At 47.4% G+C, this 144179-nt stretch overlaps 1 long non-coding RNA gene across 1 annotated transcript; it reads left to right on the top strand.

Moving 5' to 3' along the window:
• The first annotated feature begins 53589 nt into the window (after positions 1 to 53589).
• On the top strand, positions 53590 to 110044 carry LOC120408430. Its single transcript, XR_005600683.1, has 3 exons — positions 53590 to 54397; positions 100891 to 101084; positions 109677 to 110044. It is a non-coding gene; the product is annotated as an uncharacterized LOC120408430 (long non-coding RNA).
• Positions 110045 to 144179: the final 34135 nt, after the last annotated feature.

The following is a 144179-nucleotide window of genomic DNA, read 5'->3' on the forward strand; positions in this document are numbered from 1 at the left end:
TCCCTTTCAAAAGGGGCTTCTAATTTGGGGGTTCCTGGCTTTCAGGGGGCCATCTTTAGACAACCTACAGTCTGATTTTCAGAAGTGCTCCACCTCTCCCAGGCTAACCGAAGTCCATGGGAGCTTCAGGGACTGTGTACGGCGAAGCACCTTCACGCTTTTGGAGTCTGCAAAGCAATACAATCAGACGCAACAGGAATCAAAACATCTGTTTGCTCCTGATCAAAAAGAGAATACAGGGAAGGCAAAGCAACCTGTCACCGACTTCCCGCTTCCTGCATGGTGACGTCTGATGGAGAAGCCTCACTCTTGGGGGATTAAAATAAAACTTTTCATGGTTTACACCACGAAAAGGACATTACTCTATCCACAGCTGTTCTAGTCTAACCGCTTGGGCTGCTGTTACAGGCGACAGCATATGCACCCTTGCTTTGAAACTTTCACATATGATACATGGAGGGCCACTCTCCCAGCCTCACCAACTCTTGCTGTAGTGTCATGTTTGCTGTTTTCCTTAAATCCCCAGCTCCTGGAGTCATGTGATTAAATAAGACTCTCTTTCTAATGTACTTAAGTGGCGTCTTTTACCATTGTATCTGAGCACCTCCCAATCTTTTACCACATTCTTTCTCACAAGCTGAGGTCGCACAGTGCTTTTGTCCATTTTACAGAGAGAGAGAGTAAGGCCCAGATCCTTGAAGGCATTTAGGCTCTTAACTTCTACTGATTTCAACTGTTGTTTTCAGTGTTGTTGTAGCCGGGTTGGTCCTGGGATGTGAGAGAGACAGGGTGGGGGAGGTGATATTTTTTCCGTTGGTGAGAGAGAGACGAGCTTTCAAGCTGCACAGAGCTCTTCTTCAGGGCTGGAAAAAGTAACCAGAGTGTCTCAGCTAAATGGAAGTTAGAAGGCTTCTACTTCTGTAGATCTGGCCCTAAGTGACTAGCCCAGTGTCACACGGGAAGCTTGTAGCAGGACAGGGGGAAAAAAGGCATGTCCTTGCCTAACCCAGGCAATCCTTTAACCACTGGACCATCCTTCCTGAGTTTCTAGCCCTTGTGGCTACTGAGGAAAAGCTTGAAAACACAGCCCCTGGAGGTTCCAAACCCAGAGGGCAAGAATCCCAATTTTGAGTTTTTGTTTGTTTGTTTTCTTGGTTGGATTTTTTTTTTAAATCTCATGGGGGGTTTTTAAGCCAATTTCATTATTTTGGGGGAGTCGGACTCATGAATGTTTAAACAGGGCTGGTAATTCTGCGCTCTAGCCCTAAGCTGATAGGCAAGAAGAAATGTCTGTGTTCATACTAGTTGGCCTCGTAATAAAAAAAACACAGAGGAGGGAAACGTGTCACTGTTGAAACAGAATTGACTGTGACTGGGATGTATTCTAAAGGCTTATGATAAAAACAAACCATTCTGTTTAACTACATTGCAATCATACTGGCATATCTCCCCCCAATTCTTTTTTTTTTTTTTGTCTGTTAACATTCCCATCACTGCTGATCACCAGGCTATAAATAGAATCCGCTTCCCTTAGAATCAGCCTGACTGATTCACTGAGGGTATGGCTACACTTACAAATCTGCAGCGCTGGTAGTTGCAGTGCTGGTCGTCCAGCTGTGTAGGGACAGCGCTGGTGTGTGGCCACACTCACAGCTACCAGCGCTGCAGTGTGGCCACATTTGCAGCATTTGCAGCGCTGTTGGGAGTGAAGTATCAGAGGGGTAGCCGTGTTAGTCTGGTTCTGTAGAAGCAGCAAAGAATCCTGTGGCACCTGCTTGCATCCGAAGAAGTGGGTATTCACCACCTCAATGCTGCAAACATCATCTGTTAGTCTATATGGCGCTGTTGGGAGTGATGCATTAGGGGCAGCTATCCCAGCGTTCAAGTGGCAGCAACGTGCTTTTCAAAAGAGGGGGGTGTGGGGCAGTGTGACAGGGACCGGGGGGGAGAGAGAGAGTGGATTTTTGGAACTGACACTGTGCAAAATCAGAAAAATTTCCCACCCCCTTACTGTTAACTGCAAACAGCCTGCATCCAACATACTCTCTTTCCCCCCTCTGCCCGCTCCCCCCGTTTCTCTCAAGCAAAGCAAACACTCAACCCCTGTGAATGAGACAGGCATGGGGTTCTCTCATTTCATTGTTGACAGTAGTTATAGATTGATGACAGCAAACAGGAGCTGTGTTTGAAGCAGCTCCGGGTGCACGGAGCTCGGTGCACGGAGTTGACAACAAAACCCAACCCCTTATTCTTTAACTGCAAAAGCCTGCAGACCAGATAAGCAGCTGCCAACTCGCTTTCTCGCTGCTGGTCAAGCAAAAAGCAAACACTCAATCCCTGTGAATCACGCAGGGAGGAGGATAGAGATTGATCACAGCATAAGCTGCTCCGGTAGAGCAGCTCCGGTAGCAACAGGAGTTCACAACAAAACAAAGAGAGGCTGCATAACAAAACAAAGGGAGTAATTTAGTTAAAAGCATTCTGGGATACATCCTTATACCCTGGAGGCCAATAACAGCGCTGGTGTGTGGCCACACTTGATGACCAGCGCTGGATCACCAGCGCTGCAATCCTTATTCCCCATGCTGAGCCAGGTGTACGGCCAGCGCTGCAGCCAGGGAGTTGCAGCTCTGGATGTGCCCTACAGGTGTGGACACTTACTAATTGCAGCGCTGGAAAGCCTCCACCAGCACTGCAACTTGCAAGTGTAGCCATACCCAGAGAAATCACAATCCCTTTCCCTGTGGCTAATGGTGGTGGTGCAGACCCTGTACTGCAGCAGCCCTGAATGAATGAGGAAGGAAGAGGAAGAGGGTTAGTTAAAGAAGGGAAAGTTTTAGTAGCAATCAGATGGGGTTTGGGGCGGGGGCTTGGCAGCTTGATGCTGGTTTGGGGGGAAATAGAGCGCTTTGCTTATTACTGTTATTTCCTTGAGTGCTTGAAACCCTGGGAAGGTTCTCGCATTGCCTGTGACAAGAAACCTCTCTGATGTTTATCTGCCCAGCGCACCTGAAACTGAAATACAGGCGAGCTCTGGCTCAGCCCGTCCTTTCCCGTTTGAAACGACAAGGAATTACAGCAGGGCTGGGATTTGTGCTAGCGTTCCATGAATGGACTTGGCCGCCCTTTGTGGGGCTCCGAGCTGCCCCGCAGAAATGCCCTGGCTGCCGCAGTCACGGATTTCATTCAGACAAATGGGAACTGGGAGTGGAATCTCCTTAGGGGGCTTGGAAAATCTCAGCCATTGGGTGCGCTGATAAACAGAGCCCTTCCATATGTTCTACCCCAAAGCTGCTCAAAGGGGTGCGGGGGAGGGCACAGCTCTCAAAGGGGGGTGAACCCTGGATCCTGCTGCTGGGGCAGGGACACCGAGGAAAATTCCCCTTAAACCCCCCCCTCCAAATATGGAAGGCAAAGACCCCCACTAGCAGACCTGGAGCTCGCACGGAGATACTATATGCTCCAGCAAAAACTCAGGCAAGAAGGGGAAAAGAACAGCTAACTCCAAGCAGCCTTCCCCTGGCCCTAATCTGCCAACGCAGCAGCCAGCAGAAGTTAGAGAAGACTCAGAGGCCCAGCTGAAAGTACCAAGAAGTTAGAGACCTCTTTTCCCACCAGAGGGGGTATGCCAGTAGGGGGGTGTCGGAGCCCAGAGGGGGTGGGGCTGGACAGCCCTGCTCTCCTGATGAAATGAAGCCCTAACAGGAGTTCCCATTGAGAAAATGGAGAATCCCCTGGATAGTCCCATTGATTATAATTATTTGTATTATCGGAGCACCTCAGAGTCCCAGTCCTGGATTGGATTAGATTCTGTGCTCTCATGCCTTGGGACACAGGAGGCAACCCAGTATTTCTACCTCTGTCTGGCAAGTGCCATGTTTCCTGCTCCATTGTAGTCTGTTTCCGTGATGGCACCATCTTTATCAATGGTTTTCTTATGTGTTGTGCTTTTTTCCATCTTCTGCCAGGTGCTACTTCATTGAGGGACTTGTCTAGGAATATGGTTTTTGGTATTCATACAACATGTCCAAACCACGTCAGCCTTCTTTCTCGAATCATTGTCTCTGCAATGTGCTGGCCAGTCCTGTGTAACACTTCAGCGTTGGTTACTTGATCCCAGCAGTGGACACTGAGTATCCTCCACAAGTATCTCTGATGGAATGCGGTGAGTTTCCTGCTGCAGGCTTCTAACACTTGGCAAGTTTCAGAAGCATATAACAACGTGGGTATCACAGTGACAGAGTATAACTTTGTCTTAGTTCTTGTGTGAATCTTCTTATTTTTCCAGATACTTGCCAATCTAGAAAGCGCTTCACATGTGGTCCCAGCTTTTGCTTCCACTGCTATATGGAGTTGGCCATCAGCACAGATTGTGCTTCCAAGATATACAAAGTCCCATGTCATATTCTTCACTATCAAGTACATATGCACCACCAGTGCTGGCTCCTCTTCCAACAAAATTGGTCCTGCTAGTGAAGGCAGGGGGCTGGACTCGATGACCTTTCAAGGTCCCTTCCAGTTCTAGGAGATTGGTATATCTCCAATTATTACCTTTATTACCTAACAGTCATGCCTTTTGTTTTCTTTTGGCTGATTCCGAATCCTACTTTGACATTGGCAGCGCTCTTTCTCATGGCATCATCCTCTGTGTCCAGCAGACCCATATCCTCTGCAAAACTGAGCTTGTCAAGTTGGCTTCTACTCCACAGAACTGCTGCATGTTCCTTTTCGCCTCACATAATCTAGCACAATGCAGAAAAGAAGAGGTGCAACCCTTCCTCACTTCAGTGACAGTTCTAAATCACTCAGTCTCTCTGCTTTCCTTATGCAGTATATTCAGAGCAGCCCATACTGCACATGGGGTCACCACTTGAGCAAGGCACCTGGCAGCTTAGGGTGCCACAGGCCCAGCCCAGTCGTGGACCAGGACCCCCGTGTGCTAGGTGCTGTACAAACAGTGGACGAAAAGACAATCCCTGCCACAAAGAGGTTAAAACTGAAGTACAAGATGAGACAATACTCGGATACAGACAGGCAGGGGAACACAATGAGACAATATTGGTCAGCATGATGGGTAGTGGTCTGAGCATGTGAGCAGCCTAACAACTGTCAAGTGTTTTGCAAGCATCCTCAGAAAGGACAGTTTTGAGCCAGGGTTTGAAGGTGGTTTTGCAGTGGTTTGCAGGGAGCCCTTCCCAAGTGTGAGGGCAGCAGGGGAGAAAGCTTGGAGGTGCTTGTTTGAAAACTTAACACATGGGCAGTGGAGGCTGGGATCATGGGCCTGTCGGAAGCGGGAGTTGATATCTTGATGGTGATTGAGAGACCACAGCTTAGGTGGGGATAGCTCATGAAGAGCCTTGAAAAGGAAGATGAGCAGCTAACGTGGTAGCAAAGTCAGTGAAGGGACGCAAAGAGAGGGATGGCATGGCCAAAGCGGCGAGCTAGAGGCATGATCTGTCAGCAGCGTTGTGACTGGATATGCGCAGGGCAGCGGTGCGTTTATCAAGGCCAGAAAGCAGGCTGAGGCAGTAGTTGAGATAGGAGAGGACAAGCGCAGGGGACAGAGTTGTAGCTGTGTGGATGGAGAGGAAAGGCCACATCTCAGAGAGCCACGAAGTGCTGAGCACGTTACAACATTGGCTCTGTGCCTCTACCATTAGACTGATCACTGAGCAAATCATTCTTAATTCATTTACTCAACAAACTTGGCCTCTCTTTGTACTTTAGAACAGCGGCCACAGATGGGGATTGCCTCCGATTTATTCGTTATATGAATTCACGTGGACATTTCATAAGGATCTATTATTATTATTGTCTTCATTTTAGTATGAACTAGCGATCAAGGCCCTATTGTGCTAGGGGCTGTACACACAGATTAAGACACAATCCCTCCCCCAAAGAGTTTATGGGCTAAAGAGGTAGCTAGCTAAGGTGCTTATCTGGCCTCCATCACCATGGTGTCTTGAGTGCCTCACAATCATTCATTTATCCTCACTAGCACCCTTGTGAGGCAGGGCTACCTTCATTTTACTCATGGAGAAACTGAGACCCAGCGGAGTCAATGACTGGCCCAAGGCCACCCAGCAATCTGTGACAGAGCTGGGAATTGAACGCAAGTCTTGCAAATCCTAGGCTAATGGGTTATCTACTAGCCACTGGGCCTTCCTTCCTCTTGAGTTTGGTGGGTCTGAGTATGTGAATCACAGTGTGTGGTGTCTTTTCCCTGATTGGCTGAGTGTAACTCTTACAGTACGAGGGAAGCCAGCTGAACATCCCAGGGAAATGTGGTGATTGTGGAAGAAGGAACATTAGGGGGCGCAAACTTCCTGTCTAGGCCTCACAGACTTTGACAGCAGCATCCGTCATAGGTTTAGTGGCTGGGGGCAGAATTTACATGTAATTTTGTCACCTCAAATCCACCTGATGCAAAAGCACATGCAGGAGCAAGGCCCATCTTTGGAGGGGTTGGTGAAACCTCTTCTGGCTCATTTGTTTGCCCCTGTGCTGGAGCCCTGGCACAGGGTTTTGGAAACCCTGTCCCTCCGCTACATCGAACAGCGCCTCACCCATATCAACGCCACATAGACCATTGACTGGTCTGCAGCTTCCTGCCGGGCTGTCGCTGACACCAAGTCACTGCGTGGGGAGTGAAGGATGCTGTCAACTCTGTTGCCGCTGCTTAATCCTGCCTCAGCACGGGGAGGGGAGGGGATGGGCTAAATGACCTCTCTGATTCTATGCGAGAGAGCTGGCGGGAGTCTGGGGAACTCTCTGCCACTGCTAATGCTAAACTTAACACCCTCTGTTTAGGAGCCAGTCTTCTTGCTGTTGTTCTATTTATTGTTATTTTAAAGAACAGGGTCTAGAACTTGCAGGCAAAACTCCTCTTGACTTCAGGCACCTAGGTGTCACACGCCTGTTTCAGGAGCACCCTAAAAGTGGGGGGGGCCACAGGCGCCGGAACCATGGTCCCACCCCCCCATGCCGCTCCTTCTCCCTCTGCCTCCTCCTTGGTCACCACTGAAATTCCCCAGCCTGATTTGCTGCGGTTGCTGCCTTTCTCCAATGGCTGCCCGCCCTCTCTCCTGCTTCGGCCACTAACAGGCAACTTAAGAGAAACTGACCCAGATGGGAGGTTGCAGGTCTCTGGGCTAGAGGTGCCCATCGGGCAGGGGCTGGATGCAGGGATCATGGAGGGAGGCTCGCTGGCCTGTGCTAAGCAAGAGGTTAAGCTAGATCAGGGGTAGGCAACCTATGGCACGGGTGCCGAAGGCGGCACGCGAACTGATTTTCGGTGGCACTCACACTGCCTGGGTCCTGGCCACTGGTCCGGGGGGCCCTGCATTTTAATTTAATTTTAAATGAAGCTTCTTAAACATTTTTAAAACCTTATTTACTTTACATACAACAATAGTTTAGTTATATATTATAGACATAAAAAGAGACCTTCTAAAATGATTTAAATGTATTACTGGCACGTGAAACCTTAAATTAGAGTGAATAAATGAAGACTTGGCACATCACTTCTGAAAGGTTACCGACCCCTGGGCTAGATGATCACAGTGGTCCCTTCTGGTCTTGGAATCGGTGGGTTCCCCCAGATGGGAAATAGTTTGGCTGTAAGAGATGGGGCACCGGCAGGGAGGAGAGGCAAACCCCCCACCCCCCCCCCCCCCCCGCCGCTTGTGTGTGCTGATCCTCCTCGCAGCAGCTGCAGCTCACTCTCCCCTGGTCCCCACCCCCTCCCCCCTGGCTGGTGGGATGTGCCCAGGATGAGCCTCTTGAGCGAAGGGGCTGCAGTTCTGGGAACCCCTGATACCCTCCAGCTCCTGTTTTGTCAGCCTAAGCAGCCCGCAGCTAAGCCCAGCCCAGCTTGCCAGCTGCTTTGCTGCTCCCCCCCCTCTGACCTCCCTCTCCACATTGACTCAGGCTCCGTGCTCCCCACCAAGGGGTTCCCCCCCACCCTGGGTGGCTCCTCTTGGCCCCAGTTCAGCACCAGACAGAAGCACTGTCGGCCTGGGAATTGTCCCATTGAAATTGTCCCATTGTGCTTGAATGGCTTTGCCAGACTGGATCCTCTGTGCTGCTCCCGTGGTTGGAAATACGACTGCAAAGGGGGGTAAGGATCCGGCACCTGCTCTGCACCCCTGTTCTCTCGCACCACTGCCAGCCATGGAGTTGGCAGGGCCTGTTCTGACCGGCCTGGGGAAATCGCTTCTCTTCTCCTCCCCAGCTGGCTGAGCCCAGGGTGAGGTGCTAATCATGTTCAAGTGCAGCACTTTAGTTTAACACCTGCCAGTTAGGTGCTAAATGCTGCTAATCACAGAGGGCCGTTTTCTAATGGCAGAAACCTCACTGCAATCAGAGGGAATCTTGCCTGCAGGCCCAGGGACAGGCCATTGTGATGCACTCAGGCCATCCAGCTCTCTCCCTCCCCTTCATTACAGGCTGGCTCTCCTGGATGTGTGCAGCAGACACTGCGGGTCTCACATGCAGTCCATAGCTATTTGTGTTTTCCAGCAAAGCCTGGAGCCTGGGAGGAGGGGGGGCATAGTGCTAGGTGCTGGACAAACGGTAAATGACAGCCCTTGCTCAAAGGGCTCCCAGCGTAAAATACACGGTGTAACAGGTAGCACGAAAAGCAGGTATCATAGGCCAGGGGAGGCTAAGCCTCCCCTAACCCTGGCCTGTAGCCCCACCCATGCTCTGCCCCCAGACCCCACCCTCGCTCCCCCTCTCCCTGAGGCCGGCAAGGGCTCTGCTCCAGCCAGCAGCCAGGGGCCGGGGCAGTTTGGATGGCTCAGGCCGGCCGGCAGCCTGGTGCTCAGGCCGGCCGGCATGGCTGGGGGCAGGCCGGTGACGCAGCTGGGGTGGGCCGGCAGGGGCTCTACTGGCCGCAGGAGGAGGGAGGCCTTGAGGCCCTGTTGTGGGGGGGACCTTGGGCAGAAGGGGCAGAGCCAGGAGCTTGCCTCCCCAAAGAGGGGGGTTCACCTATCGGCCGTGACAGGGTGGGCGCGTTAGCAGAGATTAGCTGTGCTCACAAGTCCGAGCCCAGCAGTAGCAGTAAGCACAGCTCACCATTTGCCTAGCTGCTCTCAAGCAGCAGTTGTCTGTGGCATCATGGCAGCGGTAGTGCTGAGGTCGGATTTGAGGGAGGAGAGGAAGGTGATGGCACTATGCATCTTGCCTGAAGATGTGTAAGGGGAGGACACAATGGGATGTGTAAGGGGAGGACACAATGGGATGTGTAAGGGGAGGACATAATGGGACGGTCCTTCAGGGAGAAGTGGAGAGCTGGCGTTGTTGGCAGAGCACAGATGAGAGTCAAGAACAAGACTGTGGATGGTTTTGAAGGCTCTGCAAGTCGTTTGTGTGTGGTGGGATCCAGGATGGAGGGGCAATGGCAGGACTTAGAGGGGGTGACGTAGCCAGAGCAGTGAGCCGGGGATGATCTTAGCAGCAGCATGGTGAATAGGCCGGGAGGAGATGAGGGGACAAGTGTCAAGGCTAGAGAGGAGGAGATTATGGTAGCTGAGGTGGAAGAGGATCAGGGCCTGGACCTGGCTGTGTGGGCAGAGAGGAAAGGCTGGCTCTCAGAGAGGCTGGGCAGAAAGAAGCAGCGAGGTGGAGATGGGACCTGGATGTGTGGGACAACAGAGAGGGCTGAGTGAAAGAGGAAGCCAGGATGATACATGGCAGTGCTGCCATGGGAACAGAGGAGCTGCCAGACTGGCTCAGACCTGTGGTCCATCTAGCCCCGTGTCCTGTCTCCAGCAGTGGTGTAAGAACCTCGCAGCAGGCAGATGTGGAGCAATCTGCTCCCCACATGAAGGTCTCATCCTAACCCCTTATCATTAGAGACTGGTTTCAATCCTGTAACAAGGTTTTAGCTCCCTCCAGAGCCGCATCTTTCAGCATTAACTATGATACCTCTGTTATCCATAGAAAGGTCCGATCCCTTCGTGAATCACAGTAGGTACTTGGCCTCAGTGACACTATAGCAATGAGATTGAGAGCAACACTCAATATAGGGAGTAATACAGGAGCATCCGTCAAGCTAAGAATTGCGAAGATTTTGATGGAGGCTGCTGCAGGGTAAAGGCTGCAAGATGGTGTCACGCAGAGCAGCTACTCAATGGAGCTCTGCCTCGTCACACTGGCTGAGGATCTGGCCCTGTACGCTGTGTTACAGCCAGTCTCCAAAACGGATTGCAGCAGGCTTCTCATCGACACAATGCAGAAGGCACAGCTGGAGAGGACAAGAGCTGCTTCCTGCAGAATAATGTTTTAAGAAAACTCCCACTCCTCTGGACATGCTTTTGTGTCCTCTAGGGTGTCTTGATGCTGGGCACAAGTACAGTGGACAAAGATCCTGACTATGAAGTCTACACAATCATAATATTTAGCTCTTACCTAGCAACAGATCTCAAAGCATTTTAAAGAACAGGTCAGCATCAATGCCCCCAATTTTCAGATGGGGAAACTGAGGCACAGAGCAGAGCAGTGATTTACTCAGGGTCACCCAGCAGCAGACCCAGGAGTAGAACACAGATCTCTTGCGTCACAGAATCTTAGAATATCAGGGTTGGAAGGGACCTCAGGAGGTCATCTAGTCCAAACCCCTGCTCAAAGCAGGACCAAACCCAACTAAATCATCCTAGCCAGGGTTTGGGATGATAGTCCCCAGCTAGTGATCTAGCCACTAGGACACACTGCCGCCCAAGGCAGGAAACGGGAAAGGAGACTCAAAGAGCTTGGCTTGTTTAGCCTAACCAAAGGAAGGCTGAGGGGAGATTTGATTGCTCTCTCTAAATATATCAGAGGGATAAATATCAGGGAGGGAGAGGAATTATTTAAGCTCAGTACCAGTGTGGACACAAGAATAAATGGATATAAACTGGCCATCAGGAAGTCTAGACTGGTTGAAATTAGACCAAGGTTTCTAACCATTAGAGGAGTGAAGTTCTGGAACAGCCTTCCAAGGGGAGCAGTGGGGGCAAAAGACATATCTGGCTTCAAGACTCAGCTTGATAAGTTTGTGGAGGGGATGGTATCATGGGATAGCCTAATTTTGGCAATTAATTGATCTTTGACTATTAGCGGTAAATATGCCCAATGGTCTGTGATGGGATGTTAGATGGGATGAGATCTGAGTTACTACAGAGAATTCTTTCCTGGGTGCTGGCTGGTGAGTCTTGCCCACATGCTCAGGGTTTAGCTGATCGCCATATTTGGGGTCCGAAAGGAATTTTCCTCTAGGGCAGATTGGCAGAGGCCCTGGGGGGTTTTCGCCTTCCTCTGCAGCCTGGGGCACGGGTCACTTGCTGGAGGATTCTCTGCACCTTGAGGTCTTTAAATCACAAGTTGAGGATTTCAATCACTCAGACATCGGTCAGAAGTTTGTTACAGAAGTGGGTGGGTGAGATTCTGTGGCCTGCATTGTGCAGGAGGTCGGACTAGATGATCATAATGGTCCCTTCTGACCTTGAAGTCTCTGAGTCTATAGTCAGTGCCTCATTTCCATTGGAATCACATTATTTGCACTAATACAGCCCCCGTTTGCAGAGACTGCCTCGGAGCACGCTGAAGTGCAGACCTGCGCATAAGGAGAAGCAAGCTTCTCGGCTGAAAAAAACACACAACCAGCCCCAAGCCCAGTCTGGGCCTCTCACTACAACCCATTGGGACACGCAGGCTTGGAGCAGGTGAGAGATGGCAGGCCTCAGGCCAGTGGAATGTGAACGTGCTGTGCCAGAGATGTGCTTCCAATTATTCTCCTTAACCTCTGAGGATAGGACAAGAAGCAAGGGGCTTAAACTGCAGCAAGGGCGGTGTAGGTTGAACATTAGGAAAAACATCCTAACTGTCAGGGTGGTTAAGCACTGCAATAAATTGCATAGGGAGGTTGTGGAATTTCCATCATTTTTTAAGAGCAGGTTAGACAAACACCTGTCAGGGATGATCTAGATAATACTTAGTCCTGCCTTGAGTGCAGGGGACTGGACTTGATGACCTCTTGAGGCAGTGGCAGATTACTGCACAGGCCCATGGGGCCAAGGCCCAGGGCCCCCAGCCAATTTGGGGCCCCCTTAAAAATCTCCCCCTGCCACAGCCCTCCACAGAGCTTCTCTGGTCTCAGGGCTGCAGTGTGTGGGTGAGGGGGATATGCCCAAAAGGAGTGAGCAGGGGGCAGGGCCATGGGCAGAATGGGGGCAGGGCAGTGGGGGAGAGGGGTGGAATGGAGTGGGGCCATGAGAGGAATGGGGGCGGGGCCACAGGGGAAAGGGCAGGATAGGGGTGGGAATGGAACAGGGTAGGTCCTCTGGCAGAAGGGGCTGAATGGAGGAAGGGCCACAGATGGATGGGGTGGGGTGGGGCACTGAGGCCCCTCCTCTTGCTCAGGCCCAGGGCCCCAGGAGACCTTAATCTTTCTCTGTCTCAAGGTTGCTTCCAGTCCTATGATTCTGTGATCTCTGGGGCACCACCATTCAGCATCCCTCTGACAGCTCGCTTATGAAGGGCACTAGCATCCCGGGGTCGTGACTGTCTGTGCTCCATGACAGTGGAGGGGCAGCCAGCAACACCAATTAAAGGGGAAGGAAAAGTCAAATATAAAAAGTGGCACCACTTCAGGGCTTGTCTACACATGTAATGCACTGCTTTAACTATCCCGGCATAGCTCTTCGTATGTGTGACATTGCACTCCATATGTTTTATGGAAATATGCTTATGAGTGTGACTATGATGTAACTGGAATATGCTTTATGCAAAAGATCTCTTGTAAGGTATCATAACAAAGGTTATAAACTACTGAATATATTCTTCCTGTTTGTATGCATGTATCATTCTTGTATCTGAAGCTAGAATTATGAAGTATAACTCTGAGGTCCTATTGTAATTATGCAAAGTGTGGGCCGATCATAGTGATTTAGAATCTTGATAAAAAGCAACAAAGAGTCCTGTGGCACCTTATAGACTAACAGACATATTGGAGCATAAGCTTTTGTGGGTGAATACCCGCTTTGTCAGACGCTGTGTCCACATGCATCTGACGAAGTGAGTATACATCCACGAAAGCTCATGCTCCAATACGTCTGTTAGTCTATAAGGTGCCACAGGACTCTTTGTTGCTTTTTACAGATCCAGACTAACACGGCTACCCCTCTGATACTAGAATCTAGATGGCTCCCATTGACTAGAACAGTTGGTTGTAAATGATTTATTTACCGGCAAGCCTTCCTGTGTAAGTGTGGGCCAACCCAGGAACTATGGAGACTAGGGGTCTTACAGTGACATGTGACCATGTCACCTGATAATGAAATCCATCTTCAATCTGCTACTTTTCCATTTAGAAGGAGGGGTGGGGACCCAGAGAGACAAAAGATTCCCACCTTGTGCCAAAGCTATAAAAGGGAGTGGAGCAGGATAAACAGGGCTGCCAGTCATGAGAAAACCCCTGCTTACCACCTGAGATGTCTGCTGGAACTAACAAGGACTGTACCGGGGAAAGGATTGGGCCCAGACTAGGAAGGAGTCTTGTCTGTGAAAGAAGCTTATTGGAACATCTCTGAGGGTGAGATATTACCCGTAATCAGTTTCTTAATGTATTAGGCTTAGACTTGTGTGTTTTTGTCTTATTTTGCTTGGTAATTTACTTTGTTCTGTCTGTTATTACTTGAAACCTCTTAAATCCTACTTTTTATACTTAATAAAATCACTTTTGTTTATTGATAAACCCAGAGTAAGTGATTAATGTCTGGAGGAGCAAACAGCTGTGCATATCTCTCTATCAGTGTTATAGAGGGCAGACAATTTATGAGTTTACCCTTTATAAGCTTTATACAGAGTGTGGAAGCAGGGAAAGAATTAATAAGGATTTGAAGGGGATCTTAATGCATGTCAGTTAGTTAGCAAGAGTTAGCCCAGCTGTAACCCTAATGACGTGAGACTTCTAGAAGCAAGGATAGTGTGAGGCAGAGGGAAAGAACTGTGTACAAAGTTATTACGACCTTGTAACTGATAACCAAATATGCAGGCTTGCTTTTCCTAGGAGTGAGACAAATAAGATAGCAGAATGGCTTATGTATAAACAAAATGTAGTTGTTGCTCTCTATTGTCTGTATTATTGCTAGTTATTGTCTGTAACAAAAGTATAAAGGCTTGCTGTAATTTGTTTACCAGTTGAGAGACCTGTCCGGGACTGGGGCGACCCTGTGTCCTATGGCACTCTCTCCCTCCATTGTAATTACTGGAGAAATAATAAAGTATTTGATTTTGCTGCACCCAAACAAAAAAGCGAGAACTGAGTTTTTCTCCCACAAGAGTAAACCAGATTTATTTGGGGTTTGGATCCCATTGGGAACTGGGTGTCTGGGTGCTGGAGATAGGTGACCTGCTGAGCTGTTTTCAGTCTGCAGCTTTGGGGGTGTGGACCAGACCCTGGGTCTTTGTTGCAGCAGGCTAGCATGTCTGGCTCAACAAGACAGGGTTCTGGATATCCTAAGCTGGCAGGGAAAACAGGCTCAGAGGTAATTTCAGCACATCGGGTGACAGTCTCCAGGGGATCTCTGTGACCGAACCCATTACAGTGTGGTCCACTATCGAGAAAGGAACCTGCTTGGAATTCTGCTCTAGGTTGGAAAGTCCTTGAAGTCTGCAAGTGTTTAGATCAGCATCTTAGTGTGGGCGCATCTCGAGAGCTAACTGGTTTGCGATTCATGTCTACAGTAGTTTTGCGTAGAGGTTGAGGGCAGAATATACGGCTGAGGGTCACAGTTAGCACTAGACGAATAATGGATTTTTCAGTGTGTTAGCAACTTTGAAAAGTTGTGCAGGGGGGGTGGATTTTCAGATCAGAGCAAAAATGAGAAATTTTGAAATTTTTGGCCCATGAAAAAGTTGAAAGAAAATAATTTCCAGACAAATAAAATGTTTTGCTTCAACAAAATTGGAAAGTTTTGTTTCAGTTTTAACCGTTTTTAAATATTTTTGAATTTTTTAAATAAAATTAAAGGAAATTTTGAAGCAAAAGCCATTTCAAACTGAAAAATCAAAACAATTCCTTTTTTGTAAATGTCGAAGTGAAACATTCCAATGTTTTCTGAAATTTTTTTTAAATGAACAATCCAGCGAACTTGACAAAAATTCACGAAACATTTTAGTGTTGCCCAATCTGCATTTTTCACCCCAAATGGCGTTTTGGCCAAATAAATTTGCCCAGCTCTAGTTGCTGGGAAGATTTGAGATCCACACTGTGGACATGAGAGCAGAGTTTTCTTCATCACCTGTTCCCCTAGGCATTCAAAAGTCCTTTATTAGGATCTAGAATATGAAGCACGCGGGATCGCTGCTGGGAAGGAAAAGAAGGAAAGAAATTTTATACACAAGTGAAGCTCTTACAGTGTCTTGAATCTTAGTTTTATGTATTTTTTAACCTACTTTCTCATAGAACTGAATGGAAGCGGTGACATTGGTCTGGTCAGAATTAATCCCACTGTATTTATGGTCAGTAAGAGTGGAGGACAATATGGCTGAGGGTGTTGGTTGCAGGAGAACCTTTGACAGCTAGGCTGGCGGTTCTAAATCCAGTGCTAACTGGTCCAGGACAAGAATGTTCTTATCCTCTGTCTGGTGAGGTGACCGCTGTTTCTCATGTGCATATTGCAGTCATGACAGAGAGGCCAAGGATTCATTGGCTGACTGCTACCAAACTACTCTCTCCCTCAGAGACGTGGGCCAAAACTTTCCAAAGTGGCTAGTGATTTGGGATCTGTTGTGATAACGGGGCCTACAAACATGGCCTACTTGTGAGCTGTGCTGTGTAGAGTGAGGGAAAGTTTACAGAATGTCACAGTAACTTAGAACAACAAACACTGATGGGAAAGGGTGCAAAAGCAGGACGGAAAGACGGAAATGGCAAGTGAAAAGGCCTACTGATCTAACTCGAGGACTGTGTTAAGACTGTGCCTGGTAAATGAGAACAGTGTGGAACTGGAAATCAATGAACCAAGATTGGTACGTTGTAAATGAGACTGTAGTGGGGCGGACTGCCCCACTCCCTGTGAGAATGGGCTGTGGCAGGCCATGGCGCCTGCGCAGACAGGGTTTATTGTGAGCCAATCAGAGAGGGGCTTATTGTGAGCCAATCAGGGCCCAGTTTAGAGACAGCCAATCAGGGCCAGGCTCAGAGGTATATAAAGCCTGCCCAGAGCAGGAGCAGGCAGTCTGTCCCAGGCCTTTGACAGGGGAAGGTCAGTCTCCAAGGGAGGAGACTAGCACCACGGACAGCGCAGTGCTGGCCAGGCTCTGGGAGGCTAGGGAGCTTGAACCCGTAGCCTGCCAGGCTGCAGGCCCTGAAGGGAAGGGCCTAGCGGGTGCAAGGGGCCGTAGGGGAAGCGGCCCAGGGAAACAGACAGCGGAAGGGGAGAGAGAAGGACAGAGAGGCTGACGCCAGAGGGTCCCTGAGCCGGGACCCAGAGTAGTGGGCGGGCCTGGGTCCCCCCCTTCACTCCTTGCAGTGCACCCAGCCATTGGCCATAGGGAGTGGCCATATTGCTACGCCAGATCCCTGACAAGAGGGATTGGACTCAGAGGGCGGTTGGACATAGTGACTGGGGTGTGGGACTGCTGATCACCGACCCCCGGAAGGGGGCACAGATGGACTAAGGGGCACTGCCGGAGGGCAGTGGCCTCGAAGAGGACGCCACCGAGCACGCAGCAACGCAGGTCCAGAGACAACGACAGAGGACAGAACAACGGATGGGACACCACCAGGAGGAGGTGCTCCACTGGAAAGAACTAATTCCTAGAGTCACCAGCAGGAGGCGCCACGGGGTGAGTCCGACCCGTTTACAGAGACCAAATTAGGGATCACACTGATGAGAGGCTGGGCTATTCCACCCAGCACTCCCTTTTGGGGTTCTTAAAAAAGAGACTTTGAGAGGAACAGCTGGTTGACTGGAAGATGAGAGAAGGGGAATGTGACGGGCTGGATCACAGAAACCCTGGGAGCTGCCACCTGACGTGCCAAGACTACTTCTGCCCCTGCTTTCCCTGCCAGCCTGGGACTCCAGCACCCTGTCTTGCTGAGCCAGACACGCCCGTCTGCTCCAACACAGACCCAATTACTTGCCCCAAAGCTGCAGACTTAACTGAAAGCAGCTGACAGAAGTGTTCTTGTCTTTAACACTCAGATGCCCAACTCCCAATGGGGTCTAAACCCAAATAAATCCATTTTACCCTCTATAAAGCTTATACAGGGTAAACTCATAAACTGTTCGCCCTCTACAACACTGATAGAGATGCACAGCTGTTTGCTCCCCCAGGTATTAATACAGACTCTGAGTTAATTAAGAAGTAAAAAGTGATGTTATTAAATACTGAAAGTAGGATCTAAGTGGTTCCAAGTAGTAACAGACAGAACAAAGTAAGTCACCAAGCAAAATAAAATAAAATGTGCAAATCTATGTCTAATCAAACTGAATACAGATAAGATCCTCACCAGTTCCAGAATTCTCCCTTTTACAGACTAATCTCCTTTTAGCCTGGGTCCAGCAATCACTCACACCCCCGTAGTGTCCTTTGTTCCAGTTTCTTTTCAAGTATCCTGGGGGGTGTGGAGATGCTCTCTCTTTAGCCAGCTGAAGACAAAATGGAGGGGTCTCCCAGGGGTTTAAATAAACTCTCTCTCTCTTGTGGGTGGAGACCCCCTCCTCATTCCTATGCAAAGCCCAGCTCCAAGATGGAGTTTAGGAGTCGCCTGGGCAAGTCACATGTCCATGCATGACTCACAGTTTTTACAGGTATCATCCATTGTTTACATGCTACCTTGAACATCCTCAAGTAGACTTCCTATGTGGATTGAAGCATTCCAAGATCCATTGTCCTTTAAGTGTTTCTTCATTTTCTCTCTTTGCTGTTTGTTTCTCCCTCCTTCTGTGTGTGTTTGCCTTGTTCTAAAGGAAACGGGATCAGATGTTAACAACGCCAGCAACAACAGCACCTGCCCTTCTCCACTAACTTCTTCTGTGTTCCTCCAAAGGCCAGTTGTCACCCTCTTTGATACACCTAAAACACTGTCAAACAAGGGGGGTTTCCTGCTAAAACCTCTCTCCAGCTCCAGGGAAAGGGAACTAGGGATGTTGTTAAAATGAAAACCTTATTCAGGCCTTTACATTTCAAATGCTTTAACTGTTTTTCCTTCTTTTCCATATCTTTACTAAAAAGGTAAAAGGATGTTTAGTGGTGTGTTTGCCATGGTACTAAGCAGGGTGAGTTCTCTGTATACCAAACCCTGAACCATGTTTAAAGTTGTTTAATGTTAGACACTGTGACAGAATGCACCCCTGTATTCACACCTTACTCACTATTATAATAATCTTTGTACAAGACGTGTCCTATAAGTTATCATTGGAAAACTCATAATTTTAATTATGGTTAGTATCATCCTGATAAAATAATTGTGGCAACATCATATGTGAAGTTATAAGATTTCCCTGTCAGATGTTAACACATGTTCCAAACCCCACAGCCCTGCCCAGACAGCAGTTGGGAAACAGGTCTGTCCCAAACAAAGAAGTGTGTGCTCTGCTTAATTTGCATTTAAGCAGGAAACTGTCATCAAGCAGGAAGGGAAACAAAGAAAGCTCAAACAGGTGAGGAAAAGCCGGCAGGGAACATCCTTCCACATAGACTCTCTCTCCTAGTGCCCAGCTGGAAATCTTTTTCAAGAGAGGGACTATAAAAATAAAACAGAGGGACAAACACCCCAAGGCACCCTTCTCCCTCCCCCTGCCCATCGCATTCACTGCACCTGATGGGACAAAGGAAGCGTTTATTGGACTCTGGGGCAGGGGGCCTTTCCTGCAGGGTTTGGTTAGTAAGACAGCCGAAAGCATGTGGTGAGGAACTTTGCTTGAATCTGATATAGTTTGCCAGGTATTAGTGAATGTCTTATCTTGATTTTATTTCTAACCATTTCTGACGTTCATGCCTCATTACTTGTACTCATTTAAAATCCATCTCTTTGTAGTTAAGGAACTTGTTTTATCTAATCCAGTGTGCTTCAACTGAAGAGTCCGAATAACTATATGAGATAAAGTGGCATATTATTCCCTTTAACAGATTTAAAATATTTTGTATTGTGCAGAAGAGGGCAGGCCATACATTTCTGGGGGGAGATCTGGGACTGTGGGTGTGTTGGGATCACCCCGCAGTATAATCCAGGCTGGTGAGAGCCAGAGTATAACCCAAGTGTGACACTCAGGGTGTGGCTTGCATGCTGAACGGCTGTCTGTGAGTGGCCCAAGTGGGAGCTACTTCAGCAAGGCATTGTAAGGCACCCAGGGTTGCAGGACAGAGGTGACACAGCAGATCATTAGTCTGGATCGTACCCTGGTATGTCACAGACAATGACTTGGTTTTGTTAACACCCTGGACTCTTTGGGCCCGTATATTCCATCTAAATTAATACAACAAGACTCCAACTCAGAAAGCGCTGAGCAATTTTACTTCTGAAAATCAGGCCCCTTTAGGGTGTTTCAAGCTGGACTTCCCAAATCAGTAGTTCATTCATTCATGCCCGTCACCCCAACCGGGGTATGGGCCGCCAACCACAGATCTCCATAGTCTTCTATCCTGGGCCATTCGCTCTAGCTGGTTCCAGGTATAGCCCATTTTTTTGCTATCAACCTGAAGGTCGCGTCGCCAGGTATTTCTTGGGCGGCCTCTTTTCCGCTTGCCTTGGGGGTTCCACTGCAGTGCCAGTCTGGTGATGTTGGTTGGCTGCTTGCGTAGTGTATGTCCTATCCAGCCCCACCTTCTCCTTCTAATTTCTTCCTCTGCTGGGAGTTGATGGGTCCTCTCCAAGAGGTGTATGTTACTGATGGTGTCTGGCCAGCGGATCTGGAGAATCCTTCTGAGGCAGCTATTAATGAAGGTCTGGATCTTCCTGGTGGTTGTTTTGGTTGTCCTCCAGGTTTCAGCTCCATACAGTAAGACTGATTTCACGTTGGAGTTGAACAGTCGAATCTTTATTGCCAAAGACAGCTCTCTGGAGCTCCAGATGTTCTTGAGCTGTAAGAAGGCTGCTCTTGCCTTACCAATCCTTACTTTGATGTCTGCGTCTGTGCCACCCTGCTGGTCGATGATGCTACCTAGGTAGGTGAAGGACTGCACTTCTTCCAGGGGGCTTCCATTCAGTGTGACTGGGTCGTTGCTGATGGAATTGATCCTAAGGATCTTGGTCTTGTCCTTGTGGATGTTGAGGCCAACCTGTGATGACGTGGCTGCCACTACGTTGGTCTTCTCTTGCATCTGCTGTTTACTGTGCGAAAGGAGTGCAAGGTCGTCGGCAAAGTCCAGGTCATCAAGCTGGGTCCACAATGACCATTGGATTCCATTCCTACGCTTGTAAGTGGATGTCTTCATAATCCAATCGATGACGAGAAGAAAGAGAAGTGGTGACAACAAGCATCCTTGTCTGACTCCAGTTCGCACCTGGAAGCTGTTTGTGAGCTGCCCTCCATGGATCACTCTACAGTGTATGCCGTCGTATGAATTCTTGATCAGGTTGACCACCTTTGCTGGGATGCCATAGTACCGTAGGAGCTTCCAGAGGGTCTCTCGATCCACGCTATCGAATGCTTTCTCATAGTCAACAAAGTTGATGTACAACGAGGAGTTCCACTCCATAGACTGCTCGACTATGATGCGGAGCGTTGCTATCTGGTCTGTGCATGATCTGTTCTGCCGGAAACCTGCCTGTTCATCTCGTAGCTGTGGATCAACGGCATCCTTCATTCTCTCTAAGAGGACTCGGTTGAAGACCTTCCCTGGCACCGACAGGAGTGTGATTCCTCTATAGTTGGCACAGTTGCTGAGGTCTCCTTTCTTGGGGATTTTGATGAGATATCCCTCTTTCCAGTCAGCCGGAATCACTTCTTCTTCCCATATTTTCTCAAAGAGGGGGTACAGCATTTCCACTGAAGCATCCAGGTCTGCTTTCAGGGCCTCTGCTGGGATATCGTCAGGTCCAGCCGCCTTCCTGTTCTTCATCATGGTGATGGCTTTTCTGATCTCGTCTCTGGTTGGTTTATCGCAATTGATTGGGAGGTCCTCGTTGGCTGGGTCGATGTCTGGTGGATTTGGTGGTGCTGGTCTGTTCAGGAGTTCCTCAAAGTGCTCCGCCCATCTGTTCATCTGTAGTTCTATTCCTGTTATAGACTTTCCCTGCTTGTCTTTAACGGGACGTTCTGGCTTGCTGAACTTTCCAGACAGTCGCTTGGTAGTATCGTACAGCTGTTTCATGTTACCGCTGTATGCTGCCTGCTCTGCTTCTGCTGCCAGTCCATCCACATAATCTCTCTTGTCCTTCCTAATATTCCTCTTCACTGCTCTGTGGGCTTCAGCATACTCTTTTTGAGCTTTGGCCTTTGCTGTTCTAGTCCTGCTGTTGTTGACTGCTGCCTTCTTCTTCTTTCTGTCTTCTATCTTTGTCAAGGACTCTGCTGTGATCCACTCTTTCTGCTGGTGTTTCTTAATTCCAAGCACTTCCTGGCATGCTGACCTAAGTGTGTCTCTCACTTTCTGCCATCTGTTGAGTACACTGTCTTCCTCTTCTTCAGACCGATCCTGTAGTACTGAAAACTTATTCTTCAGCGTCAATCCAAAATCTTCCTTGGTCTTATGGTCCTTCAGAAGGTTGACGTTGTACTTCGCTCTTCTGTCTGACGCATCTATCCAGTTCTTCTTCAGCTTCAGCTTCAATCTGGCCACCACTAAGTGATGGTCGGATGCCACGTCTGCTCCTCTTCTAACTCTAACGTCCTGCAAGGATCTTCTGAACTTCTTGCTAATGCAGACATGGTCGATCTGGTTTTCTGTCATGCCTGCTGGCGATACCCAGGTACTCTTGTGGATCCGCTTGTGAGGAAAGATGCTGCCTCCTATGACCAGGTTGTTAAGTGCACACAGATCCACAAATCTCTCTCCATTCTCACTCATCTCTCCCAGAGCATGGGTCCCCATGACTTGTTCGTATCCTGTGTTATCAGGTCCAATTTTGGCATTAAAGTCTCCCATAAGGATGGTAATGTCTTTGTCTGGGAGAGACTCTAATATTTTCTGGAGTCTGTTGTAAAAGTAGTCTTTGTCCTCCTCTTCACTGTCATTGGTTGGAGCGTAGCACTGAACAACATTCATCTTAATCCTCTTCATTTTAGTTCTGAAGGATGCTGTGATGATCCTGGGACCATGTGCCTCCCAACCAATCAGTGCTCTCTGTGCCTGCTTGGACAACATGAAGCCTACTCCCTGTGTGTGGTGTGCGTCGCTCTCTTCATGTCCTGAATACAGCAACAGCTCTCCTGTCAACAGTCGTCTCTGTCCAGCTTGCGTCCATCTTGTCTCACTAATGCCTAGTAGGGTCAGGTTGTTGCTCCTCATCTCTGCTGCAACCTGCGCCGTCTTTCCTGACTCGTACATGGTCCTCACGTTCCATGTGCCGATGGTAATCCTCCTGGCTGCAAGAAGAGTGATCGGCTTAGTGGCTTCCTCGCGGCTTTCACCACCCAGCGTCATGCATCTTCGAGTTGAAGACCCTTCTTTTTCTAGGCTAAAAGTCTCTGTTAACTCTATTGTTGGCGTTTCTGTAGCAAGCTGATTTTTACAGGGTGGAGTTGCTAGCCCCACGCCCAACCCTCCTCCTTTACCCTGACTTGGGACAGGCAGATGGCCCCAAAGGACCTCTCTGGTGGAGTTCAAATCAGTAGTTACTTTAGAAAATCTTGACCGTGATCAGGGCTGGGCACACGGGGGGGGAAAGGAGAGCACTACTTTGCCTCATTCTTTACTTTGTCTGTAAACACACCGAGATCTTCCACACCTTCAATCCAGTGCTTTTCCTGTGCATTTCCAAAATACCTTTTTACTCATAAAGTCAAAGAGGAAAATATTATCTGGCTATCCTCAGATCCAGCTCTGTAACATTCCTCTAAATGTGCATCTTGAATCAGGACAAGTTTTTTGTGTGAAAACAGCTTGTTTGTGGATTGTGTTTATCCAGTTTATTGTTTTGTATGCATGGGGATTAAGTCATTTTTCTACATGAGTGAATTAAGTGTGTCCCAAGCTGTAAGATTGCAGTGATATTTATTCTCTAAGTAAGTAGATCGCTCTGCAACACTGAGCTGCAAACAGTAATCAAATTGTCCTCTCACCCCGTCATAATTAACATGAAATATAGACTCCTAATGTTTTACTGATTAGCCTACAAAGCGGAGGCACTGCATGGAATGAATAAATATAACGGGCTCTCTCAACTCTTTTCCAGCTGTCTGATCACTTCATACTCCCAAGCTCGCTGTTCAATACACACGAATCCTGTGTGCTCCTTTGCACACCAGAGCGCTGCATCTCTGCTTCCGTATTACTTTCCTGGTAGTTGCTGCGGGAGGTTATTTGAAAGATGATGCATCGTTCATAGGCAGTTTTTGGCTTGCAGTGTGTGGGAAATGAAGTGCTTTGCACAGGCCACCAGCTTTCTGGGGATAACACCTAAATGAGGGGCCATGTCATCGGCGAAATATGGTCACGCAGAGGGAGCCGAACAGGAAGCATCTGGCAAGCAGCAGGCTACCCTAGATAATGCTGAATCTCACTTTCAGGCTAGTCATGTGAGCATGCAACACGCAAGTCATCACTGAAGAGATGTGCCGCTTTGCCCTACGTCCCCAGGCATGCCAGCTGGCGGCAGCTTCTGCCAGTCCCAGCTTTCTGTGCCATCCTGCAGCCAGATTCCTAGGTTCTCCTTGAATTCATATACATGGCTGGCTCCAGATCCTTTTCTTGATACCTTGGGTCTCATCTCCATTGGGAATTTGCCTGGATTCCAGCAGAGCACCACCAGGGTAATCCCTAAGCATAGGCAGGAAGAACCACTCTTAGCACTGGTGGTGCCTGCGTAAACCCCACATCATGGCTTGCCATGTCTGCACAGCGGGCGGTTCTGGGCAGTGGCTGGCCATCAGCTCCTGGAACCAGGGCAGGTCATCAACCCAGACAAGACCTTAGTCCATAGGTTTGGTTCTTTGCCTGGGGAGTGGTTCAGCAAGTGTTCTTGTTTATTCCAAGTCTCCTCGTTGTTTAAGCCCCCAGGATAAAGCCTCGTATTTCCATTAACTCCGTAGATTCCTTCCATATGTTGGAAAAGCTGCTATCACCCCAGCCTTTACTTCCCCACTGAGAGTCCCAGGTTTTGCCACCTCTGCCCATAACTTCGATTCTTCATATCCAGTGTAATCCTTGTTGCCCCACGCTTCAGCCTTCTCTGACACCCAGTCCTCTCTGCATCCGTTCAGGTCATCCCTCCCTGCACCTGGGTGCTCTGGGCTCCTGTCCACGTCAGTCCACAGGCTCTTCTGGAAGGAGGGGCAGCTGATAGAGCAAGACCTTTAATAGGGCAGCGGGAGCTTCAGCTGCCAGTGACTTCTGCACGGAGCATGGGGACGCACATGCGTCATAACCCTTTCCAAAGTGGGTAGGGAACCTAGATAAGGGTTGTGGGATGTCTATGCACCTGTGCTAAGTCAGCAGAAGTAGCAATGTTTCCCTGCACCTGATGCCCTAAAGTGAGGTCAAGCAACCTGAGTTCTACCCTCAGCAGTGATGTTGCATCCTTTTGAAGGCCATGGGATCCTTCCTAGGCCATAGGGCAGCAGGAGCGTAATGGAGGGTAGAATGTGTACCTACCGTTTGAGCAGAGAAATGGTCTGGGCACGCCCCCACTGAAGCTGGAAGCTCAGTATTTCTGTTCTGTGCTGTAAGACAAGTCTCCCGCAATACAGCCCAATAGCAAAGCTGAATATAGAACCATGACACCCAACCATAGCTCTGTGCCTACTGACTAAGCTAAATAGGGCCATGCAGCATTGGGTAGGACAGCGTCAAGTGTCGTCATCTGGGGCACAGCAAACAGAATTCAGCTGCTTCTAATATCTACTACCTCCTAAAGGTTCTAGTGATGCGTGTATTCCCTAAAGCAACTGCCAGGTGGTGGGACAGGATAAGGTGGCGAGAACATTCTTGTACTAATAAGGAGTCACCTGAGTTTTGTCTGTGAATTTATCGTATTTTCCCTGATCAAATTTAACTTCCAAATATTGGTCAACAGCTAAACTCTAGAATGATAAGTACCCACCTAAGCAAACTTCTTCTTTCAATGGGAATTACACACACACACACCACTGGCTGTGTCCAATGCCAAGGTTGGGTGGGACCTATTACCAGTTTCTTGGCTTAGGTAAGTACCTAGACTTCCAGCCATCTCAAGTCAAGGCCCATTTTACAGGTGGGAGAACTGAGGCACAGGGAGTCTAGGTGACTTACCCAAAGTCACAGAGGAAGTCGGTGGTGGAGCAGGGATTTGAACCCAGGTCTCCTACATCTTGGGTTAGTACGTGTGTGTGTGTGTGTGTGTGTGTGTGTGTGTGCGCTCTCTCTCTCTCGGTCTGGTCTGAAACTAACACATCTAACTTGATTTGTTTCCCTGCCCCCCCCCCACTGCCTATATTGAGTAGCAGCTATAAATAATTACAGAGGGTCCGGATTGTTATATGCTTTGGTCCATCTTGGAAGTACTGTAGGAAGTTGTACGGAAGCTCTTTGGGAGAGGGACTGTATTTGTGCAATGGGGCTCCAATCAGGGTTGCACCCTTAGGCACTGCCAGAATACTAATAATTAATAATCAAAAGAAGAGCTTCTGGTAGTGAACATAGATTGGGTTTTCAAAGGCACAAAGGGCTGTAAGGTCTCCCCTCCCATGGAAGTTAGTAAGTCAATGGGAGATGGGATTCTATCATCCTTAGGTGCCCTTTGAAAATCCTGCCTTTATTCTTCTTCCCAGTGTTATCTGTGCTTGGCATAAACTTATTGCTAGAAATGCTCCCAAGCTGTGAGGACAGGGCTCAGAGGCAGACTGGGAGGTGACCTGCCTTGAAGTTTCAACACGCTTAAGCTTGGTGGGGTGCCACAGCAAAGCCATCTTGCCTATCTCTAAAACTATTAACTCCCACATGCAAGGAATGAATTCAGGGAAGTTCTCTGGCTGGTGTCACACAGGAGGTCAGACTAGATGATTACAATGGTCCCTGGGAGTCTGTTAATCTATGACAGTGATGCGATATTTGAAAGCAGTTGGACATTAAGATGCTGTGTCTTTGGGGAAAGCATCTCTGTATAGCCAAACGTCCTTTATCATTGCAGAAGAACTCTCCTGACCCAGGCTGGCCCAAGCCTTCGGTGGCCATGGAAATGCATTACATGGTCACCGGTTTTCATCTCAGGTCAACTGCAAACTCCTGTAATCAGACTCAATTGTTTTCTCATTCTCTTCTCAAGTCGAGCTCTTCACCTAGAGAGCGGAGCTGGTCGCTAAATGCTGATCAGTGAGATCTGATTGCATGTTTGTTAGAGAGTTACAGGCTGATTTCCTGAAGGAAGGGAGAAGGGCTGAGTGATTCCATCAAATCACCTTTAAATACAAGAGATGCAGAATTGTCCATATAAAATGTGCAGCCAAGGAAACTCTTTGCAGCCATGCATCTCGGGCGGGTGGTAGGGGACCTTCAAGGCTTCTGTAGATCTCAGGGGTCCATCAACCTCAGGGCTCAACAGGCACCCCCTCCCAAGCCCGTCTCCCTTGAGGGGCTGCATCAGAGGAATCTTTATGAGCAAAAACTTCACTAATCTTCCCTTCCTGTACTCCATAAAGGGGTGATCCAGGTTGGGACAAGTAACAAATGCTACCAAATACTTTCTCACCACCTCCCCTGCCATTTGTAATCACATCGCAGTGACTTTGGCTTTCCTTAGCAGCTCTGGGCCCTTTTCTTTCCCAACAGTTTGTTTTGCCAAGTTTCTTGGTATTCAGTAAGGCTACATAGGCCATGGAAGGGTCATTTCTGTAGGTCTAGACCCACAAGCTTTATTCATGTTGGAAGGGGGACTGAACCTGGGGCCCTCACACTCTTAATACAGGACTTGCTAGGGCCTTAGCTTAGAGACCCAACTTGCTTAGCAAAAAGTGCAGCAGGCTCATCAATCTCTAGTTGTGTTAGCCACCCCTAGAGGAGGACAGTGTGCCCCACTGAGCAGCAAAGCTTACACTGACTGGACTAAAATTAAGCATGAATGGTGGGGTTAGGTCCCGACCCTAAGCACCCTCTTCTGTGGCGGCTGGTGATGCCAGTAGCTGGTGAGGGTGCTCAGCACCGCCTGATGTTCCTCCATCTCTGTAGAACGTGCCTCACACCTGTGTTCTGCATGGGAGGCCTGTCCCGCTGCACATGCAACCCCTACTAGCACGGGGTGGGTCTTTATCACCCACTAGCGGCTAGAGCATGCCTAGCTGTTTATGAGGTTGCTACTTCTCTAACCTGAGTAGCCTGCTGTTTCAGACTCATGCTTTTAGACCCAGCAGTTCGATCCTCACTGATGTCTTAATCTTAGCTTTTTAAGGCCAGAAGACATCACTGTGATCATTTAGTCTGATTTCAGGCCAGTAACACAGGACAGCAAATTTCACCAGTGTTCCTGGCTTCCAAACCAATTGCTTCTGGGCTGAGTCAGAGTGTCTCTTTTAGAAAGATGAGCCCAGTTTAAGTGTAGAGGCTTTCAGTGATGGAGAATCCACCACATCCTTCAGTAAATTGTTCCAGGTACATTGGCAGTGAGGGGGAAGGGGGCTCGCTGTGTATCCCAGTGGGTGGGGAGGCGGTGGTGGAAACTGCCTGTGAACATCAGCCCAAACTGGCACCAGGGAAGCAGATTCCACAGGGGGAAAAAATGGTGAACTTCTGTGGGCTTGAAAATGTATTTATGAATTCAAGCCTTCACCTCTTTCACTATTCCTGCAGGTAACAGCTTTCAAAGGATCAAGTGCCTCTTGTGATGAATATTTTCTGTGTGTAGGTGGTTGAGAAAATGTACGTGTGCGAGAGAGAAAGAGACGGGAATCGTCTGAGTGGGCTGATGTGTGTGTACATATGTGGGTGAGCAGCTGAGCACATTGTGGGAACATGGGGAAGCAAACCATTGGCAACAGAGAACAGGAGTTTCACAATCTGCCATCTCCAGCTAGACAAGGCTAGGCAGGGAAAATGGAAGAGGGAGAGGCAGTGACAGGGGCATCTCTGAAAATCAATAGAGGGGAGAAAATATGCAGGAGTGGGGAGGGGCTGCCAGGCAGGGAAAGATTAAAAGAACTAAATATAGAGGCATCACGGGGGGGCTGGCCCTTGAAGGAGAGATGGGTCTCATACAGGTGGGGAGAATGAAAGTCATGTGACCGGTGGGTCAGGTGACCCAAGCAGGCCTGCAGTAGATAAGGAAGAGGCCTGGCCTGAGAAGAGGCTGCAGGCGGGAGATGCCTGTAGGGAGCTCCTGTAGGCCCTGAATCAGCCACGGGGAAGACACCCGTGGGGAGCATCCTGGCCAAGTCTCCCGGTATGTCGGGGGACTCCCGTTTACAAGCAAAAAACTCCTGGCTCCGTAACATTATCTCCTGCAGGAGGAGCGGCCACAGCTGAGTGGCGCTGCGGCCGCGGGCTCCAGGTCACAGCACCGCTCGCGCGCACCTGGTCCGGCCGCCCCCTGTCATGACGGAGGAGCTGTGCAGCGTGCGTGCTACACAGCAGGTCAAGCAGCAAGCTGGGCCCAGGGGAGCTGGAAGTCAGACACTTCTGCACGTAGAACAGCTTAGGCATGAGTTGGCTGCAGATGCCTCCCCTGGGGAATAAAGACCTCCACACGCACGGTGTGATCCTCCTGCTAGCTCGGGTGCAGAGAGAGCAGCCCAGCCTCTGCTGCAGGGCCTGGCTGGGGCCTCTTGAAAGACACCGTGGAAGATGCGGCAGCTCTCTCTCTGCACTGTGTGTGTGCGCAGGAGGTGCGGCATCCTAGACAAGGGACTGGACTATACGGCTGGTCCGAACGATCTCTTAGCAACTTTCCCATGAAGGCTCCTGCAGCTGATCAGCAGCGTTTTGGGGTTGCCGCAGAAACTGCCAATTTACAAATGATCCCTCATCCTGCAAGGTTTCCAAGGCCCTCGGTGCCGCCTAGCTCCAGCCCTCTCTCTGCAGCTCTCAGGATTGCACTACCAAGGGGCGAGGGCTGCATCTGTAGGGTTTCCATAGCCCCCAGTACCTGGTCCTGTTTGGGGAAAATCACCTCTCTCTCCCTGAGAGCCAGGCTTTAACTGAGGCTCCCCAGAGTCCTGGGAATAACGAGTTACGTGCAAACGGGATTGTTACCAGCTCAGGCCGGGCAAGGAGATGTTCAAGGTAAAGAGGCTTGTGGTCACTGTGCTTCAGCCAGATCCTCAATGCAGTAAGTATATGTTTTCTGTTGTTATTTAGCAAAGTAATATAAGGGACCTTCTAGTGTGTGTGGATTCAGACAGGCTTTGTGAGCAAAGTACCACTACAAATCTCCCTGCAGTCGTTCATTTGAAATTGTTGGCCGGTAGGGTGGGAAGGCCAGTGGAAAAGGCCAAACTCCAGGCAAGAAGTGCTGGAAGAACAGGATGACAGACCCTTAGGGTGGAGGGACTGAGGCAAGAAAAAGCGGCTTTAAAGAGAGGGCAGACCCTCAGGAAGTATCTGGACCCAGCTGAAACTGGGCTGAAGGCTTTGCAGTTTTGAGATCCACTTGGAAAGACTCTGTGCAGAGCTTAATAAATTGCACCCCAGAAAGGGAATGTTTTTTGAATATCCGAACTGCATTGACATTTTAAGCCCCCTTGAGCAGAAGGGGAAACTGAGGCAGAGTGCCACAGAGCCGCCTCTGGCCAGCAGGGGGTGCTACAAAGCAGGTGCATCCTTTTACAAGGGGTAATTTAGCCAGAGGACAATGAAGGGCGGGAGACTGATAGGTTTAGGTCTCCAAGCATTTGAAAGGCACAAGCACAAGGAGGGGGTCGGGCAGTGTAAGGGGGCAGAGGCAGTTGGCATGAAATCAAACTAAGAAAAGGGAGATTTAGGAGGGGATTTCCCAGGCTGCCTGAGGAAGCTGAACATCCAATTCAAATTCATTTCTGCTGAGAATTGGACCTTCTGGTTCCTCAGGTGGCTGTGGAAACCCCACCCTCAGACTGGGAGTGTCCACCAACTCACTCCAGTCCAATCCAGTCTGCTCAAGAAGAATGCTGCTCCCGGCTCCTCAGTGAGGAATATTCCAGTGACGAATTGCCAAGTTCAGCCCTCAGCTATTTGGGTTGTGGGGCTGTTAAGAAAAGGCAGAGAGATTTAATAATAAATAATAATAATTAATAAAGGGAGGATGCACTGTCCTCTGAATCCAAAATGGCTGGATGGTGGCTTTTCCTCCAGTTTTCTCAAACACTTCACCTTTGTGCAGAAATTGGGCTGAAATCTTGACAAGCTCAAGAGATGAATGTTTCTTAAAGTTCTAATCATCTGAAAAAAGGACTTGATCATGGAAAACATTTTCCAGTCTTAACTACGGCTGCTATGCCACTCCAGCTATTACACACCATCCTACTTGTACGGATAGTTCCTGTCCTGAGGCTCTGAGTTTTAGACTTGGAAACGCTATATCAAGTACATGAAATTCTGCCCTCCGTAACTTCCTTGTGACCCATTTCAGTTCAGCAGCATTGCACAGATGTTACAGGGATCCGAGCTGACCCAATTACTTTACAAGGTCGGCAACCTTGCAGAAGTGGTGTGCCGAGTCTTCATTTATTCACTCTGATTTAAGGTGCCAGTCATACATTTTTAAGGTTTTTCGAAGGTCTCTTTCTATAAGTCTATAATATATAACTAAACTATTGTATGTGAAGTAAATAAGGTTTTTAAAATGTTTAATAAGCTTCTTTTAAAATTAAATTAAAATGCAGAGCCCCCCGGACCGGTGGTCAGGACCCGGGCAGTGTGAGTGCCACTGAAAATCAGCTCACGTGCCGCCTTTGGTTGCCTACCCCTGCTTTACATCATCTAACACTGCACTGGAATTGTTTAAAATTCGTGGTATTTTATTCTATAATGCTGGCAAGTGGCTAAGCGATCTGCTGTAGCAAGTGCAAAAGAATTCTGTAACAAACAGTCCTGTTGTTTTAGCAATGTATAGCAAATAAAGATTGTCTTATACAGTCAGATGGATAAACTTGGAGGAAAGTCAACCCTGATATAGGTTGTTAAATAATGCATGAGTTTTCCTGTGTTACAAAACAGAGAATTAAAAATACCAAAACTAACAAAAATCATTTGGCTTGTGATGCTAGGGTACATAACCAATGTAAATTCCCAGAAACAAGCCATGTTAAGATGGAGTAAAAGTTGTGAACACATATCTAGACTGCATTGGCATTTTAAGCCACCTTGAGCAGAAGGGGAAACTGAGGCAGGGTACCACAGCGCCACCCTTGGCCAGCAGAGGCTACTATGAGGCAGGTGCACCCTCTTACAGTAATGTAGGGTAAATTAGGTTACAGGAATGGTGTAAGGAAATGCATGGTTAGTGCGCCTACGTAACTCTTCCCTGTCGCAAAGGAAGAAAACATCTAATGTGTCTTAACAACTCATTGTCGTCCACCTTGAGAACACACACTCAGATGCCTTCCTCATAAGCAGATGGTCATTGGATGGGTCAGTACAGGGCAGAGTTCAGGTCATTTGCATTTCCGAATTTCTGAGTACATGACTTTGCAACCTTAATAACGCTCTTTCCCCCAAAGTTTTCCAGTAGAGGAGGGCAAAATTAGTTTCCCTCCAAGGTAACACAGGACCATGGCCTGGGGGGCTCTGCCTGTCCCCAGTGGAAGAACCATCCTTGGAGAGGAAGGATGATGTGACGGCTAGGGTGCTACCCTCTGAGTTAGGGGTCACAACCTGACCCCCTATTCTACCATAGGTTTCCTGTGTGATGTTGGGTGTGGAAGTAGAACAAGAACTGACAGGGATTTGAAGGAGATTTCAATGCAAACAGTCACCTCTGTTAACAAGAGTCAGGCTAGCTATTAGCCTAATAACACGAGATTTGTAGAAGCGAGGATTGTGTGAGGCGAATGGGAAAGAACTGTGTGAGAAGTTGTTGCAACCTTGTGTAGATATGGAATGTAGACTAGAGTCTAAATAGATGTGAAAAATAAGATATCAGGATGACCTGTGTATAAACAAAATGCAGCTGATGCTCATTATTGTATGTAACAAAAGGTATAAATGCTGCTGCAATTGTTTACCTGGAGAGAGACCTGCCTAGGAGGGTGAAACCCTGTGTCCTAGCGCGCACTCTCCCTCTATGCAATTGCTTGAGAATAAAGTATCTGACTTTGCTGCACCCAACAAGAGAGTGAGAACTATGTTTTTCTCCGACATGGGCAAGTTGCTTGGCCTCTCCAAGCTGGGAGGGGTTGCAAGCACTTTGGAGGATAGGATTAGAATTCCCAGTGACCTTGACAAATTGGTCGGAATTCGACAAGATGAAATTAAATAAAGATAAATGCAGTTTGGAAGGAAAAATCAAATGCACAGCTACAAAATAGGGGGATACCTGGTTTGTCAGTAATACTAAAAAGGATCTGGGGGGGTTATACTGGATCACAAATTAAATAGAAGCCAACAATATGATGCCGTTACAAAAAGGTTAATATCATTCTGGGATGTATTAACCGGAGTGTTGTATATAAGACGTGGGAGGCAATTGTTCTGCTCTTCTCAGCAGTGGTGAGGCCTCAGCTGGAATAGTGCGTCCAGTGCTGGGAAGATGTGGAGAAATTGGAAAGAATCCAGTGGAGAGCAACAGAAATGATATAAGGTTTAGAAAACCTGACCTGTAAAGAAAGGTTAGAAAAACTGGGCATGTTTAGTCTTGAGAGAAGGAGACTGAGGGATAACCAAGGGCAAAGAGGGCAGTGATCAATTGTTCTCCGGTTCTACTGGAGGTAGGACAAGTAGTGGGCTTAGGCTGCAGGGAGGGAGACTTGGGTTAGATATGAGGAAAAACTTTCTAACTGTACGTGTGAAACTCTGGACCAGGCTTCCAAGGGAGGTTGTGGAATCCCCGTCACCGGAGGTGTTTAAGAACAGGCTGGACAAACCCCTGTCAGGGATGGTCTAGGTTGACTTGGTCCTGCCTCAGCACAAGGGGCTGGACTTGATGACTTCTCAAGATCCATCCTAGACGTGCATTTCTATGATTCTCAGTGCCTCGATTCTCCATCTGGAAAATGGGAATAATAATACTTAGCTCGTAAACATTTCCCCGCCTCACAGGGATGTTGTAAGGATGTGTATGTTTAAAATGTTGGTGGGGTGCTCAGATACCCTGGTGATGGGGACCACCTAAGTACCCTAGATAGATAGTATATTACCAAGCACCTATAAGCAGGGGGTATTCTCACCCTACTCCCTAACGTGCTCCATGTGTCTGGTCCAAATCTACTCCTTGCTGGGCTTTGCCTTTATTGTTAACTTTTACAGAACAAAAGAAAACTTAAACCTCAGCATGAGCTTTTTCATTAGCTTGGATGGTCTTACAGTCTTTCCCTGCCAGACCCTTTTTGTCTCTGCCCCTAGTTCCCATCCATCAGAGAGAAACGCAAACCTCTTATGCCCCTGGGTTGGAGCTGGGAGCATCTACCTGGTCTGTCTGTGAAGCAGAGTGAGTGGGCAGAAATAACTCACCTCTTGGTGCCTTGCACCTGACCGCACAGGGAGACAGCAGAAGCGCTCTGCGTTCCAGCACGCTCTGTTACAGTGCTCTGATGAGTAATAGCGAGTAAAGCAAGCTACAGAGGAACAGTTATTCATATCCCCAATTCAAAAGTAATGTATAGCAGCCGAAGAACCACAACAGGGAGAGGAATATGCTGCAAACAGACAGAGTTCCCAAAGGACTTGCTGGGGCTCTATCATACAACACATAGTTGTGGTTTCCAAGCATTTGCCATGCTACAAGGGGACTCAATCCTACATTTCTGCACACCCGTCTGGAAGTTTTGCATGTGCAAGAAATGCAAGATGAGATCTCAGGCTGCCAGACCATTATGCAGAGAACTATGGTTCCTGCCACCTGTCTTGGCCAGCAGAAAGAGAAAGGCTATGCTCCAGTTCCCCCAGGACACAGGTGTTTTAATCTAGTCAGAATTACCAGATGCCCCTCCCATGTAGTGCAGCAGCCAATTGAAAAATAGCAATTTTGGGGAAAGAGTGCTTGGAGTGTTTAGCTAACCACTGCAGGCCACAAGTCAGCAAAATACACACATCTTGCTCTACATACATCTTGAATTGACCTGGGTGTCTAAACCATCTACTGCAAAGAACACAACACAAGGATTACCTTACAAGAGAATTAATAGACGTACTATGGATTGTTTAGTCTGCAGAAGAGAAGAATGAGGGGGGATTTGATAGCTGCTTTCAACTACCTGAAAGGGGTTCCAAAGAGGATGGATCTAGACTGTTCTCAGTGGTAGAAGATGACAGAACAAGGAGTAATGGTCTCAAGTTGCAGTGGGGGAAGTCTAGGTTGGATATTAGGAAAAACTTTTTCACTAGTAGGGTGGTGAAGCACTGGAATGGGTTACCTAGGGAGGTGGTGGAATCTCCTTCCTTAGAGGTTTTTAAGGTCAGGCTTGACAAAGCCCTGGCTGGGATGATTTAGTTGGGTTTGGTCCTGCTTTGAGCAGGGGGTTGGACTAGATGACCTCCTGAGGTCCCTTCCAACCCTGACATTCTATGGATCTGTAATGCTCCATGCTGGCATCACCTCAGGTCTCACCAGCGAAGCCAGGTCAGAGCTGGGCAGTACCAAGGTGCTCAAGAAAGCGGTGTAGTGACTTAGGAGTTGGCAGGCCAAGTTGGTGCTGCCTCAGTGTGCCAGAACCGTGCTAGACGGGAGAGTCGTAAAGCAGAGACTCCACACACTTGTGGGCACTAAAGTTCTAGTGGCATTTTTTGTTGCCACTAAAATCTAGGTTGAATTTTGGCAAAGCAACCAACCCTACTTCTGCCCGAACTTCAGCTAAGATGTTCTGCCTAGGTTAATTCCCCTTGTACCTTCTGCTGCTACAATATCCTTCATCTGGGGAGGAAGGGCCCTACCTGGGGCCCCCTCTTTCCCTGAAACCTGGAACTGTGCAGGGCAGACCTCACATGCACTCTGGGGGTGCTAGGAGCTAGGTGGTTTCTCCCTCTTCTTCCACCCACTGCCATGTGGCCTCGGAGAAAACCTGCAGGGAGGGGCCAGCCGGAGACTCTAGCCATAGGAACAGCTGCAGACCCAGCCAAAGCAGGGACCTTCGGCCATTCCGAGAACTTCCCACCGTTCCGACTGGACTCTCTCTGCCCTGTGCTGACTGGCTGTTTGCCCCTCAGCTCAGCTCCACTCCACACGTGTCCCCCTTAAGCCCTTCCCCTCACCTCCCTCCCTCTCCCTTTCCTTGTCTTTCCATTTGGCTGCTCCCCTCCTGACTAAACCCACCCTCCAAAAAACATGGCCAACGTACCGTGTGCTGCCGTCACATGCTCATGCTGCTTGTGTGTTATAGCCCTTCCCCCGCCCCCAGCCTGGGTCTGTCTGGTCTATTTCGATTGTAAGCTTGATGGGGCAGGGACCATCTACTACTGTGTGTTTGTACAGCACCTAGCACCATGGGACCCCATTCTTGATTGGCCCTTAAGCACTACTTGATTGATACGAATCTCCCTCCTAACAAAAATGCGCCCTCTGCCATGCTAAAAGGCTTCTGCAGTCTACCCTGAAGTGACCACTGGCCCTTGAGACACTTCCCTGAATTAAAGGTGCCATAGAAAGATGAGGCCCATTAGAAGAAAATTCTACAAGAACATGTAGTAACTCTAGTCAGCAGGGCAGCCACGATGCTGGAGCTGGAGATGTTGTGCTGTTACTGACCTAGGAACACCAGGCTTCTCACGGTCATTTCCAGATGCTTCCGGGGCGTGGATCTGTGCGGTAGCGAAGTGACCGCACCTAAGCATGGCATTTTCAAAGCAGACTAGAGGATATGGACACTCAAATCCCACTTTTTTCTAATGGGAACGGGGCAGCTCAAACCTTTCAGTGGCTCTGAAAATCGCAGCCTGATTTTTGTAAGGGCCAATATCATTCTGTGCTGTCTCCAAGCTTAATGCTGGGCATTATTACCCGTTATGTAGTATCAGTCCTTATTAACATACTAGACAGACCAGGTGGGTGAGGGAATGTCTTTCATTGGCCCAACTTCTCTTGGCAAGAGAGACAAGCTTTCGAGCCACACGGGGCTCTTCTTTGGCTTGTCATCCTGGGGCCAGCACGGCTACAACAACACTGCATCCATCCTAGCATATGTTCCTAGCAGGGCTTGAGTTTTGTGCTGGTCACCTGGAGAGGAAGGCTGGGCCAGGGGTTCAGTTCCCTTCTCTGCCACAGACTTCCTGGGTGACCTTGGGCAAGTTGCTTTTATTTCAAGGGGAGTCCGGTGCCTACATACCTGTGAGGAGCTGGGCCTTCATCTCCCGCGGAGCCCTGTGACAGATGGGGTTAGATTGCAATGTGTGTGGTAGGACACACCTTGTGTGCGCGGTAGGGCGGGGGCGTTGTTCCTACAACGTTGTTATTCATCTCAGTGACAGTGTACAGCAGGAGCTTATTACAATCAACTTGCTAGTTTGAAAAACAAAAACCCGCCATCCTCAGCTGCTGCCTCTCCCAAGATGAGGCGTTTCTGTGAATGCTAAGAATGAGGACTTTGGGGTGTGTTCATTGACCTGATCCAGCTGCCTGAGACGAAGGGAGTATTACGATTAGCTGGGGGATATTCTGAAGTGGAAGATTGCACGAATCATGTGTGATCTGAAACTGTTTTTTTCAATGTCTCTAGCTCCTAATTTCATCTTCGTTCAGCACATCAGAAATACAATTTGTCCCACAGTCTGCAGTTTCAATAACATCAATTAGCCAGCCCCAGCGAGCGCGATTAGCAAGACACGTCCATAACCTCTGGAAGATTGGAAGGGCTTTGGCTGCTCCTTGTGTCTGCCTTATGGTGCAATTATCTCATTACAAGCATATCCTCCGCCATTAATGTCATTTATTAGCATTTTGCAGAGTTCAGCAGAGAAACTCCATGGAGAGGGGAGTGCGAGTGAGCACTCCACACACAAATCAATTTAAGCCAGGATGGAAAATGGATTTTATTCTGAACACTTGGGCTAAATAAAATAAATTGTGCATTAGAGATACCTAAGACATCCTGTATCCCAGCCCATGGAAAGGAGTTAGGCTGACGTCGGCTCTGAATTACCATTTGCTGTCAGTGGGGGTAGCTGAAATTAGAATTTGGCCCAGAGCCTTCCTTGTTTTAGCTGGTCCTCCTCTTAATCTCCTGTGGTGGTTGATCTGCTGTTCCCAGTCCCTCTGCCTTCAGTTCTGATGTAAGTCGCATAGCAACAGAAAAAATGCCAATCATTGTGGGTGAAGCTGCGCCCTTCTCTTCTTTGACTGATTGGGGGAATAAATGAGGAGTCACTCCTTTGCTTAGCCTCCTTGGATCTTGGGCTGGGTTTGGTGTGGAGCACAGCCCGTCTCTCTGGATATTTCCCCACTGTAAACCAGGCGGTGGGTGTGAAGGGAGCGTAGACATGGTTACACGCCTAGTTTAAAAACCTTAGTGATCCGGGCAGAAAGGGTCCCATGTGACCTTTGTGGCCACTCGCGCATAATGACTGGTGAAGACGCAAATGGACCAGCACAAGAATTCAGAACGAAGCCCATTTTCCACTGTGGCTTCAATTGATTTATGTGTGTAGCGCTCTCTTTTTCTCTTCTCTCCCCCCGCCTCCCCGGAGTTTCTCTGCTGAACTCGGCAAAATTCAACGAAATGAAAAAAGAAACACCACAGTCTGTCTTAGCAATGTTCAAAAGAACCAATTAAGAAAGAAATTCATAAAATATCTTTAACATTTGAGTTTTCCTCTTTGTCCTCCTTTTTTCCATTTTGACACTGAAAAAGGTGGGGAGAAGAGGAAAAATTGAGAAAACCCTGCAAACCAAATGTTTCTGGTTTTATAAAAATAACCCAGCACAAAAACTCAAGCCTCCTTTTTTAAAAATGGCCATTTTTGGACACACTTTTTTTGGTTTGAAAAATTCTAATTTCGGGCTGAAAATTATTATTCTAAACTACCCGACAAATAATACTTCCATTTTTAGAAACCGAGCCTGCGTCAGAAGAGAATCACAAGAGGCCAAAAGCAGAGCTGTGCGAATAATGCATTTCCAGTTGCTGGCAATTCTGAAAAGTCGTGGGGGAAAATTCACTTCGGATTAAACCGAAAATGAGCTTTTTCGAAATTTTTGGCTAAACCAAAAAGTTGGGGGAGGGGGAATTACTTCGGCTCAAATGAAACATTTCCGATTTCACATTTTTTATATATCAGACTCTCTGAAGTTTTTTATAATATTTTTTGCATTTAAAAAAAATTAAACTTGACGAGAATTTTGAAACACAGTCGTTTCAAAGCAAAAAAGCAAAACCTCTCATCTTGAAATTGCTGAAATGAAACATTTTGACTTTTTCAGGAATTTTTTTTAACATGAACTATTCAGCAAAACTGACATGAAAGCTACCCAGCTGCCTCAAGAGGTGTGTGTGTGTGTGTGTGTGGCGGAGGGGGGGACACAGCCCCAGCAGTAATGGAGGGAGGGACACCAGGAAGCTCTCCCACTCCTTGGAGTCTCTGGCACCCACTGGCCAGCTGGGAGGAGGGGAGCTGATTGACCGGCATTCCCAGCTGCCAGGATTTAACCTGGAGTGGGGGCCACATGGAGCCTCTTTTAGCTCTATTCCAGCAGCCCCTCTATTCCCTACCCCGAGACAGGAACGGGAACCTGGCCTGACAAATGCTGCGGGCCTAGCTGATTACCCATTTGGGGGACAGGAAGGAATCGCTTTCTCCTACAGGCCGACTGGCAGAGGAGTGGGGAGTTTTTTGCCCTCTAACCACAGTGGTTAAGTAGGAACGTGCTTAGTACCTAACGGAAGTGCTTGGGTTGGGTTGTTAGTTCGTCGTCACTCACAGCCGGTTTCCAGTGCCGTTCAAAGGATAAAATGAACAGTTCCCAGAGGTAAACAGCCTGGGTTTTTGATGACGGGTGTTGGGCTTAGGAATAGGGTGAGTCCTTGTGGCTCTCGTGGGCTGAGATCCCCCCTTTCGCAGGGGAGAGGAGGGTAGGACTTAGAGCAAGCGGAGACCTGGTTCGGGGGGTTTGGCTCAGAAAAGCCTACTCTGAGTTATGGGTTATATGGTAGGAGCCCTGTAATCCCCATGCTGGAACCATTAAATCCTTGGTAGAGGAGAGCCTGGGTGATGGGGGGTAGCCTAACCTTCACCATCATACATGTTGGGAATGCCACAGGATCAGCTGTTCTGGTGAGGTTTCTACCATCTCATGAGAACCCACCCAGGAGATGGGCCCCTTCTGGCTTTGAAGCTGGCCCCACGGGCAGGCTCCATCCACCCCAGACGAGCTTTATAACACGCCTTACGGTCAGAAAACAATGGCTTGTGCCTCCAGCCATCATGGGTGGGTGAGTGGGGAAAAGTCTGCTGGAAAGGCAGCCTGCCAGCAAGCCCGCAGCAGAGGCAGAAGTTCTGGGAGATGGGGATGCATGAGATGCATGAGCAGATCTTGGGGGAGCTGGGACGGGGGACTCGTTGCTGAAGAGGGTTGATGTGGTCAAAGTGGAGGAGAAGAGAAGAGGGGAGTTGACTAAGACTTGCACCGTCTGTGAAGCCTGTGGGACATCTGACTGAGATAGGCCTGGGGGAGAATTCCCTGCTTCCTGCCTTCTCCCCTTTGAGTCTCTTCCTCCCTCTTTCCTTATCCAGAACATGCCCCTTCCCCTGGATCCCTGGAGATGGAGAGAAGGGCAACCTTGGTAGAGGAGGGAAATCCCAGGAGCCCAGTGGAGGGAAATCAGGAGAGAAGTCCTCATTGGCGGCTGTCTCTGTCTCTCCATAGCCCATGCTCTGGGAGGTTCTCTTGCCAGTCACTGTGCCCTAAGGGGAAAGGGGTGTGATGCTCCCACTGCACAATAGGTAGGGGGGATACGTCATCATGGGAAGCATTGCTAGCGGCTGTCCAGCAGGTGGAATTACAGGCAGAAAAGCCATCAGGCTGGCCCATCAAGACAGCATAGTGAGCTGTGGGTGCTCACTCCCGGGAGGCTGTTCCAAGGCCATCTCCAAGGGGGGGAACCATCGCTGCAAAAGGGAGAGGGGTTATGCAAAGCACGGAAGCCGAGAATGGGACAAACTGCAGCAGGGGCACCATTTCAGATTGGGGGCGGGGGGCGCATTTCAGATTGCCCCCCCTACCTGGGGCAGCAGGGCTCAGGCAAGCTCAGTCCCCCTCCTGGGGTCGTGTAGTAATTGTAGTAAGGGGGTCATGGTGGAATGAAGTTTCAGACCCCCTGATTTAGGCTAGTTACTTTTTGCAGTTCATCAAGCTTGAAATAGATCATCTAACTTTTGGAAACAAGGCCTTGTGAGTTTATACTGCACCTGCCTGGGTACCCTACTACAAATAATAGACTAGCAATTGACTTTAAACAGGAGTGACACTGACACTTTCAAGTCACACTTCTGTTTAAAGGCTAATTACTTTCCAGACGGCTCTTGAACACAACACTCCAGTTACCGAGTGGCAGTTCTCACAGGAGACTATTTAAAATGTGGACTCTTCTGGGTGGTTGGTTTTAAAGTTGAGAAAAAAATCAAGTCTTCTGAGGTATCTCAGGCCACAGCAAGCAGGAAAATAAAATAAACAGGCACAGGAGCTCTGAGCAGCTCTTCCTCTCGAAAAAAGCCAGAGGGTCAAATCTTCCAGTCCTTAATCAGGTAAAACTCCTATTGCCATCCACACCTTCACGCATAGACATTAACATGTGCTCAATAACTATACACTTCATATGTAAATATCTGAGCCGTCTTATCCAGGGACTACAATTTACTGGCATATTCTGAACAGTGCTGAGCACATACATGGCGCCCAGTGAATAACACGAATCATGACAATAATCGCCAACTTTATGGACTCTGAATGCAATTTTTGATCTGTGTTCTGGAATTGGCCTGAATATAGCGGAAACCCTAAGAATTTGAGGCATAAACACATCTGATACTTATGACACTTCCTCGTTCCTTTCTTTTCTCAAACTCAGAACAAAAAATGATCAAACAAGATGGTTGTCAGTTAAAACATAACATTTCCCATCAGCCATTGCTCTACAGCCCAGCCTGGGGGAGAATCTGCCACCTCTTGGGGGGTTCACTGATCTCCTATCATCTGACTTTCTTTCTTCAGCCTTCCAGACCTCTGTGCTGCTTTTCATGCTGTCAGCCATGACATCCTTCCCAATCGCCTGGGACCGATTGCGGGCGTGTCGCAGTACTGACCACCTTGGTTTTGCTCCCATCTCTCAGAGTCCTCTTTTTTTTTGCAGCATACAGCAGGGAGACAGGCTGGTCCAGTCGCTAGGAAACAAGCCCTCAGAGACCTGGCTTGACTCCCCCCATGGCATTCCTGTATCACCTCCAGCCAGTGTCTTAGGGACCGAGCTTCAAAGCCTTTTAGGTGCCCAAAGATGCAGCTGAGCATCTAGTGAGGTTTACGAAGCACCTCACCTTCCAGGAGCTTTTGAAAATCCCACTAGATGCCTAAACACCTTGGAAAATTTGGCCTTTAGTCTGCGTGTGACTCAGTGTCCCATGTGTACAATGGGGATAAAGCGCTGGTGTTAGTGCGGCTGTGAGGAGAAATAGGTTAGATAGGTTTTCCACCACTTGCATCCGACGAAGTGGGTATTCACCCAGGAAAGCTCATGCTGCAAAACGTCTGTTAGTCTATAAGGTGCCACAGGATTCTTTGCTGCTTTTAGGTTAGATATTGTGAGGCACTCAGATACTACAGTGACGGAGCCACGTAAATACCCCAGGTAGAATGGGAACTCCCACTGCTATCCTTTCCCTTGGTTTTGGCCTCTTCTTTTCACCTACTCCCTCACATCTCCCTCTTTTCTGAATGTAACCTTGGCTCAGAGGGCTTGTTGTATTTCTTCCGAGTCCCCTGCATTCTCTCTTCAAACCTCCAGTGCAGAGCGATTCCTGTTTTACAGGCTCATCTAAGGGCTTCCAGATCCTTTAATTTAATTGCCAGCCCTTTCTTATCTCAATTCCCCTGCCTCTGTTTGTAAACAACATGCTAACTTCCTGCCCCGGGGCACAAGCTGGGAGCGGCACCTCTCTGGAGAGCTCATATTCCACACGCAGGTAGGTCTGCTCTAGAAATGCTATATCCGCACAGCTGCGCCACTGTAGCGTGTCTGGTGAAGACGCGCTATGCCGATGGGAGAGTGCTCTTCTGTCCACACAATTACTCTACCTCCGCAAGAGGAGGAAGTTAGGTTGGAAGAAGAGCGTCTCCCACACACCATGACACCTCTACCCCTCCAGCCCCACCTTGGCCCCTGGCCCACTCTGCAGTTGGATTGGTCGTGGCGGGGCCTCCTCTCCCAGAAAGCCAGGGGCAGTAGCATGGGACCCTCTTCTCTCTCCTGGGAGTGGCAGCAGGGCCCCCACTCACTTGGGCACAGCAGCGTCAGGGTGCCCCCACTGCTTCCCTGGTAGCCGGGATGTCTCTGCTTGGATGGTGGGGCCAGGCTGGGAGTCATCTTCACCTCTTGCTGCTCAGAGTCTCCTGGGGAGGGTCTGGTAGCAGGGCCCCCAGAACAGTGAGTGAAGCTGGGAGTTAACACCCCCTTGAGATACATAGAGCAGTTCCCTCTCTGAGTGATTGTTTCAGGCTCTCTGCAGATTCAGGCAGAAGTTGCTGCTTTGGGTGCACTCAGGTCACAATTTCAGTCTTTTCTTCCCAGCCATGAGGGCTAGAACTTTTCTTTAAATGAAAGCCGAGGTTCTGATGGTGCCCCATGACTCCAGGAGCCTGTGTCTTCATGCAGCCCTGGATCTCACAGATCCTTCCAGCCTGAATCATGGGGACAAAAACAGGAGCAGCTTGGTCCTTTCCTTTTCCCCTCCCCACTTCCTCTGCTTCCTCTCCAAGTCCCGCTCTTCCCATCTGGTTGTGTGTATGTATTTGAGAGAGATTTTCTCAGGCATATACTGGCACTAGCATTAGTTCCATCATATGCCTGGTGAATGTAATGGGTCTCTTCCTGGGCAGTTACAAGTAGCCAGATGGTGCCTCTGCGTTTGGAGCTATGGTAAAGTTATGCGCAGGCGAAGGGTGGGGATTACTGGAATGACTCCCACCAGGGCCATTCTCCTCTCACTGTGGAAGGATCGAAAAGAAAATTGCTGTAATTAATGTTTTAGGTTGGTGGTTTCCTGGTCCATCTCTGCAAAGCGAACCAGGTGTGAGCTTCGCATCGTTTATTGACTGGCTCTGAAGCACTGGCAGTGCGCTCTGTTCTGTACAAGGCAGGATATGAAATCAATTTCCCAAAGAGCTTTCAGTGGATGCACGCAACTGTACCATGGTATCAGTGCTACGTGATTGGGCCACAGTTCAAATATTCTGTTTCTCTCCATTTTGTCCTTCTTTCCAGGCTTTTCCTTTACTAGTTGCTCACTTGGTACAAGTTAGGGTGGGAATAAAAAGTCTTTCCACCTACTAACTATGCCAAGCCAGCCCCGTTGCTATTTGGGGGCTTAACTTTCCCATCTTGGCTCTGCTTTCATCTCAGCAATGAGCTCCGCGTTATGACAGCATTACTCACAACGAGCAGTACCTCATCCTCAATATTTATTATTATGGCAAGTATCGCCTAGAGACCCCATTGTGCAGATGCTACACCTACACAGATAACAATCTAAATGCACAAGATAGACATGGGGGAGAGGAAGTGTTGTCGCATTTTACAGATGAGCAACTGAGGCAAAGCAAGATTAAGGCTCAGAAGCTCAAAGGTATTTAGGCACCTAACTCCCAATGGTGAGAGAGACCAGGCCAAGGTCCTAGTGTGAATCTGTGGCAAAACTAGGAATTGAATCCAAATCACGTGTGTCCTGGTCCAGTGCCTTAAATGCAAGACCATCTTTCCATTCATTGCAGAGCGACTGTTCTCCTCTGGGTAGGACACTACTCAGCATGCATGAGGGTGGAAGGATCAAGGTCCTAAAAGAGTATGTGAATGTCTCACCTGCAAAATGATGCAGAGAATGAATACACTGGGCCAGATCCTCAGCTGGTGTAAATGGTATCCCTCCATTGAAGTCAATGGCTCTGGACCTGCTTAGACCAGCTGAGCGCCAGGACCAGGCTATGTAAAAGTGACACCGTGAGGTCCAACTTGCCCAGAATTTCCAGTTCTGTAAACACAAGTCAGGATGGCGCACCGCTCTTAAGCATGCCCCCTTGTGGCACGAAGTGGACCTGCAGTCTCACTGCCTTCTTTGGCTTCCATTTGCTGTCTTGTCGAGACTGACTCCCGGACCGGAGTACTCAGACCAAGATTCCCCCCATTGTCCAGCTTATTTATTAGCTCTTGTACAGGGCACAAACTCTTTGGCCCCCCACATCCACCCCCTCTTCTGGGAGTCTGGATGCTAATTCCCATAGCCTCCTCCTGCACCCAGGTGATAAGTCCAGTAGGTTTATCCTCCTTGTATTCAACACAGCTCTCCTCCTGGGACCTGGGCACTATATGCCAGACAAGCTCCTTCTCTTAGGACCAGGAGACCCACAACACTCCTGGGCCTGTGTTCAGAATTCAATCCTTCCAGCCCTGCCCTGGAACAACTCATCAGGCAGCAATCCCAGTCCTCCCCTGACCCCATGTCCCTGGGAGTTCGTCTCCTTGGGACACTAGTCTCCCTAGGAGCAGCCCCACCACCACCAATTTAGCTCTGGCAGCTTTTTCTCAGGTCCACGTGCTAATTAGCCAGTTAGCCACGAACCAGCCACCTAGACAGTTAATTACTTACAGTCAGGACTGCCCAGGCAGGAGGAAAAAAGGGGTGATTTCCCCCTGGCTCCCATTTGAGAGGCCAGGTCAAACCTGAGTGGTGTTGTGAGCCCGGGTGCCAGGTCACAATGCTCACAGCAGGAAGCTGGGCCCTGCCCCATGGGACTCATAGCCTTTAAGGCCAGAAGGGACCATCATGATCATTTAGTCTGATGTCCTGCACATCGCAGGCTCCAGAACCTCACCCACCCACTCCTGTAACAGACCCCTGACCTCTAGCTGAGTTACTGAACTCCTCAAATCATCATTTAAAAACTTCAAGTGACAGAGAATCCACCATTTGCACAAGTTTAAACCTGCAAGTGACCCAGGCCCCACGCTGCAGAGGAAGGCGAAAACCTCCCAGGAGCTCTGCCACTCTGACCTGGGCAGAAATTCCTTCCTGACCCCAAATATGATGGTCAGTTAGACCCTGAGCATGTGGGTGAGACCCAGCAGCCAGACACGAGGGAAAGAATTCTCTGTAGTAACTCAGAGCCCTCCCCATCTAGTGTCCCATTTGCCAATAGCAGTCCTGGATGGGCCATATGCCATTGTAGGCAACCTCACCATACCATCCCCTCCACAAGCTCAGTCTTGACACCAGGTAGGTTTTTTGCCCCCGCAACCTCCCTTGAGAGGCAATTCCAGGAGTCAAATCACCACTCTGGGGAGAATGCACTGTGGGCTCACTCTCCAGCTCCCCTCATCCCAGCTGCCTCTCAGTGGTAATCTTGCTGGAAGGTTGAGGGGGCCTCAGTTTCAGATTGTGCCCCCACCTCCCAAACAAACAAACAAACAAACAAACAAAACACCCTGTGCAGCCCTGATTACAGTTGGCATGAAATGAGCTCATTCTCCTTGAATAAGCCCATCATGGGTAGACTGGGCCCTGACTCCTCTTAAAGGGACCAGCCAGCCCATGACATAAGCTTCTATACTACATTAAAATAAGCTTAAACATGATGAGCTCCTTTTGTACAAATCCACAGTACAACTGTACTCTGCAATGCAATGATTGCATTCATAATCAGTTATTTTTAACCTGGGTATCCTTTTGAAACAGGCCTAGGAGAATAAATGGTGACAGTTTCTATGTACAATCAACCACCTGGCCCAGCTCACATTGGTATAAATGAATTATTTAGGTTGCCCAGCGGCATTTCTCTGTCCTGGGGCTAAGTATCAGCGGGTGATATTGCCTTTTAGCTCTCACTTTCTGTATCTCTTGGGGCTGAGGGTCCTCGGCAGCTCCCCGGCGATGGCCCCATTATATAGGTTTTAATTTCTCATGATAAAAGTGACCTGTTCCTGGATGCCCGTCACTAAGTTCTCTATTGACTTTCCCTCCTGCTCTGTCACAGTAAACTCTCCTTCCCCTCTGTCCCAGACTAAAGGGATTGTTTGCTGCTTCCATCTCTTTTCCCCTGTATGCTGGGCTAACTCAAGGAAAGCCTCCCAAATAGTCCTGGGTTTCAGGTTTCCATTATTCTACTAGAGCGTCACTTTCCAAGGGAGACATAGAGCTAGTGACTTTTCTGTAGCCAGCTGTGAAGGCCGCCATCTTGGCTGAGGTCAGGGGTTAGAGCTGGGTGAAGAACTGATGTCGGGTTCCCTGGCCATTCTGAAAAAGCAAAAAGAAAAATTTGTTTCAGGCTGAACTGAAACTAACATTTTTTGATTTTTTTTTTCCAGCAAACCAAAAAGTCGATTGACCCGAGAGGAAATGTTTCATTTGGTTTGAGCTTCTTTACATGATTTTAATTTAAAAACCAAAATTGAAGTCAATTTTGAAATGAAAAGTCAGAAAAATTGAAAAGTTTAAAAATCTCAAAATAAAATGTTTCCGTTTTAAAGATCTTTTTAAAAGTTCTTCAGCTGAAACAGTTCAGAAATTTGACATGAATTCGCACAATGTTTTGGTTTTGGTGGTGGGGCAAGTTGCAACCAAAAAATTTCACTCAGCTCTATTGGAGATGAAACCAGGGACGTTTAGAAGTAACCCACCAGTGTCTGCTAAAGGTCTATGCCCCATAGCTGTCAGAAATAGAAGAAAGTCAGATAAAGGCAAAGAGAATGATTAGGGGACCTGGGAAAACTTTCATATTAAGAGAGAATGAAAAGACTGGGATTGTTACTGGGGACTTATAAAAGGGGACATGATAAAAGTATATGAACTAATGCTTGGTCTTGAGATGGAAAATAGGGAACTTCTGTTCTGCCTCTCTCATGCCATGACAACAGGGGGAAGTTCAATGAAAAAAAAAGTTGCAATTTCAAAACCGATAAAAGGAAATACTTTTTCATACAATGTGTAATTAGACTGTGGAACACACTGCCACAAGGTGGTGTTGAGGCGAAGAAGTTAACAGATTCAAAGTGGGAGTGGATGCTTATATGGGTAACAAGACTATCCAGGGTTATAATGGTTAATGTTAAAAATACTATTGGAAAGGAGATAAAATCTCATGTTTCAGGGCTCGAACCTATCTCTAACTAGCAGGGGTTAGGATGAGACCTTCATATGAGGACAGATTATCCTACATGTGCCTACTGTGGGGTTTCTTGCAATTTCCTCTGATACATCAGGTGTTGGCCATTGTCAGAGACAGGATACTGGACTAAATGTACCTTGGATCTGATCCACTCTGGCAATTGATATGTGACCACCCAACTCCAGTGCAACTCTGTCAGAGCAGCAATTCCCTTTTGAAGACAGGTATGTCACATTCTCCAAGAAAAAATAACAGTCAGTATCTCCCCCAGTAAAACAGTCAGAATCAATCCATTGAGAGCCAGTTCAAGATGGATTTAGTCTGAGACAGAGCAGAGGAAATCCAAGCCGTCTATCAAGGTAGTTTTGTGGCTCCCATAACTAGGGTAGCTGAGCTCTTCACAAAGGATTGAGATTGTTTACCTCCGTCCTGGGAGCAGTGACTCTGACAAAGATTTGGGGTCATGGTGGATAATCAGCTGAACATGAGCTCCCAGTGCAACGATGTGACCAAAAGGGCTAATGCGATTCTGGGCTGCATAAACAGGGGAATCTCGAGTAGGAGCAGAGAGGTTGTTTTACCTCTGTATCTGGCACTGGTGTAATGGCCGCTGGAATCCTGTGTCCAGTTCTGGGGTCAACAATACAACAAGGATGTTGATACATTGGAGAGGGTTCAGAGAAGAGCCACGAGAATGACTGAAGGATTAGAAAACATACCTCGTATGGAAAGACCCAAGGAGCTCGACCTATTTAGTTTCACAAAGAGAAGGTTAAGGGGTGAGTTGATCACAGTCTCTAAGTACCTATATGGGGAAGAGAGATTTGATAATAGAGGGCTCTTCCATCTAGCAGACAACGGTCGAACAAGATCCAAGGGCTGGAAGTTGAAGCTGGACAAATTCAGACTGGAAATAAGGTGTAAATTTTTTAATAGTGAGGGTAATTAACCATTGGAACAATTCACCAAGGCTCATAGTGGATTCTTCATCTTTAAAACCCTCTGTGAGGTGGGGCAGTGTTACTGTCCCCTTTTACAGACAGAATGGGAACATTAAGAGCCAGACTTTCATAGACTTACCCATGTTGACCAAAAATTCCAGCCCTGCAGCCATGGTCCTATTGGACTTAATGGGTCTCCTCGTTGAATAAGGTGCTGTTCCCCACATGTAAGGACATTCAAACTTGCCCCAGTGTGACTTGCCCTGATCTCACCGGAGGTCTGTGGCAGCAGCAAGCATTGAATCCAGAGAGCCTGAATCCCAGGCAGGTGACTTAATCCCAAAACCATCCTTCCCCATATCTGAGAAAGATTATAGAATATAAAAAAGGCTCTGGATCAAATGAATCTTTGCTGTATCCCTATTGACTTCAATGGTGTTGCCGGTGGGATGAATTTGGCCCTGTTTGTTTACAAATGCTGCATAATTACTGCAGGAAGCTTAGTGTATCAGAGCAGAATTATCAAAGCCACCTTGGACACAACCATATGGCAGAGGCTGGAAGATTAGCATGTTCCAGTCCTTGTTTGCTGGCTGTCAGCCTGTCTCCCTTCCCAGAGAATGCACTCTCCTCCCTGCGTCAGAGTCTGGCCTGATTACAAAGCTCAATTCAATGTGGGAGATTATTATTGGTATCTTAAAGGGCAGCACGCCAGTTTTTCATGCAATATATTTTCTGGAAACACGTCCTCTTTGATATTGTCACTGCCCGGATGTGCACGTCTCCATGTTCTTTCTGTGTTTCCATCTCCTGCTCCAGATATGGCTCCCTCGGTGGGGATCTCATGAACAGGTGGGGCCAGATCCTCAGATTTGGTGTCAATCAGTGTCCATCCATTGAAGCCAACAGAGACAGATGATTTACACCAGCTCAGAATCTGGCCCATCATTTTATGACCACTCTGTTGGCTGGATCCACCAAAGGTTTGTCCGCAAACTCATTTCTTCAGGGCTGGTGGAGAGCAATGTGGCATGCTGCAGACAATGGGTGTGACAGCCACCTTCTGGCTACAAAGCCAGGGAACAAAAGGGGGAAGGCTGGCCAGAGCTGCCTGCTGTACTCCATCTCCCAACAAGGGTCATGTCTGGGCATGGTGGGGGCGTGAGCATGTACCCTATGCACTGGCGAGCATTGGCAGGATGCACCTGCCATGCTGCTTCAAAAGAGTAGCAACTCCAGTGCCAAGCAATTCCTGGGCCAGATCCTCAGCTGGTGTAAATCAGCCTAGCTTCACTGAGGCTCTACTGATTTGTTCCAGCTGGGAATCCAACCCATTATGCCTGGCATTGGGGTAATGCTTTCCTCCACCACACTGCTTGCTCTCCCCTGGCTCGCAAAAGCTAAGACGTAGCTGGTAATGTTTTCCTTCCCCCAGGGCGAAGAGCCTTCAAATACAGACCACTTACAGCCACAGACATGCACTGAGTTTGTCAAGGCCTAACTAGACAAAAGGACAAACGGACTAGATCTGTTTAACTCTCATGGCGTCCATGTTGAAGCTATGTTGATTCGTACCAGCTGAGGATCCGCACTTAAAATCATAAGCAGATGAACTAAAGAATCATCAGCCCCAAGTGTTCAAAAATTCACAGTACAGCTGCTTTCGCTAGAGGACCAAAATGAGATCAGCTGACACAGATTTGTATCAAATGCTGCCCAACCTTCCATGCTCAGCCTTAATTCTGGCATTTCCTGAGTGCTTGGCTTTGCAACCTTAGTATTCCTTTAATGGAGTTTTTTTGGATGTTAGATATAGTCTGTTTCCTTGAACTGGCCAGGCAAATCATATTGGCCATGTTTTCCAAGAGCGCTTTCCAGGAATAGCCTGCTGTGGAACGCACACTGCCAAAGGATAACGTTCTCCCATAGCCCTTACGCAACATTTGCCGAAAGGCTTGGAGAAGGCAGGAAGTCAGGTGGGAAGTTACATGCTGGGGGGCTATTTTAAGGGAAGGTTTCTTGCTCACGTTGCAAGTTTTCTGAGAAGACAATCTGGAGAAGCCTGAGCAGGACAAGTGCCTCTTGCACAGCCATAGGGCACACACCAGCACGATATGACTGGCAGGCTGGAAGGAGGCACAGGTTGGCTGGCAGCCAAAGGCAGCTTGCTGCTTAAAAGAAATGAAAGGGAAAGGCTGCCTCGGGGAGGATGAGGATGAGAAAGGGAGGGAAAACCTGTGTCTATTATTACGACCCGCTTGGGAAAAGAGACAGCAGTGGAGTCAATGGAAAGTCAATGAGCTTCACTTTCGCCCTGGGTCCATGCGTTCCATCAGCACCTCTGGAGGCCCAGAGAACTTCACTGTGTTTGTCTCCTGTCTACTTGCCTACGCTGCGTCAGCCGGATCCAGAGCTCACTGAAATCAATGGACTCACTTCCATGCACTTTAAATTAGGCCCCAAGTTGTCCTGTCACATATGTGTACCGCATGTTACACAGCGCCGTTCTGTCACTCTCTAGTGGCTGGACCACAAAGAGGCTTCTGAGTTTGCTACTGCTTTTGAGCCAGGTCTTTTAGTTCAGGAAAACTCTTTTGTGGCCCAGCCACCAGAGGGGGGCAGAGAGCCAAGCTGTGTAAGCATGAGTTACACATGGACCTGCAGTTCCCTCCAGAATTTCTCACCACAACTCCTCCAGGGAGGCGCCAATATTAGGGAGGCACCCAGAATCAGTGTGCACTGTCATCCCCTGCGGGTCTGATTGAGAGCTGGAACTGCAGAACACGGAGCCTCTGTACAGCAGCACACGGTGCTGCTCCTGGAGCATTGGCCCCAACCCAGCAAATTATTTTTCTAATTATAGTTCTAATATCAGCTTCCTCTTCCAGTTTCAATATGCCAGCCCCAGGGTGGAGGAAGGAGACTCCTTGATTGCACCCACGCTGTTTGGGCTGTGGGGGTGCAGCTGCCTTTAACGGGGTAGTAACTCCTTCCCACCGTCCCTGACACACATCTCAGGTTCACATTTATTACAAAAAAGGAAACTTAATATAAAAATTCTCCATCCCAGAACCAAAGCATCAGCACTTTCGCTCAGCTCTCTAACATTCCTCTGCATCACGCACAAATGACAGCTTACCTTTTACCTGTCTCGCGTTCCTTGGGCACCCAAAATTTCCAAGAAGGTTGACAGGAGTTTAGACATTCAATGAACACAAGAGCTAGAGCTACGTTGAATATGTCGCTTGTATGACAGTCGTCAAAACAGCGCTGTTCAAATTGCCTGTTAGAAGAATTGTAAGTGTTGTGACTGGTATACTTCCTCGTCTTGTTTACGATGGCTTGTTCCTTTGTGGCTATACTTTCTTAAAAGCAATGAAAAAGCCTTTTTTTAAAAAAAGGAAAAAATACCTTTTTTGCTCATTGTTTTCCAGTTGTGTTTTGTGCCCAGCTCAATATAAAGTGGTATTTAAATTGATATGAATGTTTTCTGGATTGTGAAATAATTGTTCTTGGAGGAAAACCTATTTTCAAAGAACAAACATTTCTGCATGTAAAAATCCCATAACTAAGCCTCTCCGGCAAATTAGTTTAATAAGTGAAGACCTAATCCAAAGCCCCTGACACCAGTGGGTGCCTTTCCACTGAAGAAATTCAACAGTTAAGGAACGTTAACTTGGCCACATTCTAAGCGTGTATTTAGCACAGTTATGCAAAACTAGAGCTTCTTGAAAAATTTGAATGGAACGGTTTTCCATCGGTGTGACAGGGTGTACTGGGCCCTCTAAGCCCCCTTGCTTGAGGCCTCACAAACCTACCACAGCCTGCCTCAAAAAAGGAGCAGTGAAGGTGAGTCCTCCGGCCCTGCCTAGAGAGGCTGCAGGGAAGCAGCCAATCGGAGCCCAGCAGGCCCAGTTAAAAGGAGCTGCAGGGCCTGAGCAGATCAGTTGCTGGAGGGGAGCAGAGGAGCAAGGAAAGTGCTCTTTGCTGGAGTTTAAGGGAGTGCCAGAAGGTGGGTACTGGTGACAGTGGCATTCCATGAGGAAGAACTTCAGGCCTGAGGGAAGGGTGAAAAGGAAGGGGCTATGTGGGAACTGGCCCAGGGAATACAGCAGCAACTATTACAGGAAGCAGCACAGGGCTGCTATGTGTTGAGTGCATGGATCGGGACCCGGTGTAGTGGGCGGGCCTGGGTCTGGCCACTGGCAGGGTGACCTAAGCCCTGAGGAGAGGACAAGGTTTGTTTAGAGGCTCAAGTGAAGGGCAGGACGTAAAGAGGCTCCCGGGAGGAAGCCCTGTGGGCACTGCGCTATACCTGGGCAGACGTGCACGTAAAGCTAGCCCAAAAGAGGATGAGGACTGAGCTCAGAGACCGAGTGAAAGACATTCCCGAGGGCACAGGGACAGGCCCTGTTGGACCTTTTACCCCCAAAGGGGTTAATTCCTCCATTTTAGATTTTGTGTGACTTAGCCAGAGAGCTAAGCCACTGAAGACCAACATGATGAGGGCACAAGCCAATGGCAAAGTAGAGAGTGCAGGTTGGCACCCACCAACAAAAGGCCCTCACAAGAGGTGAGTGCACCCCATCACAATCGGAAAACGCTGTTTTGTCAAAATCAACATGTTTTGTGGGAACACATCAAGTTCAACACAAAACTATTTAAACATATTTTGATACGGTCAAAATGTTTTGTGTTGATTTCATCATGTCATTCCAACTTTCTCATTTCAATGTTTGTATTATATTCAAAATTAGTATAGAATATAGTCAAAAGGAAACTTTTTAACTTGAGCAAAGCAAAATGCTACAGAAAGGTTAAGATTTTTTTCCAAAACAAAATTGTGGTTTTATGAAAAATTTCAAGATTTCTACTTTTCATCCAGAATCAGAACAAAAACAAATTTTGAGATTTCAAAATTTTTCACAGCTGGAAATTCTGTTTTTCAGCCAGCTCTATGCAAAATACAATCTGTGTAACATGTGCAATGCATCAAAATGTTGTGGGAATGAATCTTAAATTTAGACTAAATTTAAAGTCACATCCCCAGCACTGCATTAATCCAGTTTCTCCATCTATTTCGTTAAAAGGGGCATAGCCATCAGAAATTGGCAATCTAACGCTAGGAAGACCTTGCCTTGTCATTATGTGAACCCACTGAAGCAAGAGTGACCTTCCATTATCTAGAGTGGTGCCTTCAAAGTACTGCATGTACTATGTGTGATCAATAGTGTTTATATCTAGTGTGGTTTCTTCTGGCTGGCTTGCCCTGGAGGTATCGCACATAAGGACTGAAAACAATAGACTACCAGCAGAAACTAAAGGTCTAACGAACTCTGTTCTAACGGCCAACTTCTGGCACTGGAAGTACATGAGCTTTCCAGCTGACTGCAAAGGCAGTAGCACATACATGTTTAAAGGAAGAATTTGGACTTAAAGGGATCCCAACAGCATGTGATCTAGTCAACTTTAAATGACCAGGAATCATACAGTTGCTTCATCTGCCCTTGGGTCCCTCTGTCCGTTTTTATGGTTCAGCAATCACAGTTTAATATTGCTTCAGAAACGTTTTTCTCTCCCCTTTCTGTGTGCGCAAGTTCCACACAAACAAATGGGAAACTGTCCCTGCAGCTACTTGCACGTGTGCTTCACAGGGGCCGCCCCACTGTAGTCAGCTGATGGGCCAGATTCTCTTAAGAAGCAGGAGCAGCGCCCGTGTACACCAGTGTGAATGCAGCTTCGGTGGAAGGAGGAGCAGCCTGGGTAAATGTGAGCAATGTGAAGGGCTCGTGTTGATGTTTGCAGGACCGGGGGCCTAGCTGACTCCAGAGGGAGAGAGTGAAATTGACTCTACACCAAGTGCTGTCAAATGCACAAGGGTAATGGATAAATGCTAGAGGTGGTTAACAATGAGGTAGTTAATTATATTTTCTCGTAGGCAGCAGTGCTCAATAAACCTGTCTGGAGGCTGAGGGACGATCCCGAAAACTAGAGCTCTGGGGAAGCACAAAATCCTAGGGGCCTCTTTAAGTTACAGGAGGCTGCCAGGTTACCCTCTGGGCCCCAGCGCTGCGTGGAATCTTTGCAGTGCCCCAGTGCTCTCCTTCTGCCTCCAGCATGCCAGGGCAGGCGGTCTTCCAGCTGTGCTCTGCAGGGCCGACACCCAGGGGATTCTTCCCCAGTCAAATATAGGGCTTTTAGGGCCTCTTCTTGCCTCTCTGGTTCTAGGTGTAAAGGGGCCGGAGTGGGGTGAGGAGCTCACCCCTAATCTGTGCCTGAGAAAAGTAAAGCCATATATGTCATCTGCAGGCCTCGTGGCCTCTCATGGAGTCCTGCTAGTGTCAGCAGGGTAGCCAGCTCTCCAGACTGGACAAGAGTCTTGCAGTAGTTGATGGTTTTCTTAAAGCCCCAGATCCTGAAGTCAGGAGAATCGTAGCTTCCATGGTAAAGAAGCATGTTTCTACCCCTCACAATTGGCAGAGAAAAGCTTGACAGCGTGATCCCTGTGTGCCTCCCAAATCAGAAGGCAAATTGAGAGAGACCCACATTTGTCATTTTAATAAAATCCCATGATTGGCTTAGCAATCTCATGATTTGGGGCAGAGGACTTGACCTATGGTTTTTTGTTTAGTACGGTGATACTGTATCCCAATGAGCAAGGTACTGGCCTGGGACTCTACCTGATGTGTGACATCGGACAAGTCAATTCAGTTCTGTTTCCCCTCCCACATTTTGTCTGTGCTCAGACACAAGCAATGGGCAGACAGATACAACTCTAAGGGTGCATCTACATAGCAGCAGGGAGTGTGATTCCCAGCTCATGCTACCTGTGATTGAACTGGTGCACTAAATATACCAGTGTGACCACCTGAATACAAGCCCGTCCAAGATCCTAGATGCATACTCATCCCGCTAGCCCAAGCCATCCCACAGCCAATGCTATTTTTAGCATGCCACCTCGAGCAGAGCTAGTGTGTGCACGTCTCCTTTAGCTGGGAATTCCCAGCTGCAGTGGATGCAGACCCTTAGGCCAGTGATTCCCAAACTTGTTCCGCCGCTTGTGCAGGGAAAGCCCCTGGCAGGCCTGGCCGGTTTGTTTAACTGCCGCGTCCGCAGATCCAGCCGATCGCTGCTCCCACTGGCCACGGTTCGCTGCTCCAGGCCAATGCGAGCTGCTGGAAGCGGCAGCCAGTACATCCCTCAGCCTGCGCCACTTCCAGCAGCTCCCATTGGCCTGGAGCAGCGAACCGCAGCCACTGGGAGTCATGATCACCTGTGGACGTGGCAGGTAAACAAACCGGCCTGGCCCGCCAGGGGCTTTCCCTGCACAAGCGGCGGAACAAGTTTGGGAATCACTGCCTTAGACAGACAGATCTGTGTTAGATTGTAAGCTGTTCCGGGTAAGTCAGGGGCTGTCTCACTGTGTTTGTACAGCGCCTAGAGTGGCAGGAGCCTGATTTCTGTTAAGGCGATACAAATAATTCCAGCTATAAACGTTGAGAAGTATTTTTGATCTTTTACATAAGAACATAGGAGCGGCCATACTGGGTCAGACCAAAGGTCCATCTAGCCCAGTATCCTGTCTTCCCACAGTGGCCAATGCCAGGTGCCCAGAGGGAAGGAACAGAAAAGACAATCATCAAGCGATCCATCCCCTGTCACCCATTCCCAGCTTCTGGCAAACATAGGGTAGGGAAACCATCCCTGCCTATCCTGGCTAATAGCCATTGATGGACCTGTCCTCCATCAACTTATCTAGTCCTTTTTCGAACCCTGTTATAGTCTTGGCCTTCACAACATCCTCTGGCAAGGAGTTCCACAGGTTGACTGTGCATTGTGTGAAGTCCTTCCTTTTGTTTGTTTTAAACCTGCTGCCTGTTAACTTCATTTGGTGACCCCTACATAACATTAGCTTTCCAGAATACCATTAGAAAAACCGTATCTTAACTGTTCACAGAAAAGGAACACACTACATCAAGTCAGTCCTCTTTTGGTTCAACCATATGCAGCTTGTGATTCACGGAAGGAAAACAAGAGATGCGTGGAAATTATACAGAAACAGAATCTGGTTAATTCTACCTTGCCCTTGGTCTTACCAAAAAACCCCATTATAATCACGGTTTTGTCCTGCACAAAAAAAGAACCTTTGTGGAAACATGAGATCCTGGGGAAAGTAACCAAATTCAGCTTGTGGCATGGTTTGGGCTGAAGGTTGCTTTTTGTCTTGAAACCAGCAGAGTTTGCCCATCCCAAAATTTGGAAACTTTGGAAAGGCACTGTAGTGGGGTGGTCACCCCGCTCCTGCCCTGAAGGACTTAAAACAGCTCTGGGAGAGGGCTGTGGCAGGGGAAAAGCTGGGCTGACTGTGGGGAGCAGCCACAGGTGGGGCCACGCCCCAGTCAGACCACAGCTGGTCCTGTAAGAAGGCTGAGGGCCAGAGACTGAGACAGACTCTCTCTAGCTTTTGAGAGAGAGAAGGACCTGGCTGCCTGGGAGCTGAGGAGGGTACCTAGGGTGGAGCAGTGCTGGAGAAGGGCAGAGGGGGCTGGGGAGCTCCAGCCTAGCAAAGCCCCAGGCTGCAGGCCGAGTTAAGGGCCCACAAAAGGTACTGGAGCTGCAGAGGGGCAGCCCAAGAATAGGCAAAGGCAGCTGGTCCAACCCCGCTTGCCGATGGTGAGTGGTTTACAGACTGCAGTGTGCCCCAGGGAGCAGGGGCTAGATGATGTCTGGCAGTAGCCACTGAGGCAGGGTGGGGCTAGAGGGTTGGGGGTTCCCCTGGGTGGGAAGACACAGATTGTGGGTTACTATGGGGGCAGAACCCTGACACAGAAGGGCACCGGGGTCCGGGAAGGACACAGGGGCCAGTAGCAGGCGAGACACCAGCCTGCAGAGGGCGCTCTGGGCTTGAAGAGCTAATTCCCAGGATGACCAGCAGGAGGAGCCACGCTGGTGAGCCGTCGCCCTGCCACAGGCACTCACTGCACTGAGTCCATCCTGAAGATGGATTTGACTGGATCATCAACATTTGGTGGAAACCCACGGTCAAATCATCTGATCCTTTAAAAGAACAGTGTCTTATTTTAATCTCGAGAGAGTGAACGTGGAGCCAGGACAGAGCAGTTTAGTGGATAAAGATTCTGGAGTGGGAGTCAGGAAACTTTCCATCTTTTCCCAGCTGTGTCCCTGACCGGCTGGGTTACTTGGGAAAGCCACTGCCCCGCACTGTGCCTCTGTTTCTCCTTCTTGCCTATGTCTGTGCTGTGTACTCATCCGTGCGGGGCTGTCATTCCTGATGCGGCTGCCCAGCGCACTGGGACCCTGCTCTGTCATACAAATAATAAGAAATCCATCAAAACAAAACCCTGCCTTGGGTGTCCCAAGCTGTGCTCTGGTGGAGGCCCCTGGGAGCCAGCTCAGGAGCAGCACGAAGGCAGATAATGAAGGAAAACATGGAATGAGTCTCGATCCTTTTGTCAGTGATCACAGTCAATAGAAAAGGCTGGAGGCTAAGAACAAGTGAATTGCAAGCTGTTGCCTTAGGGATCCTCTTAGTACTTTAGTGTTTACTGTTGTTTGACTGATTTTTGTTTAATATTTCACCAAGTTGTGACTGCCTTGGAAATGAGGCTCCAAAAGCATCGTTGGAAGTTTGCTAACATCCTTCTCAGTTACGGCCCTCTTGCCACTGCTCCCTTTAAGGGCAGGTTATCGTGATCATAGAACCATAGGGTTAGAAGGGACGACAAGGGTCATCTAGTCTAACCCCCTGCCACAATGCAGGATTTGTTGTGTCGAATCCTGATAGTCCAACTCTGCACTTGGGTTCAAAACATTTCCAGGCTCCTTCTCAGGCCCCGGTCTCCATACCTGGGAAACCCCTTAGTCGAAGTTTCCACATCTCGATCACAAGGGCCTCAAAAAGTGCAATTGCTTTGCAGTACCAAGGAACCTCGGTCCAGGTGTGGCTTCCCTGACAAAGGGTGTTTTACCCACCACAATCCCCTTAACCACTGTCTGGTGTGTTGAGAGTTTCATCCTGAGGGTTTCCACATCTGGAACTCAACATGCACGACCTTAGCACATCTCGCCTTGTACAACTGGGACCGCCCCTGTGTCAGCGGGTGATGGTCACCTTCCAGACCTGGGCATGGCGAAGGTGTCCATGTGGTGTTGTTTCTGATCCCACGTGCACCATTCACCTTGGAAAAAGACTGCACCACTTCCAAGCCCTAACAAGAGCTAGAACACTGAGATTAGAGTTGTGGGGCCGGAGTCCAGAGAAGCAGAGCGAGGCCTCAATGGGGGACGTTCAGGACCAGAGTTGGGTGGGAATTTTTCGCTGAAATGGCTTTTGCTGGAAAATGCTGAATCACCAAAACTTCTCATGGAAATGTTACAGTTTTGAAAAAACTTTCTCAGGTCCAGGATGGAATTTCTGGTTCTAAAGGGAAAGCTAGTAGCCACGGGGCTAGGGCACGCAGCTGGGCTGAGGGAACCACAGGTTCACACACCTGCCGTGCCTGATTCACAGTAGGATTTTTGAACCTAGGTTTCGCTACATCCCAGATGAGTGCCCTAGCCACTTGGCTACAGAGCCAGTCTCCTCGATGGCTGTACAGCAGCTGGCAAGGGGATTCCCAGCTGAGGTAGCCATACGCATGCTAGCGCACTAAAAATAGCAGTGCGGCTAAAGTGGCTCAGTTAGTTGCCCAAGCACATACCCAGGGGCGGGGCAGGATTGTATTCCGGCAGCTAGCCTGTGATAATATTTAGCAGGCTAGTGCTGCTCCAGCCAGCATGTGCATGTCTACCCAAAGTGGGAACCACCCTCCGAGCAGCTGGGTGGCCAGGCCCTTCATCTCTCCTGTTTGACGGCTTCCAGTTTGTATAAATAATTCAATCAGACACGTGCTGTATAGCCCGGTGGTTAGACCACTTGGGGATCCAGGCTCGGGTCCCTGCTGCAAAGCAAGGCCTTGAACCTGGGTTTTCCTCATCAGGGCCCTACCCACTAGGCTGCTGGCTGGTTTGAAGCATTTCTGTCTCCCAAATGCAATTCTTGTGTTCTGACCAGCTCTGCTCAGGGCCTGTGACAGTCAAGCAGAGACGAGCTCAGCACGTCGGGTGCATGCTGGATTTGAAAAAGTGGGCACTGGCATCACAAGGGATGCTGCTTTGGAGCTGGTCGTAGGAGCTGAGTTCTATTGTAAACCTAACCCTACCGTATGTCTACATGGGCGCCTGTGGTATCATCTGATGCCGGGTCGCGGTGACTTTACTAATACTCCAGGCAGCCAGACACACAGTAACTCATCAGGAGGTCTGAGGAAGCACGTTATTACTGTCCATGTTACTCCGCCTTCAAGACTCCTGCCTACCAGGAATCTGTCCAGTATAAATATTTATGGCTGAGTTATAAACTCCTGCAAATAGGGCTTTAGAGCGGAAATGCTGACAGAGCCATAACTCTAACGGATGCTGGCAAACATCACTATAATATTCTTTCAAATCGAATTGGTACAGTAAAAAATGTAATAATCAGGCTACCTCCATTGTAGCTCGCCAAGTAGCTTGTCCTTTTAGATTGGTTTTCAATGAGTGTCATCGTGGTGGGGTTACAAACATTGCTAGTGCTAAGTACTCGCGGTTCGAAGAGCTTTGACAGCGTCTGTCACCCAGTCAGTTATAAAATTCTCTCACGCCGTGAGCTGTACCTTTTCAGCATGGTTGATAAGTCTTTAGCCTTTATATTTTGATACATTGTGCTGATAGCTTCAAAAGCAGCGACTGTGGGGTTAGCATCAGCTGGCTTGGTGTTGCCAGATTTTCAGCTTTCATTAAGATTCGGGATTTTGTTTTCTCTGCCCCTTGCTTTAACCTGTCCGTTGCTTTGCAGGATTGGTGCAGAATAACCGTAGATCGCTGAGGGGCTGACACACTTTTTTGGCTCTCTTTCCTGCAGGGTTTCTTAGTTTTATTGTGGGAGCTGAATTTCCCTGCAGCGTTCTAACCTTCATGCTGAAGAAAAGGGTGCCGGCTTGTTCCTGGGGAGGTCTTTCTGATCACGTGATCCTTTGGTTCCCGCACTGAGGAACTGTTAATTGGTGCAGTAAATTGCCCTGCAAGAGAGGGTTCTGTCTACTTTAGGAATAAAGGGGACCAGCAAAATTAGTATCAGTAAACTTTAAAGCAAAAAAAGTACAGCTGAATGAGTATTTGCTCTCTCGCTGAGGTCCTACTGTGGCCGCCATCACACCTGAGCCCCTTGCAATCTTTAATGCACTGATCCTCACAACACCCTGTGAGGTAGGTGAATGCTATGGTCCCCATTTTACAGATGGAAAACTGAGTCACAGAGAGACTTTAATTGACTTAACCCAGACTGGGCAGGATGCTTGGGGTGGAGCAGGGAATTGAACGTGGGTCTTCAGAGTCCTAGGTTTGTGCAGTAGCCAGTGAACCAGCATTTCCTTAAGCTTAGAGCTGTTCTTTATCACTGAGCTCAAGCCATAGGGGCCGTGAGTAGTACAGTCCCTGGTTAGTTTCTCAGACAGTGACTCATTTTCTAAATTTGTCCTGGTTCTTGCTGCTGAGACCAACCTGCTTCTGGTCCATCCGTGCAGGGAGATCTTTCTGTACGTCGTAGAGAACCCTCTCATCCTGCCCCCTCCAACAATGGCCCTCTGCTCAAACGCATCCATGATGCGGCTTAGCTCTAATCTTTTAAACACCTCCAGCACAAATCTGGCCAGTGGCTGGTTGCACCCAGTAGAACTGGGGTTTAGCAGCCTGGGGAACACAGATTGGATTCCTCTCTCAGTGAACACTGGGAGTCTGTGAGGAAACCAGCCTTGATATTGGCCCATTTTAAGGGCCTACCTCCCATCCCATACGCCCTGTCTTATATCCCATCAACAGATGACAGAGTTGAACTGACTATATTGGGGGGGACTGTGTCTCCTGTGCTTGTCAATGACCTGACATTGCAAGACTGGACAGGCTTGCAGGTACAATAATAACCCAAGCAGGTGGAAGCAGCTCATTTTTATTTTCTTTATTGATTTCACTCTGTAATGCAGAATACACATCCTGAGTGTATCTATTATAAAAACACCCAGGCAGCCTAAAGAGCTTATATCTGTAACCTGAGCTTCTCGTTTCTTAAGCCATGGAAGTAATAGGCAAGTGCAAAAGCTTTGAAATCCCCAGGCAAGCAGGGAGGAACAATGAAAACACTGGATGTTTCAGAGCATTGACAATGCCTTTATTTGCAGTATCCTTTGGATGCATAAACAGGGCAATGTTGAGCAGGAGTAGAGAGGTTATATTACCTCTGTATTTGACACTGGTAAAACCACTATTGGAACAGTGTGTCCAGTTCTGGTGTCAGGCAGATAAATGGGAGCGGGTTCAGAGAAGAGCCGTGAGAATGATGAAAGGATTCGAAAACCTGCCTCGTAGTGATAGACTCAAGGAGCTCCATGTCTTTAGCTTAACAGAGAGATGGTTGAGGGGTGACTTGATCACAGTCCATAAGTACCTACATGGGGAAGAGAAATTTGACAATAGAGGGCTCTTGCAGGTAGCAAAGAAAGATCTAACAAGATCCAGTGGCTGGCAGTTGAAGCTAGACAAATTCTGATTAGAAAAAAAGGTACATATTCTGAACAACAAGCGTAATTAACCATTGGAACATTTTCCAAGCTTTGTGGTGGATTCCCCATCACTGGAGAGATTAGCTGTTTTTCTAAAAGATATGCTGTGGTTCAGACAAGAATTAATTCAGTGAAGATCTCTGGCTTGTGTTATACAGGAGGTCAGCCTAGATGTTCTCAGTGGTCCCTTCCAGCTTTATAATCCATGGAACTGTAAATATATGTATCTTTTTGAAGCGCTGTCTCTGAAAGACGCTTTTTGAGAGCACCAGGTGATACAGAAGTGCTGAGGATTCACTGCCTCCCACTGAGGTCAATGGGAGCCATTTGGTACATTTGTAAATCCAGACACTGATCAAGGTGTCTAAATACAGCTTTAGGAGCCCAACTTAAACTCCCACTTTGAAATCTTTTCTTCAAAGTCACATCTGGAAGTATTGGCTTTGGCAGGTGGCACATCAACAGAGCTGTGGCAGTGCATGCACACTCTGTCCCCCTTCAGGGTGGATTGTGGGTGCGCTGACACCACAGTGACAGTCTACCAGACTGTCCTAGACCTCACAACAGTGCGGCCCAATGGCCAGAGTCAAAGCGGCAGCCCTTGGATTCTGGGCTGTGTGGCCTACTGGCCTGAGATAATATGGCTACCCACAAACACAGGGCAGTGTTGCCTAGTGGCTGGAGTCAATACAGAGGCCCTCGAGTGCAGGGCAGCACGGCTTAATGGCCAAACCCGGGACCATCACCAAAGGAGGTGGCAGCCAAGGTAGGGGGACCCGGGCCCACCCGACTCCACCGGGACCCAACTGAGAGCCCTAACAGTGGTGAAGTTGCTCTGCCACTGGGTCAGCAGGGAATCCAACCGCAACACACTGACCTTACATGGGTGGGAGATACCACTTACCTCAACTCCCTTGGTCACTTCCTACTGGGCTTCCTGAGGCTGCAGTCCAGATGACGGGGTCGCCAGGCTCCTTGGCGCAGGTAACTCCCTGGGACTGTGACTCCAGCCAGTCAGCTGTAGGCAGCAGGTCTCCAGTCTGGGTCTCTGGATCTCCGGCTCCCGCAGGCAAGGGCTGTAATGGCTCCTGGGCTGGAGCCTCCACCAAGTGTCCTTCCTCCGTGGTGATCAGCCTAGACTGACTGGGCTGCTCTCCTTTACACTAGCACAGCAGCTGGAGCATTCCCAGCATGGTCTGAGGGGCGGGACTTCCTCTGCCCATAGTGTGGGGTATGCATCCTGTCACAAGGGCCTTCAACAGAGGGGTGGATTGGGAGGTATGGTTAGCATCAGAGTACTAAGAAATATACACAGGATATTTGCACACTTTATTCCTGATCCTGCAGACATTTACACATATGAGTGACTTAAAATAGTCCCATTGAACTCTACTCATGTGCCTAAAGATACCTGCATACATCAGTGTTTCCACAGCTGGGGTGTTAGACACTTCCACCATTCACAGTCAGGGAGGGGGGTGTCAGGAGCTTTTAACAAACAATTGAGTGCAAACTAAATTCCATTTGTGGGTTAAGCTTGTGGTCTTACACACGACGTATCAGTAGAAAAGCCCTGCCCGTGTGTCATTCAGCTACATTACAGGCCCTGTATCCAGTGTACTGCATACAATATTCTGAAGAAGGTAGTAGAGCCATCTTCTGTTCAGAGGGGAATAACTGTTGTTTTTCTCTGCAGAGCTAGGTAATACTGTGCAAAGACAATGCTGAAACTCAGCAGGGTTGTTTCATAGGCAGATACAGTATCTAGAATAGACTATTCAGTAGAGTATATTTTTTTCTCATGCCTTCACTTTATAATAACGTGTGCAGTTTTCATGTATCATACTGAGTCCATTTGCAGCATCGGTTCAATTAACCGTTAGCAAGTCAGGCTCTGCAAGGTCAATATGGAATCCCCCAAACTGATCTAACGAGTTGCCTTATTCTCTTTTCATCAGGGCCTTTTGTTGCCAAGGCTTTTTTGTAACAGCGTGCTTTCTATTTAGGGTGTCTTTGTGATTTAGCTGAGAGAAGCACAGCTGCTTTCAAACTGCTTGAAATGACCTTGCGGTAACAATTAGCAGGTCATGCAAGACGGAGCACAAGAATGCCTTTGCTTGCTGTTGGCTATCTTAGCAGAGGAGTCTGAGAATAGCCGCGTTTCTCTTTCCAAATATCTGAATTCTGAGTCACATTGTTATGAAATGAGTGACACGCCAACATCTCTCACGAAGAAGATGCTTTCAGATAATGCTCGGCATCCTATAACCCGTAGGGCATTAGAACTGATTGCAATTCACACTAGGGCCTGTCACATTTGTAATATTATCATTAATATTTGTATTGTAGCTCCGGGGAGGCTCCAGCCATGGCCAAGGACACTCCGTCCCACGCAGGGGTAAAATGGCATTGTAATTCACACCCGCTTTCTGGCCCATTTACAGTGCCAGGGTGGTGGAAAGAGGGCTTAGTGGAAATGAAAACAGGCCCCATCAGGTCAGACCTCCAGCTGGTGGAGATCATTGTAGCTCTGTTGAAGACACCAGATGAGGATCTGGCCGTAAACAGATTTATCATTCACTCTTGTGCTCACCTCCTGAATGGGCCTGCAGATCACCAGCATCTATTTGCTTTGGCTGATGTCATTTCTAATCTACCTAGTGACTATAATAAAACTGCTTGCTACAGTATGTGGTATTCCAAAAGGCGGGTACTTGGGCTTTGGCCTGGTTATGATAGCTTGGGACTGCTTTCGCCATATTATTGTCTTGACACTGCAGGACCCTCCATTTGTATTTACTGCATGAGGCTGACCTCTCTGTAACCTTCCTTCCCTTCTCTCTTGGGCTTTGGGTGTCCAGGAACCTCCTGTGACAGGTTTGGGCCCTTTGGGTGTCACCTGATGTGCTGGGGTGCCACTGAGTCAGCCTATTCTGCCAGCCTGGGTCCCCTTTACCTGGCCTGGCTGGGTTAAGCTCACAAGCCTCTTGCAGCCAAGCACACAGGCAGGGCCACACCCAGCTGCACAGACAGACAGGGATCCGCTCTGGGAAGATTCAGCCTTAGGGGCTTGCCCCAACGCTCGGGTGCCCACTCCTTTTAAGGGGCACAAACCCAAAGGTTTTATAAAATTCACCTCCTCCCTCAACCTCCACACTTCTTGTTCCTCTTCCTCCCCACCCCCCAGTTAGAAATTGCACAAACTGGGTTTTATTATAAACAAGAAATAAGTTTATTAACTACCAATGGTGAATTTTAAGTGGATATAAGAGATAACAGACAGAACAAAGCAGATTACTGAGCAAATAAACCAAACGCAAGCTAAGCTCAATATACTTAAGAAACAGGTTACACAATGTAATTTCTTACCCTAAATGTTATTTTAGGCAGGTTGCAAAGTTTCCATGGTTCAGATTCTGGTTATATTCCTTTTCAGACTGGACTCCTATCTCAGTCTGGACTCTCCCCTGCCTTCCCTTCAGGTGGCTTTAGCAGTCTTTCTTCTTGGGCAGACAGGCCATGGAGAGGAGAAGCCATGTTTCCTTCCTCCCCACCTTAAATAGGATTTACATAAGGTGGGAATCCTTTGTTTCCCAAACCTGACCCCCCCTTCCCTTCCAGTGGAAAGTTACAAGAAGTCCCAGGTAATGTTTAGTATCAGGTGACAAGACTGCATGAGTCAGTGGCAGTATGGAGTGTCCGCAGGAAGGCCAAGCCTTTTCACAGACAGTTGTACTCGCTGATTGGGCCATCCGCCCTGTCTGGCTTTTCCATTGCTGTACCTGAAGTGTTGGCAGTGGGCGACACCCAAAGTAGCGTAGTTGAAATACAGAGACATAGTCAATATTCCTAACTTCAGATACAGAAATGAGACAGGCACACACATTGGATAATCCCATTCAGTAAATTCTAACCCTGCCAGTGATATCTTACAAGCCCCATCTTGCATAAAGTACATCTCAGTTATGTCATATTCATATCAGAAGCACATTTTCATAAAGAATATGGAGTGGAACGTCATGCCTCCTTCTGAGCAGCCACAGGAAACAGACCCTGCCAGCCGGGTCTTGTACGGAACCATCCCGCTTTCTCAGCCTGGAAGTAGCAGAGGTGAGGCTGCTGGGAAATACTTTATCAAAAGGTTGGGGGTTGGTTCTGGGTTGTTTTGTTTTTTTGGGCGATGTGAAAAGTTTTTAGTTATTTTCCCATGGTTTGAAATTTTTTGATTTTTCAACAAAACAACTCAGAACAAAACTTCAAACTGAATAGAATTAAAATGATTTTTTGTTTGTTTCTTTGGGGAGGTTCAGGGTTATTTGGGAGTTTACCCTTCCCTTCCCCCCACCAAAAGAGAGGGGAAGAAACAAAATTAAAACAGAAAAATTCTCATTTAGATTCCCTCTGATTCGAATCAAGACAAGAGTTCATCATTTCCGACTGATTCAAAACTCAAATTCTTAGATCATAACAATTGGTTTTGTCTTGGTTCTGTGCATAACATGAAAAGTCTCTTGCCATCTGTCCTCTCTCACTCATTCAGGGTCATTCAAGATGTGCCCACAACAGCCACCTCCATCAGAACACAGCCAGGAGCGTGGGGATTTCATGCTGATTATTACCTTAAGCCAGAGCACCTTGGGCTGAAAAGGTGTTTTATAGCATCAAGATATTCTAATGAATAGGGCTGGTGGGAAATTTTCTGATGGCACTGATGGGTTCCCCGCTGGGGTGCCACCCGGAGCTGGGGTACCACTAAACCCACTGATCCACCAGCCTGGGCTCCCTCTCACACTATGATGCTGTGACAAGATTCAACACCTCCAGCCTGCACTTTCACCAACATTCACACAGGTAGGGACACACCCAGCTGCAGTTACATGCAGGCTCTCTAACCAGCCCCTACATAGGAAGGCTACAGCCAAGGCAACTCCCAGTTCTCCAGGCACACACCCCCTCTGGAGTATAAACCCAAAATTATACTATCTTGTGTTGCACAGGGAACTGTACAGCATAAGCTCGTGACATTCACACACACACACCCCCAATGTGGAGAGGAATCTGCAACAGCCTTTTGCCCCTGAACGAAGATTCCCACACACTTCACTCCAACTCACTGGTTTAGATAAAGCAAAAACAAGTTTATTAACTACAAAAGATAGATTTTAACTGATTAGAAGTGATACCAAACAGATCAAAGTAGATTACGTAGCAAACAAACAAACAAACAAAAAAACCCTGCAAACTAAGCTTAATGTAGTGGATAGATTGGATATGAATTAGCAGATTCTCACCCTGGCTGATGGTACAAGCAGGCTGCAGATTCTTAAGGGGCAAGCTGCACTTGCTTTATAGCTTGGAATCCCCAGGTGTTTCATTCACAGGCTAGAAATCCCTTTAGCCTGGGTCTAGCACCTCCCTCAGGTATTTCCAGGAGTCTTCTTGTGTGAGGAGTGAAGAACCCCAGATGATGTCACTCGCTCCCTTATATAGCTTTTGCATATGGCGAGATCCCTTTGGTTTCAAAGCTTGGCTCCCAGACCAGTCTGTGGAAAAATACTGACATCCCAAGATGCAGTCCAGCATCTCGTGATCTGATCACATGTCCTTGTAGAGTCATAGCAACCATCACTCATAGGCTGTTTGGAGTGTTCTCATGAAGGCTCATCGCCAGGTGGGAGATAAGGTTCTCCTAAGGCCTATTGTTTTTTCCTAATGACTCATTGCCCCAAAAAGGCCCTTCCCCACCCACTATCTAGACTGAAAGCATCTTGTCTAGTAGGTGTCACCCAGGTGTAACTACATTTGAAATACAGATACATAGTCAATATTCATAACTTCAGATACAACAATGATATATGCATACAAATAGGATAATCATATTCAGCAAATCATAACTTTTCCAATGACACCTCATGACTTATCTTGCATAAAATACATCATAATTACATCATAATCATATCACTATGAAGACTATGGGGTTCAGTGCCACCGGCACGTGTTGCTGAAGGAAAATGCTGAGTCATCAACAGCAAAACGTTTTGCGGAAACAGGTTGCTTTTGGACAATATCTTGTTCCGAAAGAAAAACGGACAAAAAGCGTCTCGATAGCCAACAGCCTGCTCCCTAACAAAGAGAAGTGAAAGGAGCAACGCCGATTTACATCGTCTGAGACTCTGGCCCTGTATATAATACATAAAAGGCAGCATGCTCCAAGTTATCTACACAGCAAGAACAAGAAAACTACAAATAATAATACAATATGCATAACTTTAAAAAAAAATTGTATTGAGCCTTTCCCTATGAATACAAAGTGCTATATAAGTACTAATTAGTAGTAGTAGTAGTAGTAATTACAGTAACTTCCGCAGGATCCAATTAAGAATGGAATCTCATTGAAGGAGATGCTGTAAAAACATGCAGTAAGAGATCTGCAATCTAAAACAGCATCAAGTCCGTACCCAACATATTTTAAGAAGTGCCATGTACTCCGAAAATATCTCTTCTCACGGCATAAGTGCTGGTCCAGCTTCCATTGAAATCCAGGGTAAAACTCCCATTGGCTTCGCTGGGAGCCGGCCTTTGTCACAGAGCTGTTGCATTATTTAGTAAAGATAATATTACCTGCGTGGTACCCATATAGAGCTGTTATTTTTACCATGGGAAGATTTCATTCATCTCCACACATTTTGCTCTCAACAGCAACAGGACTTGCAGTAAGCCAGCCCAGGGGCTAACTAAGGGCTTGCACCAAAGTGCGTTGAAGCCATTAGGTATCTCCAATGACTTCAGTGAGCTTTGAATCAGGTTCTTAAGTTGTTTCTGGGCTAGAATTTATGAAAAACTGCACTCGAGAGGAAGGATCAGCTACCCTACTAGTTGGGGGAGGGGAGAAATGGTCAGCACCTTAGCAGCAGGGAGTGGCAGTCTACACAAGGAAACCACAGGCAAGCTATTGAAAGCTCATTCCATGCTAGAAGCATCATCAAAGGGCAGTGTCTACTCACAGCCAAGGAGGCTGTCTCTCCTCATGAGGTTTGTCTAGGGTTCTGAGCCGGAATGAAGCGTGCCAGGAGAGGAAAGGGGGGCACCCTTTTGAATCGTCCCTGGTGCCTTAATTAAGGGAGAGACTTGAGGGGAAGCAGAGGCTGAGCCAGAAGAGCGGCTGCGAGGAAGAACTCAGCACGCAGTCCCAGGAAGGAGGGCTCTGGACACCCTGCGCCTAAGCTTGGGTGAAGGAGCGCTGGCTTTGGGAGCTGGGCTCTGTTAAATAAATTTAGACCACAGGATAGGGGGGTATTGTTCTGGAGACGTTTGCTATGAGTGGATTATTTATGGGAACCTCAGAGAGAAACCGAGGCAGGGTGCCTGCAGGGTTGTCCGTGAGGAGGTGCCCTGGAAGTGCTGACCCTGTTTCAGGCAACCAAAAATTGAGGCATCAAACATGACTGGTTCCTTTTGAAAATGTGTGCCTGCGCTCTCACGTCACCTTGGTCAATTCTACCCCGGATGCCAAGGCCTGAGCTCACAGGACCTGATCCAAAGCCCGTCAAAGTGACTAGAAAGCCTCCAGCTTTGGACTGGGCCCACAGGGAGGGACCTTTGCATATGGAGCTGAAAATTGGGCTGGCTGGGTTTGCAGACAAGCTGTGTGGCCCACATGTCTGATGTGCTGTCCACTGTCACCTCCAGGCCCCTCTCAGTGTCACAGCTTCCCCATTCCTCTCTCCATGTCCAGGATTATCCCCCCAGCATTAGCTTGTGTCTTCTCCCAGCTGGGTCCCATGTGATGGTTTCCTGCTGGAGAGGGGTGAAGTAGGTGTCAATAGCTATGCAAGTAATATCCAGTGGCTAGAAGTGGTGACCCTTCCATGCACAGGTTCATGAGCGTTCTGACTTACTATAGCAAAGTGGTAGCAGATGACAGAACAAGGAGCAATGGTCTCAAGTTGCAGTGGGGGAGGTCTAGGTTGGATATTAGGAAAAACTTTTTCACTAGGAGGGTGGTGAAGCACTGGAATGGGTTACCTAGGGAGGTGGTGGAATCTCCTTCCTTAGAGGTTTTTAAGGTCAGGCTGGACAAAGCCCTGGCTGGGATGATTTAGTTGGGGTTGGTCCTGCTTTGAGCAAGGGGTTGGACTAGATAATCTCCTGAGGTCCCTTCTGACCCTGATATTCTATGATTCTATCTTCTGTTGCCCTGCCCCTTGTGTGGTCATTAACACCAATGCCGAGTGTGTTACCAAATCAGACTGCATTGCACACCCTTTCTGCACTGGTGTCAATGCTTGCACAAGGGGCAGGGGACATTTCCAGCCTTTCAAATACTCTGTCGGACTTACTTTAATTTGACAAGAAATTCTTTTGATGTTTTAGTAAGATCTATCTGAAGCCTTAAAGCTGGGAGCAAAGCTGTTTCCTGTTGCTTGGTAATATGGTACGTCACCGAGACATCAGGCAACCCCCAGACTAAATCAATCCGCCAAATTCACACTTCCCCCTGCTTTAGTTCAGTTGCATGCTGCTAGCCAGTCACCTCTCCCTGTTGTACAGAACGGGTGCTTAGGAACGCAGCAGTCAGACACAGGAAGCTGTCTGGAAAATTTCCAGAGGAACGGTTTTCCATCGTAAAATGCCAATTAGCCAAAAGCAGACCATTTTGTGGAAACGGGACAATTTTGATGGCAATGGCCTTTTAAAAGAAAAAAAACTGCTTTGAGAAGGTCAAAGTGACTTTTTCAGAACAGAATGTGTCAATATTCTGTTTTGATAAGTTTTTGTTTCAATGTTTTTCATTTTATGTTAACATATAAAGAATAAAGTAAATATATAATATAAAAGTTTTAAAAGGTCAAAAACAGAGCTAACCATTTTGATGTTATCGAAATGTTTCATTCTGATGACCACAAAATTACTTTTTTTCAGGACTTAATTGCATGAGAAAGTTTGAATTTTTTTTGTTTTTCTTCTGTTTTGGAATGGAAAACACCCCCCCAAAATCGTGGAGTGTCCCACTAAACCAAAAAAAACCTGGTTATTCCCCCGCTGTAAGGGGGAGACTAGCAGGAAGTGGAAGGAAGATGTATAAGGAATTCATGGCTGAAGAGCTGGAGGATGGAATGAGATGGGAAGGGTGCACATAAGGGAAAAAAAAAAGCCATGTCATAGCCTCAGCGGGACGAATGAGTATCATGGACGTCGCTAGGTGGAGAGAGAAAGCTGGATGCGTCATTTTCAGTTTCCAGACTGATAAATAAGAGGATATAGATTAGCCAATCATAAAACCCCATAACCAACAGGCTGGAGTATGCATGTGGATCGCTGCCCTCTGCTGGATGGGATCAGAACTGCCAGAGTTCATATCACAAGCTGAACACAGATACTCACTAATAGAGGGGGCGGTTTCTTGTGCTGAAGTGGCAGCATCTGGTGCTTTGGGGGAAAGATCTGAGTTCTGTCCCTGCAGTCAGCTGGACGTCTCAGACAGCCGAATCAGGCGGCACAGTGACTGTCTGATCACAATGGTCCCTTCTGGCCTTGGAATCTGAGCGTGTGAATCTAAAAATGAGGTTCCCAGACAGCCACTGCTTGCGGTGCGGTCCCAGCAATGAAGCGTGTCCCAGCAGGGTGGAGAATAAAGCGTAGGCAGAGACAGAAAGACGGGAACAGAGGCAAAGACACTCCCTAGAGGTAGCTATGGGGTCTTGGAGGACAGAAAAGGCAGAGAGAGCCTACAGCAGAAGAGGAGAAAGAAGATCTGGTTCTGCCAGCACCATCTCATTGAAGCCAGGCCGGGGCTGCTGCTACGCTGGAGCACTCGCACCATTGCCCCTGGCGAGCAGATGGTACTTCTGGCCAGCTAACGTTTGAGTCAATGGGCAGAGCACCTGGCAATCTCAGCCCCTGGGAGAAGGGATGAAGACTTGGGCCTAGGTGAGGGGTTTCACAGTTAAGGCCCTGCGGCCTAAGGCGGGAAGAGGTCCCTAGAGGGAGAGGAGAGAGCGAGAGCCGTGAGAAACACTGAGGAAGCAAACAGTGCAGAGTGAATCAGAGATGGGTTCGTAGGAGCAGAGGAAAAGAAATGGGGAAGTGAGTCTAAAAAGGGGGCACTGGAAATTAAGGCCAAAGTGACTAGGGTAGAGATTTGGGGACCCCAAACTGTGATGCCTTAAAGGATGGTCAGCACCCACCCTCTGAAAACCAGGCCCCTTTTAGGTGTCTCCAGTTGGCCCCCCAAATCCCTAGTCATTTTGAAAACTGTCAGCCTGATACCCCAATTCTGTATTGACTTAACCACAGCTGCCCATGGGTGTGGGGCTTTGCCAGCACACATCTCAGGGCAGGGCTGGAGACAAAGACTGAACTAAACCTGTGGTGTGTTGCGGACTGTGGTGGAATTGCAAGCTATCACTTTAAGAGCTGGGTGGGAGGATGGAGGGAGGCAGCTTTTCATGGTCCTGTTGGCAGGTGAGGGCTCTGTAGGGAATCATGCAATCAGAGTCAATCTTGAAAAAGGCAGCTTAAAGCAAGGTACAGTGAGTCGTGCTTTTCTGCTTGGGGGAGCAGCCTGTTTTCTCTCTCTCTGTTTTTGGGTTCTGGTGTGTTACTGTTCTGAATTCTAAGAAATAAAGTTGTGTTACATTGCAACTTTCCAGCAAGAGTGTTTATGCTTTTATCTAAATGCTTTCTGTATGTGTGCTGAACATAACAGAGAGCTAGCTCCATAACCTGCTGCTAGCCAAGAAGTGTATAAACCTGAGATATTGCTGCTTTTTGTATGCCACAAAAAGAATCTTTCTTGGCTAAAAAGAAAATAGAAATAGAAAAAGTTTCTTTTATATTTACTGAATTCTGATTATTTTACACTGAAAAAATAAAACTCCGATATATTTTATGGGATATTTGGAATAGACAATGGTACCCAAACCTAAAGCTTTAATGAAACCAAACACATCTAGCATTTTTTTTTCCTATTCTAAAATGAAACAGGCCAACATATCAGACCCATACATTACATCTGATGAAACAGCAGGGTTTGAAATCTTCCATCTGGCATAGAGATGTGCTGCTAGCTCAATATTACATGGGATTTCTATTTAAAATATGTATATTCATGTCCAAACAGCTCTGAGGCTGAATGTTACATTAGATTACATGCTTAAGTTATTTCCAGAAAATAATATGATGCCCGATGGCTTATAATATAGAACTCATTGATACCTATAGAAAATTGACATGGACTCGTGTGTTACCAGATTTGGCTCTGGACGCTGTTCTTTTGGTAGATATCAGAGAATTACATTCAGGGCTGGGAGGAATCATTTTGTATTTGCAATAAAGCCATTCATTGTTTTGTTCTTGTCCTTAGGGCTTGTCCTCAGGGATGTTCCAAAGTCCACTGCAGTCAATAGGAGTCTTCCTAGGGTCTGGATCAGACTTTATGAGACTGATCCTGAAAAATGCTGAGCCCCCACCTTCCACTGAAGCCAGAAGAGGTTGAGGAGTCTGGACACCTTTCTGAAGGTGCTCAGGAGTAGGGATGCCTAAAAAATTCCCACCGACTGCTTTGGATGGAAAATTGGGGTTTTCACGTGACAGGTTTTTTTTCTAAAGTGGCTACTTTCCCCAGGAAATACTGAGTTTTTGTTGAGAAACTGAAAACTCAAAAAAACTGAAGGTTTTTAGGCCCAAAACTGAAAGCTTCTGGGTTTTTGCCAAAAAAATTTTGTTTTGTTTTGTTGGCAAAGAAAAGCAGAAATTTTCCACAGAGCCAAAAAGGATTTTTCTTTTGTTTTTTCTCAAAATTTTCTGTGGAAAACCCCCATTCCCAGCCAGCTCTACTCAGGGGATATCAGTGTCAGCATCTATGGCTGGACTTGATATGAAGGGGTATAGACAAGGCCCTACCCTCAGCAGGGCCCTCATTTCAGGCTTTCGTTACCCTACTTTATGTTTGAGATGCACCCCATTCTACTGAGACATTTTTCCAGCTGCCTGGGGCCAGAGTGGCAAAGAATGCTGAGACTGTCATGAAGATAACATCCTCATCTTGAGTATCTCCATACTTACCAGACTGCAAGACACAGGGGAGTTCTGAGTGACTCTGCCCATAATTAAATGCCATACCTCCTGTGCTGAGAATTCAGACATCACCTATGATCTCGAACTTAAGAGGTGACTTGATCACAGTATATAATTATCTGCACTGGAAAGATTTCTGAGAGTAGAGAGCCCTTAATCTATCAACTAAAGTGTGACAAGATCCCATGGCTGGAAGCTAAAGCTAGATAAATTCAGACAAAAAATATGTTTCAAAATTTTACCAGCATTGTAACAATTTACAAAAGGATGTGGTGATTCATAGATTCCAAGGTCAGAAGCACAATTGTGATCATGTAGTTTGACCTCCTATTTAACACAGGTCATAGATTTTGCCCCAAAATAATTCCTAGAGCAGATCTTTTAGAAAAACATCCAGTCTTGATTTAAAAATTGTCCATGATGGCGAATCCACCACGACCCTTGGTAAATTGTTCCAATGGTTAATTACTCTGACTGTTAAAAATCTGTGCTTTATTTCCAGTCTAATTTGTCTAGCTTCAACTTCCAGCTATTGAATTGTGTTACACCTTTCTCTGCTAGATTGAAGATATTTGTTCCCCATGTGGGTACTTCTAGACTGTGATCAAATCACCCCTTAATCTTCTCTTTGTTAAGATAAATAGATTGAGCTCCTTGAGTCTATCACTATAAGGCAGGTTTTCTAATCCTTTAATCATTCTCATGGCTCTTCTCTGAACCTCTCCAATTTATCAACATCCTTCTTGAATTGTGGCCACCAGACCTGGACAGAGGATTCCAGCAGCCATCACACCAGTGCCAGATACAGAGGTAAAATAACCTCTCTGCTCCTAATGAGATTCCCCTGTTTATGCATCCCAGGATCACATTTGCCCTTTTGGCCACAGCATCACACTAGGAGCTCACGTTCACCTGACTATCCACCACGACCTCCAAAACCTTTTTCAGAGTCACTGCTGCTCCAGAGTGAGTCCCGCATTGCGTAAGCAAGGCCTACATCCCTTGAAGTCTTTAATTCAAGATGGGGTATCTTTGGAAAAGATGTGCTCTAGCTTAAAACATTTGGTATAAAAATTCCCAACCAGCTCAGGAAAGGAATTTGCTTCAGAAATGATTCCTGAGCTTCCTTCACACAAGCTTTAACTTAATGGAGCACGAGACAGAACAGAACTAGCTGATAAACCAGGAAAGACGTGGCTGGATTAACTACAGTTTTAACAATATGTTACTACAAAAGGAAATAGAGATTCATATTTAAATTCTACACATAGAAGACAGGAACTGGCTTGGAATCTGCAGGCTCGGGAATATAAACAGCTCAGGGAAATTATGATGCTCTTAGAAAATAAATCTCTGCTATGTCCCCATGCAAATATCCTCTAAAAAGGTGGATTGTAACACCACTCGCTCCTCAGTCGTGGGGAATTAAGCAGGGTCTTAGTACAGGGGCTCTCAAACTGGGGGTCACAAGGTTGTTACATGGGGGTTGTGACCTGTCAGCCTCCACCCCAAGCTCCACTTTGCCACCAACATTTATAATAGTGTTAAATATTTTTAAATGTTTTTAATTTATAAGGGGAGTTGCATTCAGAGTGCTGTGTGAAAGGGGCTACCAATACAAAAGTTTGAGATCAGCTGTCTTAGTTTCTCACAGAACTAGGAACAGAACATATGATCGGCCATATTAGGTCAGACCAAAGGTCCATCTAACCCAGTATCCTGTCTTCCAACAGGAGCCAATGTCAGGTGCCCCAGAGGGAATGAACAGAACAGGGAATCATCAAGTGATCCATCCCCTGTCACCCATTCCCAGCTTCTGGCAAACAGAGGCTAGGGACACCATCCCTGCCCATCCTGGCTAATAGTCATTGATGGACCTATCCTCCGTGACCGTAACTTATCCTCCATGAACGTATCTAGTTCTTTTTAGGAAAGCACGGTAGGCTGGGAAATGTAGTCCAGCGTGGTAACCATGTTTGTAGTCCTAGTTTCTGGCAAGGCATGGTGGGAAATAAGGAGTGTATATAAATAGTACCTTTTCCTCAGGTCGCAGAGAAGTCCAAAGGTAGTTTGGCTATTCTGATGGTCTCTCCTGTCGGGTATAGATAAATAAACATGATTTCTGTATCTTTATTGTGCTTTGTCAGGACTTTGGGGCAGACACCTCAGGGTGTTTAGCACAATCTGAGATCATGGTGACATTTTACTGTGGTTTGGAAAGGATTAAAATAAAGATCTACCCCCACGTCAGGGGAACTTTCTGTTTACACATTCCAGCAACGCTGCTTTTTTAAAATCAATGTCTTTGGCCTGAGGTTGTGACCGATCACAAGATGGCTGGCACTAGCTGTAGCTCATGTCACCTGGGCTGTGCTTTTGATGGCAGAACAGTACAACAGTCTTAAAGCAGCTTCTAACCACACTGTTAATAGTCAGACGTTAAGGTGGAGCGTCACTTGTCTGTAAAATTCACCTTTGGAAACAAGGGGAGAGCTGCCATCTGAAAGAGCAGAAAACCCATCCCATTTTGATAGTAAGTGGCACAACATCAATCCCTGACCTGTTGTGGGTACCTTTGGCAATGTACCAGTTTAACCATGTCCCCAAAATTGTTTCATTGCTGTTTCTTGCACCTGCAGAAATCCAGCATGCTCAGAGCAGTTGCAATGGGAAGCAATGGTCTTATGTTTAAGGACATAACCGGCGAGTTACATTTAAAGCTACACTTTTTCTTCCACACACACACACCCCCGCCCTTCTTTTTCTTTTTTCTGAATAGCATGCAGCACCATCCATCTTTCAGCTGAGCTAAGTGAGCCCATTTGGCTACGTTCTAAATGGTACGTTGCATGAAGGCAAGCGATCACCCTGGAAAAGTTTGCCTCGGGATGTGTGAGGTTGTACCCATTTTCTTTGACAGAAAGGGCTTGTTAGCTTCGGGTATGCTGACACCCCAAGGTAGAATGCAGCAGATGGTACACCCTGAATGCTGCACTTTTACGTAATACCTTCTGCTCTGCCTCTAGGGTGCCCAGATGTCTTGATTTTATAGGGACAGTCCCGATTTTTGGGTTTTTTTCTTATATAGGCTCCTATTACTCCCCATCCCCCATCCCAATTTTTCACATTTGCTGTCTGGTCACCCTATCTGCCTCTAATGTAGTACAATGAATAGAGTGATTGACTTTACTGCTGGAGCAGCACTCCCAGGCCTGGCCTTCACTGCTAAGAAAGTTCCCCTGAGGTAAGAAATGCAGCTTACACTTGTGAGCTAGCCTGAGGTAAAACGCAGTGACGACCAGACACTTTTGTTTTATGGTGAGGTAAACGAGGCGAGGTCAGCACTATGCCCCATCCATGATTGACCTTGGCAATTTTACCCTGTGATAAAACTAAAGTGCCTCATCTTCCCTGTGTTTTCATCTCAGGATAGCTCATGTGCATTAATTACCTTGAGGTAAAAGACACAGTATTTTGAGTAGTGAAGACGCCCCTCCTGTGGCCATTTAGCGTATGGCTACACTGTAATTAAAAGCCCATGGCTGGCTTGCACCAGCTGACTCGGCCTGGGTGGGCTCAGGCTGTGGGGCTGTTTCATTGCAGTGTAGACTTTGGAGCATGGGCTGCAGCCTGAGTTCTGGGACCCTCCCACCTTGCAGGGTCCTAGCACCCAAATGAGGGGAGGGATAGCTCAGTGGTTTGAGCATTGGCCTGCTAAACCCAGGGTTGTGAGCTCACTTCTTGAGGGACCAGTTGGGGATTGGCTCTGCTTTGAGCAAGGCATTGAACTAGATGATCTCCTGAGGTCCCTTCCAACCCTGAGATTCTAAGGTCTTGGCTACACTTGCAAATTTGCAGCGCTGCAGCAGGGTGTGAAAACACACCCTCTCCAGCGCTGCAAATTGCGGCGCAGCAAAACGCCAGTGTGGTCAAAGCCCCAGCGCTGGGAGCGTGGCTCCCAGCGCTGTCCGTTATTCCCCACAGGGAGGTGGAGAACAGACAGCGCTGGGAGAGACTACACTTAGTGCTTCAAAGCGCTGCCGTGGCAGCGCTTTGAAGTGCAAGTGTAGCCAAAGCCTAAGTTCTAGCCCAAGCCCCAGCATCAACACTGCAATTAAACAGCCCCTTAGCCCAAGCCAGCCATGGGTGTCCATCTGTAGCATAGACAGACACAAAGTCTAGAGTGGATTCACACCTCACTGTCTTTCCTATTGTTCGGATAAAGCAATTAGTTCGCTAAATAGAGGGAGAGGCCCATCTATTTTCCAAATGTTTGAGCAAAATTGTTTCCTTTGTTTGGTGAGACCCTGAAACCAAAAACTTGAAACAAGTTTCATTTTCGATAAACATTTTCAGGAAGCACATGCAATGTTTGGTAACAATTTTCAGTGATCAAAAAGCAAAATCTGAAACTTTTTCTTACTAAAATCCAAAGCAAACCCCAAATGTTGTTACAGAAAACCAAACCTGTTCACCTGAGACTGAAAACTTTTAACATTTTTTTTAAAAATAGTTAAGAAACAGATTTTTGAACAAAAAAGTCCCTCCCCCCCAAAAAAAATTAACAACCCATTGTCAGTCTCTGTTTTTTTTTCACTGCATTATTTAGTCCAAAATAAAAACTTTCCACACAAATTTTCCTTGTGGTCAAAGAGCCACTTTTCACTGAATACATGTTTCTACCAGCTGTAACTGGCTTTAAAAGGCCAGATTCCTGTCCCCTGAGTCACATTAACTGACTGCGTGTGGCCCGATCGATTTCAATGGGTCACTTGGCAGAGTAAGATACTCCTCAACATGAGTATTGGGGCAGGGCAGGAGAGGAACATAACAACATTCAAGTTCAAGGTCTTATGGTCTCCTGCCTCTTCTGGTTCCCGCCAGTATCTCCTTAAAAACTCTTCAGATGTTTTAGGTGGTGACATGCTGCTCCTTCCCTGCCGTGGATGCTCTAGTCAGCATTAGTGTCTATGAAGAAGGAACATTGTTTAGGTACCCAGGGAGCTTCCACTTGCCTCTCCCCTTTTAGCCAGGAGGTGTTCTTATGCACACCTCCTCCATCACTCCCAAACCAGCGGCTGGTGAAGAAGAAACCAGGCACAAAGAGAAACAGAACAAAAATGTTTGCACACTGATTCTCTGTTTAAAAATCATTCCTCTGTGATCAGAGCCCTAGGTCAGGAACTACTATATTATTAGATAATTTTCAAATGTTTTTATGAAAATCTTTCCACCGTAAATTATTGCTGAGTGGCCAAATATTTTTTACAAATTGAACATTTCAATTATCACTTTTTTTGCATAAAATTTTCTACAAAAAAAAAATTACATTTTTTTAACCAGCTCTTTATATTGTGTTACTATGTTACAGCCTGAATTTGATCATCCCCGGCCACCATGTTTCAGGTCTACGGGAGCTCAAAGTGTTTCACAAATTAGGTTCTCAGGACCTTATTCAAAGCTCACTGAAGCCAGTGGAAAGACTCCCCTGATTGCAGTGGGCTTTGGATCAGGCCACACAGACTGGCATCTCCCATTGGTTCATTCTTGAATGGCTTTGCAATTCTGCAATACATTGCGTTCTATTTCAGGCAATTGGTGATTGTAACGGAGTTGTTTGCCCCATGGGCTAGCAAGTCTGGGGCTAAGCCAGCCCTGATTACAGGATGAGCCACATGTGGGTTGAAACAGGTGATCCCAGGATAAAAAGAGCAAGGTGGTGCGGTAAGGGGAGGAACTGGAAGCTCCGGAGGCTGCAGCTCTGTCTGCAAACACTGCAGGGAATTGCATTTTGGAAGAAGCAGAAAAAATAGGTAAGTTTCCTGTTTCAGCCATTTGTCTCATCGGACAATCAGTAACATTCAGACAAAGGTAACTTGGAAAGAGTGGTTCAGATTTCAAAGTTTATACCTGAACAGTACTCCAGTATTAACCTCACTCAAAACATCACTGGCAAAAGGTTTAGTGGAATATGCAGAGAAATTGTGTCTCACAGCTGCACTACAGGCAGACAAAACTAGATGAAATAAAAAATTACGGAGGGGGAAAAACTAAGCCAAAAGAACATGGTTAAGGTTGCAAAGTCAAACGCTCAAAAGTTAGGAAATGCCAGAATACAGCTGTCCTTGTCACCTTAACTCTGCCCTGGCATGTTTGTATACATCATATGCAATCTTTGATTACATGATCACATGCTATTTTCCCCAACTCTATCCTTGTCCCCCAGTCCTATGCTTTGACCAGATTGGAGAAGCCAGTCCAATGTATTTTGACATCAGTATGATATGCCCAGCACTGCTCTTCATGGTGTGTTTTCTTGGGACAGAATTATAAGACAGATTGTGCAATTATTATAAAAACAAAAGCAGCGGGTTATGATACAGCGTCACTGATAGGAGGGACTGATCTTATTTCTTAAAGGGTCATTGCTCAGTCTAGCAATAACCTGCTTGTAAACAACCCACAAGAGGGATAAAGGTGTAAACCCCCTAACAATATCAAAATAGGAGAGAGAGGCAATACATTGGAAGTGAAAAATATGCTTTACAGTCACAGCGTTGAACTGCTCAATGCTATTTATCTTACTGAAAAGAAGCTTAGGCAGTGACGTGGTTATGGTCTATAAACACCTACACGGGGAGGAGATTTCTATCTATCTATCTGTCTAATCGGACTTATCTGGCCCTATCACTGCAGCATCCGAGCACCTCACAATCACTGATAATATATTCATCCTTTCAATATAACTGTGAGGTAGGGCCATGAGCTTCCCATTTTACAGATACTAAGGTTACGTCTACACTGTAACTGGAATAGGGTGACCAGATGTCTTAATTTTATAGGGACAATCCCGATTTTTGGGTCTTTTTCTTATATAGGCTCCTGTTACCCCCCACCCCCGTCCCGATTTTTCACATTTGCTGTCTGGTCACCCTATGCTGGAAGCTGCTTCCCAGGCAAGGTGCACAGGCACATGCTAGCTCAGGGGTAGGCAAAGTTTTTGGCCCAAGGGCCACATCAGGGCTGCATAACTGTATGGAGGGCTGGGTAGGGAAGGCTGTGCCCTCCCCAAACAGCCTGGCCCCCGTCCCCTCTCCACCCCCTCCCACTTCCTGCCTCCTGACTGCTCCCCCCTCAGAACCCCCAACCCATCCAACCCCCCCGTCCCCTGACTGCCCCCTCATGGGACCCCCGCCCCCTATCCAACCTCCCTGTCCCCTGAGTGCCCCAACCCCTATCCACCCCCATCCCCTGACAGCCCCCAGGACTCCCACCCCCATCCAACTGCCCGCTGCTCCTCGTCCCCTGACCACTCCCTCCTGGGATCCCCCACCCCTAACTGCCCCCCCGGGATCCCACTCCCTTATCCAACCCCCCCGTTCCCTGTCCCCTGACTGCCCTTCCAACCCCTATCCACACCCCCTGACAGACCCCCCGGGACTCCTACTCCCAACCCTCCCTGTTCCCCATCCCCTGACCACCATCCCAGAACCTCCACCCCATCCAACCACCCTGTGCTCCCTGACTGCCCCCCAGGACCCCCTGCTCCCTTACCCACCCCCCTCCCCCTTACCAGCAGCAGGAGCTCACAGCCGCGACACCCGGCCAGAACCAGCTGCGCTCCCCACGCTGCCCAGCGGGAGCAGTGGGCCAGAGCGCGGCCCGCGAGGCGGCGTGGCTGCAGGGGAGGGGAACAGCGGGGGAGGGGCTGGGGGCCAGGCTCCCTGGCCGGGAGCTCAGGGGCCAGACAGGACGGTCCCGCAGGCTGTAGTTTGCCCGCGTCTGTGCTAGCTCCACTCAAGCTAGTGAAGCAATAGCAGTGTAGCACAGGCAAGCTGGCTGAGTATGTACCCAGGGATCTGAGCACCCAGGTCCCATTGAAATGAATGGAAACTGGGTGTTTCTTTAGTGGCTTTTAAAATCTCGACTGTCATTGGAATCTTCCAGTCAGATCTGAATGTCTTTCGAGCACACTGCAGTTCAGTCGCATGTTGTTGAGCAAAAGGCATTTCTGGGGGCGTTTCTACAGCCTGTGCTGTGCAGGAGGTCAGACTAGGGGGTCACAATGGTCCCTTCTGGGCGTAAAATCAGTGGATCTATGATAGTGAAAATTCAGCATGATCTTTAAAATGTAGAGAAGTGGAGGGGAAGGAGGTTTAATAAGCACAAGAGCAAAGTGGTTTGTGCAGGGGGGGAGATAGTGTAATACAAGCTGTAAGTACAGCGTGGGAGAATCCAGGCTGGGCAGTGAAGGGAGACTTAGGGGAGACAGATGAAATGTGTCTGCAGTGTGATCTGTCGCTGATGCGTGCTCTATCGGGGACTATCGGGAGAGATTTCCCATGTAAAACAAAGATACTGCTGCAGTATCAAGGTCTGGTCCTGCTGCCATTGAAGTGGATAGCAAAACTCCCACTGACGTCAGCGGGAGCAGTGCCATGCCCTTAGGAGGCAGCAGGCTGAGAGCTGTGTTCAGCTTGGGGCACTGTGCCGGGGAAAGAAAAGGACCGTGACAAGGACGTTCAAAGATCTGAAAGAATCTAAAGTAGGTCAGCAAAGAAAATGATCAAAGGTTTAAGTGGCTTGACCTCTGAGCAGGGGTTACAGAAAGCGAACCGGAGAATTGAAACACGAACCTGCCATTAAATACATATAAGGATGTTCCCACTTGAAGAGAGTGATTATTCTCCGGAGCCAATTGTGACAGAACAAAAAATATCAATGGTCTTAAAGCTATAGCAGAGAAATTTTAGCTCCAAGGGGAGAACACAGCAAGCTTTCTCGCAGAAGGTCAGACTACATGATGCTAATGAGGTCTATAAATCAGCTTTGGGACAGGGATTGCAACTATATACGTTTGTACAGCACCCCTACCCCAAGAGGGGCCCAGCCGATTGGCCGTTAGGTTCTACCACACTAGAAATGTTAAATGATAAATGATAATCATTCTACGATTCTATGGGCTAGACCTGATTTTCAACAGCAGATGGGTGCAGGTTTGCCAGCACACTAGTAGGGATACATGTGGTGATCCCCATTTTGTGTACGTCCATGCCCAGTCGGGTGCATGCCCAAATCACTGTTACATCCAATAATGCACATGCTAACAGGAACACACTGGTCTGTGTGTGTCAAGTTGTCTGCTGAAAATCAAGCAGATGAGGATAGTTATGGGGCTATGACAGATGCTACAGAATTGCCCTCTCTGGAAGCATTCAAGGCCTTAAGTAGAAAGTCAGCAATCTGAGGTTGCTTTAGGAGCAAGGATAACTGTGATGCAGAGAGATGGATGAGATCAGCAGTATCAGACTCTCTTGGTGCAGAGTGGCAAAATTCCACATGTAATTATGAGTAGGGCCCTACCAAATTCACAGTCCATTTTGATCAATTTCACAGTCATGGGATTTTAAAAATCGTAAATGTCATGATTTCAGCTGTTTAAATGGGAAATTTCATGGTGTTGTAATTGTAGGGGTCCCGACCCAAAAAGGAGTTGGGGGGTTGCAAGGTTATTGTGGAGCGGCGGGTTTGTGGTACTAGTAGCCTTACTTCTGTGCTGCTGCTGGCAGTAGCGCTGCCTTCAGAACCTGGCAGCTGGAGAGCGGCGGCTGCTGGCCAGGAGCCCGGCTCTGAAGGCAGAGCTGCCGCCAGCAGCAGCGGAGAAGTAAGGAACGATGGTATGGTATTGCCATTCTATACTTCTGCGCCCCTGCTTCTGGACTCATCTAGCCATGTGATCCAACCCAACATCCCGTGGTGATCTACAGTATGTAAGACCGGAGTTCTAATGTAGATTGTTGGGCCTGAACACAAATCCCAGCTCTTCAAAGTTGAGTCTGCAGCTTGTCTTCTTCATTGTTACGTTAAGAAAAATGTTAAGATCCCATTATTCCCTTGGAGTATTATGCGCTCTCACTACTTATTTCTCCAAAGGGCAAGACATCTCTGATGTTCTTCTATTATCCTCTCCCTTTGTTAAAACACTGTCTTGCCAAAGATCTAATTAAGCTGTAAAATTATTTCTAGTTGACAGAACTACAGTAGACTTATTACTCCAGTTCTATTCTGCTGGATTTAATTAGAGACTGTGAAGATTTTATTTATTTTATTTTATTTGCAGTGTGTCCTATCACATCTGGAAGTTTATATTTTCAAAAAATGTTCTGTTTAACAAAGAGAGAGAATTCCTGGCTGATCCTCTGCCACATTGTGAGTTTAATTAAATTTGTCAGCTTTTGGATTGACATTTAAACAATATTTTCTCCCTCTATCTACAAAGACATTAGTTATTTTTAATGCAGTTTATAAATGTCTGAACTTTTCAGTAATTTGTATAGCAGCCAATTTCATTTATTTCAAGGAGTCTCTATTACGGTCTTAGAGACACTTCCCCATAATAGGAAATTTCCACTAGAGCTGGTTGAAAAAATTAATCGCTTTCCTTTTTGGGACGGTTTAAGTTGAAACTTTTCAACTATCTCTAGAATTGGTTGAAAAATGGCCCACAATTTTTTTTCTTAATTTTTTCATTTGAAATTTTGATTGAAATTTTTCTTTTCACAATTTGGAACCGTTCACATATCTACCTACTGCACTATTTCCCCTCAGCTTTGACAGCCTGGTGGAAGTGATACATGCAAGAAAACCAGCATCTCTTGAACTGACACTGTCTTTCCTATTCGATAGAGAGCAGAGACCAGCAACATTTGGCCAACTTTACACACTATTCAATATCTTCATTAACGATCTGGAGGATGGTGTGGACTGCACCCTTAGCAAGTTTGCAGATGACACTAAACTGGGAGGAGTGGTTGATACGCTGGAGGGTAGGGATAGGATACAGAGGGACCTAGACAAATTAGAGGATTGGGCCAAAAGAAATATGATGAGGTTCAACAAGGACAAGTGCAGAGTCCTGCACTTAAGACGGAAGAATCCCATGCACTGCTACAGACTAGGGACCGAATGGCTGGGCAGCAGTTCTGCAGAAAAGGACCTAGGGGTTATGGTGGACGAAAAGCTGAATATGAGTCCACAGTGTGCCCTTGTTGCCAAGAAGGCTAATGGCATTTTGGGTTGTATAAGTAGGGGCATTTCCAGCAGATCGAGGGATGTGATCATTCCCCTCTACTCAGCACTGGTGAGGCCTCATTTGGAGTACTGTGTCCAGTTTTGGGCCCCACACTACAAGAAGGATGTGGACAAATTGGAGAGAGTCCAGCGGAGGGCAACAAAAATGATTAGGGGGCTGGAGCACATGACTTATGAGGAGAGGCTGAGGGAACTGGGATTGTTTAGTCTGCAGAAGAGAAGAATGAGGGGGGATTTGATAGCTGCTTTCAACTACCTGAAAGGGGGTTCCAAAGAGGATGGATCTAGACTGTTCTCAGTGGTAGAAGATGACAGAACAAGGAGTAATGGTCTCAAGTTGCAGCGGGGGAGGTTTAGGAAAAACTTTTTCACTAGTAGGGTGGTGAAGAACTGGAATGGGTTACCTAGGGAGGTAGTGGAATCTCCTTCCTTAGAGGTTTTTAAGGTCAGGCTTGACAAAGCCCTGGCTGGGATGATTTAGTTGGGTTTGGTCCTGCTTTGAGCAGGGGGTTGGACTAGATACCTCCTGAGGTCCCTTCCCACCCTGAGATTCTATGATTCTATGATTCTATGAAAAGCAAAAGTGCACTTTGGGCCAAATCTTGGTCCTAATGGTGTCAATGGCAAAACACCCACTGAGATCAGTGGAACAAGGATTTGGCCACAGGCGCTTTGCAGAATCACATCAAACATTGGGAGGTTTCATATTTCTGACAAAATTCGCTTCAGCTAGAACTTGGTGGAACTACAGGCATAACTATGACTTTCCAGTATTTTTTCAGCTCTCCTATACCTTATTGGTAGGGCCCTACCAAATTCATGGCCATGAAAAAAACATCATGGACCGTGAAATCTGGTCTCTCCGCATGAAATCTGGTCTTTTGTGTACTTTTACCTGATCCAGATTTCACAGGGGAGACCAGCATTTCTCAAAATAGGGATCCTGACCCAAAAGGAGTTGCGGGGGGGGCGGGGGTGTCACAAGGTTATTTATGGGGGGTTGCAGTATTGCCACCCTTACTTCTGCACTGCCTTCAGAGCTGGGCAGCCAGAGAGCGGCAGCTGTTGGCCAGGCACCCAGCTCTGAAGGCAGCGCCCCGCCAGCAGCAGCACACAAGTAAAGGTGGCAACACCATACCATGACATCCTTACTTCTGCGCTGCTGCTGGTGGCGGCTCTGCCTTCAGAGCTGGGCTCCCCGCCAGCAGCCGCCGCTCTCCAGCTGCCCAGCTCTGAAGGCAGCACCGCCGCCAGCAGCAGCACAGAAGTAAGGGTAGCAGTACCACAACCCCCTCTACAATAACCTTGTGACCCTCCCAACTCCGTTTTGCGCCAGGACCCCTACAATTACAACTGTGAAATTTCAGGGTTACATCGCTGAAATCATTTTACAATTTACAATTTATAAAATCTGATGACCATGAAATTGACCAAAATGGACGGTGAATTTGGTAGGGCCCCAGTCATTAGTAATCTCACAGTCGCACCGAGGAGCCTCAACTGAGTGCTTCACTCGGCGTGTCCACGGAGGAGTTTTAGAACAATGTTTTTAAGTTGTGGGGGATGTTCATGCTCCATTTCTGTCTCTTTGGCTTCTGAGCAGAGAGGGATGCAAGTGGTTAACATGGCAAGCTGCCCTGCCAGTCAGACTCCTACGCCCTGGCCCTGCCTTTCCTCCTCCCTTGGCACCGCAGGAGAAGCCAGTGGGGCAGAAGCTACACCGTGCAGTGCTCATGCCCTCCTGAGCATGGGGATGCAGTGCAGTTCCCTTTGCAGTGGCTGCCACGGCAGGGGAAGAGCAGGTGCACTCACAGTGAGGCAGCTGCATGCTGCTCAGGGCAAGGTACGTCTCTATTGCAGTCGGGGCGTGTGATCGCAGCACACATAGACATACCTGAGCTAGCTTTACGCTGGTGAGCTCGGCTACAGTGAAGCCATGGCAGCACAGGCTTCGACGTGAGCTGTACAAGCCTGCCTGGGACCCAAGGTACACACTCAGCACTGAAATCTGTGCTACTGCGGCTTCTCTGCTATTGGTACCTAGGCTAGCAGCTCAATGCTAGCTCGGGGATATCTGCAGGTGCTGCAACCACACCTGATTGCAGGGTAGACATACCCAGTGGGGCTCGACCTAAAAACCAGACCCACCTTGGCAAATACCAGTGAGGCTGCAACTCTGCTGCCATCCCCCCAAACATAAGTGAACCCCGTCAGCCTGGATCACCCCACTGTGCACAAGGCTGGCTATGGCTTGAGGGAAGGGCCACGGAGATGTATCCAAAATGTCACTGACCCAATAGAAAGTGTTTTGCAATGGGGAATCTCTGGCTTGGAAATGTAGCCCAGGTGCTTGTCCCCTTCTGTAGCGGGCTGGTGACCCGCTCCAGCCCTGACAGGGTTGGAACCAGCCCTGGGAGAGGGCTGACAGGCTGGGAGAACAGCCCAGGCTGAGTGGGGAAACAGCCGCAGCTGTGGCCACGCCCCAGACGGACTCAGCTGGCCCTATAAAGGGACTGCTGAAGCAGTCTCAGTCTCTCTCTGCCTTTAGAGGGAGAAGGGCCTGGCTGCTGGGGTGTGTACCTGAGTGCCTAAGGTGGAGCAGGGCTGGGGGAAAGCAAGAGGAGCTGGGGAGCTCTGGCCTAGAAACCCCCGCAGGCTGCAGGCCTAGGGTAAGGCCAACTGGGTACTGAGATTGCAACGGGGCAGCCCACGGGTAGGCAGAGGCAGCAGGTCCAAACCCCTTTGCCTGTGATGAGTGGCTGATACTGCAGTCTGCCCCAGGGAACGGGGATAGATGGAGACTGGGCAGTAGCCATATACTGAGATGAGGTGGGGATAGTGGGTTGCGGGTTCTCCAGGGAGGGGAGACCCAGATTGGTGGGGTACTGCCAGGGGGTAGCACCCCAGTTAAAGGGGCACCGGGGTCCAGGGAGGGACATGGGGGGCCAGAGGACAGGCGGATCACTGGCCTGCAGAGGGCGCTCCGGAGCTGAACGAGCTAATTCCCGGAAGTCACCAGCAGGAGGCACCGCAGGGGTGAGTCCGCACCTCTACACATTCCAGCACCAGCGATCGAGTTACCCTGGCTTGCCTTTTCCAAACAGTCTTCACTAGGAGAGCTCCTTAGATATGGTGTAGTGCAGCGCTAGCTGGAGTTCTGGCCCTCATGAAAGCTGAGGTTCTCTTCCTGAAGGCCCAATGGCCTGGGTCACAAGCTGCTTGTGCAAAGTCCAGGCCACTTAACCCTGAGAAGCCCAATGCACCGATTTATCATTAAGGCCCTCAGCCTGTGCAACTGCTTCCTGCTGCAGTCTGCCAGCGCTTCCCTCCCCCTCCGGTCTGTGAACCATCAGGGCAAGGAAAGGCCCAACTTTCCTCCAGGGCTCGCAGGGAGCTGGGAGAAGGGTGAGGCTGGGGACTCCAGGGGGGGTTGTGTTTTGGGGCTGGGGTGTGAAGTTTGTGCAGCTGGCAGGGAAGGGTTCTCAGTGGGGCTGGTACACATGTGTTGGATCTTGAAGCGCCCAGGCAGGTGCCTAAGCGTTCAGACAGGTCTCACTGAACACACTCATGGCTTTGAACCCAGGAGATCTGGGGTCTGTCACTGACTTCCCATGTGACCTTGGCACTGTCACTTTGCCCCCGATTCGCATTTACACTGAGGGCCATTTTACACGGTGAGAGGCCTGAAAGTGGGAATAAAGGGCCCTTGGCATCAATGGGAATCTGGCCCTGGATCTCAGTGCCTCCTCGGTATAATGAAATGAGAGCTCGTGACCCTTCCTTTCTCTTGCTCCTCCTTGGTCTTGTCTATTCCGAGTGCAAGCGCTTTGGGGCAGGGACTGTGGGCTATAGATTAGCCTGTCAGCCCGTATTCACAGGAGTCTCTGTATCGACTTCACTGTGTGAGTAAAGCTAGTAAAACACTCCCTTGTATTTGGGCTCTCCTGGCATTACCAGAACACACCTACTGAATTATAATTATAACAGTGTGGGAGCTTGGTAGGGAGGGAATGGGGGCTGGAATCGTTTAGATAAGGAACTTCTAAGCATAAAGCAAAATTCCTGCCACTACCCTGTTTCACAGCAAATGCCCCTCCCTGAAGCCCCATTCAAGGATATTTTGATTCTAAGACAAATGTTTATGGGTGAGTTTAAATAACCCTCTGCAGATAGTGTTTGAAAATGGCAAACAGTGGGTAGGCCTCCTGTGCGTGACTGGAGGAAAGAGGCATTGCCCTGCGAATGGAATGATTAAAAACAAACCACGTCAGAAGCAGCTGCGCAGAAAAAAACCTGGAATTGTATTTTCAGGTTGTTCTCGGACGCCGGGCAGCTCTGTGCTGCTGAGGGCCATCTGGCAGAATGAGCTTTCTCCCGCTGACTCTGCTGCCTTGGTTAGCCCTGGATTGGCCTGCCCGGTCCTCTCGTTAATCACTGTGATGCATGGGTTTCTCCTCTTGCTTTCAGGAGGCTCTGGCTGCTAGCCACACAGTCAGGCTGGGCGGTTACGCAGCACCCAGTGAGGCATGACACATTCCTGCTGCTGGGAAATGCACCAGGCGACGTTTGGCACAGCTGCTCTCAAGTCTTGTGCATGGGGTGGGGCGAAGGGAGGGGTGTGCTCTGATCCAACTAGCAGCCCTGGCACCACGCTTTCCTCATGGCATTGAGCAAAGGCTCACCCTCCCCACTGCAACTTGACAAAAGGTGCGATTGCTTTGAAAAGCTGCCATCACAGGAATAGTTGTGTTCTTTTGCATGCTTTAGCTACCTTATCTGAAGAAAATGGCTCTGTTTTCACTGCTTTTCATATCAGGACGAGGCCAGCTTTGCTCCCAAAGTGTATTCTCACTGGAAAACAGTCCTGGTTTGCCCTCTCACTTACCCACTTCAGGGCCAATGCCAATATAGGGGGGGATTTTCAAATGCATCCAAGTTAGCTGCCCCATTTCCATTGAAAGTCACTGGGTTTAGGAGCCGTTGAAAACTCTGCCCCAGATGCATACGGCACAATCTTTGTTCTTTGTAGTTTAAAAATAAGACTCCCATGGAATAAACCATTACTGTTGTTAGACCAGAGGCCTCCACCATGATCAGGGCTCCTTGGAGCCTTGGGTGGCCGCTATCGCATCCCCAGATACTAGAACTTCCCACTACACATGGGATGAGAATCATGAGGTTACAGTGCACGGAGGACACCATTTTGAAGAGCTCCCCGCCTCGGGATGCCAACCCTCCAGGATTGTCATGGAATCTCCAGGAATTAAAAATTAATCTTTAAAGATTATGTCATATGATGAAACCTCCAGGAATACATCCAACCAAAACTGGCAATCTCAGGCCCCTGCCAGCATGACCTCACATGCACTGTGTGTGCAAGGTCATGCTGGTTGGGGTGAAGCAGCACGCTTTTCAAAATGGCGCCCCCTTAGGGTGACCAGATGTCCTGATTTTATAGGGACAGTCCCGATTTTTGGCTTTTTCTTATATTGGCTCTTATTACCCCCCACCCCTTGTCCCAATTTTTTCCACTTGCTGTCTGGTCGCCCTACATCCCCTGTCTGGGAGACCAGACAAAACCACATCCAGTTTTGTCTCTGTACGGGACAGGGGACAGAACCATAGAAAAGAGGACGGTCCGGCTTAAAACCAGACGAATGGCCAGCCTACTGGCGCTAGGCATTATACAAACACATAGGGACAATCTCTACCCCAAAGACAGTCTAAATAGGCAACACAGACAGAAATGCTGCCAGTTTTAAATGACTAATTATTGTTTGTGTATAAAACAGGGAAGATGTATGTTGAGGGAGACTAGGCAAAGAGGGTCAGGTTTCCAGAGGGAACTAGTTTGGCATGACGCTTGGAGCTCAGGAATGCAACATGGTTCCAGGTGCTACTTGACGAACACAGGCCTCTCAAGAGGTCACACTGGCCTCTGAGAATGCTCAGTAAAGATCTTTCCTACAACTCTACCTACCTGCTGCCTCACTGCTTGCGAATGAAAAAATTCCCCTTGATGTTTCTGTTTGTTTGGAACTTTTATGTATTTCTACTTCCGCTGGACTTGATCCTACCCTGCCATCGAGAGAATACTGGGAATCCCCCAGTTCTCCGGCTCAAATGCAACAGGGACGCTGAAGCAGAATGTCTAAATGAGCCGCAGTGACAGAAACCTGCCAGACGCGGCACCGGCATCAGCTTGGTTAGTATTACATAAGATGAAGGACAAGCTCCTGATTAAAAAGAGGGAGGAGGAGTTGATATATAGAGGGAATATATCACAGATTCCTATTCAGGGAGCTAAGAGAGCAGTTTATTTTGCTGACCTGGCATTCCTAACCTGATGGGATTGAAGCAGGAAATGAACTTGTAGGAAGAACCTTGCAAACGTGACTGTGTGACCCATCTGCAGTGTTTCATGGTATCATTGTCTGGGGACAGCAGTAGAAACCGCTTCATATGCTAAAGCACAAACATTCCATTGCTTTGCTTCTGACTTTAGGACTTTCAGTGCATACAGACAGTCTCTCCAGAATATCCCCCTGGATTTCATCGGGCTTTCAGCATTCCGATCAGGCTGCAGAAGCATTTGCTAGCACAGCTCGATGTCATTCTTTGCTCTGTCTCAACAATGGTTTCTTGGAAGCCCTCCATGACACGTGGTGAACTTTGGATGCCATAAAAAAGAAGCAATGCCTTTCCACCGCAGTCTCCTGTGGTTTCCTTGGCAATCCATTACTGTCATACTGCAAGAAAGAAGACCGTGAAGAATAATTATACATATTTATCTGCTGTGCAATGGAATGAAAACAAAAGGTGAGACCAATGCTGCTCCATATTGAAATTGTGTGAGAGCTTCTTAGAATTTCTGTGAAGGACAAAACAACCCCCAGCTTTGCAGATTCTTTCACAATTAGCTAAATCCTCTAGCATAAACCTGTCTGGCATCCAGCAGCATTATCACAGCTGTAAGAGCCTTAGCTAATATAAACTGTTCTTCTTTCAGAAAGAGTTTACTAAACATTTAGCTTTTATTTTTGTACTATCATCACAGTAACCCATAGCTCTTATCCAGCACTTCTCATCCCTTAGTTCCCAACTTAAGAACATAAGAAAGGCCATATTGGGTCAGACCAATGGTACATCTAGCTCAGAATCCTGTCTTCTGACAGTGGCCAATGCCAGATGCTTCAGAGGGAATGAACAGAACAGGGCAATTGTTGAATGACCCATCCCGTGTCGTCCAGTCCCAGCATCTGGCAGTCAGAGACTTAGGGACACCCAGAACATGGAGTTGCATCCCTGACCATCTTGTCTAATAACTATTGATGGGCCCATCCTCCATGAACTTGTCTCATTCTTTTTTGAATCCAGTTATACTTTTGGCCTTCACAACATCCCCTGGCATTGAGTTCCACAGGTTGACTGTGTGTTGTGTGAAGAAGTCCTTATTCACGTTCTCTACATCCTTCATGATTCTATAGATCTCAGTCATATCCCCCCTTAGTCATCTCTTTTCTAAGCTGAACAGTCCCCGTCTTTTTTTAATCTCTTCTCATATGGGAGCCATTCCATACCCCTAATCATTTTTGTTGCCTTTCTCTGCACCTTTTCCAATTCTAATATATCTTTGTAGAGATGGGGTGACCAGAACCACATGCAGTAGTCAAGGTGTGGGCATACAAGGGATTTATATAGTGGCATTATGATATTTTCTGACTTATTATCTGTCTCTTTCCTAATGGTCCCTAACATTCTGTTAGGTTTTTTTTTTACTGCTGCTGTACATTGAGCAGATGTTTTCAGAGAACTATCCATAATGACTCCAAAATCTCTTTCTTGAGTGATAATAGCTAATTTAGATCTCATCACTTTGTATGTATAGTTGGGATTATGTTTTCCAATGTGCATTCCCTTGCATTTATCAACATTGAATTTCATCTGCCAGTTTGCTGCCTAGTCACCCAGTTTTATGAGATTCCTTAACGCTTCACAGTTAGCTGTGGGCTTAACGATCTTGAGTAATTTTGTATCATTTGCAAACTTTGACACCTCACTGTTCACCCCCTTTTCCAGGTCATTTATAAATATGTTGACCAGCACTGGTCCCAGTACAGATCCTTGGGGAAACCCATTAGTTACCTCTCTCCACTGTGAAAACCAACCTTTTATTCCTACCCTTTGTTTCCTTTTAACCAGTTACTGATCCATGAGAGGACCTTTGCTTTTATCCTTACTTCGCTTTAGAGTCTTTGGAGTGGGAACTTACCAAAGGCTTTCTGAAAGTCCAGGTACACTATACCAACTAGATCACCCTTGTCCACATGCTTGGTGACCCCCTCAAAGAATTCTAATAGATCGGTGAGGCATGATTTCCCTTTACGAAATGTTAACTCTTCTTCAACATATCATGTTCATCTATGTGTCTGATAAGTCTGTTCTTTGCTATAATTTCAACCAATCACCTATGGAAACTTTTTTTAAAAAATCAGTGTTACGTTAGCTATCCTCCAGTCATCTGGTACTGGGGTTTATTTAAGCAATAGGTTACATACCACAGTTAGTTAGTTCTGCAATTTCATATTTGAGTCCTTCAGAGCTCTTGGGTAAATATCATCTGGTCCTGCTTATTACTATTTAATTTATCAATTTCTTTCAAAACCTCCTCTGTTAACACTTCAGTCTGGGACAGTTCCTTAGATTTGTCACCTAATAAGAATGGCTGAGGTGTGGGAATCTCCCTCACAACCTCAGCTGTGAAGACCAATGCAGAGAATTCATTTAGCTTCTCTTCAATAGTCTTGTCTTCCTTGAGTGCTCCTCTAGCACCTCCGTCGTCCAGTGGCCCCACCGTCTGTTTGGCAGGCTTCCTGCTTCTGATGCACTTACAAAAACTATCAGGACATTTTTTTTTGTCTTTTGCTAGATGCTCTTCACATTCTTTTCTTTTCTTTTTTGGGCCTGCCTTATTATATTTTTAAACTGAACTTGCCAGACTTATGCTCCTTTCTATTTTCCTCACTAGGATTTGACATCCAATTTTTAAAGGATGCCTTTTTGCCACTAACTGCCTCTCTTATTCTCCTGTTTCCACTCCATGCATCTGATGAAGTGGGTTCTAGCCAACGAAAGCTTATGCCCAAATAAATTTGTTAGTCTCTAAGGTGCCACAAGGACTCCTCGTTGTTTTTGCTGAAATCCCCCATTATTAGTGCGTTTTCTGTTTTTGTGGCCTCTCTAATCTCCCTGAGCATTTCACAGTCACATCACCATCCTGCTCAGGAGTATAATGCTACTGTGATACTCTTATTATTTATGCATGGAATTCATAGGTCAGTATCTGCACTTTACAAGTGAGGAAACTGAGGCACAGAGTGAAAGTGACTTGCCCAGAGTCATGAGCAGAGCTGGGAAAGAACCCAGGTTGTCTGAGTCCCAGTCTAGCACTCTACCCACTAGTCCATGCTGCCCTAGCTGAAAGCCTTTCCTTTCACAAAGCTAGAAAGAGAGGCCTAATAAGATCCAATGACAGCAAGCTGAAGCTAAACAAATTCAGAGGAGAACTAGTGCAGATTTTTAACAGTGAGTGCAATTAACTGTTGGAACAGCTTCCCCGGGGACATGGTGGCTTCTCTAGCCTTTGCAGTCGTTAAGTCAAGGCTAGCGGTTTCCAAAACGATGCTATAACTCGTAGAAAAGTTATGGGCTTCTGCAGAAATTACTGGCTGAGGTTCCCTGAACTGTTGTACAGGAGGTCAGACTAGATGATCATAATGGTCCCTCCTGGCTTTAAAACTGATGTATCTATAAATAAAACAAACGCTTGTTTGTTTAACATTATTCTTTTGCTGCCTTTGCATAAGGCCATTTCCGTGGCCCAAGCAGTATGCCCATTGCTGTTAGCCCCATTGGCTGACTGTTTGCTTTTGCTTGGACTGATGCTTGTATCTCATTTTGCTCTACCACCCATGCCAAGGACAGTACTGCCAGGGTCAGGGCGATAGCTGCCATAGAGAGATGCACGGACAGAAGAGGGGCATAAGAGCTCTGTGTAGCTCGAAAGCTTGTCTCTCTCACCAACATAAGTTGGTCCAATAAAATATATCTTCTCACCCCCCCTTGTCTGTGATACAGGAAGATATTTAAGCACATGCTTAAAGTTAAGCATGCGAGCCGTCCTGTTGAAGCCTGTGAAGCCTGTTCACAGGCTTATGATTAGGCATGTGATTACATACCTTATTGAACCAGTGTCATCGTTACAGTGGGTTTATATTACTTGTAGCAGCTTTTAGCTATGGAGCTGTTAGCTCATGTCTACATAATTGGATGCTGTGAAGCAAGCAAATAAGCAGAAAGTGGAGGAAGCCTGGTTCTGCAGTGGCGGTCTGCAGAGGAGAGATCAAAGTGGCCTCTGCATTTCTGCAACAAAATGCCCCACCAGATATTAACCTAACTGTTTCTCAGTGTCAGTTTAAATAAAATCAGTGTTTTTTCTCTTATGCCCTGGAGTGCAAAGCTGGGTCACACATCAGCTCTAAGTGCATGACTTTTTGGTTCAATATGACAGAATTCCAGCTTCCTCCACCATGTCACTGCACTACATCCCCTTCTGTAGTTTGTATTTTTGCTGCCAGAAAAATGGAAATAGATGAAATAACCCTCCTGGTAACACCGTACCGAGACTGATTGATTAACGCATAAACTATTCATGAAATGCCAGCCAGCTCCAACTGAGGGCCCCGTCTTCTGCTGGTGTAAATCGGTGTAGCTTCATTTCATAGAACCGTAGCGTTAGAGGGGACCACAAGGGGCATCTAGTCTCACCCCCATAATAAGCAAGCGCTCTACCATTTGAGCTAATTCCCCATCACCTCACAGGCAATGGGGTTATGTTGATTTGGAGGCAATGGTGGAGTTATGCTGATTTTATACCAGCTGGGAATCTGGCCTTATCTGACCAAGCCTAACTTTTATTTAAAAAACACCCCCATACGAAACATATGGTTCTGTTGCAACACACAGGCACCCTTTGAGCAAAATGAGAAGTTCCAGAATATGTGCTGATGAACTAACGGTGGGATGGATTTGAGCTATGGGAAGAGTACTTGACATGGGGCTGAAGGGATTTAATGGCCAAATGTGGGACTAGCACAGAACTTACACTAGTGTCCGCCCTAGGCTTAGCGTTTAGGATCTTCAGCAAAAAGGAGGAAGCCTGCATGAGCATGTTCATGCAGCAGAGTTGCAGATTGCTGTGCATAGCCTCACTGTGGACAAGCTGTAGCCTCCACGATGGAGCAGATTTGTCCCAGCCGTCTGTGGTTAAAAGATGGATGAGCCGAAATGAGAAATAAATTAGTAAAAAATGGGTAACACACTGAACTCAAAGAGAAGGGGTCTGGGCTTCAAAGAACAAGTACAAGAAGACTAACATGACTCTACTAATAACTCAGAATCCATCTCAGGATGGATAGACCAGAATTATATCAGCCTCTCCAAAATCCAGGATTCCTCAACCCTTGTGACTGCCTGCAAGGGGAGAATGAGCGCTCCCCCGGTCTTTCCAATGGCAATGCATCATGTGACAATCTGGAGACATCCAGAGCAAGACAGGCTGGAGTCAGCTCAGTTCAGAACTGCAGGTCACCAAGTGTCAAGGTGACCCTTTCCCGGCAACAGTTCTCAAGCAAGCCCTCCACATAGAATCATAGAATCACAGGGTTGGAGGGGACCTCAGGAGGTATCTAGTCCAACCCCCTGCTCAAAGCGAGACCAACACCAACTAAATCATCCCAGCCAGGGCTTTATCAAGCCAGGCCTGAAAAACCTCTAAGGATGGAGATTCCACCACCTCCCTAGGTAACCCATTCCAGTGCTTCACCACCCTCCTAGTGAAATAGTGTTTCCTAATACCCAGCCTAGACCTCCCTCACTGCAACTTGAGACCATTGCACCTTGTTCTGTCATCTGCCACCACTGAGAACAGCCAAGCTCCATCCTCTTTGGAACACACCTTCAGGTAGTTGAAGGCTGCTATCAAATCTCCCCTCATTCTTTTCTTCTGCAGACTAAGCAAGCCAAGTTCCCTCAGGCTCTCCTCATAAATCATGTGCCCCAGCCCCCTAATCATTTTCCTTGCCCTCCACTGGACTCTCTCCAATTTGTCCACATCCTTTCTGTAGTGGGGGAACCAAAATTGAATGCAATACTCCAGATGAGGCCTCACCGGTGCCGAATAGAGGGGAATAATAATTTCCCCCGATCTGCTGGCAATGCTCTTACTAATACAGCCCAATATGCTGTTAGCTTTCTTGGCAATAAGGGCACACTGTTGACTCATATCCAGCTTCTCATCCACTGTAATCCCCAGGTCCTTTTCTACAGACCTGCCACTTAGCCAGTCGGTCCCCAGCCTGCAGCGGTGCAGGGGATTCTTCTGTCTTAAGTGCAGGACTCTGCACTTGTCCTTATTGAACCTCATCAGATTTCTTTTGGTCCAATCCTCCAATTTTTCTAGGACCCTATTCCTACCCTCCAGCGTATCTATCTCTCCCCGCAGCTTAGTGTCATCCGTAAACTTGCGGAGGGTGCAATCCATCCCATCATCCAGATCATTAATGAAGATGTTGAACAAAACCGGCCGCAGGACGGACCCCTGGGGCACTCCGCTTGATACCAGCTGCCAACTAGACATGGAGCCATTGATCACCACCCGTTGAGTCCGACAATCTAGCCAGCTTTCTATCCATCTTATAGTCCATTCATCCAGTCCATACTTCTTTAATTTGCTGGCATGAATACTGTGAGAGACTGTACCAAAAGCTTTGCTAAAGTCAAGATATATCACATCCACCGCTTTTCCCATATCTACAGAGCCAGTTCTCTCATCATAGAAGGCAATCAGGTTGGTCAGGCACAATTTGCCCTTGGTGAATCCATGTTGACTGTTCCTGATCACCTTCCTCTCCTCCAAGTGCTTCAAAGTGGATTCCTTGAGGACCTGCTCCATGATTTTTCCAGGGACTGAGGTGAGGCTGACTGGTCTGTAGTTATCCAGTTTCTCCTTCATCCCTTTTTTAAAGATGGGCACTACATTTGCCTTTTCCCAATCATCCAGGACCTCCCCCGATCGCCACAAGTTTTCAAAGATAATGGCCAATGGCTCTGCAATCACATCAGCCAACTCCCTCAGCACCCTCGGATGCATTAGATCTGGCCCCATGGACTTGTGCACGTCCAGCTTTTCTAAATAGTGTTTAACCTGTTCTTTCACCACTGAGGGCTGCTCATCTCTTCCCCATACTGTGCTTCCCAGTGCAGTAGTCTGGGAGCTGACCTTGTCTGTGAAGACCAAGGCAAAAAAAGCATCGAGTACTTCAGCTTTTTCCACATCATCTCTCACTAGGTTGCCTCCCCCATTCAGTAAGGGTCCCACACTTTCCCTGACCACCTTCTTGTTGCTAACATACCTGTAGAAACCCTTCTTGTTACCCTTCACATCCCTTGCTAGCTGCAACTCCAATTGTGATTTGGCCTTCCTGATTTCACTCCTGCATGCCTGAGCAATATTTTTATACTCCTCCCTAGTCATCTGTCCAAGTTTCCACTTCTCGTAAGCTTCCTTTTTGTGTTTTAGCTCACCGACGATTTCTCTGTTAAGCCAAGCTGGTCATCTGCCATATTTGCTATTCCACCTCACACTCCGCCTGACAGGCAGTTATACCCCTCCAGCAGCTCCTGGATGTCGGCCTTCCCTCCACTGAGCACGGTGGCTCTTCTGAGCCTGCTCGTTCCATTCAACACACAGAGCTAGTGTGAGCTGGCCCAGTGCTGTGTAACCCCTCCATGTGGTGCTCTGTCCCTCCTGAGTGGTGGCTGCTAGGCCGAAAGAACATAAGAACGGCCATACTGGATCAGACCAATGGTCCATCTAGCCCAGTATCCTGTCTTCTGACAGTGGCCAGTGCCAGGTGCCCCAGAAGGAATGAACAGAACAGGGAATCATCAAGTGATCCATCCCCTGTAGCCCATTCCCAGCTTCTGGCAACAGAGTCTAGGGACACCATCCCTGCCCATCCTGGCTAATAGTCATTGATGGACCTATCTCCATGAACTTATCTAGTTCTTTTTTGAACCCTGTTATAGTCTTGGCCTTCACAACATCCTCTGGCAAAGAGTTCCACAGGTTGACTGTGCGTTGTGTGAAAAAATACTTCCTTTTGTTTGTTTTTAAACCTGCTGCCTATTAATTTAATTTGGTGACCCCTAGTTCTTGTGTTATGAGGAGTAAATGACACTTCCTTATTTACTTTCTCCACACCAGTCGTGATTTTATAGACCTCTATCATATCCCCGCTTCGTCGTCTCTTTTCCAAGCTGAAAAGTCCCAGTCTTATTAATCATATGGAAACCGTTTCATACCCCTAATCATTTTTGTTGCCCCTTTCTGAACCTTTTCCAATTCCAATATTTCTTTTTTTGAGATGGGGCGACCTTTTTTGAGATGGCCTTACCCTCTACATTGCCCAAGGTAACACAGCCTCTCACATCAAATTGTTTCTGAGACTCAGTAAAAGCTGGAGACAAGCAGACTGGGACAAACTGGATGGTTTAGATTAAAAGCAACATGCTAAGGGGTCTGCAAGGCTGCCAGTAAGGTTATAGGTTGGCAGGGCAATGAGCTGAAAGATTCCAGAAATCAGAGGAGGACGTTTTTATAGCTGGAATCACTGAAATGTGGTTTCATTGTTCATATTAATGAGATACTGCTGCTATCCCTTCCTGGGCAGTGTTTATCTGGGGGTGGCTCAGTGGAGGCAGAGAGACAGATGGGCTGGAAGGAGGGAGCTCTACCATCATGGCTGCCCTCCACCATTTCCTGAGACTGCGGGATCCACCATGACGCCATCTTGATCGTGAAAGGCATCTTGATCAGACCAGGCCAGGGCACGGGAACCAGATGACAGTCTTAAATGACAGTAGCCACATGCTCACACTACACCAAATCACAGCAGTTGAATTCTACAAAAGAAGCTATGGTTAGAGCTTGTCGATATACCCATTGCAATGAATGTAGCCTTTTTTCCCCTGTTGGTGAGTTATCCATGAACAGGCTGTGACTTTTAGGGCTTCAGAGGTTATTTTCTGTTTGTCAAATAGACTCTGCAAACAAGTTGGCTCCTGACTTGTTTGCAGACTGATCAACATGGTCCAGATCCTCAATATCTAGTATATTGATTCCTATGGGAGTCAGGTGCCTAAATACCTTCAAATATCTGAGCCTAATAGTATTCACTGTTCATCAGTGGAGTTTGTCGAAATATTTTCCCAGAATAAAAAAGAGGGTTGTCAAAAATCAACATTTTTCATGGGAAAGGATCAATTTTTACTACATTCTCAGATTTTCTGATGGGAAGGTTTGAAACAAAAATGTTCACTTCCAGTTGACAGTTTGAAATGAAACTTTTCATTTCACTCAGAAGTCAACAGTTTTTCATGTCAACATTTCCAAATAGCAAATTCTTAGAACTTGTCATTCCATGAACGTTTTCTGATATTCCAAATTTTTATTCTGTTTCAGGATAAAAACAAATGTCAAAATACTGAATTTCCCAGAGGAAGAAACTGTGTTTTCTGAACAGCTCTAAAGAGCAGCAGGAAGCTGGTGAGAAGAGACAACCAGAGTGAAGCTGGAGTAAGAGACTTCAGCAGAAGCCAGCTGCTTCGCCAGCCAGGGAATGGCTGCTACAAGTGAGCAGTCTGCAGCAGAGAACAGTGAGTCTTAAGGGAAAGGGCTCCCCACAGGAAGGGTCTGGGAGACCCTCTTCAGGAAACACGGGGAGTAGGGACTTGATGGCAATTTGAGATCTCTCTGTTGGTAATTTTGTTATGTTACTAAATCTAGCCCTTGGGATGGGTGTTGTTGAAGCAGAGAAGAGTTTGTTTTGGTAATTTGATTGGGAGAGCCCTGAAAAGTGGGGAAACAGAGGCAGGGACACTGCAGAGCAACCTCTGCCCACAATGGGGCACTTGGGAGGCAGCCAGCCCTTCACACAGAGCAAACAGCTAGGGTGACCAGATAGCAAGTGTGAAAAACTGGGATGGGTAATAGGCATCTATGTAAGGAAAAGCCTTGACTATCAGGACTGTCCCTATAAAATCGGGACATCTGGTCACCCTACATATAGCTAAGATTTACCTGTAACGGTAACCCAACCATCCATCCATCCGTCCCCAAACATCTTCCCATAGGCTAATTAATAATTGAGTCCAAAACCCAAAGAAAGAACAAAATAAAACCCCATGCCAAACAAAAAGCAAGCAAAACCATAACCACATCGGAGTTGAAAGTGGAATGCCTACGCCAAGGTCACGGACCAGATCCTAAGCTGGTACCAATGGCCACAGCTCCAGGACTTCAGTAGAACTATGCCGACTTACACCTCCTGAGGATCTGGCCCATTGACTTTCAGTGTATAACAATCTGTTGAACAGCTAGAGCACTAGCACGAATATGATCAATACACACTAGAAATGGCATCCATGAAGGGTGGGTCCCACTCAGGCAGAGATGAAGACAGTAGTTCTGAGCTATACCATAACTTGGTGGTGTACCCAAACCACTCCCAAGTTATCTGACGTTGCTATGAGGACTGGTTTCAAATCTACCCCTTGCCATATATGAAAGGATAGAAACATAAATAACTTTTCTGTGTTGCTAGCTGACCCACCGGAAATCCACTACATTGCCCAAATAGAGAGGGCAGAGGGAAAGGATTGGTTTTCTAGGGGTTCCACAAGAAATGCAGCGTATGAAAATAAGGTTGAATGCACAGGGCGTCTTTTCAAAGATCTGCACATAGTTTTACTTGTCTGAACTACAGCAGGATCAATGGAAGTCGCACGGCTAAATACTTAAGTATCAAAATGTACTTCACAGAATTTTTCCTATTTAATTTTATCTTTCTGACAAACAGAGGGAAGAACGCCTACCCCCAGGCTTAAAGCCAGCTTATATTGCATATATAAAATATCACCCCGTTCCTGGCTGTTAATAAATTACTGAGAGTCTGCAGAGATTCCATGCTTGTTAATAAATGACATAAGATTGTAAATGAGTAAGAAATCTGCAGGCAGTCTCTGTTTGTCACTTCTCCTGTTCTCTAGCATGGTGGGGGGGTGCAGGGGGAGAGCAGTGAATCAATAGCATAAATGCAACATTGTTTGTTTATGTAACAAAACAAGCCAATGCAGATGCAAAGGAAAATATTTTTCCAGTTACTCACATGACGAAGATTGAATTTAAGGGCCTTGGGTTCAGAACAGAGACCCCAATCCAGCAATGCACTTAAATACCAGTGTAAGCACTGGTTGATATCCTATTGACCTCAGAGTGATGTGAACTGCGCCAGGGTAGCCCAGGGAAGAACTGTGACAGAGAGACTCGCTGTCCTACCCCCTGATCTCCTCTTGCTCCAGTAGGGACGTCTAGCATATTCATCTCTCTGCCCAAGCTGCTTCTCAGACAGGGCTAATGCAGCTCTGCTAGGGAGCACAGGGCTTTATTAACTGATGCAGCCACGTACCTAGAGCCATAAGGGACGTCTGAAACTAACTCATCTCATCAGCAGTTTGTCTGAAGGGTCAGCCCAAGAAGTAACCTGCCTTGCCCATTGCAAGTGAAGCCCTCACAATCTGGGCCATCAGCTGGCTTCCATCTGCAATCAGCATCAGACATTAGACTCAGCTGGAATGCCTACTCACTCTGTCTCTGCAGACGTAGTTAGGTTAATATAGCAAATACTACCTGACTTTTCTATTTTATTTTATTATCTTTTGCATTGTACTGTATTCTGAATGGCATCAATCTGAGCCTCTTGGTGGAGGGTGTTTTATAAACTCATTATTATTATTATTATTATTATTATTATTATGGCAGGGAAGGACAGGAGAGGATATTGTCATCTTTTAAGTAATGGAGATGCTCAGATATTATGTTAGTGGTCCTGCTAGTGAAGGCAGGGGGCTGGACTCAATGACCTTTCAAGGTCCCTTCCAGTTCTAGGAGATTGGTATATCTCCAATTATTACCTTTATTAGATCCCTGTCTATAGACAAAAAGATGTGTGTATATGGAGAGATGTATAGGGGGATGAATTGATGCACAGATAGATTAGATAGAGAGGTATATATGGGGATGGATAGATAGATCTGATGAATAAGATGGATAGGAGGATGGATGGATGGATAACTTGGCCGTTAATGAGAACATCATGACAGTTGGCCAACGTTACTAGTGAGATCCCAAATCAACAGGCATCTGAATCTCCTTCCAACTGAAACTGTTTGTGCGCTACCCAAACCCGCTGCCCCAGTGGGTCTGATCCATTTGATGTCCCTCACAGTATGTGCTAACTACTGGTGCTAAACAATCTGCTCCACCCTTCATTTTGCTGTGATGCCGGGATTTCCTTTCCCAGACCTCAAGAAGGTTCTGTGTGAGCTCAGAAGTTCGTCTCTCTCACCAGCAGAAGCAGGTCCAGTAACAGTTATCACTTCACCCACATGGTCTCTATAGTGATCAAAGGCAGCGTCTCCTCCTTTCCTGGACATTGAAAGATCTTTCCCTGATGGAGCCCCTGCTGTGTAGTGTGCTCCTCCCTCCACTCCCTTCACCAGCTGTCCTGCTTTGGCAGCCTGTCAGACTGGCCCATCTGTCAGCCAAAAAGAATCATAGAAATCATAGAATATCAAGGTTGGAAGGGAAACCATTCGTACAAATGCCTTTTGGTTAGTGGCAGCTTCAACGCTGCAGTGCTCAATGGCAAACTGTCAGCCAGCAGGCCTTCTGCAGTGGTGGGAAACCGTGTTGGTCCCAGCATATGAGAGACAAGGTAGGTGAGGTAATCTCTTTTACTGACCAACTTCTGCTCGTGAAAGAGACAAGCTTTTGAGCCACTCAGAGCCCTCCTTCAGGTCAGCAGGTCTGACAGGAATGGGCTGTTTGCCTTGCTGATCACTCAGGTACGAAGAGGTTATGAAGTGACTCTGGGTAATTTAAGAGTGACTAGCTAATACCTTCAACTAGACACATACGTTATTGTGGCAAAGAGGACATGTTGTGCAATATAATGAGATAATACAGTATATTTCAAACTTCAACCTAGGAAATCTGGAAAATTTTCCATTTTAGACTCTTTTTTAGTTCCCCTTCAGAAAATTGACTTTTCAGTTTAGTTGAAAATCATTCGGGGGGGGGGATTCATTTTTTCAATAAACTTTTCACTTTTAATTGAAATCCCAAAACAACAATTTTTACTATTCTGCAACCATAACTCAACACTTTAAACTGAAAAATGTTGGGTTTTGGCTGCCAGAAACCCAAAAAAGTTCAGTTTCTGACAAAAACCTGAAACATTTTGAAGAAAAATATTGACAAAAATGAAAAAAGATTTTGTTTTCATTATATTTTTTTCCTGTGAATAATTTCAATTTGCCAACCAGTTCTACTTCGACCACATACACTTAACATCTGCCTTGTCCTTTGGGGATGGTCTTGGACCCAAAAATCTGGGTCTTAAAGGTAGAGGCAGAAAGAGGCTGAACTCAAAGGCCTGGATCCCAATCCAAGCATTCTCAAATTTCAGGATATTTGGCTCTGAAGGGTTGGTTCAAACCTATATCCAGTTAGCAGGTGTATATTGGCTGGATTCTCACACAACCAGTCCTCCTCCCATTGAGGTCCTACTGGCTGTAATGGGGGCAGTTTCAGGGCTTTACTCTGGGTAACTATTTGGGATGGGCTCTTCTCTTTTCATTGTGTTTAGATGAGTTGTTTGCTTCCTGGTTTGGGCCCTGAATCAGCAAAATGCTTTAGCACATGAACATCAAAGGCACTGAAGCACACATTTACAGTTAAGCGGGTGCTTGCGTGCACTGCTCAGATAGCTGCACGCTCCTATTTTGAACATCTGGATAGACCACTGCAAGTGGTGTCTGATGTGAGTGATTCACATGGGGTGGAGCTTATTTTGTGAGCAGGGCTTTGGAGAGTATTTGGTTCCCAGTCCGACCTCTGACTCATAGAAACGGCCATACTGGGTGAGACCAATGGTCCTTCTAGCCAGGATCCAGTCTTAGACAGTGGCCAATGCAGAGCTTCAGGGGAGTGTACAGAGCTGGCAGTTGGAGTGAACCACCTGGTCTTACCCTCCCAGCTTCTGGCAGGCAGAGGTTTAGGGTTGCCACCAAACATGGGGTTGCGTCCCTGACCATCTTGGCTAATAGCCATTGATGGACCTATCCTCCATGAACTTATCTAATTCTGTTTAGAACCCACTTATACTTTTGGCCTTCACCACATCCCATGGCAACAAGTTCCACAGGTTAATTGTGCATGGTGTGAAGAAGTATTTCCCCTTGTTTGAATTAAACCTGCTGCCTGTTAATTTCATTGGGTGACCCCTGGTTTTTGTTTTGTGGGAAAAGGGTAAATAACATTTTCACTTTCTCCACACCGTTCATGATATTATAGACCTTGGTCATGTCCCCCTGCCCTTACTTGTCTCCCTTCTGAGCTGAACCGTCCCAGACACTTTAATCTCTCCTCAGATGGAAGCCATTCCATACGGCCTAATAATTTTTGTTGCCCTACTCTGCACCTTTTCTAATTCTAATATATATTTTTGAGAAGGGCGACCAGAATTGTAAGCAGTATTCAAGGTGTGGGTGTACTCTGGATTTATATAGTGACATTGTGACATTTTTCTGTTTTATTATCTATTCCTTTCCTAATGGTTCCTAAAATACTGTTAGCCATTTTGACTGCTGCTGCATATTGAGCAGAAGTTCTCAGAGAACTATCCATGGTGACTCCAAGATCTTTCTTGAGTGGCACCAGCTAATTTAGACCCCATCATTTGGTATGTATAGTTGGGATTACTTTTTCCAATGTGCGATATTTTGTACTTTATCAATGTTAAATTTCATCTGACACTTTGTTACCCAGTCACCCAGTTGTGTGAGATCCCTCTGTAACTCTTCATAGTTGGCTTTAGACTTAACTATCTTGAATAATTTTTTATCAGCTGCCAGCTTTGCCATTTCACTGTTTGCTCCCTGTTCTAGATATTTTATGAATATGTTTAACAGCACTGGTTGCAGCACAGATCTTTTGGGCACCCAACTGTTTACCTCTCCGCATTGTGAAAAATGACCATTTATTCCTGTCCTTTGTTTCCTATTTCTTAACCAGTTACTGATCCATGAGGGGACCTTCCATCTTATCCCATGACTTTTAGTTTCCTTAAGAGCCTTTGCTGAGGGACCTTGTCAAAGGCTTTCTGAAAATCCAAGTACACTATATTGATTTTTTTTCACTTTTGTCTACATGCTTGTTGACATATTGACACCCTCAAAGAATTCTAGTAGATTGATGAGGCATGATTTCCCTTTACAAAAGTCATGTTGACTCTTCCCCAACAAATTAGATTTGTCTATGTATCTGATAATTCTGTTCCTTACTATAGCTTCCACTAATTTGCCTGGTACTGAAGTTAGGCTCAATGGCCTCTGTCAGGATCACCTGTGGAGTATTGTTTTAAAAATCTGTATTACCATTAGCTACCTTCTGGTCATCTGGTACAGAGGCTTGTTTCAGCAATAGGTTATTAGTAGTTCTGCAATTTCACATTTGAGTTCCTTCAGAACTCATTGGGGAATACCTTCTGGTCCTGGTGACTTATTGCTGTTTAAATTATCAATTTTTTTCCTCAAACCTCTACTGCTGGGTCATCCATGTGGGACAATACTTCAGATTTGTCACCAAAAAAAGTAAAGCTCTGTGGGTAGCTCTCCGACAGCCTCTGCAGTGAAGACCGATGCAAAGGATTCCTGTAGCTTCTCTTCAGTGGCCTTGTCTTCTTGAGTGCTCCTGTAGCACCTTGGTAATTTGGTGGCCCCATGGCCTGTTTCACAGGCTTCTTGCTTCTGATGTACTTAAAAAATGTCTTAGTGTTAGTTTTTGCATCTTTAGCAAGTTGCTTCTCAAATTCTTTCTTGGCCTGCCTTTATTATACTTACCCACCAGAGTTTGTGCACCTTTCTATTAACCTCACTAAAATTTGGAAGTGAAATTCTTAAGGATGCCTTTTCGCCTCTAATGGCCTCCATTATTCTGCTCTTTAGCCTTGGTGGCATTCTTTTGGTCCTCTTAGGGTATGTCTACATTGCAGTTAAAAACTGTGGCTGGCCCATACCAACTGACTTGGGCTTGCAGGGATTAGGCTAAGGGACCATTTAATTGTGGTAGAGACATTCCAGCTCAGGCTGGAACCAAGGTAAGAAGTGAGCGTAGGGTTGGATATGTGCTGCCGCTGTCACAGAAACTCCCTTCCTCAGATGAAGGATTGCTACTAGGGATTGGTGTTCTGTAACAGGGATAAATGTCCTCCCATCTAGGTACGGGTGGAATTTCTTCACATCCCCTACCAAACTTAAAGCCTCCTTGTCCATTTGTGCATAATCGCATTCTCTTGCTGTGAGCGATCTGGAGGCAAATGCTACGGATCTCTCACTGCCACCTGGCACAGTGCGCGCTATAACAGCCCCTGTTCCTCGTGAGGAAGCATGACATGCCTTAACCTTCTCCTGAGATTTATGTAGGCCTTGTGTATCAATAACACGCCCACAATAAGCTGTCAAGTCCTTGGAAAAAAGTGTATTTTATGCAATTGGCTCATAACCCGTATTCTTCTAGACATTTTAATGCCCTTTTCATGGTTTCCAAATGTTCTTCATCACTTCCATGAGTCACAATAATGTCATCCAAATACCACTCTTCTCAGGATAACTTTTAAACTTGGTTCACTGCCCATTGCCATATAGCAGGAGCTGAAGTAACACCAAACACTAGCTTGTTCTACTGGTACAAACCTTTTGTATCTTGATTGTGAGCTATGGTTCAGACTCTTCCTCAGCCTCCACTTGTAGGTCGGTCTGTGACAGATCAATTTTCCTGAATCATTGTCCCCCTGTCAGTGTAGCAAAAATGTCTTCAGTTCAACACAGGCTAAATTTCAACTTTCGGCACAGGGTTTACGGTGACCTTCAAAATCTCCCCACACCCTTTCTACACCCCACTTTTTTACATCTGGAAGGATAGGCGTTCCCCACTTGCTCCAGTCCACTTTTGAAAGTATGTCTCTCTTTCCAGACATTCCAGTTCAGCATCTACCTTGGAGTGAATACTGTACTGGACAGATCAAGCTCTGTGAAGCTGGGGCTGCACTTTCTCAGCTAGGAATTAGTTTAGCCTTCATGTGTTGTAGAGTTCCAGTCCCCTCCCGCGGCTGTTGAACTGTTTCACTGCAGTTTGCTGACAATGACTGCAGCATCTTTAGAGAATTCCTATCCAGAGGAACTTTATGTATTCATTCATGGTCCTACAGGGTCGGTCTCCCCTTCTCAATGACATATAAGTCTAATAATCATTGCTTATTGTTATACTCCACATTCTCTTGCATCACTCCAACTGGCACTATCTTTTCTCCCGTACATGTTTTTAGCAACATCATTGTTTCCCTCAATCTGGTATTTTTAATTTCTCTCATACTTTGAATGTGAGATAATGGAGCCTGTCCCCAATTACGTTTTCAATGTTTTTATCCAGGGTGTCAACCAGATTTTTATTATTTTTTGTTCACACTAATATATAGGCCGGCTACTCCACTCTCACACTCTGTCACTACTGCCTCTGTCAACAGAGTGTACATTAATATTTCTTTTTCTATACCCTGATTTGTCTCTCTCTTTTTCTTGGTGCAGCAAACCATTTGAAAATGCCCTTTTTTTTTATTAAAGTGTCTGCAATATGCATCTTCACATCAGCAGTCAGAAGGAGTGTGGAACCCTTTTCCACACCAATAGCATCCGTCTGGTGAGTGGACCGACTCTCTTGCCTTGGGTTACAGATAGTTCAGGCATTCCTGTTTCTGTTTTAGCTTTGGTATTCAATTCTATTGCATCCGCTGTCAAACTTTTCATCACAACTCCAATTTCTACTGTGTGTTTAAAGGTAAGATTTAAAGTAAGCTGCCTCTCTATGCTTTGCTAAGCAGGCCACACTCAAATCTCTCTCTTAAGCCCATCCTTAAAAGCACAGTGTTCAGACAATCTTTTTATCTCTGTCACAAAAGAGGAAATAGATTCTCCTTCAAGTTGATGCCATTGAACTTTTCTGTCATAATCAGTGGCTTGGTCCTAAGAGCTCTTGGACAGTTTGCACTCTCTCTCTAAAGGTTTTGTTGGCGTCTCTGGGGTGATCAGACTGTGTACTAAACTGTGCATTTTTCCTCCCATCTCACTCAGTATTGCTGCTCCATGATCTTCTGAGAGAATCTCGTTTACTTCAAAATACTGCTCCAGCCTCCCGATACATGTGGACCAGTCCTCCATGGCACTGTCGAAGGCTTCCATTTTTCCAGCAGATCCTGCCATTTCACCCAGCTGCTGTCAGTTCAGTAGTTCGGAGCACCCACAGTTGTAACAGACTCCTCTCTCCCCCTCGGGGCTGCAAGCATTGTCATTGATTGTTTTGCTACTCTGATTCATGGAAGGCTCTTGAAATCCTTGTTGCCAATCATTGCATGTGGTAGAGTTAGCACAAATCCCTGATTAGAAACACACCTGGAGCTGGAGTCATGATGTCTTGCTCACTCTTGTACTGCAGAAGAAGAAACACGGTAACCACTATGTAACCAGTTCAACCTATTCAGCTGCTTAAAGAACTTTACCTGCAAATTCACATCAACCGATTCAGCACTGTGCTCAACCCTTCAAATATATCACACTCTGTACTGAGCCCTGTTTCACCAGCAGGTCGCTGCAATGTGTCACTGCAGCCCTGTGTGACGGGCTGTTGAGAGTGTAACGGTTGTGATGCATCATTACATCCACCCCCCCAGCTTAGCACACTGAAAGGATGCATTTCCTACGGCGCACAAGGGGAGGGCACTTTTCAAGGCAGAATTAGGCTTTTAGAACAACAGGGTGGACACATGTGGAAGAGGCGCTACTTTCATTTAGCATCCATACAGACTGCTCTCTAAATGCGAGATCCGATTCGGGTGTGTAGCACGGCACGGACTCACCCCTGCAGCGCCTCCTGCTGGTTGTCCTCGGGAATTAGCTCTTTGACCCAGGAGCACCCTCTGCAGGCCGCTGATCCACTTGCCGTTGACCTCGTGTCCTTCCCAGGACCCCGGTGCCCATATCCCAGGGTTAAGCCTCCTGCAGTACCCCACAGTCTTACTGGGGTTTCCCCACCCCAGGGGAACCCCCACCCCTATCCCCACGTCGCCTCAGTTGTGGCTACTGCCAGTCTGTTTAGCCCCCGCACCCTGGGGCAGACTGCAGTGTATCAGCCAGTCATCACAGGCAACAAGGGGTTTGGACTGGCTGCCTTTACCCACCCTCCGGCTGCCCCTCTGCAAGCCCAATACCTAGGAGGCCTAGAACTAGGCCCTACAGCCTGGGGAGTTGCTGGCCTAGGGCTTCCCAGCTCCTAAGGCCTTTCCCCAGCCCTGCCTCCCTCTAGGTCCCCTGGGTGAGTTCCCCAGTAGCCAGGCCTGTCTCCCTCTCCAGTCAGAGAGAGACTGTTTGCGCCTGGCTTCCCTGACCTTTTAATACAGGCCGGCTGTGGCCTGATTAGGATGTGGCCCAGCTGCGGCCCCTTCCCCAATCAGGCCAGTGTTTAGAGCTGCAGCTTTCAAGCCCACCCAGGCCACTTTTTAAACCCCTCAGGGCCAGAGCGGGTAACCACCCCACTACAGGGTCTTATCTACATTCTTGCAGAGAGAGGAGTAGAAATGAGCGCACTAAGTTCTCTTAGGGCCCGACCCAAAATTTCCCATTAACTGCAGTGGGCTTTGGATGAGACCTTTGAAGTTTTGGTCCCAGAAAAAGTATTATTCCAGCAGTTCCCAGAGGCTCCAGCTGAGATTGGGGGCCCCCTGCGCTAGGCACGAGAGAGATCCCGATGCTCTACAGCCTTAGCTAACAGCCAGTTGGCTTTTAGCTCATGCACTAAGCTCCAAAGGCCCCAGGTTCAATCCCGCCTGCCGACAACCGGGGTCTGCTGGCATTACACGTACAGCCTACATAGACAAGCTAAAGCGTAGGAGAGGGAACGGTGGGACAGAGAGGGAGGTGACTGGCCCACAGTCACAGCTAGGATTGGAACCCGAGTACCCTGAGAACCCTACCAACCTCCATAACCTTGGACACCAGTAATTTCTACATATGAAGGGGTCTAGTCTTTTTTTAGCTATCTGCATTAAAATCTGCCTCTGTCTCAGCTGAGCCCGAGATCGCTGTTGCGTGGCCTGTGCTAGGAACACAGACTATAAAAAGACACCCGCGTTAGTCGTTCCCACTGAGGCTGTGACGTCAGCTCCTTGTAACTCACCAGGAATAAAGCACCGCAGTTATACATGCAGCAGCTGTTACAGATGGTGCATTGTCAGGTAAATACAGTGTCAGTTTACAAACAGTGGGCCAGATCCTGAGCCGGTGTGAATTAGCATCGCTCCATTGACTTGAATGGCACTGTACCCATTTACAGCCGTGGAGGATCTGTCCTGAGAAAACCAAGGGCCTGACTTGGTCACTTACTCTGTGCACAGTCCCTACGACAGAGTAAGGTCCTACGCCATGCAAATAAGGCAGGCAGAACTGGGCCCTACATTAGGAACGGCTGTTTGGGTTGTAAAAGCATGTTTAACTCTCGGGATTGACTTTCTCTGATACTGTCGCTGTATTAAAAATACCCAATGCACTTTAATGCTTTTCTTACTTCATCAAGAAAATATAGATCTGAATCCCTCAGGGCAATATAATAAGGAATCTGTGTGCATAACAGTGTAAATAGAATGCTGCCACAACAGTGACTTTTAGCCGATTCCACAGCAATCAGCCACACTCTTCACACACTAGGGCTTACGGAAGAGACTGTGTGATTTAATTGTCTGTTTATAGATGGTTTGTTAAATCAATGAGCCTACACTTTTTTTTGACTGTGCTTAAGCTCAGGGTGAACCAGCTACCTCTTTCTTCTCTCTCTCTCTCTCTCTCTTATGTTCTCCACACATACAGCTGCCTATCTTTGAATTTGTACAGCACCTAGCGTAACATTGTAATATAATTATTCTTAAGACAAAGGAAGGATTGATGGGTACTAGGTGCCTAAATATCTTTGGGGATCTGGACCTTAGTCTCCCTGGGCTAAATTTTCAAAGGTGTTTAGGAGCCTACCTAAGCTTTATTGCTGCCTATCACCATGCTATCTGAGCGCCTTTTGTGTGAAATCAATAGCAAAGTCCCTTGCAGACTTCGTGGAGTCTGCAAACTTCTAGTGGCTCCTGAGCTGGCCGTGGCATCCCCACAGTCATATTCAGCATGATGTTCCCGTGGGGCGGGCGCATCCGGCTGCCTCCAGCACTGTCCCCTTTTGCCAATATTCCACTGAAGCCAGTGGAATGGGGTGGAGAGAGGAGTTAAATTCATAGAGTTCTTGGTCCTCTAGTTCCTGAGAGGCCCAGGAGAGGCTCTGGGAGGAATTTGGTGTAATGAGACACTTCCAGGTAGAAGAGCTTTCTGCTTAGCACAGAGGGTGAAATCTGGACAGGGCCAGGATTTCACCCATGCAGCCTGTTGTCTTTCTGCTCAGCCAGCAGCGTGAACTTTGCCTACTCTGCCCAACACCCCTCAGCAGGTTCAGCAGGTGGCTTGCTGAAAGCACCAGCTTGGAACATTTGTGCATTTCTCCTCTGTTGCTGTTTTACTGTTTCAGCAGGTCAGTGGAGCAGGTTTATTGTGGGCATCCTGACAGGTGCTGCCCTCCTCAGATTAACCCCACAAATGCCAAATGTGTCAGGTTACCCCGAGCCAGCTTCATCCTTATGTTCTTTCCAGCTGGGATTTTGTGTGCATTCCACGAGGGTAGAGCAAGATGTGGCTTCCAGAGCCAGCGCTCTACAGATATTATTATTTATTTCTATTACTGCAGTGTCTAGGAGTCCAGGGCCCTATTGTGCTCGGCACTGTACAAACACAGCACCCAAAGATGGTCCCAAGACAAAACCCATACACGATTCCCTTAACAGCTTTAATGCCATGTTACGAGGAATGCTGATTACTGCTGTAAGAAAATCACAGGCCATGACTTTGTTGCAGAAACCACAACTTTTAATGCTTGCCACAACTTCCAGCACTCACTGCAACTTTTTATAGTCGCCATGAATTTGAGTGGCGTTGTGACCCCATGCACCAGGTCGCAGTCCCACTCACAGGGTCACACCACCACTCAAATTTGGCCTGGCCACCCCTCCATCATGGTAGGGGGACAGGGAGCAGGGACAGGGATCCGCGCAAGCTGGAGTCAGTCTCCCCAGGCTCCTTGTCGTGTTCGCTGCCCTGGCTCTGGAGTGAACCCCCTGCCTACACTCAGCCCTGCTGGTGCTGGCCTCACATGTCACCCAGGTGCAGTTATGCCTCTGCCAGGTGGCACAGGCTGGGCCCACCAAGCAGCAGCAGCTCCTGCGTGACTGAGGACTTTGCCTTCTGCAGCTGCCCGGCCATGCTGAGAGTCTCTGAGCTGGGGACGACTCTAGGGGGCAAGGGTGGGGGTAATCCAGCCCCTGTTGGAGGGCAAAGGACCCTGCTGCCAACTCTGTTGTGTATTTGGTTGTCATGGTTTTTGTTCCTATGGCAACTGAGTTAGATTATTAAGGGATAGCCCAGCCAGCTTCGGCCGGTTAGGTGAGCTCTGTGTCTGTAAATAAATGGTAGTTTTGTTAGCTGTCTGCTCTCTCCCTCAAGTGATTTCTTCCTAAACCGTCTGCCCCCAAGGATATAAAAAGTGGCGACGAGGGTGGGATTCCGGTGCTGCTCCAGTAACAGAAGGAAGTAGAAGTCAAGGTAAAGAACAAACAAACAAACAAAACTGCTTGTTTGCACTGACTGTGAAAGTGAATCTAAAAATCATGGCTACTCTGACCGGGCCACTGGAACCTTTTGATGAGAATATAGTGCAATGGCATGTGTATACTGAGTGTTTTGAGCTTTTTGTTATTGCAAATGACATTACGGAAGAGAAGAAGGTGCCAATATTCTTAAGTGTTGTAGGGGCTAAAACCTACTCCCTGCTACGCAGCTTACTACACCCTGTTAAGCCTAAGACTAAATCTTACAGTGACATTGTGGAAATCCTGGGGTCCCATTTTTCCCCAAAACCACTGGTAATTGCTGAAAGATATAGGTTCCACAAAAGAGACCAAAAAGAAGATGAAACAGTTGTACAATTTGTAGCAATTTTAAAAAAGCTAGCAGAACACTGTGAATTTAAGCAGATGTTAAATGATGCCCTGTGTGACAGGTTAGTGTGTGGCCTGTACAGTGAAGCTATATGGAAGCGCCTACTGACAGAGGCTCAGCTTACCTTACAGAAGGCTGTTGATATTGCTGTCTCCATGGAACTGGCTACAAGGGAGGCGCAATACATCAGTGCATCCCCTAGGGTGCAAAAAGTGTCACAAGAACCAACCCACAAAACTGTGCAGAGTCAGGAATGTTACCGCTGTGGTAAGCCGGGTCATCAGGCATCAGAATGCTGGTGTAAGGACCTGGTGTGTCGACACTGTGGCAAAAAGGGACACATTGAGTGTGCCTGTAAACAAAAGAAAAAGAGGCCTGTGGTCTGGCCGACAAAAAGAGGAACCCTGCATACCCTAGAGCAGACCCAGGATGATCAAGGTGACACCTCATCGCAAGAGAAAGTGCACCTGCATGTTTTGTCTTTGGCAGTGGGCTCACATGAATACTGGGTAACCCCATTGTTGGATGGCAAACCTATACGCATGGAACTGGACACCAGTGCAGCCATCTCGCTGGTCTCCGAGACTGTGTATAAAGAAAAGCTACAGCATCTTCCGCTTAAGGCAACAAAAACTGTTCTGAAGACGTATACGGGAGAAGCTGTGCCCATGTTGGGCACTATTGACGTTAAGGTGGAGCTCAATGGACAGGCTGCTAAATTGCCACTGTTTGTGGTGAGAGGTGACTACCCAGCCTTAATGGATAGGTCTTGGCTTGGGAAGATTCAGCTGAACTGGGCAGAAGTGCACCGGATGACTAAAGAAGACACCAGTCTAACCGCTATACTAAGGAAACATGCTGCTGTTTTTGGAGAGGATCTGGGAAGTATGAAGGGAATCACTGTGACATTGAACATTAAACCTGACAGTCCACCAAAATATCTGAAAGCCCGAACTGTGCCATATGCCATCAGGCCAAAAGTTGAAGCAGACCTGGAGCGCCTGGTCACCAATGGAGTCCTAATACCAGTTACCCATAGCCCATGGGCCACTCCTATCGTTCCAATAGTGAAGAAAGATGGCTCTCTCCGGATTTGTGGTGATTTTAAAGTTACTGTCAACCCAGTGTTGTGTGCAGAGCAATACCCGCTTCCCCACATTGATGACCTCTTCGCAGGCCTGGCTGGGGGACAAAAGTTCAGTAAGATTGATCTGAGTCAAGCATATTTACAGATGCACGTCGATGAAAAGTCCCAAGTGCCGTTGACTATTGTGACTCATAAGGGGCTTTATCGATACTGTCGCCTACCCTTCGGAATCACATCGGCTCCCGCCCTGTTCCAGAGGGCTATGGACCAGATCTTGTGTGGCTTGTCAGGAGTTCAGTGCTATCTGGATGATATCCTGGTCACTGGAAGGAATGAAGAGGATCACTTAAAGAATTTAGAGGCTACCCTACAAAGACTGGAAGAATATGGCCTACGAGTTCGCAAAGACATGTGTGAATTCTTCCAGCCCTCTGTTATTCAGCATATTTGGGACACATCATTGATGCTGCGGGTCTTCATAAGGCCCCTGCAAAAGTTAAGGCTATTGTGGAGGCTTCCCCACCTCGAAATGTAAGCCAGCTGCGCTCATTTCTAGGACTACTGAACTATTATGGAAAGTTCATCTCACAGTTAGCCACACTGCTAAAACCACTTCACGAGCTCCTTGGGCAGAACAAGGCCTGGAAGTGGACTGAAGCCTGTGATGTTGCATTTAACAAAGCTAAGGATGCACTGCTAAATTCTGAAGTTCTAACACATTTTGATCCATCCTTACCCCTACAATTGGCCTGCGATGCTTCCCCTTATGGAATGGGAGCAGTCGTGTCACACATTATGCCTTCGGGAGAAGAGAGACCTATTGCTTTTGCTTCACGCACTCTAAGCAAAGCAGAAACTAACTACGCCCAAATTGAACGTGAGGCATTAGGAATTGTTTTTGGAATTTGGAAGTTTCATCAGTATCTGTTTGAGTGGAAGTTTACTCTTCTCACAGACCATCAACCTCTGATGCCCACCCTATCCTGTACCCCCCCACCCCTTGAGGGCCCCTCTATACACACCTGCCCACCATGATGGAGGGGCGGCCATTTTTATCTGTTGTTTTTTAATGGTACTTGAACTGACCACACTGAAACCAGCACTTTAACTGTGGCTGCAGCTTTTGAACCAAACAGGCGCAGCTTTCTAACAGCCTTAATCATGGTTCCCTCTGCCTAACAATTGCCTCTGCCCCATGGACCCCATTCAGCAGCGATCGGTGGTGGCAGAGAAACAAAAAGCCGTCGAGTGCCCTTTCAGACCTCGAGCCCCATCTTATTTCAGCAGCAGGTTAACGATTGACTCGTTCGGTTCACAAATTATATGTTATTTACCATCTCTTTGACAGTTTTACCATATATGGAGCCCACAGTGAGTCCATTCAAACTACATCACAAAACACATTTTATAATTTGTGGGTTTTTATGACAGCCAAATTATACTCCTTGGCTTTTAAGGGAATATATTAAGTTAGCTTTCACTCTAGGTGACATGACATATGATTTCTCATTTTAAAAAAAAACATAGACGAAGTTTGTAATTTCAGCCTGCTGCACGTTTTCCATTTCGCGTGATTTAATGCTTTATGCCAAGAGCGATTGGAACAGAAGACGAATCCTCATGCAGGTGTATATTGAAAGCTCCTGCAAGCTCAGTTTGGACTAATGCAGCTGCACTCAGTCCACAGCAGTTTGATTCCCTTTGGTTTTCCCCTCTTTTCTGCATCAACATGGAAATCGCAGTGTGCCTTGAGTATGGAAAGTGGCTTTGTTAAAATCGTCTCATTGGCAAAAGCAGCCCACGGATATTGAAACAGACACGTACACTGTGCCCTCCAGTTTCTCCTAGGGGAATAAGAAAAGGAAGATAAAAATCTTTGACAATAAATGAGGCAGGGGGTGGGGAGTTTGAGGAGTCAAGTGCCCCCCCTCTCAGCAGCCAGGCCAGGCAGGGAGCAGAAGGGGTGGGGCAAGAGCCTATTCCAGCCTTTGGGATGCTGCCCAGTGCAGCGCAGCAGCTGCCTGGGAGAGCACCTGGCTGCAGCAGTGGGCTGCGCCTGCGCAGGCTTGGCTTCTGGACACAGCGGCTGAGAGAGCTGGAGCCCCCCCTTGCTCCCCACATGCTCAGCGCCTGTCCCCGGAAGCTGCTGCTGCCCCTTCCCAGCTGGGCTCTCTCCCAGGCAGCTGGCTACACTGCACTGCAGTGACCTGGAGTGGTGCCGTCCTGCTCCCCACCCAGGCCTGGCTGCCAGGGAGAGCCAGGGTAGTGGAAGGGACAGCTCAGTGGTTTGAGCATTGGCCTGCTAAACCCAGGGTGGTAAACTCAATCCTTGAGGGGGCCATTTGAGGATTTAGTTGGGGATGGGTCCTGCTTTGAGCAGGGGGTTAGAGTAGATGACCTCCTGAGGTCCCTTCCAACCTTGATGTTCGATGAAGGATGGAGTCCCTTCCCCACCCCACAAGTGGGTGGGGAGAGCATGGGGCTGGGAAGAGACACTTGTGGCAGTCATGTGTCCTCCTCTTCAGCTTCTGCTGCCCCAGCATGGGGACGCACCAGAGGCATCTATGTTCCGTAAGTTTTAAATGTACCTTGTTGATTGCTCCCTTTGATGCAAGGTAGAAACCTTTTAGATGTATGAGAACCTGGCAATGGGGAAATAAATATTGGCAGAGCTCTACAAATCCCCCCGAGACAAGGTCAAAAAAGGAGTGCTTGCAATGGTCCAGAATAGCTCACTGTTGTATTCCTACAGAGAGATCAGTTTGCCAATGGATTTGGGAGTGAGTTTGTTCCTAGAGTAGGTGGGAGCTTCCCTGCCAAACATAAGACTTTAGGGCCAGATTTTCAAAGGTATTTAAGTGTCTAAAGATGCAGAGAGGTGTCTAGTGGGATTTTTAAAAGGACCTGGGAACCTAAATCTAGGCCCAGCTCCTCAAAGGTATTAGGCTCCTAATGTAGAGACACCAGGCACCCTTCATCGGAGGGAGACAAGTTGCCAGCAGACCTGAATCTCATGCAAGGAGGGTCCCAGCCATCCTAGCTGAAAAACACTGTGGGAAGGGCTTTGGGTAAGCAGGAACGTATTAAAATGGCGGCTGGCATCTTGTTCGTTAAGTTTAAGCTCTGGAATGCATGTTATGGTTTTATTTTACATGGAACCCTTTGTTCCCATGAATCCCATTTGCTCTCATTTGACTCTCTGCTCTTAGTTCAGTAAACGTACTCTTGTTTTCAATACAGACATAGCTAGGTGCGGCGAGTTATGCTGAGCTGTGCTCTGTGGTGTAACTAGTAAGCTGGGGTGTAGTGTTCCTTTGGGACCAACGGCTCTGGTAATTCTGTGAGCGTCCAGGGGCTGGGCACCGCAGGGGGACACTCAGAGGGCTCGGGCGTTGGAGCGCCCCTATCGCTCGCCTGCGGGCGGGACGGCGGAGCCTGCGTGGGCTGAGAGGGAGGTGCTTGTGTGGCCTGTGAGCCAGAGAGACAGGAAGCTGACACCTGGCAGATACAGACAAGGCTCCCTCATGCTAAGGGCAGGTGTTAGAGAGGTGCCACAAAGCCCTGGGTACCCCTGGGGAGCGTAACACGTTGCTTTGGGACCAAGCCATCTACAGCAAGCCCAGGTATCGAGCTACCCATGTGAGTGACCTTCTGTGGTAAATGAGGGGTGATCTCCTGCAGTAATTACTCCAGCAAAGCTCCCTTTGGTGCCAACTGGAGCTCAATGAGAGTTTGGCCTGGATAAGGATTGGCTCCAGTATTAATAATTCCTATCACTTACACCATGCTTTCCCTCAGCCAATCTCCACGCGCTTTACAAGGGAGGTCATTGTCAGATGGGGAAACTGAGGCACCGAGAGGCAGTGACTTGCCCTAAAAGCATACGGCAATAGAAATAGCTTTTCCTAAATGCAGGCAGGAGCTTTATCCTACACAATTAGAATTAAGACATGTGCATATACACACACAGTTCCGTTGGCTGCATCCACCCAAAAAGATTGTTTATTACTATTAAAATCATCTCCGCTGATCTTACATTCCTATAACAGAGTGAGATGTCTGACTTTCCACCCCTCCTTCAGGGCAAAAGGCTGCTGTGAGACAAACAAGCACAAATGAACCAGACTATGACATGCCAATCTTGCTGTGAGATGGACCATGAGAGAGCTGAATACCAGGTCATCCAGCTGCAGAGCCAGCAATAGAACCCAGGTGTCCTGCAGCCCAGTCCAGTGCTCTATCCGCTAGGGCACAAAGTAATTCCATATTGATCAACTCAAACATTAAATACTAATCAGCAGCCTGGCCTCTTCCCAGGGGATTTACTAGGAAAGATTTCATCCCTTGTAATGTCTAGGTGCCCCAAATGAGAACAAGGCTCCACAGTGCAAGGCGCTGTACATACTTATAGTGAGAGACAGACCCTGCCCCGAAGAGCTTTCAGCCTTAATAGTCAAGACAGACAAAGGGTGGGAAGGGGACCGATGGCTCAGAGAGCCAAAGTGATTGCCTGACAGCAGGCAAGCTCAGAATAGAGCCCAGCTCTCCTGACACCCATCCACTGCCCCATCCACTAGATCACATTATCCCCCGTGCTGCGGGCGCATCTGCCTACCCTACCAGGATGCCTGCCAGAGGAGCTGTGGCCTAAACAGAGGCCAAATGCAAAGACCCAGCACTGGGGTGGGAAATCTGAAATAATCTAGACATCCTCAGGAACATTTTGAATGATTAAGTTAATATTCGCACTATGCACATCTGAATTCTCTGCAGGGGCAACGTATCTTGTCCCCTCACTGCTCTGGTACTGAAAAGCATACACCAGAGATGATTTTCCCTTTACATATCTGATGTCTTTAAGATTTCTGAGAATTTGTTTGTACTCATAGGCCATGAAAGACTCGGGTTCAGGAATCTAACAGCCACAAGAGGGGCTGTTAATTTCTTTTCCCAGACATTGAGGTGATGTATTTGTACCCTGTGACAGGCCATGATTGTGTAACATACCAGGATGTATTTATATCTATTTCTGTACTGAGCCGCATTCGCTGGCCTGGCTCCGTTGAAATCACTCCATATTTAGGTGTCCAAATAGCTGGCCTGGTTTTCAAAAATGCTGAAGTCCCCAGGTGCTGGGCTTTTTCAAGTCAGTGGGAGCTGCTGGGTGCTCAGCACTTGGAAAATCAGGCCAGCTATTTACACACCTGCATAAGAATGTAGAGGTAACGTATTTTCAAAAGAGCCTAAAGTGCCAATCCTCAAAGGTATTTAGGAGCCCACTGGGAATTAGGCTCCTAAATACCTTTGAGAATCTCAGGCTAAGTAACTTGGAAGCCTAAGTAGGGTCTTTGTAATATTTTACCTTAGGAGATTAACTGTAGACTCCCACTTTTTGAAAATCTTGGGTGCCATCGTTATCTTCTGAACACTAAGCTGGATGTTAACCAAACACTTCCTTGGCCAGTAAACAATGTTGCTAATTCTCACAGTTTTTCTCATGAGTCTCACAATATTTTGTGTTTTTATTGACAATGATTTTTGAAAGTTGAACATTTTTCACAGGAAATTTTGATGAAAATGAAAAAAAGTTTTGACATTTCCCCCTCAAAATGATTGGTATTTTCAGCCAGCTCTGCTAATGCAGCTGTTCATGTTCTTATCCATGGAAATCGACAATCCCTTGTGCAATCTCACTAAGCTCTTAATTTCAATGATGTCTTGTGGCAGTGAGTTCCACAGGATAATTGCATATTAAACCTTTCAGCAGTCGTTTTGTAGATTATGGTTTGTGTTAGAGACTGTGATATGATCCTTCAGAATACTGCACTACTTTATTAGTAGGCATAACCAAATTGATTGTTCTAAGGGGTCGAATTTGATCAGATGGTGTATTTCTCTCTCTGGCTCCCATAACTATAGTATCTGAGCATCTCACAGTCTGTAATGTATTTATTTTCTGGAGGGCAACCTCACTTTTTAGACTTTTGTTGTATCATTTCATGGTAATTCGTGACTCATCATGGCATCAGGTAAAATCTTAAGCAAGCGAAATTAAGAGCACAGTTCTGTCGCATCTCATGCTATCATTATTGATAATTTTCACCAAGTTCAAATGCATTAATGCAGTAGAAAGCACAAAGAATTGGAAATACTGCAGGATACTCCATTTGCAGCTATTATATCCATCTGAGGACAATTTTTGCATGCCTCTAGCTATCACTGGGGATTCAAAATGACCTGATGCCAGATGGAACGATTTGCTATCACTGTGAAATTCATACAGCATAGCGAACTAGTTCTTTCTCTTAAACTTTTCCTGATGATTTGGATTTTAAGGATGGAACTTCCCTGGCTAGTAAGAAATTGCACAAGAAAGGATGGTGCCTAGGAGTAAGGTAATATGTTATTTGTTAACACTTTGATACTGAATCTTCAATATTACTTGACTAGAAAGAGCTCCATGATCTAGGGGCTATAGAGGCAAGGACTGGGATTTGGGGTCTTGACTTCTACTCTCTGACCGTGTGTGTGTGTCCATTTGCGGCCTTAGTTTCCCCATCTATTAAACATGGGTTCTAATTAGCAGGGCCGGCTCCAGGGTTTTTGCCTCCCCGAGCAGCAAAAAAAAAAAAAAAAAAAAACAACCACAATTGCGATCAGCTCTACCGCCACCGCTTCAGTCTTCGGCGGCAATTCGGCAGCGGGTCCTTCACTCCGAGAGGGAGTGAGGGACCTGCCGCCGAATTGCCACTGAAGAGCCAGATGTGCTGCCCCTCTCTGTTGGCCGCCCCAAGCACCTGCTTGCTGGGGTGGTGCCTGGAGCCGGCCCTGCTAATTAGACCTGGGGGGGGGAAGTGGAATTTCCATTCTGCAGGAAATTTGACACATTTTTTTCCTTCAGAATCAGAACAAAAAGCCAAAATTTTGCAATTTCCTGTGGGGGGGGGAATTCTGAAAAACGTTGATTCTGGACCACCCAACAGTCGTGACCATTTAGGAACGTTGTTCTTGAGACACCTCCCAGAGTTTTAATGAATGCAATGAAACTGAGTTGAATACAAGTGTCAGAGAATAATATAAAGGGGCTGTAAAGTTTTACCAGAAAGAACTCACTCCTTGATACCAATGTCAATGTGCATGCAAAGTGCGATAAGACCACCATACTGTACATTATTTTCCTGAAGAACATTTTTATAATAACGATCATTCAGTGCTGAAGCTATAGCGAACCACCTGATGCTAGGGAAGAGAAGCAATAGAGAATCTTTAATAAGAATACAACTCCAAAAGGATTTAGCTCAGCACTCTGGAAATATGGAGCAGACACATAATTTGCCAGGTCTTTGGTGAATAGCGAGGGGAGTTGACAAGAAGTATATTGTCCATTGTAGAACTTTCATATGTATGCAATAAAGGCTCGGAAAATGAAGGCAGAGCATTAAAAATTGAACACAAGGGCAAGATTTCTGGTATCTAGAGAAGCAGTGTTGCCTAGTGGCTAGCGCCCTGACTTGGGACTCAGGTGACCTGTGTTCTATTCCTGGCTCTACCAACGGCCTGCTTGGTGACCTCAGGCAAGTCACTTCCCCACTCTATGCCTCAGCTTTCCCATCTGTAAAATGGGGTAATGATATTGACCTCCTTTGTAAAGTGCTTTAAAATCTACTGATTAGCACTAGTTATTTATATTCTGTATTAGCTGGGCCAAAAATGCCACCAAAACACTCTTTTTCATGGTATTTCAGCCCTCCCTGTTTAGAATCCACAAGCCCACTGGCATGTAGCAATTGAAACCAATGGGAAAAAATGCTATCCAAACACACATCTTTTCAGAGCAGATAAAATGATTCAACTATAATTTGGTTTAAGCATTTAACAAAGGCCAAGATCTATTATTGCTATTGGGTCAAATTGGCCCTGTGAACTAGAGCCACTTTAAGAGCTGGAAGAAAATTAGTGAAATGTGTTTCACAAAAAATTGTGAATTTAAAAAAAAAGAGTGTGGGTTTTTTTCCCCAGGAAAATTGGTGAGGTTTTTTTTTCCATGTAAACTGATTTTGTTTTTCACAAAAATGTGAATTCTTTTAATGAAAGATGGTGCATTTTTTCACATAATATGGTCACCAAAACAGAGAGAGAATTTCATGAACCTGGTTTCACAAAAATGGTGAACATTTTTTCACAATTTTTTGAAGTCAAAATGTTGAATTTTCTACCAGCTTTATGATGCTGGTCAATAAACAGAAAAATAATTCAGCAAAGAAAATTGTTGACATTTCAACATTTTTAAAAATATCAAGTATCTCCACATGTCAATATTTGGGGTGAAATCCAATCCCAGTGCATCCCTGGGCGTCTGGCCATTGACTTCAGTGGAGCGAGGAGTTCACCCAGACTATTTCCAAGATCTGAGTATGCAAATGCCTAAAGACTGATACCGACAGTGGGTGTCTGCCCTAATGGAACAGCTCTCTGCATCAAAACCTACAGACTGCAACTCTGAGTCAGCTGTTCCACCATAGGACCCGGTCCAGTAGAAGTCTTGTGTGAGTAAGAACGGTGACATAGCAAGACAGATTACTTGGGAATGGTCATAAAAAACACAGCGGCATATTCAAACGGGGTTTGCAAAGCAGCCAGATTTCTTCTGCCTTAATTTTATTGCTTCAGTTCTTTGGTATAACACAGAATTAAACAAAATCACTGCCCCTCCAGGATGCTCGTTGGGTGAAATCCTGGCCCTATTGAAATCAGTGGCAAAATTCCAATGGTCTTCTGTGGAGCCAGGATCCCACCCTTTCTCTTTTTGTTTCAGTTGGTGGGATGTTTTCTTCCCCCCTGAGCATTCAGCGATCCTGAATTCAGTCATTTCCTGCCCCTCTGACAGCTGTCACGTTTCAAACAAAAGCTGTTTCAGGCAGATAAATGACAGCAAGTCAGAAGGCGCAGAAGCCTTACTCAGAGCTGACAGGTTTCCTTCTCCCTTTGTTTCCAGTGAGACGGGTGAGCATAGGGCCCATGTGAGGACTGCAGCACAAACACGCATATTTTATATGCTTCAATCCACCTTTGTTATTGTGTTAATATAACAGTCTGTTATTCTACTGGGAAGAGAATGCTACTATCTCCCTAGCATTGCTGCCAGCCAACAATTGCCTCGTTTAATTAATACTTATGGCATTCTTCACTTTCTCCCTGAATTTTACTTCCAAAACTTTATTTATGCATTCTTCACTTCAGCCTGTGTCGTTCATCCTACTCAGTACTGACTGATTCCATTTCAAACGCTCTGCTTCTTTCTTTTCAGCCCGGTGTGTTGGGCAAGGTCAGGGGAAATGGAAAAGGTTCAATTATGGAAACCCTAACTTAATTTTCAAATGCAGCGTGGTAGCAGTTAGATGGTTTTCTAAAATCTACCTGCAGTAGGCAATAGCCTCCCCTGCCCCCAGCCTAGTGGCTTCCAGCTGCTTCTGTCGAAAGATCGTAGGAGAACACTTCAACCTCTCTGGTCACTCAGTAACAGACTTAAAGGTGGAAATTTTCTAACAGAAAAGCTTCAAAAACAGACTCCAATGAGAAACTGCTGAGCTTGAATTAATATGCAAACTAGATACCATTAACTTGGGTTTGAATCGAGACTGGGAGTGGCTGGGTCATTACACATATTGAATCTATTTCCCTGTGTTAAGTATCCTCACACCTTCTTGTCAACTGTCTGAAATGGGCCATCTTGATTATCACTGCAAAAGTTTTTTTTCTCCTGCTGATAATAGCTCATCTTAATTAATTAGCTTCTTACAGTTGGTAGGGCAACTCCCACCTTTTCATGTTCTCTGTATGTATATATATCTTCTCACTCTGTGTTCCATTCTATGCATCTGATGAATTGGGCTGTAGCCCACGAAAGCTTATGCTCAAATACATTTATTAGTCTCTAAGGTGCCACAAGTACTCCTGTTCTTTTTGCGGATACAGACTAACATGGCTGCTACTCTGAAACCGGTCTTGTCTCAAGGAGTCCTGTTTTGAGAAGGCCTGATCTTGGAGGACTGGGCCCTCAGGACAGTTCCATGGATTCACCTGATTTCTAAAGGATCCAAAGGGAGTTTAGGCTCTGGAAATGGCTGAAAATTTTGTTTAAAAACCAGACTTTTTGACTAAATGGAAAATTCAGTAGGGGAAAAGATCTGTTTCAGTTGAAGATATTCAGGTTTTAAACAACAACAAAATCCCCTTTGGGAGAACAGGTCTGGCAGCTGGCAGCTCTGCTCATTTCAAACCGTCTGCAAAATGCACATGCTGAAGCAAAAACAGTGGGAGCTGGTGGGGGCTCGGCAGCCTGAGAGCCAGGCTACTGAGGGGCCCCAAAGGTTCTTCGAAGCCTAGGTTGAGCCCCTTGCATTAGCTGGTTTGGGCCACCAGGGCATCGACAGCTGAGTCATTTTACTGACGCCAGGCTGCCCCTCCCTCACAGGAACATGGGCGGTGGGGAAATTCCATGAGGTTCCCTCACCAATGTCCTCCCCCCACCTGTATTGTGGGGGCAGGACAGCGTTTTCCCACCATGGCATGAGCCACACGGCCCCGTCCCCAGGTCTCTCAGATCCATGTAGGAGGCCAAGACTCATGCCCTTGAATAGTCTCTATGCCCTGCCCAACAGCTGAGGCACACCAGTGGAGTCACGCCCATGTACCCCAGTGCTCAGTGGGTGCTACATGCCCCTGCTGGCTCTGATCCACACAGGAAATGGGTCTGTAACAGCTCTCGGCTCAAGGGGCTAGTTCTTTAGCTCAAGCACTAGAATTCATGGCTTTTAGCTCAGAAGGTCACTAGTTTACAGTTAGGGTGACCAGATATCCCGATTATACAGGGACTGTCCTGATATATGGGGCTTTTTCTTATATTGGCTCCTATTACCCCCACCCCATCCCGATGTTTCACACTTGCTGTCTGGTCACCCTATTTACAGTCTGCCAGCCAAGATGGCAGCCATCAAAGTACGGGGGCTTAAAAGGGGAATCCCACTCCAGGAGAAGGAGGGGGAGTTTATTTTTACATTTAGGACATAAGTAACACACAGGAGGTGACTGGAATCCACGGGGAGAAGCGGAAGCAATAAAACTTGCCCAGAATGTGCTGCAGAGAGAGCTGTATTTCTCAGCACTTGTTGCAAATAAAAGAACCACAGGGAGTTAGCCAGGCTTGTCTCCCCCACCCCGCTCCAGCTAGCTAAGTGCCTGGCTCATACAATACTTGGGAGTTGCACCCTCAGAGAAAAATGATACGCTTCCCATGTTGTGCAACAAACAATTTACTTGAAACAAAAGGCGTCAGTGGCTGTTTTTGTAATAAAGCATTGCTGGGGGCATGGGTAAGAGCAGCGGTTTCAAATGTTTGTTCTACTTCAGATGTGTGTTAGGGCAAAGGGCAGGAGAGATGGTCTGAAATTCCTAACTGGCCGCAGAAAAACCAGCACGCAAGGCTGAACGTGCAGGAATAAATAGGCCGGGTGGAAAAGGCTATATGTTTTCCACAAAACACTGTTGTCCATTTGAAATTTTTCATGTAATGTTTGGGTTTTTCAGTTAATTGAATCCCCACAACTCTTCAGTTTTGGAAGAATGGGTTTTGGGGTTTTTTTTGGGGGGGGGAGTGTTTCCCATTGTGATGGGGTGTCTTCTACCTTACGTGGCAGTGAAGGGTTAATGGGGGCTGGAGAGAGGCCAGTTAACCCACCTGGCTGTACCTGGAGGGTGGGCTGGGCTTACCTAGAGAGGAAGTCTAGCTGGGGAAGGGGCTGGCTGATGAGTAAAAGAGAGAGTCTGGCGTAGGAGAGGAATTCTGTAGTCACTGTCGGGACTAGAGAGTGAAAAGACCAGGAGGGAGAGTTGGCCCAGGAACCTTTCCTGAGGAGAGAGGTCTGGCAAGAGGCTGGGAGAGACACAGAGCAGCCACCAGGCTGGAGCAGGCACTGCTGATGTGCCCTTGCAAACACACTTCCAGGGAGAGAGCCCTGGGAGGGGTTGCGTGGCGAAACAGAGCAGGGGGCGCTTACGACAGATGAAAGGCTGAGCCTCAGGAAGGTAGACATTGATATTTTTTGGTTGGGGATGTAGTGGGGGATTCCAGCGAGAGCCCTGTAAGGCCTGGCCCTGAGAGATGGGTGAACCTAGATAGACTGTGGGAGAGGCCGAGTCCAGGAAGGGAACTGCAAGGAGACTGAAGGAGCAGACCCTGGCTGCTGGTTAAAGGGTCCCTAGACTGGAACCCAGTGTAAGGGGAGGACTTGTTTCCTCTACCAGCCACTGGTGAGGTATTGTGAGGCCCTCGACAAGAGCCTAAGGATGAGTTAAAACCCTGAGAGAAGGGTCTGAGGACCATGGGGCCCAGAACGAGGCATTGGACTGTTATTTGTTGGACTTCCTGTTACCCTGGAAGGCAGGGAAGAAAACGTGACCTGGCTGGAGGGCCGAGTCACATGAAGAGAGACCACAGGAGCAACCATTGGCAAAGGCCACTGAGAAGAAGTGCGCTGCTATGCGACATCCAGCCATGAGGGGGTGCCCTGGTTGTGATTCCACCTCCTACGCCCTCCGCCACCTCATTCTCCCTTCCCCCTGTATCTTGCACAGGAAAATGGGGAGGCCGGATAAACAATCACAAATTTTAATTGAAAACTGGGTAATTTTGACCAAAATGAAAATGTTTGCTGCGGTTTGTCTTCATTTAAAAAAAAAACAAATTAAAATTTTTAATTGAAATAGATGAGCAAATTTTGACCAGCTCTAGAACAAACAGTGTCTTCCCACTAAGGTAACACAACCATGACTTGTAACTAGGTGTATCCTTCATGTTGCTGTAGGATGGGCTGCCACTAGCCCCCAGCTCCCCGCCCCGTCTCTTCCTGCCCCTTCCCCTCCACACATTCCTCATGCAAAGAAGGTGTAATTCGCTCCCCTCCCACGAGGGTGCTCAGACTCCGTGTAGGGGGGAGTGCTGCTGGGTGAACTCCCTTCCCAGACCAAGGGCCAGGGTCTGAGGCTCCCCACAGGCCCCGACGGCCACTGTTCCAGCTGGAGGGGTCCGCACCGAGCGCCTGGCGGTGATTGCTTTACACAGCTGACGCTCCCGTTAATCGTGAGTGTGGCTGTGCAGGGCAGTACGGAGGCCACCAAGCCGCTACACCCCCTCCTGAGCAGGTGGATGGGAAGAGACTTGGCTCTCCCAATGCACTGGGCCAGCACCGCGGGGGAAATAAACCGCCCCAGGGTAGGGTTGGTGCAGATGACGTCTCTCTGCGGCAAATAGGGAGCTAGGACCAGATGGTGCCTTTGACTCAAGTCAGCCCCTGTCCTGCTCTGGCACAGCACAGCTCCCAGATGTCCCTTACTCAGCCTGGTGTGCCCAGGGCCAGTTCCCCCCAAGGGGAGCCCTGATGGAATAAAGAGCACAGGGTTGGGCCCTTGAATTGGCCTCTTATTAAGACGACTATCCCGTTTCCCCCTTTGTGGACTTCCAGTGATTGTGAAATCCCTCTTTGTAAGATGAGACTCACCTACTACGCCTGGCTGCCCCTGCAGAAGTAAGGGTGGCAATACCATGCCATGCCATCCTTACTTCTGTACTGCTGCTTCTGGCGGCGGCTCTGCCTTCAGAGCTGGGCTCCCAGCCAGCAGCCGCTGCTCTCCAGCTGCCCAGCTCTGAAGGCAGCGCTACCGCCAGCAGGAATGCAGAAGTAAGGATGGCATGGCATGGTATTGCCACCCTTACTTCTGGAAACCTCCCCGCTCCCTCCCAGACACACACAACTTCTTCTGGGGTCAGGACCCCTACAATGGCAATACCATGACATTTCAGATTTAAATAGCTGAAATCATGGAATTTATGATTTTTTAAAGTCTGTGACTGTGAAATTGACCAAAATGGACCATGAATTTAGTATGGCCCTACTAATTAGGACCCTCTCAGCGTCTGACTGCAGTAGGGACAGTGGGAACCGTGGCAGAGAAGCCAGCAAACAGAGCTGGAAATGGAGGAGTTTGAGTGGGCATTTGTAAGGGGAACTGTGGGGAGGGGAATGTTTTGTTTGTGTGTGTTTTCTTTTACATCTGCGACAGGAGCTTTGGAGTGGAGGCTATGAGAACTACAGAGGCAGCTGTGGTAGTGACCCAAGAAATGGAAAAGATGTTGAAGATGACCAGATGTAGAAGCTGCAGCATGTACGTCATCCTGGAGCGGGTCCCTGAAATGTGTTTTTTTGTTATGAAGGGCTGCCTGACAGAGCAGATGAAAGAGAAGATCCGAGGTTTGGAGATGCAGGTAGAAACTATGCTTGAGTTTCTAAGGGGATTTGAGCAGATGATGGAGGGCAGGCGAATGGAAAATTCAAGACTTGCAGATGCTGGGTGAGGAAAGAGGCCACTGGAAGCATGTGACTGCAAGAACCAGCTTGTGAAGAGGTGATGCCATTTTAGATTTAGTATTGGTAAGAAGCGAGGACCTCATAGAAGAACTGGTTGTAGAAGACAACCTTTGTTCAAGTGATCATGAGCTAATTCAGTTTAAACTAAATGGAAGGATGAATAAAAATAGGTCTTCAACTAGGATCCTTGATTCAAAGGGGCAAACTTTACAAAATAAAGGGAATTCATTGGGGAAGTGGACTGGACTGAAGAATTCAAGGATCTTTAAGTCAAAGTTGCAGAAGCTATCTGAAGCCTGCCTCCCAAGCAAGGGGGAAAAATCATAGGGAAAGGTTGCAGACCAAACTGAATAAGAAAGCATCTCAGACAGGTAATTAAGAGAAAGCAGAAAGCCTACAAGGATGAGAAGGATCAGCAAGGAAAGCTACCTCGTGGAGATGAGAATGCATAGGGGGAAAGTGAGAACTGCCAAAAGCCAAGCAGAGTTGGACTTTGCAAAGAAAATTAAAACCAATCAAAGATTCTGTAGCCATATAAATAAAAAAAACAAGGAAAAAAGAAGTGGGACCCCTAAGCATTGATGTTGGGGTGAAGATTAAAGATAATTAAGGTATTGCCCAATACCTAAACAAAGGCTTTGCCTCAGTTTTTAACAAGGGTAATGAGTAGCTTAGAGATAGCGGCTGGGTGGCCAATGGAAACAAGGATATGGAAGTAGAAATTACCACATCCGAGGTGGAAGCTTAATGGGAATAAATCAGGCCCAAATAATCTCTATCCAAGAATATTACAGGAACTGGCACATGAAATGGCAAACCCGATAGCAAGGATTTTTAATGAATCTGTAAACTTGGGGGTTGTACCCAATGACTGGAGAATTGCTAATATAGTTCCTATTTTTAAGAAAGGGAAAAAAGTGATCCAGGAAATTACAGGCCTGTTAGTTTGCTCTCAATTGTATGCAAGGTCTTGGAACAAATGTTGAAAGAAAGAGTAGTTAAGAACAAAGAGGTAAATGGTAATTGGGATGAAATACAACATGGTTTTACAAAAGGTTGATCGTGCCAGACCAAAGTGATCTTTCTTTGAGAAGAGAACTGATTTTTTTAGACAAAGTAAATGCAGTAGATCTAATCTATCTGGATTTCAGTAAGGCATCGGATACATTTCCACACAAGAAATTATTAGTTAAGCAGAGAAGATGGGGTGTGACGGGGCAGCCCCGCCCCGCACTAGCCCCAGCAGCGTCAGACCAGTAGCTCTGACGGCGGAAGTCCCGCCCCGGCCGTACTGGGCATGCTCCAAGTGCTCTGGGAGTATAAAAGGAGGGAACTCAGCCAGTCTGGGCTGGCAGCTGCAGGGGAAGGACCTAACTGGGAAGCTCCTGTGGAGGACCAGCCACCACCCTGGAAGTTGCCAGGAACTGAAGCTTCTCCTGGCCGGCACAAAGACCTACTACAGAAGAAGCCTGAGGAGGCGATGGACCTGGAGACCCATGGAGAACCTAGGGACTCGTGGGAGACCCCAACTCTCAAGCTGGTAGGAAGCGACCGGGGGTGGGGGGTGACGGACTGGTACCTTGCCCCCAGTAAGCCTCAGCATGTTTCAGTAGGACCCCCCTGCTGAGCCAGAGGCAAGGTCCTACATCGCTGTTAGGGCCGCGGGCCGGGGCCCAGCAGAGTGGGAGAGACTCTGGCTATTAGGCCGTACTGCCCTGCAACCAGGGGCAATTCTACGGACTCTGGCCATTAGGCAGCACTGCCCTGCAACCAGGGGTGACTCTATAGACCAGGGGTTGGTAACCTTTCAGAAGTGGTGTGCCGAGTCTTCATTTATTCACTCTAATTTAAGGTTTCACGTGCCAGTAATACATTTGAATGTTTTAGAAGGTCTCTTTCTATAAGTCTGTAATATATAACTAAACTATTGTTGTATGTAAAGTAAATAAGGTTTTTAAAATGTTTGAGAAGCTTCATTTAAAAATAAATTAAAATGCAGAGCCCCCCGGACTGGTGGCCAGGACCTAGGCAGTGCGAGTGCCACTGAAAATCAGCTCGCATGCTGCCTTCGGCACGCATGCCATAGGTTGCCTACCCCTGCTATAGACTCTGGCCATTTGGCCGTGCTGCCCTGCTGCCAGGGGCATAAACCCTCACATGGGGATTAATACAAGAATTGAAAGGTGGGTAAGAAACTGGTTAAAGAGGAGACTACAATGGGTAATCCTGAAAGGTGAACTGTCAGGCTGGAGGGAGGTTATTAGTGGAGTTACTCCGGGATCAATCTTGGGACCAATCATATTTAACATTTTCATTCATGATCTTGGTACAAAAAGTGGGTGTGTACTAATAAAACTTTCAGATGCCACAAAGTTGGGAGGCATTGTCAATATGAAAGAGGACAGAATATCATCTAAGAAAAATTGGATAATCTTGAAAACTGGAATAATAGAAATGAGATAAAATTTAATAGTGCAAATCATGCACTTAGGGAATAACAAGAATTTTTGCATTACGCTGGTAACATATCAGTTGGCTAATGCAATCCTAGGATGTATCAGGCGAGGTATTTCCAGTAGAGATAGGGAAGTGTTAGTATTGTTGTACAAGGCACTGGTGAGACCTCATCTGGAATAGTGTGTGCAGTTCTGGTATCCCATGTTTAAGAAAGATTCATTCAAACAGGAACAGGTGCAGGGAAGGGCTACTCGGGTGCTCAGAGGAATGGAAAACCTACCTTAAGAGAGGAGACTCAAGGAGCTTGGCTTGTGTAACCTAACCAAACAAAGGCTGAGTAGAGATATGATTGCTCTCTATAAATACATCAGCGGGATAAATAACTCGTCTCCCTCCCTGGTGTTTAAGTTAAGCGCCAGTGTTGACACAAGAACAAATGGATCTAAACTGGCCATCGACAAATTTAGGCTTGAAATTAGATGAAGGTTTCTGACCCTCAGAGGAGTGAAGTTCCAGACCAGCCTTCCAAGGGGAGTAGTGGTGGGGGGGGAACCTCACTGGCTTAATCAAGCCTTTGATTGATGAAATTGGTTTTAAATAACCACTCATCAGTAAGTCTAGTGTCTGGGTGTTAAATCCAGGACTGGAATGCCTAAGGAGGCTGCATTTCTGATGTCTTGTTAGCCAGTGTGGTGAGACAGAAGTTTTCTTTTGTTGCTGGTTTGGTGTATCTCATGGAAGAATAACTATCAGTTTTGGGGTGTGTCTATCCTTTTTCCCAGCAGCTTGTCCTGAATTTGGTATTCTCAGTTGTGACGCACAGAGGCACAGTGACAGCCTTTTGAAAACCTCCAGTGAAGGAGCTTCCACAACCTCCCTGGGCTTCTGTTCCATTGTCCTACTGTGCATACAGTTAGGAAGTTTTTCTGGAGATTTAATCTAAATCTCCTATGCTGTAGTTTGAACCCACTGCCTCTTGTCCTGCCCTTTCTGGCAAGAGAGAACAACTTTTCTCCATTTTTTTATGGCAGCCTTTCAAGCATTTGAAGACCACAATCATGTCCCCACTTAATCTCCTCTTTTCCAAACTAAACATACCCAGTTCCTGCAGCCTTTGCTTATATGGCTTGCGTTCCATCCCTCTGATCATCTTTGTCACTCACCTCTGAATCCTTTCCAGTTTCTCTACATCCTTTCTAAACAACGGTGACCAAAATTGGACACAGTACTCCAGCTGAGGCCTAACCAGCACAGAGTAGAGAGGTACTGTCACCTCCTCTGACATGCATGTTATGCCTCTGTTAATGCAACCTGAAATTGCATTTGCTTTTTTTGCAACAGCATCACATTGCTGACTCATGTTGACGTTGTGATCCACCACAACTCCCAGATCAGTCTCAGCAGTGCTGCTGACAAGTCCGTTGGCCCCCATTCGGTATTTGTGAATTTGGTTTTTCTTCCCTAAGTGTAGCACCTTATATTTGTCTTTGCTGAATTTAATTTTGTTGTCAATAGCCCAGTTCTCCAATTTATCAAGATCCCTCTGACAACCCCTCCAGCTTTGTATCACCTGCAAATTTTAATTACTGTGCTCTTTATTCCTACATCAAGATCATTAATAATGTTCCATTAATAGCTACTCTTTGTTTGCGGTTGTTTAACCAGTTATGTATCCACTTAATAGTAGTCCCGCCAAGCCCATATTTCTGCAGTTTACTTATCAGATTATCTTGTGGGACTGTGTCTAAAGCCTTGCTGAAGAAGTCCAGGTATATTATATCCACTGCAATCCACCAAATCACTTACTCCATCAAAGAAGGAAATCAAGCTGGTTTGGATGATTTGTTCTTAGTAAATCCACACTGGCTGCTAATGATTACGCCTTCATCCTCCAGGTATTGCCGAACTGAATGTTTTATACATTGCTCTTGTAGTTTCCCAGGCATCAAGGTCAGGCTGACTGGTCTATTGTTCTCCGGCTCCTGCTTTCCCCCCTTTTTAAAGATGGGCACTATGTTAGCCCTTCTCCAGTCTTCTGGGGGACCCCTCTTGTCATCCACGAGTTTTCAAATATTATTGCAATGGCTTGGAGATTTCTGCAGCTAATTCCTTCAGCACCCTGGGGTGAATAGGATCCAGCCCCGCTGGCTTGAATTCATTCAGATTAGTCAGAAGATCTCGGAAGTGTTGTTTATTTATCCTGTGGCCCATCTGTGACTGCTAGTAGCAAAAATTCCCAATGGGACATGGGACACTAGATGGGGAAGGCAATGAGTTACTACAGAGAATTCTTTCCCAGGTGTCTGGCTGGTGGGTCTCTCATGCTCAGCGTCTAACAGATAGCCATATTTGGGGTGGGGAAGGAATTTTCCCCTGGGTCAGATTGGCAGAGACCCTTGGGGTTTTCACCTTCCTCTCCAGCATGGGGAATGGGTCACTGGTTGAAACTGGTATGCTGGTTTAAACTAGTGCAAATGGTGGAGTCTCTGTAACTTGAACCCTTTAAATTGTGATTTGAGGACTTCAGTAACTCAGCCAAAGTTCTGGGTCTACTACAAGAGTGGGTGGGTGAGGTTCTGTGGCCTGTGATGTGCAGGAGGTCAGACTAGATGCTCACAATGGTCCCATCTGGCCTCCAAGTCAGTGAACCATATATGAGCTAGCTTGCTAAAACGATGGTGGCACAGGTGGTGGCATGGGCTAACCAGTCATGTACATACCTAGGGTCCCAGGCAGGATTGTACTCAGGTGGCTAGCCCATGCCACTGCTATTTTTAGTGAGCTCACTCAATCAAAGCTAGCTTGGGTATGTACACTTGTGTTGCAATCACACTTCCCTGATTGCACTGTAGGCACTGCAGCTGAAGTCTGGAATTTGGGACCAGAGCCAGAATGACCTTTCACAGAAGATCAGGCTTCCATTTGCTTGAGGGCCACACAAAGAGACACACTGACCCATGAACCCAGATGGCCCCTGCGGGGAGGCCTGATGAGGAGCAGCAGCAGCAGCCAATGAGGCGAGTCAGGCAGTTTACATGTGAATTCCCCAGTGGATACTCTGGTGAGCAGCTAAAAGAGGAGCTGTGTGGGTCATGCCTGCTGTGCTCAGCAGAGGAATGCCCTACAGAGGGGTGGGAGCAGGGTCTCTGGGGAGGAGCTGGCCAAGGTGAGCTGGCTCAGAGAGAGGAAGGACCCAGGCTGCATGAGGAACGCTGCAATTCACGGATGTCCCCATTGGTTCAGTGGCCTGTTGGGACTGAGAGTTAAAACCAAAGAGGCAAATGAAATTGTAGGTCCTGTTGGTTTGGAATGATTCAGCTCAAACAGGAGAAGGGAAGAGAAGTGAGAGCTGCAGGTGGAGGGTGAGAGAGAGGAAAAGACTAACTGAGGGTCTGAGATCAGTGGCCTTTGGCTCAGGCCCCACCACCATTCTGCAGGAGTGTGCGACTCGCCTGGCTTGCATTCCAGACGCGTGCCCTGGAGCAAAAAGCCATTAACGCTTGTCCCGCCGGCTTGACAGAGAGGGAAGTTAGAGCAGAAAGGGAAACCCCTAATTGCCAACAAAATTGCCTTGACCCTGTCATTGAATGCTACACGGTTCAGCCACTAGTTTGTGCTGAGTATAAAATCCCTTATTTAAGCTAGCCTTAGCCACAGCTGGCAAAGTGGTAAAGATCCTACAGTAACCACATCCGGAGTGTATCTCTTTGAGAAGGAAGCTCTATAGCCAGTCCATATTTGATACAGAAGCCTGACCGCTGCAACCTGCTGTGTACTAGAAGTACATGACATGGTGTCAAAAGTAAACTAGCGCCAGAGGAGAACAAAGAAACAAAGGCTGTGCAATTTATTGTGTACAAGGATGTGGCAGGCCTGTTACCTGGGGTTGTCAGAACCCCCAGCAGTGGTAACTGAACTATTTCGCTCCAGGCACTGTCAGGAATAAATCAGTAGGAACACAGCAATTCTGGCTGATCAAGGATTAAATGTAAATCAGCATATTCTTATCTAACACTGCAGTTAGTAGATTTAAAAACACGCAGACATAAGCAATAGGTTTAGAACATCCCAGATATTTACCTAACATCTGGAATGGTACTGAGTAATTAACAGCAGGTGCATGGTGACCAGTTGCTCACCTGCTGCGGAGAAGAGGTATCAGGAAAATTTCTCTCAAGATGGCTTCAGAGGACTACTCCAAAGTACACTCTATTAGCTCATCTTTTATAACTAACTTCTACAAAACACAAAGGTCATAATGACCCCTACTGAACCATCACTTCCAATAAACTTTCTAATATCAGAAGTGTCTAGGCTCAAGGTTTCCATCCACTTACCTTCTTTCATTCTCAGTTGTTTACTTCTCTGTGCATCCCCACAACCAATTCTGATTAGCAGAAACTGCCAGCTAGTTTTTGACTTTGTATCTAAAAGCCTGCTTTCTAATTAAGAACATAAGAATTGCCGTACTGGGTCAGACTAAAGATCCATCTAGCCCAGTATCCTGTCTTCTGACAGTGGCCAATGCCAGGTGCCCCGGAACAGATAATCATCAAGTGATCCATGCCCTATCGCTCATTCCCAGCTTCTGATAAACAGTGGCTAGGGACGCCATCTCTGCCCATCCTGGCTCTTAACTCTTAATTATGTGGTGTTCCATTTCATTAATTCCTAGTGGCTGAGTGCACATAATATGGTCACAATTAACTTGATCACATTCTGGGGTATACACACCCCTCAAATCCAGGGCAACAAGCCCAGCCTGGAGATAAGCAGGGCACTAAAGGCCCAGGGAATACAAGCTCAGGGCTCCCTTTGACCTGAGTGGGCTCAGACTCAGAGAGAGAGATCAGCTTGACATAGCTAGATAGATCCCTCTAGGGAAGAGCTGTCTCATACTGGGCCTGACTCCTCATTGCCCTGTACCTGTGTACTCACCTGAACCTCTGCAAAGGAGGTGTGAAATGCACCCAGCCCAGCGCAACAGTCCTTCATGCTCTCTTGCACAAGTGTGACTGAGCAGAGAAGGTGCACTCAGCGCAGACACACACACACACATGGCCCTTTCATGCATTTCGCTGTTTCTCTGAAAGCGGTGGATGCAGATGACTTTAAGACGCCTTGCAAGGCTTTGCTTTGTTTACCTAATGTAAAATAAATTATTAAAGCACATAATACAAGTTATTGCAAGCATGCATCAGACTCCATGACCCACCATGGCATTTGGGCAATGTTCTCAAGGGCTACATATGCATATTTAATAAAAAGACATTACCATTCATTATTAGTTCTATGCTGGGATATTACACCTGATTACTTATATACTTCATTGTTAAGTGGGAATCTGAGCTGACAATATTGCAGATAGTTGCTTTACCAGCTGCTTCTCTTTTACCACAACTCCTTCTCCACCCCAAAGCAGAAGGCTGCACACTATGCAGAAATTTATCTTTTGGAGTGTTTCTTACCTGATCAAGATTTAAAATGGTCTTGATTCATGCTTTGGCAAGTCCCCTGATGCCCTACTCTCTCCTGCCACACCAGTGGTTTTTGTGTCTCCTGATGGCAATCTCTCAAAAGCAACCCTTTTGACGGTTCTCAGAGCAATTAGTGGGTCACATTCTGAGCAAATCCTCAGTGAAACAGCATTTTCGTGACCGGACTTTTCATTCCATTCTCCAGATGTCTTGCTGGTGCCTAGCGAATTATTACTCACAACTAGAGCTAGGCAAAAAAAATATTTCTGGCAAAAAAATGCAGATGCAGCAACACTGAAATGTTTCACGAATATGTGTCGGCTTTGCTGAAGTGTTCCTGTTGAGAAAAAAATTCTGAAAATGTTTAAACATTTCATTTTGACCTTTTTTAAATGAAACATTTTGATTTTTCCATTCAAAACCACTCTTCATTTTGAAATTTGTTTCTTTTCCTCACCACTTGAAATCAAAATGAAACATTTAATTTCAGGTCGAATGAAACGTTTTGCTTGAGCTGGAATGACTTTTTTTTTTTTTTTTACTTTTCAATTCACTAGAAATTTCATTTTTTGACTAGCAACGCAAAATGTCATCTTGTCAATTTTTGGAATTGTCAGTGAACCGAAAAAATCGGTTATGCGAATAGCTCTCCTCACACCAGTCACTGAGTCTTTCCACTGACTTCCATTGACTTTCGATCAGGCCCTTACTGTGGTTATATTGATCATCTTGTTACTATCTGCATTGCAGTCATGGGCCGGGACCACACTGTGCTACATGCTGCCCAAACATAAAAGAGAGAGATGGTCCCTGCACTAAGTATAAGAGAAGAGACAACAAAGGAATACAAAAAGGCAGACGGAGGAGCATGAAGAAACTGTGTTGGTCAGCAGGATAGACAATGGTCTCAGTACACCAGCAGCACATTTCTGTTCCACACAAACCTAGAGCCAAAGCAAGACTGAAGTAAACCTTCCCATGGCCACTCAGATTTGCCACATGCCTAGTCACATTTTTGTACAGTTGGGGTTTTTTTTTTTTCCAAATTTTGAAAGAAGCAGGAAAAAATGTTCATGAAAAATGTTCCCCTTTCTATAAACAGCTCTTGGCAGCTGCCTGCCAGGGAAATCATCATGAAGCCATTCAACTCTGTACTTGTGTAGCTGGTTTCACAATGGGTGAATGTCAAAAGTGTAGGCGCTTTTGTTGAGTTCGAATATGAATTTGAGGGCCAAATCCAGCCCTGAGGCAACTCCATTGAAATAACAGAGTTTTGCCTAGTTACATGGCTGAATTCAGCCCAAAAGATTCATTTTCAAGGGCAAACACTGGGTTCAGAAGCATTTGCAAATATGCAAGAGATTGTGGAGTTGCAAGTTGTGGGCACCACTGCTCACTGGCTCCACACTGTAGAAGGGGTGATTCACTGCCGAGGTGTTCCCTCATGGCTAGGCCTGGCAGCAACCTCCTCTCTCACATCCTTTGCCGGCAGCATCTCCAACACAACAGGGGTCTGTCTCTTCTCAATACTCAGCCCTCCGACCAGACCAGACTCTGTTTCACGTCTTCTGGGGTAACAGAGTCCAGCAAACAAAAAAAGTCCAACACATCATTCCAAGACCTTGTGTCAGGTCTCTGGCATCTGGCCCTGGGCCCCATGATCTTTACACGCTTCTCTCAATTGTCCTTATCCCCTAGCATAAGGGGGCTTCATGCCTCATTCTCCATGGCTGGTAGGGGCACCTCTACACTGGTCCAGCCCAGGGACCATATAACCAGAAGCCAAGGTGCTCCATTTGATTCCTTGCTGCTGCCTTCCTGGACCTTTTCCTAGCATGTCAGCTGGCCTCTCGCACAAACAACCTCTCTAGCTCTCTCTCTTCTTGCAGGTCTCTCCCCTGAAACCCCCCAATACATCCCAAATCAAAAGTACAAACTTAAACCAATTTCTGTCCTCCTGAGGCTTGACCTTTCAAAGCACTAAACACCCCTATGATGGGATGTGCATACCCCGCACTGGACAAGAGGGGGTTAACCCCACAGTATGGGTGGCAGATGTCCCGCCCCCTCAGACCATGCTGGGCATGCTCCAACTATTGCCTCAGTATAAAAGGGAGCAGCCCAGCTCATTCTGGGCTGACCGCTGGAGGGGAAGGACCTTGGGCTGAGGCTCCAGCCGAAGAGCCAGCACAGCCTTTGCCTGCGGGAACCAGAGACCCTAAGAGCCAGACCAGAAGGCTGCGGCTGATGGAGCCGCAGGGAATCACCCACGCTGAGGAGCCCAGGAACCCCAATGCTCAGTGGATTACGACGCCTGGAAACATGGTAGGAAGTGACCCAGGGAGGGTGCATGAGTGGTACCTCCCACCCGAGTGAGGTCAGCGTGTTTCGGTGGGAGTCCCGCTGACCTAGTGGCCGACCACTCTGCCACTGTCAGGGCCCTGGGTCGAGGCCCAGTGGATTCAGGTGGGCCCGGACCTCCCTACCTGGGCTGCCACCCCCCTGGGGGCAGCACCCTCCTCCTCCCCGGATACGGGCCACTGGGCCTCACTTCCCCACACCCAGGGGCTGTGATACTGACTCCAGCCATAGGCTTACACTGCCCTGTCCCTGAAGGCTGTTATATTGACTCCGGCCATTGGGCCACATTACCCTGTACCAGAGGGCTGTTATATGGACCCTGGCTGCTAGGCCATATTGCCCTGCACCTGAGGGCAATTATATTGACTCCATGCTGCCCTGAATGCAAGGGCTGCCGGAATTGACTCTGGCCATTAGACTGCACTGTCCTGTACACAAGGGCTGCCATAACTGACTCCCCTGTACGCAAGACCTGCTGGAATTGACTCTGGCCGCTAGGCCACGCTGCCCTGAATGTAAGGGCCACTGTAACTGACTCTGGCCAATAGGCCGAGCTGCCCTGAACACAAGGGCTGCTGGAAATTACTCTGGCCACTTTCGGCCTAAAGGTGGTCGGGGACAGTGTAATGGCGATGGTATCACAACCCTGCCCCACCCCGAAAGGGGCACAGGGTGTGCATACCCCCGTGACACATGGTGGAGAATGCAGGCAGTGATTGGACCCTGCTGAAGGCCCCAGGGGAGTAATCCTCCATCACCTGCCTACTTGTTGCTTTGCCCAAGATGGAGACCAAGAAGATTTTGAAATGGATGCTGGAAAGTCAGCAGCAGCGGGCCCAGCTGATGCAGCAGATTGCTAGTCAACACCAGCTCCAGATCACCCAGCATCAGGAGCAGCAGCAGTGATCCAGCAAATGGCTGCGGTGATGCGCCCGACTAGTGCGCCAAACCCCAGCCCAGTTGGACAGGACCCAGGGGCTTTTCCCCCCAGTCTGCCAATACAACTGTCAAAAATGGGGCCTAGTGATGACCTGAGGCATTTTTGGTGACTTTCAAATGGGCAGCCCCCACCACCAGGTGGCCACCAGAGCACTGGGCTACCCTGTTAATGCCCTACCTGACAGGGCCAGCCCAAACAGCCTACCGGGGGTTAGACCCACAAGATGCCCTAGCATATGAGAGAGTGAAGGCCGCCATTCTGGACCCGACAGGAATCAACCCCAACACGTACTGATGGCGCTTCCTCCAAGAAAGGTACCTGCAGGGGTTAGGCAACGCCTGGCGCTGGCTGGAGCCAGAGAAATGGTCGGGGGCTCAGATAGCTGTGACTGTTGTCCTTGAGCAGTTTATCCAGATCCTCCCGGGTGGAGGGAAGGAGTGGGTACAGCAGCACTGGCCGACGATGCTGGTAGAGGCCGTAGAACTAATGGAGGACTACTTGATGGCTGATGGGCCGGAGACATGGCCGCGGAAGCCCGGGAGTCCAAGACGGAAGGATGGACAGGCTGGGGGCAGCTTTCACGAAATAGACCCTGGGGAATCATGACTCCTCCCCCGACCACCAGCTCAACTCCCAACCCTCGAACGCCAGCACCCGGTCAGCTGGACCCAGACCAACAAGAAAGGAGACCCCCAGGAGGGACAGAGTCCACTAAAGTCAGATCCCGGGAATGGGGGAACCCGTGACCATTTCTGGGAATGGGGCCAAGAGAGGCACTTTCAGCAAGACTGCCTCTGTGGATTGTAGTTATGGGCAGGTCTGCATAGCCGGCCCTCAGGCCAGGAGAAAAGGTCCGGAAAAACTCGTAGTACTAGTTCAGATGGAAGGAATCCCCACAACAGTCTTAGCAGATTTGGGCTGTAGTCAGACAATTATTCATGAGGGACTCGTTCCCAACCTTGAACTCTCCAGGACAAGTATAAACCTTCAGTGTATCCATGGGGATATACAGCCTTACCCCACTGCATGGGTCAGACTTGAGATCTACGGCCGGGAAGAAACCCTCCAAGTCTCCATGGCTCCCAGGTTAGCCTACCCTGTGGTGTTGGGATGAGACTGGCTGGCTGGAATTTCAGGAAATCTTGCGAGGCCACGGCCAACAACCTCTGGGAGGAGGAGACGCAGGATCAATAAGGGGGGAACTCTTCAGCCACTCCAGGGAACCCAACCCCAGAGAAGGACCATCTCAACCCCCTAAGCCGCCCGCCAAGTCCCCCCACCCAGGTACAGAGCACCCTGTCAAAGATGCCCAGTGGGAATGGGAGGGTATAGGGACTTTGTATAGGAACAGAGGGAAGACCCATCTTTAAGTCAAGCCTGGGAGCAAGCAGCAACCCCAGACCAAGAGGGAGACGATACGACACACCCTCCCCCCCACAAGGACCACGGTTTAAGATTCAAGGGGACTGCCTCTACCGAGTGATGTGGGAACCCCAAACATGGGAAGTCATCTGACAGCTCTTGGTGCCCTGGAGACTGTGCCAGAGCCTTCTGTATTTGGCTCATGCAGTACCTTGGGCAGGACACCTGGGTAGAGAGAAGACCCTTCAGAGGATAGCCTGCCTGTTTTTCTGGCCTGGCATACACCAGGAGGTGAGGGATTATTGTGCTTCCTGCCCTGAATGCCAGCAGGCCGGACATAAAGGGGTACCCAAGTCCCCCCTCGCACTTCTCCCTGTGGTTGGCATTCCGTTTGAATGAATTGGCATGGATCTGGTGGGACCACTAAAAAAGAGTCAGACAGGGAACCGGTTCTTCCTCGTACTGGTCAATTATGCAACACACTATCCTGAGGCCATTCCTTTACACACGGCTCTGGCCCCTAACATCGCGACGGAGCTAGTGAAGATTTTCACTTGGGTTGGGATACCCAAGGAGATCCTAACTGATCAGGGCACCAATGTGTCCTCCAAATAGATAGCGAAGTTATGTCGCCTCATGAACATTCAGATTCTCAGGACTTCGGTGTGCCACCCACAAACCAGTGGGTTAGTTGAACGCTTTAATGGAAGCCTCAAGTCAATGCTCCGCAAGTTTGTAGAAGATGACCCCCGACACTGGGACTCCTTATTGCCTGCTCTACTGTTCGCTACATGCGAGGTCCCACAAGCCTCAATCGGGTTCTCTCCCTTTGAGCGCCTCTATGGGAGACAACCTGGGGGCATCTTGGACCTCCTGAAAGAGGACTGGGAGGCACAAGAAACACAGGTCCTGGGAACCACCCACTACATGTTATGGCTCCGGAAGTGCCTGCAGGCCTTAGGCACCTTCACTCAAGAGAACTTGTTGTGAGCTCAGCAAGCCAGGAGCCACAATATTATAAAGGGATGAAGGTACGCCATTTTGAGCCCGGAGACCAGGTTCTACTATTTTTGCTTTCCACCAAATCAAAGCTATTAGCCAAGTGTCTAGGCCCCTTTGAAGTGTCTCTCCGGGTAGGCCCAGTAGATTATGAAATCAGGCTACTAGGGCGACAGAAAGAAGTATGCACGTACCACATCAACTTGTTGAAAGCCTGGAAGGACAGAGGCCTTATTCATCGCTCCCTCACCCCCTGAACTGGAACTGGGACTATTAGTAGGAGAACCCCTAGACCCAGGGCCAGTGATAATGAGCAAGGACCTCCGCTCCACACAGCGAGCACAGCTACAATGTCTCATACAGGACTTCCCGGACGTCTTGTCAATGCGCCCA

The sequence above is a fragment of the Mauremys reevesii genome, linkage group 6 (assembly GCF_016161935.1).
Source record: "Mauremys reevesii isolate NIE-2019 linkage group 6, ASM1616193v1, whole genome shotgun sequence".
Lineage (NCBI taxonomy): Eukaryota > Metazoa > Chordata > Testudines > Geoemydidae > Mauremys > Mauremys reevesii.